This window comes from Corythoichthys intestinalis, chromosome 1 (assembly GCF_030265065.1).
Source record: "Corythoichthys intestinalis isolate RoL2023-P3 chromosome 1, ASM3026506v1, whole genome shotgun sequence".
NCBI lineage: Eukaryota > Metazoa > Chordata > Actinopteri > Syngnathiformes > Syngnathidae > Corythoichthys > Corythoichthys intestinalis.
Genome location: NC_080395.1, coordinates 67,514,056 through 67,617,684, shown reverse-complemented (window position 1 = coordinate 67,617,684; position 103,629 = coordinate 67,514,056). Strand labels below are relative to the sequence as shown.

Sequence of the window (103,629 nt, the reverse complement as noted above, 5' to 3'; positions counted from 1 at the left end):
TTTGAATCTTGCGCCATGAAAATGAGTGACTTCCGGCAACAGTCTCGAATTGAGAAAGAGGGCGCTGTGACATGTACGGAGGAAGGAGTCCTCTTCACTATACAGCCGTACTGTTGTATAAGAAGGACTGATTCAGCTGATTTTGTGGATTAATACGTTTATTTTTCGCATCACGCCAGCCAAACGGCTGCAGGAAAATCTTGCTGTAGGAGGGAGAGGCATTTTTGGGGTTTCAAAAGATTCCGATTCACCGGTGGATATTGGTCAAAACAAGCCCTACTACTGTGGGACCATGGGACTTACGAGGAAGTGAGTAAACATCGTGTTTTGTATTATGTCAAATACTGGGATTATTTTAATATGTAGGTGGCTTGCATTTTGTGGCTGAGATGCATGCGGGGGCGGCTATTTTTCGGCACAACACTGGCGGCATGTCGCACATCCACCCGCCGGGAGAGCACTATATTCTGCTTATTGTAATCATGTGCCCGGTGTTCTGTCAAATTTTCCGACCGATCAGAAATTGCAACTTTGAGTTAAAAATAGCCGCAAATACAGCGATTACAAAGTAAACACTACAAACTTTCTTTAAATAAAGGACTACTTACGTTTGATCATGGATTGACATGTAAATGTTCAGCGGTCATTGTCCAGCTGCTTCTTCGGCAAGCTCTCCTGTCCGTATTAGCAGGGGAACCAGCTGTAAATTGCTCTCCGCCGGGCGGTTTGCTGATCGGCGAAGACAATCGACAACCCAGTCGTCATGTGAAATAATCCGGGCTAGTTATGTGTGATTTCCCGCTTCGAAGACTTTGAAACATCACTCAGTTCGGGTTAGCGTGTCAGCTAGCTGTCACGCCTCTTGGTTTGTTTACATTCTCCGAAGCCGGGGAAGGGAAATGACATACAGTAAACCTGATTTAGGTGGCATAAAATATCGTTTGGAAGGTGCGACAGTAACGGTGAAGTCCACAGTTTTGACCATTATGGAGTAATTTTGCCATGTCTTTTTGAATAAATGCATTTTTATTATTTCATATTCCATTTAGCACAAGACTGTTATTTGTCATGACCATGCCATTTATTTAGCAGTTGAGGAAAATACTTGGATAAAAAGAATATCCTGTAAAAATATTGGAGTAGAGAGACTGAAACAATGACATTTTGCGGCTCTCTTCGTCGCGTTTTCCTCGTTCTGAATAATTCCCCCTCAATGGGCTGAATAGTAAAACCGATGAGCCCAGTCTACCGCTGACGTCATCCACCTGTTGGGGACGCTAAAGCCCTATAATGGTAGGCGTGGCTAACCGGCAGATTAAAAGACTAATTTTTCGTCATCTGCGCTTTGCTAAATTGTTGTATATAGTCGAATCGTCGCAAAATATGATTCTAATTCACATAATAATCCTATTTGAGACTTTTTCTCGTGTCGTACGCATTTTAAAGGTGTTGGTGTGCCGTTGCGTTGTCTAGCTGCGGGGATTTGTATTGAAATAATACACAGGCGCTTTTATTTCAAATACAAAAACTCCAACAGAATGTAGGTAAAATAGAATGCTGTCTTTGTAGTAGCCTAGTGGTATTATTGTATATAAACTATTCAGCATGCGTGTGTACTGTCATTGTGCACGCCTTGTATGCGGAGAAAGCGCACATGAAAAATTTGGATCGAAACGGCTGTTCTTGGATGGGATAAACAAAACAAGATCCTCAGCCCGCCCTGCTGTGAGGGACTTCCAGCACCCCTGCCCTAAACAGGTTGCTAGCCAGTCACATATTTAATATTCTTGTTTCTTCAAAATATCCACCTTTTATTCTGATTTTTGCTCACTCTTAGAATTCCCTCAATGAACTTCAGGGGTTAGTCACCTAAAATCGTTTTCGTGTTTGGGGTCACTGTCTTGTTGGAAAATAAATGATAAACTAAATGCAAAACGGATCAGCTTTCATGTCAGTGCAAGATGCTGTAGGTAGCCACGCTTGTTCAGCGTGCTTTCAATTTTGATGAAATTCCCAACCGTTTCACTGGTAAAACAACACCACACCATCACACCTCCTCCTTCTTGCTTCACATTAATGTGTAATCCATCCGTTTTCTGAGTCTCATAAAGACACTGTGATTGGAACCAAAGGTCTCAAATTTGGATCTATCAAACCAAAGCACTGATTTCTAGTGGTTTAATGTTCATTTCTTGTGTTTCTCGGCACAAACACATTCTCTTCTTAATTGTGGTTCAAAAGATGGGTGCGCTGCGAGTACTCTGTGTGCATTCATCTGGTCTCTGATCTGAGATGCTGTTAACTTGCGATTGTTAAGACTGGTGACTCGAATGAACTTATCCTCAGAAACAGAGGTGGCTCTTGGTCTTCCTTTCCCTGGTTGTGTCCTTATCTCAATTGCTCCCAAATACGTTCTATTTTTAATTGCTTCAGTGTCCCAAAAATGTATTTATACATCTTTTACAGTTTTTTTGACAAGAGGCATTTCTAGGTTCTGTTGCACCTAAACCGCAATGCACAATGCTCAAAAATAATTTTAAAGCAGTAAAACTGGCCACTGGAGGGCAGTAGCACATTTTGTAAGAACTCATCTCGGGCCAAGAAAGGAAGTGAAGAAAAATAGTCAGGAAACGGAAGTTGGAGGGATCTTGAGAGGACGCGTGAGAATTTGAGAAAAATGTGGAGAACGGTAGAAAAAAAAGGCAAACGACACTGGAGGAGTATTTTGAAGAGAAAACGAAACCATCGTCAAAGAAGGATTAAAAAAAAACTATCTTGATGAGACAGACGGCCGTAACAGCGTCAGGTTCCACACGCGCTCTGCGGAGCTCACGTTGCGTTACTCCTGAGCCCGAGGTTGAAACCAACGATGAAGATGATGAAAAAAGTGAGACCGATCTTGATCCGGACTCCTCACATTACTGGGAGCCACCTCATTCAACCGGGAGCAGCCAAGAGCCTTCCCCGTTGTCATGAGCGCAAATAGTTCAACAGTTCAATAGTTTAGTTATGTGCAAATAAATTGTTACTTTGCGATCAAAAGCTCTATTTGTCTTGTTGTTTACGTTATTTTGTAGAACGAAAACATTATTCAGATGTTTGGGATGTCACAAAAGCAAAAAATAACTGTGTTAAAGTCAAAGTTATGTTTGAAATGTATGCTTTTACAAAAAGCTCAATTTCTCTGTTTTTTTCATCAGAAATTGGAAAATTGCTCAAACTAAGCTATTTTCTAATGCTGATTTCTAAATAATGGAAAAAGATATGAACTAACTTTTTTTTCTGCTGAAAGAAGAGAGTCTAATCTTTCTTTTGGTGGGTTCCATGGTTATATAGCAATAAAACAGAAATTTCTGTGGGCCTTGCAAAATCAGTCAAAATCCAGTAAAACGACCAGGAGCGAAGGGCCTTGCTCCGGTGAAAATGGCTGGGAGTGAATGAGTTAAGTGTGCCAGCTTTGTTGTCGCGCTTGAAGGTTTTTGCAACCCCACTTGAGGACTCATTAAAAGTTCTTTTTTTGTTATTACACTGACTGACCTCCGTCTCTTAAAGGGATCCTTGATCTTAAAGACAATTGTTCTCTTGTACTAAAATATGTTGTTAGAAACACATAAAATGTTAAATCAATGGCAATATTTTATAATATTTAGAACATATTTTGACCGATAGTTGCGCCATGTTTTGCGAGCTCGGAGTGATGACGTAAATGGGACGTTTCCAATTGTGTACAACAATTGTGTATTGCTGCCTAAACTCGCTAAGTAAAATGCCACGATGTGCTGCTTATGGATGCAATTTCCAGTCAAATGGAAACAAGGGGAGTGATGTGAGTCTTAACAGATTTCCTATTGACAAGAAGAGGAGAGAGGTTTTGGAAAATGCCTGTACACAGACAAAACTTCCCAAAGAGCTCACCAGAGCGGCTGAATATAAGCAGAGACTAAAATCAAATGCTATTCCAACTATTTTCCCTCACAAGAAACCTCAACGCGCTCGGATAGCGAGTGAAATGCGCTCAATAAAGCGCCAAAGACAAGAAACTGCTGGCCGCTCTCTTAAGCAGGCAAGCAGCTCCTGTCGCTACAGTGGTAGACGAACCTTCGGGCGTACCGCTAGTCACAGAGGAAGCTAATAATTCACCTCTACTGTCAGTTTATCAGGCAGTAAGTGTGTCTGTTCACTATTCACCTAGTATGAGTGATGCTGCCACTCAAACTGATCCAGACACGTCCAATGCAGCGGTACAGTGGCCAGCTGATGCGTGCCGAACACTTAATATGGACCACCCTTACGTACAGTGGGGCAAATATTTAATCAACCACTAATTTTGTAAGTTCTCCCACTTGAAAATATTAGAGAGCCTGTAATTGTCAACATGGGTAAACCGCAACCATGAGAGACAGAATGTGGGCGAAAAAAAACAGAAAATCACATTGTTTGATTTTTAAAGAATTTATTTCCAAATTAGAGTGGAAAATGAGTATTTGTTCAATACCAAAAGTTCATCTCAATACTTTGTTATGTACCCTTTGTTGGCAATAACGGAGGCCAAACGTTTTCTGTCACTCTTCACAAGCTTTTCACACACCGTTGCTGGTATTTTGGCCCATTCCTCCATGCAGATCTCCTCTAGAACAGTGATGTTTTGGGGCTGTCGTTGGGCAACACGGACTTTCAACTCCCTCCACAGATTTTCTATAGGGTTGAGATCTGGAGACTGGCAAGGCCACTCCAGGACCTTGAAATGCTTCTTACGAAGCTACTCCTTTGTTGCCCTGGCTGTGTGTTTGGGATCATTGTCATGCTGAAAGACCCAGCCACGTCGCATCTTCAATGCCCTTGCTGATGGAAGGAGATTTTCACTCAAAATCTCTTGATACATCGCCCCATTCATTCTTTCCTTTACACAGATCAGTCGTCCTGGTCCCTTTGCAGAAAAACAGCCCTGAAGCATGATGTTTCCACCCCCATGCTTCACAGTGGGTATGGTGTTCTTCCAATGCAATTCAGTATTCTTTCTCCTCCAAACACGAGAACCTGTGTTTCTACCAAAAAGTTCTATTTTGGTTTCATCTGACCATAACATATTCTCCCAGTCCTCTTCTGGATCATCCAAATGCTCTCTAGCGAACCGCAGATGGGCCTGGACGTGTACTGGCTTCAGCAGGGGGACACGTCTGGCAGTGCAGGATTTGAGTTCCTGGTGGCGCATTGTGTTACTGATAGTAGCCTTTGTTACTGTGGTCCCAGCTCTCTGTACAGTATGTCATTCACTAGGTCCCTCCGTGTGGTTCTGGGATTTTTGCTCACCATTCTTGTTATCATTTTGACGCCACGGGGTGAGATCTTTCATGGAGCCCCAGATTGAGGTAGATTATCAGTGGTCTTGTATGTCTTCCATTTCCTAACAATTGCTCCCACAGTTGATTTCTTTACACCAAGCTTTTTACCTATTGCAGATTCAGTCTTCCCAGCCTGGTGCAGGTCTACAATTTTGTCTGTGGTGTCCTTGGACAGCTCTTTGGTCTTGGCCATAGTGGAGTTTGGAGTGTGACTGACTGAGATTGTGGACAGGTGTCTTTTATATCGATAATGAGTTAAAACAAGTGCCATTAATACAGGTAACTAGTTGAGCCTCGTTAGACCTCGTTAGAACAAGTTAGACCTCTTTGACAGCCAGAAATATTGCTTGTTTGAAGGTGACCAAACACTTATTTTCCACTCTAATTTGAAAATAAATTCTTTGAAAATGTGAAAAAACAATGTGATTTTCTGTTTCTTTTTTTCCACATTCTGTCTCTCATGGTGGAGGTTTACCAATGTTGACAATAACAGGCCTCTCTAATCTTTTCGAATAGGAGAACTTGCACAATTGGTGGTTGACTAAGTACTTATTTGCCCCACTGTAGCTAAACGTGAGTTGGATGTACAAGACATGGAGGACACGCGATCCCAGGATTTGTTACTGTCAGATGACGAACGTAATGCGGACAGTCAGCTATGACACAAATCCAATCCTGACTATCTCACATGTGCATTCATAGTTTTATTACCTTGAGTGAGAGTTTATAATGTCAAAAGTCATGAAAATAAAAATGACGAATGACAAGGTGTGTTCAAAATTTTGGCCTGGGCTGTATGTAAAGCACACGAAAGCTCAGGATGCTAACAATCTACATAATTATATTGGAATAAGTTTAATCATGCAATAGCTCACCTTGTAGATCTGCTAAGAAACACCAGAGTTCTCGACAGCATACACTCTCTCACTCCGTTGTTATTGAGACGCACTTGCCGCAAGTACACCACCAGTTTTGCTTGTCTCATCAGGTATTTCCTGCTCTGCATTTTGCCTTGCTACTTGTCTTGTGAACGAGCAACAGTGCTGTCCTGCTCTTCACTTTTCCGCTCTGGTTCAAATTGGAAGGGCAGAACCTACGACATGTTGGGTTTCTAGCGAGTGACACACTTTTTTTTTTTTTAATGAGTGACACGCTGGAAGTTCAGCACACTGCAACATCAACAAGAATGGCGGCCTATCAGTTAAAATAATTATATTAAAACGAAAGCATTAAGAGGGGTTTTAATATTAAATTATTATAACTCATACTAACATTTATCTTTTAAGAATTACATGTCTTAAAGATCGAGGATCCCTATAAAGTAATGATGGCCACTTGTTTTTTTAGTTAGCCTATTGGTTCTTCTTCATTAACCGAATGCACAAAGGTGGGTAGTAACTCGTTACATTTACTCCATTGCATTTAAATAAGTAACTTTCTGAGAAAATATTCTTGTTCGAGTAGTTTTACCACACAATACTTTTTACTTGAGTAGATTTGTGAAGATGAAACAATAATTTACTTTGGGCTACACGAGAGTCTTCTCATTTTTACCTCTTTATTCTACATATTGACTTTATTTTTGAAAGCGATGCCGCCAGTGGCCGTTTCAGTTTCACCAATGAGACATTGCAACAGTAATCACATGACTGCATTTTACCAATATAGTGTTTTTCCTCCACTAGTGGGCACTCATGCTTTTTGTCGGGTGATGTTTCAAAGTGTTGTTCTGATCTGAATTTGATTATTTTTGTGTCATCTTTTTGACCTAATATGATCATGTAATAAGTTATAGTACAGTATAATAATTAAAAAAAAAAAAACATTATTTTTTAAAAATCAGACATTGTAAGCAGTTACTCACAATGTTACTCATTACATACAGTGCCTTGCAAAAGTATTCGGCCCCCTTGAATCTTGCAACCTTTCGCCACATTTCAGGCTTCAAACATAAAGATATGAAATTTAATTTTTTTGTCAAGAATCAACAACAAGTGGGGCACAATCGTGAAGTGGAACAACATTTATTGGATAATTTAAACTTTTTTAACAAATAAAAAACTGAAAAGTGGGGCGTGCAATATTATTCGGCCCCTTTACTTTCAGTGCAGCAAACTCACTCCAGAAGTTCAGTGAGGATCTCTGAATGATCCAATGTTGTCCTAAATGACCGATGATGATAAACAGAATCCACCTGTGTGTAATCAAGTCTCCGTATACATGCACCTGCTCTGTGATAGTCTCAGGGTTCTGTTTAAAGTGCAGAGAGCATTATGAAAACCAAGGAACACACCAGGCAGGTCCGAGATACTGTTGTGGAGAAGTTTAAAGCCGGATTTGGATACAAAAAGATTTCCCAAGCTTTAAACATCTCAAGGAGCACTGTGCAAGCCATCATATTGAAATGGAAGGAGCATCAGACCACTGCAAATCTACCAAGACCCGGCCGTCCTTCCAAACTTTCTTCTCAAACAAGGAGGAAACTGATCAGAGATGCAGCCAAGAGGCCCATGATCACTCTGGATGAACTGCAGAGATCTACAGCTGAGGTGGGAGAGTCTGTCCATAGGACAACAATCAGTCGTACACTGCACAAATCTGGCCTTTATGGAAGAGTGGCAAGAAGAAAGCCATTTCTCAAAGATATCCATAAAAAGTCTCGTTTAAAGTTTGCCACAAGCCACCTGGGAGACACACCAAACATGTGGAAGAAGGTGCTCTGGTCAGATGAAATCAAAATTGAACTTTTTGGCCACAATGCAAAACGATATGTTTGGCGTAAAAGCAACACAGCTCATCACCCTGAACACACCATCCCCACTGTCAAACATGGTGGTGGCAGCATCATGGTTTGGGCCTGCTTTTCTTCAGCAGGGACAGGGAAGATGGTTAAAATTGACGGGAAGATGGATGCAGCCAAATACAGGAACATTCTGGAAGAAAACCTGTTGGTATCTGCACAAGACCTGAGACTGGGACGGAGATTTATCTTCCAACAGGACAATGATCCAAAACATAAAGCCAAATCTACAATGGAATGGTTCAAAAATAAACGTATCCAGGTGTTAGAATGGCCAAGTCAAAGTCCAGACCTGAATCCAATCGAGAATCTGTGGAAAGAGCTGAAGACTGCTGTTCACAAACACTCTCCATCCAACCTCATTGAGCTCGAGCTGTTTTGCAAGGAAGAATGGGCAAGAATGTCAGTCTCTCGATGTGCAAAACTGGTAGAAACATACCCCAAGCGACTTGCAGCTGTAATTGGAGCAAAAGGTGGCGCTACAAAGTATTAACGCAAGGGGGCCGAATAATATTGCAGGCCCCACTTTTAAGTTTTTTATTTGTTAAAAAAGTTTAAATTATCCAATAAATGTTGTTCCACTTCACGATTGTGTCCCACTTGTTGTTGATTCTTGACAAAAAATTAAAATTTTATATCTTTATGTTTGAAGCCTGAAATGTGGCGAAAGGTTGCAAGGTTCAAGGGGGCCGAATACTTTTGCAAGGCACTGTAAGTCTTCTTTTCAACAAATTTATTTTTACTTGTACTTGAGTAATTTTTTTGGGTGACTACTTTTACTTGAGTAATATTATTTAGAAGTAACGCTACACTTACTTGAGTAAAATCTTTGGCTATTCTATCCACCTCTGCTTCTTCACAACACAATTGATGGCCCCAACCCCATTGTAAAAGCAAGAAATTCTGCTAATTCACCCTGCTAAGGCACACCTGTGTGAAACACATAAACACACCAAAGTGAAACCATTTGAGGTGACTACTTCTTGAAGCTCGGTGAGAGTATGCCAAGAGTGTGCAAAGCAGAAACTAAAATATAAAACAAGTTTCAGTTATTTCACCTTATATTGTTAACTACATCATTCCACATGTTCATTTGTTGCTTTGAACCTTGAACAAAAATATGAACGCAACAGCTTTGTTTTTGCTACCATTTTTCGGAGCTAACCTTGAAGATCTAAAACAAACACAATAATACCATATTTTGGACAGCATGTTGCTCACACAGGTGTGCCTTAGATTGACCACAATAGAAGGCCACGCTAATACAAGGATATGACGAAGCGTATGCCACATTTGGCCTTTGGTTTTGACTTTAGTACAGTGGGAGACAAGGAAAGACCAATCTGTTTACTTTGTCTAAAAATGTTCGCAGCGGACAGCAGGAATTAATTTTTCCAGCTAAAACGTGCCAAATTTTGCCAACAATCCTCCCGCTTTGTCAGTGTTACATGAGTAACCAACGAGCACTGTCAGCATCATATAAGGTGGCATACCAAGTTGCTCAGTGCAAAATAACCCCACACCATAGCAAAGGAGCGGCTACTGCCTGAAGCAAAAAAAATAAAATAAAAAAAACTGTCCCTCTATCCCATTACACTGTAGTTTTTGTTCTAATGATTTTTGTTTTTTCGATCTAATTGTTTGGCATATTGCCCTCATGATGTAATGTTGCTAATCAATTTGAATTTATTATTATTTATTGATTTTAATTAAATCAAATTTTATTTTTCAGTATCAAATGGTCAACAATGTATCTTGAGTGTATTTTTATAGTATGGATGTGTGTGTGTGTTTTTTTTTTTTTTTTTAACACATTATTGTAAGTTGATAACAGAAACATAACAGAAAATAATTGAGAAGCACTGCTTTAACAAATACACGCAAGAGCCCCTTCACTTCCTGGTGGTTACATGCTGCTGCCTTTCATGCAGATGATGCGGGTTCAATTCCAGGCCAGTGCCCATGACCGGGCCTAAACCACAAGACCATTCAATTCTACCTGCTTTCATCCCATCTCTTACATCCAGGGGTGAAAGGGGCTATAATTTCTTGCCAGAACTCCCGAACATAAAGGTTGCCACAGAGCCAGAAATTCTTCATTTTTTATTTTATGTGGGGGTCAAACCTCACAAAACCACCAAAATGCATACAGAACTGCTTTTGGTAGTTATACCTATAAGACACAACAAAACACAACAGGTTTTACCCATGCATTTGGCCACTGCATTACACTTACTGTAACAAGGCATACATGAGAAACTGATTTCCATTCAAAATTGAATTTTTTTCAATGATGTGCAAAATCCATCTCACTTTTAGTTTCCCTCATTTCCTCACGTCTAAATGCAAAACCTCAATTTTATCTGCTTAAGAACATAGGATGTACAGTACATTAAAATTGAAGATAATATAAACATTGACCTATATATTAAATGCGTTACAAAAAGTGATATTTATTTATCACACATATTTATTGAGTCTTGAGAATTTTAAACATTTTAAAATGTATTGTCTAATGTACAAGGTGTTACATGGACTCGCCCCACTTCCCATGTTGGACTTTTTAAAAAAAAATTTATTTAAATGGGCTCACGGCGGTCTCAGGACCAGGGCCTCCTCTAGAGGGGACTGTGAGGTCCCAATCAGAAAAAACACCCTTCCGACACAATTCTCTCTCTGTAAAGGCCATTAAAATTTGGAACAGTTTACCACTCGCCATCAAGGAGTGTCCAACAATACAAACCTTCAAAATTCAGCTCAAGCAGTGGTTGAAAGTAAACTAGTCCCGCAACCACTGACTTTTAAGTTTTTAGTTACCTATACTACTGCGTTGTTTTATCTTTTTGTGTCTTTGTGTTACCTGCCTAGGGACTGCAGATGTAAAGTAGCACTTTTGCTGTAATCCGGCATATTTACTTTTCTTTCAGTTGAGGTGGCTTGGGCATCTGGTTCGGATGCCTCCTGGACGTCTTCCCGGAGAGAAACGTCTACATCCTTTGGATGTGTCTACTGTAATAGATGTGCACTGTCCCTATTAATTAATTAAATAAATTAAATAAATAAACATGCATGAAAAAAAAAATACAAATGACTTACATCATGCACAATGAAATGGAACATATTTTGAAGATAATGTAAACATTGACTTTTTTCTTTTATTTTATAAGGAAATAAGTAGCCTAACATAGGTAAATGAACGAAAATATGTCTAAAGTGCACATTAACTATATTGCCAAATGTACCACATTTGAGACGAGCATGTCTGGAACTCATGGCAGTAAAAAAAAAAAAAATGTTTAAAACCTTATTGTGTTCAATCTCACTTTAAAGGGTATGACAACACCTGGGGAAATGCTAATATTCCATCATTTATCCATTAACGCATGCCTTTTGGATTCATATCATGCCACTTTGTGTAATTACACACATCGCAACACCAAGAAAATGATAGAAATTTGGATCGATTGTCAAGCTAAAAGGTCACGCCCCAAAGATCCCGGAAATCTAGCATATTGTGTGCGTGACGTCACGACAAGGAAACAACCGGCTCAGTGCTTAGTACTGAATGGCGGCGATGATGGCGGACAATTTTGTTTCTATTTGCAGCGACGAATCCGACGAAACGAACATTCTTCTAATGGTGACGAGGAGAGTTATGAACCTTTCTTTGGTGTTTTGGGTTATCAATTTGAGCCCAAACGAAAGCCATTGCAGCCTAATGAAAGGATCATTGAGGGGAGCAATCACACTGATGAAACACCGGCAACATATCTTGTGGGAAACACCGAATGGTTTGTTTTGCATTTCTTTTTGTGAAGCTGATACACCGTCACCGCAAAATAATCTAATGTATAGAATAATTATCATTTATTGTGCTATCATAGGTTTTCGCTCTGCCAACAGACACAAATATGACTGGGATTAGAGGATTTGTTCTATATATTTTACGAGCGATAATTTATAAATGTGTCCAGTCCTATATCCAATGCGTGATCTGTTTTTATTATAAAAGAGTACTCACTCTGGCCATTTCGAGCTTGGCTGCTCCGCTCCTTTGGTTAGCCTGGGGTGGTCTCATCAGAACCAGTCATCGTCCTCTTTCTTGATTTCTCGGGACATTTAGGTGACTGCGCGTGTATGGTGGGCACCGCATCTGCTTTCATCAGCAATTTCTTAGCAAAACCTGATTTAATTCGTTCATAGTTCGAATAGCTTTCAGGTGTAAAATGCGCACCACACAAAACCGTGCCAGAGGCCGGGTCTGCAAAATTAGCCCTCTTAGCACGGACGAACTTTACTCATTGTCTGCGTAGTCCAGCTCTTTTTCTCGCGTTCGGGAACTCATGGGTACTACATTGCGACAAATGGCAATTTGTAGACCACATAGCATGACAGGTTTGAACCATTTTAGCGATTTTTTGATAAAACACGAACACAACTCTCTCGTCGATAAACAACGATGGCACCTGCCTCGACCTTTCGTTTCCTTGTTATGACGTCTCCGCCCCATTCGGCTGTTTCCGGAATACTTTCGGAAATGTTCGTAATTTTCGATCTATTTTCTTTAATTGCTCATGAATGTGATTTATTTTTGCGTTAACTTTATTAATATTTGTTATCTTGTCACATAACGGTTCTGTTGATATCTCACAGCCCCTTAGTGTTTTAATACCCTTTAAGCATGTTTGTTTTACCATGAGAATTGCATGTAAAGCTTAATGTGTAATTTATTTTATGATACAAATTAGAGAACATATATGTATAATATACAAAGTATGTATATATATATATATCAGAATATACATATCAGAATTTTCTCTTCATTATTTCTGGGGTCAGGAATTATAGGTTAACATGGTAGATTGTCTGAAACTCCCCATCAGAGCAAATAAAATAAAATAAGCATCTTCAACATTTCTCTTAAAAATCTGATCAATTTTCGGTTGCTTTGCCCTTTTATATTGCGTTAATTCAACAAGCTTGTTCTTTTTTCTTTTTTGTTATCCCGGAAACATGTGAATTCGAACCATCCATCCATCCATCCATCATCTTCCGCTTGCTCTGGTGTCGGGTCGCGGGGGCAGCAGATTTAACAGGAAACCCCCGACTTCCCTCTCCCCAGCCATTTCAACCAGCTCCTCCGACGGGATCCCAAGGCTTTCCCAGCCCAGCCGGGAGACATAGTCTCTCCAGCGTGTCCTAGGTCGACCCCGGAGTCTCCTGCCGGTGGAACTTGCCCAGAACACCTCTCCGAGGAGACGTCCAGGAGGCATCCGAACCAGATTCCCGCGCCACCTCAGCTGGCTCCTCTCGGCGCGGAGGAGTAGCGGCTCGATGCCGAGTCTCTCCCAGATGACCGAACTTCTCACCTTATCTCTTAGGGAGAGCCCGGACACCCTTCAGAGGAAACTTATTTTGGCCACTTTCATCCGGGATCTTGTTCTTTCAGTCACGCCCCACAGCTCGTGCCCATAGGTGAGGGTAGGAACGTCGATCAACTGGTAAATTGAGAGCTTCGCCTTTCGGATCAGCTCCTTCTTCATTTCCTTCTGCAGATGCTGCACCTATACGCCTGTCGATCTCCCGCTCCCTCCTACCCTCACTCGTGAACAAGGCCCCAAGATACTCAAACTCCTCCACTTGGGGCAGGGTCTCATCTCCGACCCGGAAAGGGCACGCCACCTTTTTCCGACTGAGGACAATGGTCTCGGATTTGGAGGTGCTGAGCTTCATCCCAACCGCTTCACACTCGGCTGCGAACCGCTAGAGTGAGAGTTGGAGGTCACGGCTTGATGAAGCCAACAGCACCACATCATATGCAATAAGCAGACATGCAATGCTGAGGTCACCAAACCGGACCCTCAACACTTCAGCTGCGCCAAGAAATTCTGTCCATTAAAATTATAAACAGAATCGGTGACAAAGGGCAGCCTTGGCGGAGTCCAACCCTCACTGGGAACGAATTCGCCTTACTGCCGGCAATACGGACCAAACTCTGACACCGGTTGTACAGGGACCAAACAGCCCTACCAAGGGGCTTGGTACCCTGTTCTCCCGGAGCACCCCCCACAGGATTCCCCGAGGCACATGGTCGAACGCTTTCTCCAGATCCACAAAACACATGAAGATTGGTTGGACGACTCCCATGCACCCTCGAGGACCCTGCCGAGGGTGTAGAGCTGGTCCACTGTTCCACGGCCGGGACGAAAACCACACTGCTCCTCCTGATTCCAAGATTCGACTTCCCGACGGACTCTCCTCTCCACTTTACCGGGGAGGCTGAGGCGTGTGATCCCTCTATAATTGGAACACACCCTCCGGTCCCCCTTTTTAAAAGGGGGACCCCATCTATGCTGATTGCATGGATAGTTAGCTCTGATTCCAGTGATCACATGTCAGTATGTCAGCCAATTGAACGGACAACTGGAGTCCAAGCAGGGAGGTTCGCGAGTCAACTGTCTTGTCAGACTCAAATGATATGCTGGGAAAACTCTGTGGAATAAATAAATAATAAATATCAGTGGAAACGGATGAAGCTACACAAGCACTTTATTTGGCTTGTTGTTCACACTTGTGTATGTAAATCTGACGTTAGTAGATTGTTTTCTTCTTAGAGATGCGTGTGTGGCAGCCTGGCAGTTTACTTTTTAACATGAAGTTTTGACAGTTGCTGTCATATTTTTGGGATCAAAGCAACATTCCGCTCCTGATTTTTTTATCAGAACGGCATACCAGACCGTTCTGGCCCACTTTCACCTCTGCCTTTATCCCTTCTCTTTAGCAGAGTCAGAGTAAGTTGGGGCGTAGTATGTTATGGACATTATTATTGGAAGCCACCACACAAGTCAATCATCTTAAAGAAACCAGAAGAAATGTTTCCCACTGTTGACATTCCTCAGCTGGATTTTCCCCCAGAATGCAATGGGACCATGCAGAGCAATTAAAACAGATGCAAGTATTTCTGTGGGAGGCTGTGAGGCCTCTGCTGTTAATGCAATATGCGCCCCTAAGATGAAGTCACAAACATTGCGACTGTAGTTGACTCCCACTCGGCAAGCAACACAGACAGGGCATTATGTGGAAGTACCAGCTGGTACCACGGATTCCTCTTCCTCCCTGTGTCTTCATCTGTTGGAGCTTCGCAAATCAGGACATGGATCAAAAAAGAGAAAACGAACCTGTGATTATAGTCTTAAGATGCCTCATCATGCTCTGCTTTTGTACTTTTGGTTCCGCTCAAAGACGTAAGTAGTTCTCTTACATCTATTAGGAGCTTCATTTTTGCTGGATACTGTAAGAGGATGCTGAGCAGGCAGAGAGTCAGTGCTTTTCAGCTAATCGTCTTTGCCAATATGCATCTGAAAATCAATTAGCTGAACCACAAAAAGTGGAAACCTCAAATATTCTCCAACAGAGAGAGTCAAAAGTCTGAAATTGAATTGAATTAAAACATCCCAAACATAAACAAATGATGTGGATATTTTTCTCCTTGTTTCAAAGCTGTCATTTTTGTCAGGTCCTTCAAATTCAAAATCACAGGATTTGGAAGTATAGATTGTACAATAGTAAAAGGGTTACTTTGTTTTTGGAACTTGTTTGTACAGTCCCTGACAAACGTCTTGTCGCATAAGGACATAGTGACTTAAAATGGCACATAACTTTATTCATTTCATTCTTACAATAAAAGGTTAGTTTTAAGGTCAAGGGCCTCCACATCAATAACTGGGTGCAAAATGAAACCGTCAAAAAGTAGTATGATGTTCAGAGCTTGTTGATAAAGCCCATAACATACGTTTTTGCAATAACAAAAGTCTTGTCACACACAAAAATAAAGTATAATTTCAACTAGCATTTTTTTCATCAACGATGATGATAACGAAAATATTTCGTCAACAAACACTTTTTTTCATGATGATAACCAGACAATAACAAGCTTAAAGTGGATTACAACTCCTGGGGAAATGCTAATATTCCATCATTTATCCATAAACGCATGCCTTTTGGATTCATATCATGCCACTTCGTGTAATTACACACATCGCAACTCCAAGAAAATGACAGAAATTTGGATCGATTGTCAAGCTAAAACTACCGGCGCCCGAGATCCCGGAAATTTAGCATACTGTGTGCGTGACGTCACAACAAGGAAACACCCGACTCAGTGTTTAGTACTGAATGGCGGCGATGATGGCGGACAATTTTGTTTCTAGTTGCAGCGACGAATCCGACGTAACGAACGTTCTTCTAATGATGACGAGACGGGTTATGAACCTTTCTTTGGTGTTTTGGGTTATCAATTTGAGCCCAAACGAAAGCCAATGCAGCCTAATGAAAGGATCATTGAGGGGAGCAATCACACTAACGAAACACCGGCAACAGATCGTGTGGGAAACACCGAGTGGTTTGTTTTGCATTTCTTTTTGTGAAGCTGATACACCGTGACCGCAAAATAAAGTAATGTATAGAATAATTATCATTTATTGTGCTATCATAGGTTTTCGCTCTGCCAACAGACACAAATATGAATGGGATTAGAGGATTTGTTCTATATATTTTACGAGCGATAATTTATACATGTGTCCAGTCCTATATCCAATGCGTGATATGTTTTTTATTATAAAAGAGTACTCACTCTGGCCATTTCGAGCTTGGCTGCTCCGCTCCTTTGGTTAGCCTGGGGTGGTCTCATCAGTGCCAGTCTTCGTCCTATTTCTTGATTTCTCGGAACATTTAGGTGGCTGCCCGTGTATGGTGGGCACCGCATCTGCTTTCAGCAGCCATTTCTTAGCAAAACCTGATTTCATTTGTCCGTAGTACAATTAGCTTTCAAGTGTAAAATGCGCACCACACAAAATTGTGCCGGAGGCCGGGTCTGCAAAATTAGCCCTCTTAGCACGGACAAACTTTACTCATTGTCTGCGTAGTCCAGCTCTTTTTCTCGCGTTCGGGAACTCATGGGTATTACATTGCGACAAATGTTTATTTGTACACCACATAGCATGACAGGTTTGAACCATTTTAGGGATTTTTTTGATAAAACACTAACGCAGCTCTCTCGTCGATAAACAACGATGGCACCTGCCTCGACCTTTTGTTTCCTTGTTGTGACGTTTCCGCCCCATTCGGCTGTTTCCGGAATACTTTCGGAAATGTTCGTAATTTTCGATCTATTTTCGATAATTGCTCATGAATGTGATTAATTTTTTGGTTAACTTTATTAATATTTGTTATCTTGCCATATAACGGTTCCATTGATATCTCTCAGCCCCTTAGTATTATAATACTCTTTAAAACGTGTTTTTGAAGACTAAAACATATTGAGACGAATGCCAGTTTCCGTCACATGTTCCCAATGTGTAACATTTTATGTGCATTTAGCTTGCATACTAGCAGTGTCTGGTTGTGTCACTCATAGGACGTGCTGCGCCCACCCCAACTCACCTATGTCCTCTCCAGGCCTGCTTATTTTGAGACACATGGTAAAATGGTTTCTTATCTTGGCAAGAGAGAATATGCAATGTTGTCTGTTTTGAGTGATCATCACACACTAAACATAATCTGTAGCGTTAGCATAGCATTCATGCATAGGCTTCACCATCAGTTGCCTAGAGATCGCCTACAGACATTGCGCCATGCCTTCTTGAAGGGGGCCGACCCAGGCAGAATGTTGATGTGTCTATCATAGTGATAAACACACACTGCGATTTAGGTCGAAAAAAGACAAAACCTTTACTGCATACAAGCGGGCAGGAGTGTCTCAAGAGTGATTTCGTCGAGGATTCGAGGTAATTATTACATAAAATAGCGCCATGCATTAACTTTGAAACGTAAAAAAATGAATGAGAAAAAATTAGCGCAACTCTTGCTTGAAATATTTACGTAAAATGAATCATAACTGCCCGTTTTTTTGCTTTTAAGCAAGAATCTGGACTGCTTTATGTTCAAATCTATAGAAATTCTGGGATGTACTTATTAATTTACAAGAATTTTCAACTTAAAAAGCTCTTCGTTTTGTGTTGGCCGCCATTTTGTATTTTCTATCCATACACAATAGCGTAACTTTACATTCAAATGATCAGGTAATTTTTGGCCAACTGCCCATTTTTTGGCAAAGAATTAGTAATTTAGACATTTCTGCGTCCATACAAAAAAAAAAAAAAATCGCCTTCTACGTGTTTTATTTCATGTAATATTTCAATCTAAAAACGACGAGGGCCAAATAGCCGGAAAGACGTGCTGTTGCAATGGAAAATCGGAATTCAACTGTCAATTGTGATAGTATATAGAAAAATGCAAATTTTGCTTTTGTTGAGTAAAATTAAGATGATTCTGCATGCTTTCCTCAAGCATTAAGTTTCTGATGTGCAAATTGATTGATTTATTAGCCATTGAAAACTTGCACTACATAAAAAAAAACTTTTCAGTCGCTATTTCGGGCAAAAACTTATATGATATGTTAAATACTGCTATTGATTCTGAAAATATAGGTGATTATCTCTGCATTTGGTGATTTTTGTACATCTAGCGTAAGATTTGAGAATTTCATAGTCATTTTAGGTTTTGTTATACTTACATAAAATAATAATTAATCAGGATTTTATTAGGGAATGAATTTTTTTATGTCGCTGCTCATGGAGACTCATATATGCCTAAGGGAGGTGCCTGTTTTGGTTTTAGGTCGCTAGCAGCTTTTTTTTTTTTTTTTTTTCCGGCTCCGAGTCCTGTGTCCTTTCAACTGATGGTGAAGTCAATGATTCACGTTTCATGTTAGCTAACGGCAAGCGTCCTCTTAAACTTTCAGATACCATTTTTTACATACAGTTGGTAGTGTCCAGGTGGGTATAATTAATTGAAAATAATGTCGTTTTCCTGCTGAGGTTTCTATTATCACCCAATTGGCGTTGTCCTTGTAGATAGACAGATTCAGATTAAGAATATTTGTTTTCATTGTTACAAAAAGCACAATGAAACTTTGTTTGGAGCATCCATACAGCTAAGTTGATAAAGTGTGAAACCCATATAATAAATACCCTTAAGTACCAAGTGTAAACATTGACACAGTATTGGACATTGGACAAGTACAACAAAGATTGAACAGCAGCATAAAGTCATGTAATAAGACAATACCATGTGCGTCTGACAACGTTCAACCTTTATTTATTTATTTATTTATTTATTTATTTATTTATTTATTTATTTATTTATTTATTTATTTATTTTTGGAATAATTTTTTTCAATTTTACAGACGAAAACATTTTGAGTGAACATCGACTAAAACTAGAAAAAAATAGTCTTGAGTTTTCGTGTACAAAAACTAGACGAAGACACATTTTGAGAAGACTAAAATATGACGCAGACAAATAAGTATTATCGTCCAAAAGACTAAGACAAAAATTGAAAGGGCTGCCCAAAACAACACTGATTTCTACCATTAGTTATTTTGAAAACACAAATATGCTACAGTAAGATCAGAAGGTATAGTCAATGTGTCTTGGGGGGAAAATAATATATCGTGTGTGACTGCCATGAGCTTGGAGGACTGCATCCATGTTTTGGCGATGACTCAAATAACTTATCTGATCTGTCGCACACCCCCCTTACTGGATGTGACCCCAACCATGATTTTTCCTCCACCAAACTTGACTGTTTACTGGGTGAATCTTGGGTCCATGTGGTTTTCAACAGGTCTTCTGCAGTATTTGTGGTTGTTGGGTTGCATTTCAATTGATGATTCATAAGAAGAAAAATCTACATTCTGCCACTTTTCCAGTGTCCATCGCTTCTGCAAATCATGGGCCTTGGCAAAGGGTGTGTGTCCTTATGAGACAAGACTTTTGTCATGGACTGTAAGGTGTAACAAAGAATCAAATAATTCATATATCATCATATAAAAGTTGAAGTATAAACTCCCAATAGAGTCCTGACATTCCATTCATGAACATTTTCTGATGTTTAACGGGATTTGGACTAAGTAAAATAGTAATTGTAGCTATTGCTATGGTTTTCAGTACGGCTGCGTGAAGTATGAACATTCTCCCATGCCAACATGCCAGCCCTTTACTACGTATGTGTGCCTTTACTTTATGCTTGTGGGCTGGCTTCATTTTGATTTTAGTTAAATACATGTTCTATTGGGTCATGGTCAGGGTACTGACTCGAGTTTGTCTCATGAGGAATAAACATTTATTTGCCATCAAAAAGTTCTGTTTGTGGCATTTGACCACAGTCCTACGTTTTCTACTTTTTTTTTTTTTTTTTTTTTTTTTTTTTTTTTTTTTTAGACATTATATTCTATTATAATCAAAGCAATAATATGAAAGGGCAGATGAAGAGTCTGTTGGATTTCGGTGTACAGTATTTTGACAAATTTAAACTTTGGACGAGTTCATCGAAAGGACTTTGTAGCGCATAACTGCGAGAAGAATTGGCGATTTCTTTTTTATTTTTTTATTTTTTTATTTTGGAAGACATGGCAGACTTAATCCATACCAGCAATAGTGATATTTCCAGCGAAAGTAGCCGTTTAGGATCGATTTTTCGTGACGTTAGCGATATTGAGGGATCCCACGAAAGATTATGTTTAATTAATCCTGACATGTTTGAACCTGAGGCATCAGATGACGACGATTTACTCTGTACAGCAGATGATGGATATGATGTCGATAGGCGGTTCAACACTTTACGAAAGGAGGAGTGATAAGCCTATGTCTAGCATTGTTATTTCTCTCTTTACCTTTCTTTTCCCAGTCATTCTGTTATATTATTATCAGTAATTGCAAAAACAGACAAGTAGTTACCATAATTTTCGGGCTATAAGCCACAACTTTTTTCCCTAATTTTGAATCCTGTGATCCAGTGTTGCTTATTTGTTGATTTATTTGGGTTAATACATAACACTTTATTTGACAGCGGCATCACAAGACTGCCATAAGATCGTCATAATTATGACATGACATTATCATGGGCATTAATGAACGCTTATGACAGATGTCATGAAGTGTCATCCAGCAAATTATGTTACTAACTCCATTTACATTGGGGCAAATAAGTATTTAGTCAATCACTAATTGTGCAAGTTCTCCTACTTTAAAAGATTAGAGAGGCCTGTAATTGTCAACATGGGTAAACCTCAACCATGAGAGACAGAATGTGGAAAAAGAAAACAGAAAATCACATTGTTTGATTTTTAAAGAATTTATTTCCAAATTAGAGTGGAAAATAAGTATTTGGTCACCTACAAACAAGCAAGATTTCTGGCTGTCAAAGAAGTCTAACTTCTTCTACCGAGGTCTAACGAGGCTCCACTAGTTACCTGTATTGATGGCACCTGTTTTAACTCATTATCAGTATAAAAGACACCTGTCCACAATTTAAGTCAGTCACACTCCAAACTCCACTATGGCCAAGACCAAAGAGCCGTCGAAGGACACCACAGACAAAATTGTAGACCTGCATCAGGCAGGGAAGACTGAATCTGCAATAGGTAAAACACTTGGTGTAAAGACATAAACTGTGGTAGCAATTATTAAAAAATGGAGGACATACAAGACCACTGATAATCTCCCTCGATCTGGGGCTCCATGCAAGATCTCACCCCGTGGCATCAATATGACAACAAGAATGTTGAGCAAAAATCGCAGAACCACACGGGGGGACCTAGTGAATGACCTACAGAGAGCTGGGACCACAGTAACAAAGGCTACTATCAGAAACATAATGCGCCGCCAGGGACTCAAATCCTGCACTGCCAGACGTGTCCCCCTGCTGAAGCCAGTACACGTCCAGGCCCATCTGCGGTTCGCTACAGAGCATTTGGATGATCCAGAAGAGGACTGGGAAAATGTGTTATGGTCAGATGAAACCAAAATAGAACTTTTTGATAGAAACACAGGTTCTCGTGTTTGGAGGAGAAAGAATACTGAATTGCATCCGAAGAACACCATACCCACTGTGAAGCATGGGGGTGGAAACATCATGCTTTGGGGCTGTTTTTCTGCAAAGGAATCAGGACGACTAATCTGTTTAAAGGAAAGAATGAATGCGGCCATGTATCGAGAGATTTTGAGTGAAAATCTCCTTCCATCAACAAGGGCATTGAAGATGAGACGTGGCTGGGTCTTTCAGCATGACAATGATCCCAAACACACTGCCAGGGCAACAAAGGAGTGGCTTCGTAAGAAGCATTTCACGGCCCTGGAGTGGCATAGCCAGTCTCCAGATCTCAACCCCATTGAAAATCTGTGGAGGGAGTTGAAAGTCCGTGTTGTCCAATGACAGCCCCAAAACATCACTGCTCTAGAGGAGATCTGCATGGCGGAATGGGCCAAAATACCAGCAACAGTGTGTGAAAAGCTTGTGAAGAGTGACAGAAAACGTTTGGCCTCCGTTATTGCCAACAAAGGGTACATAACAAAGTATTGAGATGAACTTTTGGTATTGACCAAATACTTATTTTCCACCATGATTTGCAAATAAATTCTTTAAAACCAAACAATGTGATTTTCTGTTTTTTTTTCCACATTCTGTCTCTCATGATTGAGGTTTACCCATGTTGACAATTACAGGCCTCTGTAATATTTTCACGTGGGAGAACTTGCACAATTAGTGGTTGACTAAATACTTATTTGCCACACTGTATGTCCAGCTCGGATCTTTTGCATCCATTCAAAAGGAAGATAATTTGCCGGATGACACAAAATGACATTTGTCCTAAGCATTCATTAATGCTTATGGCAGTGTCATGTCATAATTATGATGGTCTTATGAAAGTTTTATGGCACCACTGTCAAATAAAATGTTAGCAAATTCCATAACTAGCAATTCATGAAACAACTAGAACAGTAACTGAAGAAATTATTAGCACAGAACATGTGCTTTGATTTTTTTATTTACATCTGTAGCACTGCAATGAATGCTGGGAGGCATGTTGGACGACAACAGTGTTGACAGCAAGTGGCAGTGGAGGTTGACTGTCTCCCCCAAGAGAACAATGATGGCCAAATTGAAGCTTCTTGAAGCAATGAAGCTTTGCAGCCAAGTCATTTTGTCTTATGACAGTCTCATGATGCCGCTGTCAAATAAAGTGTTACCTGTTGATATATTTTGGTGTAAATAACTCATAATACAGTGAGGACAGCTGCAGCTTTCGGCTTAACAATGAACAAATGCCATATTTGCTTCAAATTTGGTGGGTGGCGGCTTATAGTCAGGTGCGCCTTATAGTGCGAAAATAACGGTATCAAATTCAAATGAATGGACGACCTGCCAGCTGTCCTATCTACTCATGACAGATCAGCAACAACAACAACAACAACAAAAAAATACAGGTCGCACTTCTCCGAACATGTAGTAGGATTTGCCCTCCTATATCAACAATATTGCATCATATTTTAGAATTTAAAAAGCCAGTACGGGTCTTCTTACTTCATCTACTTACTACTTCTTCCCCTAGGCTTTTAAAGCTGTTGTCGCTGAAGTGTTGGAAACATGGAAGCGATCAAGGAGCCGGGAGAAGTTTATCATCCGCTTGATTCTCACATGTTATCCTGACAATGACAAATAAACTCTGAATCTGAAAAGATGTCCAAATCCTTGCAGAAGAAGTTTTTTTGAGCCACTGATAGCCTCAAGCCTTCGTGTGAGCAATTCATCGCTACACATCGAGATGGCATGATGACGAGTAAAACCTAGAAAATCTTTGTAATATATGGACAGGATAGCGTAGTGCTATACTTCCGTATTGGAGTGCTGGCGAGGTCTTCTGTAAATTTACGTACAGTACGTCATCAGGTAGCGGCCGTCAGCAAGGCACGTCCCTCATTGCTAAGGTGTTGCTATGGCACTAACTCAAAAGCTACGTGGTCAATTAAAAAAAAAAAAAAAAAAATGTAATATGAGTTTTGACACAGCGAATGATGCATTCAATACAATTTAACCGAGTAAAACAGTCAAGAATTGAAATCTTCACTTGCCCTTTAGCTGCTCTAAATGTCATAGGATTCATTTCCCCCACTATTTAAATTAATAATGGTGTCCGTCACAAGGCCCTAAAAGGTGCAAGACGTATTACTTTTCATGAGAAAATCTGATTTTTCGTAGTCTGCACAGTACCTGCTGGGCCTGTGGCTGTCCCAGAGAACAACACTGCTGACCTCGAGGTGGTTAAAATCAGCTCTGGGAGTGACGTAACACTGACTGTTGTGGTGAATCCCGAAGAAAAGTTTTATCTGAAAGGCAAAGCCCTGATGGTGAAGAAGGAACTGGACTATGAGGTAATTCACTTATTAAGAAACAAATCTATTGAGGACTACATTTTACAGTTGATGGGTGTTAATTTGGTTAATCCAGAATTTTATAATCCGAATAATCGAATCCCACTTCAGCAAGCAAAAAAGGCTTTATGAATAATTTAGATTAAACAGGCTCCGGCACCTCCGCGACCCTCGTGAGGAATAAGCGGCATGGAAGATGAATGAATGAATGAATCACACTAAGTACACAAATTTTAGATACAGTGTATTTTTATGTTGTTAAAGTTGGTAGATTCAAGATTCCGAACAGCTACAATCAAAGGTGGATAGTAATGCATTAGATTTACTCCGTTACATTTAATTGAGTAACTTTTTGAGAAAAATATACTTCTCAGAGTAGTTTTGCTAAGCCATAGTTTTTACTTTTACTTGAGAAGATTTGTGAAGAAGAAACGCTACTCTTACTCTGATACTTTGAACTACACTAGTCGTTACATTTTCCTCTTTATTCTACATATTAGACTTCTTTTTTTTTGCCAGAGATGCCAACAGTGGCTCAACTAGTTTCACCAATGAGACTTGCCTGTCGAATCACGCGCCGACATCAACATGACTAAAAAGCACAGATTTTAATCTCTCTCCCAGTTTTTATTTTGCACTGATTGACCGTGGAAAACTGGAAAAATGATCCTTTTAGTTTCATAATAGGAAATATGTTTTCTCCACTAGAGGGCACTCATGCTCTTTGGACGAATAATGCTTCATTTCAGTATATTTTTTGTCCCTCACCTAAATTCAATGTTATTTTGTCATTTTATTTCATAGTCTTAATGTGGTTATGTAGTATTTTTTAGTACAGTATAATTACAACAGTTCATAAAGATAACTGTGCTGAGAAAAGAAACTGTTTAGAAAAAAAAATCAAAAATCTTATGCAGTCACTCACAATGTTACTCATTACTTGAGTATTCTTTTCACCTAATACTTTTTTACTTGTTCTTTAGTACATTTTAGAATGACTACTTTTACTTGAGTAATATTATTTTCAAGTAACGCTACCCTTAATTGAGTAAAAATTAGAGATGTGCCGATCGATCGGGTCCGATCGCGTCATTTTCAAAGTATCGGAATCGGCAAAAAAATATCGGACATGCCTTTTTTTAATATATATATATTTTTTTTTTAATTAAATCGTTTTCTAATTGTATTTAACGTTACAGACATAATGTGTTACACTCTTCCAGAGTCTGTAGTTTAAGCTTAAGGTAGGGTTTTCAAATTTATCGCGTTAATGGCGAGAATTAATGTTTTTTACATTTATCACGTTACAATATTTAACGCAATTGACGCATGCGCAGCGCGACCCACTCACGCATTGTCGCGTTCAATCTATAATTGCGCCGTTTTACCCATACAGTATATAGAGCTAAAAGGCAGCGTAAAATGAGTAGAGTGAATTTTGGCAGCCTTTGTAGCCTTTTTTTAAATGGCTAAAGCCTTACAATCCCTCTCCCAATGATTAGAATAATCGTGGGAAGCAATGTGGGGAAGAAAGGTAGTAGTTGATCTTTTTCTTAATACCTTATGTTATTTCCCAACGCAGAGAAGATATATCAATTGGTACCACGACACACAGTCATGGTTGCACTTCCCATCCTGTATTTGGGCAGAAGTTAAATGGCTACAGTATCATTTACTGAAAGCTCAACAAATACACTAAATGGCAATATTTAGTCACAATATACAAAGTCACAAGTCTTTCTATCCGTGGATCCCTCTCACATAAAGAATGTTAATAATGTAAATGCCATCTTGAGGATTTATTGTCATAATAAACAAATACAGTACTTATGTACTGTATGTTGAATGTATATATTCGTCCGAGTTTTATTTATTTTTTTCTTAATGCATTGCCGAAATGTATATGATTGGGAAAATTTTTCGGGAATGATTGGAATTGAATCAGGAGCAAAAAAAAAGCAATCGGATCGGGAAATATCGGGATCGGCAGATACTCAAACTAAAACGATCGGATCGGGAGCAAAAAAACATGATCAGAACAACCCTAGTAAAAATATTTGGCTACTCTACCCACCCCTGGCTAAAACTAGTATTGAAACAAAAAATATTTGTATATATATGTTGCATTTATGATGATTGGCCCAAATAACCTGATAAGAACTACGAAGTATTTGCATCATGTAACAATTGTTGAATGTTTGGAAGGCTTTACCCAAGGGAGCAGCTCTGGTGGTATGGGTTCAATGCAGCAGACCAGGATCCAAATCTGTGAGTATAAAATAATCTAATACATTCGATGTCATATGAATTAATGATCATTTTACCCTGTATAAGGTCAACGAGTCCGTTGAAGTGTTGGTGGAAAATATAAATGATAATCCCCCAAATTTTGCTCAGAATCACTATATTCTGGACGTAGACGAGGTGAGCGGTGCAGCCAAAATATATTCTGATTGTAGGTTTCGTCTCAAACAGCTTTTTAATGTGGATTGTGGATGTTACAGCTGACTCCAATCAATTCCAGTGTTGGCCTGATAGAAGCTACTGATGCTGATTCTGAACCACTGTTTTATCGCTTAGAGTCAGCCATGGTAAGGTCATGACTCCCAAATCCAGTAAAGTTGGGTTGTTGTGTAAAACATAAATGAAAATGGAGAACACATTCTTTTTAACCTATATTTAATTGCATACACATTGACTTCCTAACGTATTGACATGACACGGGAAACGGGGCCGATTTGTAGGGGGCCTGTTTTCAAAAACTTCAAATTCAAATATTTTCAAAACCAAAGCTGCTGCCGACCTAAAACCAAAACAGGCACCTACTTTAGCCATATATGAGTCTCCATGAGCAGCGGCATCAAAAAAGTCGTTCCTTTATAAAATCTCGATTAATTATTTTTTATATAACTATAACACAACTTAAAATAGCTATAAAAGTCTCAGATTTTACACTAGATGCACAGAAATCACCAAATGCAGAGATAATCACCTATATTTTCAGGATCAATAGTGATATTTAACATATAAGTTTTTGACCAAAATAGCAACTTAATAACTTAATAAAAAGCTAATAACTCACTCAATTTAACATTAGAAACTTAATACTTGAGGAAAACATGCATAAACAATTATAAATAATATGTAAATAGATTATTAATAAATTATATATACACTCACAACTTATTAGAGAATAGAGTAGCCCTTTATAATCATTATACACTATATACAGTGCCTTGCAAAAGTATTTTGCTCCAATTACAGCTGCAAGTCGCTTGGGGTATGTTTCTACCAGTTTTGCACATCGAGAGACTGACATTCTTGCCCATTCTTCCTTGCAAAACAGCTCGAGCTCAATGAGGTTGGATGGAGAGTGTTTGTGAACAGCAGTCTTCAGCTCTTTCCACAGATTCTCGATTGGATTCAGGTCTGGACTTTGACTTGGCCATTCTAACACCTGGATACGTTTATTTTTGAGCCATTCCATTGTAGATTTGGCTTTATGTTTTGGATCATTGTCCTGTTGGAAGATAAATCTCCGTCCCAGTCTCAGGTCTTGTGCAGATACCAACAGGTTTTCATCCAGAATGTTCCTGTATTTGGCTGCATCCATCTTCCCGTCAATTTTAACCATCTTCCCTGTCCCTGCTGAAGAAAAGCAGGCCCATACCATGATGCTGCCACCACCATGTTTGACAGTGGGGATGGTGTGTTCAGGGTGATGAGCTGTGTTGCTTTTACGCCAAACATATCGTTTTGCATTGTGGCCAAAAAGTTCAATTTTGGTTTCATCTGACCAGAGCACCTTCTTCCACATGTTTGGTGTGTCTCCCAGGTGGCTTGTGGCAAACTTTAAACGAGACTTTTTATGGATATCTTTGAGAAATGGCTTTCTTCTTGCCACTCTTCCATAAAGGCCAGATTTGTGCAGTGTACGACTGATTGTTGTCCTATGGACAGACTCTCCCACCTCAGCTGTAGATCTCTGCAGTTCATCCAGAGTGATCATGGGCCTCTTGGCTGCATCTCTGATCAGTTTTCTCCTTGTTTGAGAAGAAAGTTTGGAAGGACGGCCGGGTCTTGGTAGATTTGCAGTGGTCTGATGCTCCTTCCATTTCAATATGATGGCTTGCACAGTGCTCCTTGAGATGTTTAAAGCTTGGGAAATCTTTTTGTATCCAAATCCAGCTTTAAACTTCTCCACAACAGTATATCGGACCTGCCTGGTGTGTTCCTTGGTTTTCATAATGCTCTCTGCACTTTAAACAGAACCCTGAGACTATCACAGAGCAGGTGCATTTATACGGAGACTTGATTACACACAGGTGGATTCTGTTTATCATCATCGGTCATTTAGGACAACATTGGATCATTCAGAGATCCTCACTGAACTTCTGGAGTGAGTTTGCTGCACTGAAAGAAAAGGGGCCGAATAATATTGCACGCCCCACTTTTCAGTTTTTTATTTGTTAAAAAAGTTTAAATTATCCAATTAATGTTGTTCCACTTCACGATTGTGTCCCACTTGTTGTTGATTCTTGACAAAAAAATTAAATTTCATATCTTTATGTTTGAAGCCTGAAATGTGGCGAAAGGTTGCAAGATTCAAGGTGGCCGAATACTTTTGCAAGGCACTGTACTGTTAGCGAATGAGGCTAGCAGCCGCCTGGTGTAAACAGAGCTTTTCTGGTGAAAATTCTCGTGAATAAATGCTTAAATCCCCGAAATCTTTATAGATATGGACGTAAAACAGTCTCGATTCTTGGTTAAAAACAAAGAAACCGTGCAGTTAGTGTCTATTTTATGTATATTATCGAAGTGCAATGCTACTCTGCTAGTGAAAGAGGCTAGCGGCCGCCTGGCGTAAACTAAGCTTTTCTGACGAAAATTATTGTGAATAAATGCTTAAATCCCTGAATTCTTTATAGATATAGACGTAAAACAGTCTCGATTTTTTGTTAAACGCAAGAGAAACTGTGCAGGTAGCATTGATTTTACATAAATATGGCAAATGTGCAGCTCGTCTTTAAGCCGCCTCCATGTGTAAACAATGAAGAAAATTCTTGCGAATAAATGCTTGAATCACTCAATTTTTTTATAGATATTGGTGTAAAACTGTCTCGATTCTTTGTTGAAAGAGCTAAAAACCGGGTAGTTACGCATCTATTTTACGTATTTATGTCAAAGAATGATGCCAATGCCGTAGCGGTTCCCATTCTCCAATTGATTTTTTTTTCACGTTTCAAAATGCATGCATGGTACAGAATATATAATATTTACCTTGAATCCTCAAAAAATATCACTCCTGAGACAATCCTTCCTGTTTGTATGCTGTACAGCTTTCGTAGTTCTTTCAAAAGCCAAGCTAAAACCCGGCTATGACATGACCGTGTGCCGCCTTCGACTGACTATTACTAAATGAAGATTCAAGCTCGGCCCCTAGGAATCGCGCAAAGAATGACGAAGTGTCACGTCAATAGTAATGAAGTCTATGGCAAAACATAAATAAAAACAGAGAACACATTCCTTTTAACCTATATTTAATTGCATACACTAAAAACACAAGATATATGGAATTGAAACTGATTAATGCATTTTTTGTGCAAACATTCTCTCATTTTGAATTTGATGCATGCGAGGATGAGACAAAGGTCACCACTTTGTGAAGAACCGTGTGAGCAATAAAAGTCATACGGTTTCTTATTGTAGAATTACAAGGAATTTAGGGATGTCATGATGTATGGCCGATATTATCAGCAAAAATATTAAAATGTGAAGAAATCTCTGCAAGTGAGCAGCAAGGCCGCATCCAAATAACAGCTCTGGGAGACTACTGACTCCCTGAAAAGAAATTCAAGATGAAGGTGACCAAGAGACGAAATTTTCAGCTCCTAGTGATTTGTAAAATGTTTCGACAATTATTTGTGTGTAATTTTTTTGTTGTGGGGAAAAAAATGCAATAGAATCCAGACACATGCAAAGGCTTCATTGTCTTTTATTTGATTCATAATAAATTCAATGGTATGAAAAAATATCTGAACCTTTTGGAGTTTCTCACATTTCTGCATAAAATCACCATCAAATTGATCTGATCTTTGTCAAAATCACACAGATTAAAAAACTGTCTGCTTTAACTAAAACCACCCATTTATAGGTTTTCATATTTTAATAAGACTAGTTTGCAAATAATGATAAAATGGGGAAAAATAAGTGAGTGAACCATCACATTTAACATATATATATTAGTACTGTCAAACGATTAAAAAAATTAATCTAGTTAATCATATGTCAACTGTGTGATTAATCATGACTAATCACATTTACCTCGGGATGAATAAAGTTGCTCTTCAGGGAAAAAAATTTAGGAAAATACTATTATTGACTTAAAATTTGGTTCAGGATGAAATGTATGATGTGTGAATGAATTAATAATTGACCAAACAGAGTTTTAAAATGTTATTTAACAACTCAGCTTGTATAAAATAAAAAATAAAATAAGTTGTCTGTATTATACAGCAAAGAGCTTTAACAGATTGTGCCTCAGACAAACAATAAGGCTCAAGTACCGTTTGGCATATTACCCAAAATTAACTAACAATTTAAATAGATGACAAGCACAATACAGTAACAATAGCTAGTGTTTCAAAAAATGTGTAAACAACGTGTCTGTTAAATTGAACATTTCACACAAATAAATGCAGCATTTGCAGTTTGGCCTGAAAGCTGTGTGAGATATAAAAAAATAAACTGTCAATTGTCACACACTTAACTGAAAAACATTACACTAAACTGTGTGTCAATGTGTTTAGAAACACTGCTTAAGTTAGCCAGTCCTACTCTATACTTTTTAACCAACTGCTCAAGCAAACTAGCTTGTTGACATTTTCAGATAACAGAGCAGACCTTTTCTTTTGAACAATGTACCCTGTCAAAGAAAACAGTCTCTCGCAAGGAACGGTTGTGGCAGGTGTGACCAGATACTTTTGCAAAGTGGGCCAGCATACTGTGGGCACCACTGTGCGCAGATCACCACCGTAGTGGACATAAGTCGATGCTGGCACTGCCTTGTACCTGTCTAGTGGTTTGTCATTGGTTGTTGTTGTTTGTTGTCACTTGATTTTCAAGGCCCTCGTCTTCGACGATGATAATGGGTCTACATTCTACAGTCTCTGGCTACCCAAGTAACGATAGCAGTAATCAACCTACTTGTTGTCTTTTTGTTGACAAGTCCGAGTCCGCACGCTGCCAGTGTAGCTTGATGACTGCGGCTTGTTCCCGCAGTGTTAGCGTCATTGCTAACACTAGCGAAGATATGCTTTGCCCGAGGGTGGTACTTTAGGCTGGTTGAGCTTCGATCGAAGGACAGTTCATTACAGCAGCATGTGCACACAACTTTGGTTTTATCCAGATTTCCTTTAGGCAGCTTTTTAAAATGGAATTTGCCATGAAGCAGTCCTGGGTCATCATCCTCACTCATCGTGGGTGGCTGCATTTTGTCCTGCATTGCCACGCGGAGAATTTAAACATCAGCGTGTGGGACTACGGGAGGCAGTTGTGGCCAAACTTAAATTGCGTTATTTTTTTTTAAATGCGTTAATATTTCCAGATTAATCATGGTCGTTAACACGTTATTGTTGACAGGCGTGTATACATATATATATATATATATATTTATTTTTATTTATTTTTTGACAGCAGAGCCTCCTCTGTGGAGTCCTCCCATGAACACCATTCTTGGCCATAGTTTCACTATATTGTTGATGTGTGCGCAGAGATATTGGACTCTGCCAGTGATTTCTGTAGGTCCTTAGCTGACATCCTAGGGTTCTTTTTTTAACCTTTTTGAGAATTCTGTGCTGAACTCTTGGCGTCATCTTTGGTGGATGGCCACTCCTTGGGAGAGAAGCAACAGTGCCAAACTATTTGTAGACAACTTCTCTGACTGTCGATGGATGAACATCCAGACTTTTATAGATGGCTTTGTATTCTTTCCCAGCTTTATATAAAGCAGCAATCCTTGATCGCAGATCTTCAGACAGCTCTTTTGACTGAGTCATGATGCACATCAGATAATTCTTACCAGGCGTGTGTTTCAGAGTGGGCAGAGCAGCTTTAAAACCACTCATCAGTGATTGGGCGCTGACCTGACTTAAATTGTTTGGTAAAAATTGGTTTCAATTGTTCTTTAAGTCTCCTTGGGCAGACGGTTCACTTACTTATTTTTTCCCCTTCTGTCATTGTTTGCATGCTATCCTCATTAAAATATGAAAACCTATAAATGTTTGGTCGGTTTTAGTCGAAGCAGACACTGTTTTTACATCTGTGTGATTTTGACAAAGATCGGATCACATTTGATGGTGATTTTATGCAGAAATGTGAGAAATTCCAAAAGGTTCAGATACTTTTTCATACCACTGTACGTGCTATTGGCAATGTTTGATAATTCACGCAATGCTTCTTCATAGATACATTACATTACCCAATATTCTTTTCTGTCTTTTAAATTAGGATAAATACTTCCGTCTGGAGAACATCAACACGCCAAACTTAGTTGTTAAAAGTGTAATAGACTACGATGTTGTGCAGAAAATCTCCCTAGTTTTACACGTCCAGGTAGGATAAAATATCATAGCGCAACTCTGAAACCTTTGGAATAATGCTGCTTTTCCATGATTGTTTGCTTGAAACCTTCCAGGACACATTCAATGGTTCAGCCTCCAATGAGCCCTTCTTCACATCCGTGGCGACCATCGCAGTAAATGTGAAGGACGTAGATAACAGGCCGCCATGGTTTCAACCATGTGTAAGGACTAATTTAGGGCTTGCCAAACTGTGTGTGAGCACTGGCTATAGAGGCAAAGTCAATCTGACGGAGAAGGAGGTGAGTCTACACCACAGCTGCTTTTTTGCCTCCAAATATAAAATGTGCTAAGGCACAGTCACACATACACTTTAACATTTCACAATGTTTTCACATTCTTCTGAACATTTTGTGCTTACATACTTTTAATTTGATCCAGACCCACATGTAGGATTTGTTGACATGACAAACGCCTAACATTGGGCAATTAAAACAAAGGCTAGTCATAGAATAAGGATACTATAGGATTTGAATCCACAGGAAGGCCCACTGACGCTGGAACCTGGCCCTGTTTTCGCAAAAGACGGAGACAAGAACCGGAGTGAACAGATTGGCTACCGGATTTTAAGAGGTTCCGATTTTTTTTGCTTAAATCTGCTTAAAGCAATAGTAATCGTTAAGTAAAAATTACCTTCATGTGAAAGATGGTTGCTCAAAGAATCGAAATATGCAAATCAGGAATTTCTTACACCTATAATAACAGTGGAAATAATCTTTAAACACAGAAAACGGCACACTCCCACAGGCTGACAATTTGGGATGAATTTAACGTCAAATACTCCCAAGCTCCTTGGTGTCGGATGCAATTTATGGACTGTCAGCCAGGATGTCAGAACATCAGAAAAGGGTGTTGGCTCGTCAGTTTTGGGCCGCAAGGCAAATTAAAATGGTGAATGAAGTTTTTTATTTTGAGTGACGTCTTTTTTCAAATTATGTATTAGTCTAATAGTTTGCGGTGTCTTAAGCAATGGTGGATGAAGCACTCACCTTTTTTTACTTAAGTAAAAAATGTTTGTCCCTGTGTCTGTACAAGTATCTTGAAAAAAATACTCATGTAAAAGTACAAAAGTACTTGCTTTAAAATTTACTTTACAAGTAAAAAGTAAAAGTATTTTCTCCCAATGTATATGTATACAGTGGTACCTCTACATACGAAGTTCATTTGTCCCAGCACCTTGTTTGTAAGTCAAAATGGTCGCATGTCGAGCAGGATTTTCCCATAGGAATACATTATAATTCCATTAATTCGTTCCACAGCCCAAAAACCTACACTAAATCCTTAATAAATGCTGCTGGTACTATTACAAATGGCAATTACACATAGCAAAACAAATAAATTATAAATAAAAATCGGAATAATATAATAATAATAATAATAACAATTCCCGTAATAATGTAATGAATCGGGTACTAATGTGGCGGTTGTTTTTTGCTGTACCTGAACGCACCGCGTGAATGACATGCCAGAGTGAGGGAGAGCGAACTATTTTCACTTTCACTTTACATGTTCAGCTGTGGGGTACAATAGGTGTTGCAAAAGTTGATGGAAAAAATGACTAGAAACCTGACCAAGCTGGCGATTTCTTTGGCGAGGTTACCACATTAATAATTGTCACCTTAACTTATAATGACTGGCGAACGGAGGTCGGAGGAGGACCGTCGAGAGTAGACATTCTACGGCCATATTGTCGAGCCAGTTCACGGATGCGCACACGACGCTGTTATTTCCAACTTCATTTCAATGGTAAGCATCTCCTTTTTCCATTCTTTACCACCTGGACTAACATTATTGCAACCCATGTTGATTGCTCTCACAAAAAAATATCTTCCGTAAGTCTGTCTTGTGGGAAAAAAAAAACTGCGCCCCTGTCATAGATTGTCGTACTTCCAGCATGTCATAGGATGTAGAAACAAATGACGAGTCAAATTTTACATCGGATGTCGAAAAGATCGTGAGTCGAAGCGATCGGATGTCGATGTACCACTGTGTATATATATGTATATGTATATATATATGTGTGTGTGTGTGTGTATATATATATACGTATATATATATATATATATATATATGTGTGTGTGTGTGTGTGTGTGTGTATATATAAATACGTATATATATATATATATACTGTATACATGTATACATATATATATTTGCCCCACTGTGTATATATATATTTTAGGGCAGTCAAAATTATCACGTTAACGCGCGGTAATTAATTTTTTAAATTAATCACGTTAAAATATTTGACGCAATTAACGCACATGTCCCGCTCAGAAAGTATTCTGCCTTTTGGTAAGTTTTACAGCAAGGCTTTTTGTGCTGTCCAACAGCGAACTCTTGTGGTCGCTTTGCGACATGGTTTATTGTTTTCAGTCCAGTTCAATATGGCTGCACGACGTCTCGGGCTGATAATGTTGTGCTTATATGATCCTTGGATAAGATTTGTCCGTAAGTATGGTTGTTGTAAAGAATGTACATATTATGTTAGTAAGCGAAATGTTATATTTTTTGTATGAGACGCTTTTTGTTTATGTTTAGTGAACCTGTATAGCGTGCTAAGCTAATGTTGTTGCTAATGCAATGCTTGTGTACTTTTTTTTTTTGGTAGTTTTACGACGGTCTAAAGAGGACAATGGTTTGAGGCCATTTTATTAATAAATCAGATGAAAAAGGAAGAAGTCTAATTATTAAGGCGTCGTTCAGTAGCTGTCTAGCTTTGGAAAAAGTGAGGACAGCATAGACAGATTTAAATGACAGTAGAGTGAAATGCCCACTACAGTCCTTATGTACCGTATGTTGAATGTATATATCCATCTTGTGTCTTATCTTTCCATTCCAACAATTTATTTGACAGAATCTATATATAATTTACAGAAAAATATGGCATATTTTATAGATGGTTTGAATTGCGATTAATTACGATTAATTGATTTTTAAGCTGTAATTAACTCGATTAAAAATTTTAATCGTTTGACAGCCCTAATATATATATATATATATACGTGTATATATATACAGTGGGACAAATAAGTATTTAGTCAACCACTAATTGTGTAAGTTCTCACACTTGAAAATATTAGAGAGGCTTGTAATTGTCAACATGGGTAAACCTCAACCATGAGAGACAGAATGTGGGAAAATCACATTGTTTGATTTTTAAAGAATTTATTTGCAAATCATGGTGGAAAATAAGTATTTGGTCAATACCAAAAGTTCATCTCAATACTTTGTTACAGTATGTACCCTTTGTTGGCAATAACGGAGGCCAAACGTTTTCTATAACTCTTCACAAGCTTTTCACACACTGTTGCTGGTATTTAGGCCCATTCCTCCTTGCAGATCTCCTCTAGAGCAGTGATGTTTTGGGGTTGTTGTTGGGCAACACGGACTTTCAACTCCCTCCTCACCCCGTGGAGTCAAAATGATAACAAGAACGGGCAGCAAAAATCCCAGAACCACACAGGGGGGACCTAGTGAATGACCTACAGAGTGCTGGGACCACAGTAACAAACGCCGCCAGGGACTCAAATCCTGCACTGCCAGACGTGTCCCCATGCTGAAGAAAGTACACGTCCAGGCCCGTCTGCGGTTCACTAGAGAGCATTTGGATGATGATGATGTTGCCCAACGACAGCCCCAAAACATCACTGCTCTAGAGGAGCTCTGCATGGAGGAATGGGCCAAAATACCAGCAACAGTGTGTGAAAAGCTTGTGAAGAGTTACAGAAAACGTTTGGCCTCCGTTATTGCCAACAAAGGGTACACAACAAAGTATTTAGATGAACTTTTGGTATCGACCAAATACTTATTTTCCACCATGATTTGCAAATAAATTCTTTAAAAATCAAACAATGTGATTTTCTGTTTTTTTTCCCACAGTTTACCTCTCATGGTTGAGGTTTACCCATGTTGACAATTACAAGCCTCTCTAATTGTCATGTACGAGACGGAGGAACCAGTTGCGTATCGCAGACACAGGATTTTATTGATGTTGACAGGCAAGGGAAAACTATCAGGTCAAGCGGCAATGGTGAGTTGACATGCAAGCATATGTTGAATCGCTGACGACCTGACACTGTCTGTTGTCTGCTCGATGCTTATATAGTGTTCTCAGTTGTTCCTTGTGACATAATAAAGGGTACTCAGTAACATGTGACAAGGGCTTAGTGATGCATGAGTGTGAAGCAATATGCTGAAATATCAAAAGGTGTCACATTAATACATGCAATGTGATGAGACATAATTGTATGATGAAACATTACTAGCTGAAACCTTGATACATGACAGAATCCCCCTCTCAAGGGACGGCTCCAGAAGTCCCAAGGGTTGAGCTCATCAAGGGCTACTAGTCCGTGTCCATGGCCTCATCCACTGAGGGCATTGGCTCAATCTCCTCTTCGCCAGTGGAGGAATCAACTACCGATGGCACAGGCTCCGGTTCAGAGTCAGAGTCAGATGTAGGCATGGGCTGAGAGCAAGCCACTCTAGGTCGACCCCACCGGACGGACGGTTGGTCCGGATGGAGGCGGTGGTAGTCCGATATGAGGGTCCGATCTAAAATCCGCGCAGCTGGAACCCACATCCTCTCCTCAGGACCATATCCTTCCCAGTCCACCAGATATTGGAGGCCCCTGCCCCGACGGCGTGACTTGAGCAGGCGGCGAACTGTGTAGACAGGACCGCCTTCCACCAGGCGAGGAGGGGGAGGTGGTGCCGCATTGGGGGCCAGGGGGCTTTCATGGACTGGCTTTAGTTTGGAGACATGGAAGGTTGGGTGAACCCTCATAGACCTGGGTAGTTTGAGTCGGATAGCTGATGGGCTGATGATCTTCTCGATGGGAAACGGACCAACGAACCTGGGTGCCAGTTTACGTGACTCCACTTGGAGTGGCAGATCCCGGGAAGAAAGCCATACCTTCTGGCCCACTTGGTATGCAGGGGCTGCAGTCCGCCGTCGGTTGGCTCTGATGGCATAACCAGAAACAGACTTTAAAAGAGCAGTACGGGCTTGAGACCAGATTCGGCGACATCTCCGTACACAGGCTTGGGCGGAAGGGCAGGAAGCGTCACCTTCCTGGCTGGCGAACAGGGGCGGTTGATAGCCGAAGACCGTGTGAAAGGGAGACAGGCCGGTGGCAGAGCTGGGAAGGGAGTTGTGAGCGTATTCCACCCACAGCAGATGTTCCGTCCAAGAATGGGGGTTTCGTGAAGCCATGCAGCGGAGGGATGTCTCAAGCTCTTGGTTGAGCCTTTCCGACTGGCCGTTTGACCTGGGGGTGATAGCCTGACGTGAGGCTTGCTGTGGCTCCCAGGAGGCGGCAGAACTCCTTCCAGAAAGAGGATGCAAACTGCGGACCCCGGTCAGATACGACATCCCTCGGTAGTCTGTGAATTCGGAACACCTGCTCCATAACCACCTGTGCCGTCTTCTTAGCAGTGGGCAATCTTGGCAGCGGGATGAAGTGGGCCATCTTGCTGAACCTGTCCACGACCGTGAGAATGACAGTGTTTCCTTCAGAAGGAGGGAGTCCAGTTACAAAGTCCATTGATATATGGGACCAAGGGCGTTTGGGGACTGGCAGGGGTTGGAGCAAGCCGGCTGGGGGACAGCTGTTGGTCTTGTTCTTGCTACAGGTGGGGCAGGCCTTCACGAAGTCTTGGACATCTGTTCTCAACGATGGCCACCAGAATCGCTGGGAGAGCAGATGGATGGTGCGTGTGACCCCAGGGTGGCAAGCCAGGTGGGAGTTGTGGCCCCACTGGATCACCTGGGACCTCAGATTATCAGGAACAAAGAGGCGATCAGTGGGGCAGGCGCTGGGGCCAGGCTGATCCCGGATGGCTTCTTTGACCTCCTCCTCAATGTCCCAGGTAAGCGTGGAAACTAGGCAGGATTCCGGGTTAACAGGACTGACAGATTCAGGGTTGGTGGGTATGATCGCCTCCCTCAGGCAGGTCTGGTGGCCCCATTCACTGTCTGTTGTCTGCTCGATGCATATATAGTGTTCTCAGTTGTTCCTTGTGACATAATAAAGGGTACTCAGTAACATGTGACAAGAGCTTTGTGATGCATGAGTGTGAAGCAATATGCTGAAATATCAAAAGGTGTTACATTAATACATGCAATGTGATGAAACATAATTATATGATGAAACGTTACTAGCTGAAACCTTGATACATGACACTAATATTTTCAAGTGGGAGAACTTGGACAATTAGTGGTTGGCTAAATACTTATTTGCCCTCTGTATATATATGTATAAGGAGATACACAGTGGTTACTTGACATACGATCTCATCGACATACGATCCTTTCGACATCCGACGTAAAATTTGATTCGTCATTTGTCTCGACATACTGTGACATGCTTGAAATACGACGATGTATGATAGCGTCGCAATTTCATTGTTTTACCGCAAGATGGACGCACGGCGGATTTTCTTGTGAGACAAATCAATTTGAGTCCCAAAAAGGGTTGTGCAGGTCACGAAAAAAGGAAAAAGGTGACGCTTACCATTGAAATTAAGAAGGAAATGATAGAAAAATATGATCGTGTTGTGCATGTGAGTGAATTGGCTAGACAATATGGCCAGTCTCCTCTGACCTCCGTTTGCCAGTCTCTGTAAGTTAAGGTGACGATAAAAACGCTTTTTTTTAAATTCCCGATTTATCATTATTATTATTATTATTATTATTATTATTATTATTATTATTATTATTAGTGTTGTTGTAACGGTAAGGAAGTCGCAATTTTGTCAGGTATTTAATCATTTACATCAGAACTTGTGCAACACAAAGCTGCTACAAGATGAAATGTCAGACAAATGGTGTATTCAGGAACAGAATGCAAAACACAAACACCACATTAGAACCCAATTCGTTACATTATTAGTATATTATACCGATTTGTATTTATAATTTATTTGTTTTGCGATGTATAATTGCTATTTGTAATTATACCAGCAGCATTTATGAAGAATTTAGCGTAGGTTTTTGGGCTTTGGAACAAATTAATCGAATTATAATGTATTCCTATGGGAAAATACCACTTGAGATTTACAAACCAGGTCCTGGAACGAATTAAATTTGTATATAGAGGTACCACTGTATTTATATACACAATCAAAGATCTGAGCCAATATTCAAAGAAAGAACCAGAAAATTCAATGGTTGGTCAATTTCATTTAAAACTGGAAAAAAATAGAAAAAAAACAATCAATCAAATTGACTGCACCATAAAGAGAAACTTAACAAGCTCAAAAAACTTAGCTTAATGGCGGATTGCAAGCAACTATCAGGTGCATACTCCAGCTAATGTACAAGAGCGTATAGCACCTATCCGATGGAATATGTTTTGTTCACCTGCCTAATCTTGCTTCTACCCATGTTGCTGCCTCTAGTGCTCAAATACGGTATAGTTTCATCGGGCATATCGATTGTGGCATGAAAATGAAACTATCAGTTCACAATGAGTAAAAAACAAACAAAAGTAACATGTAACGCAGGTGACCATTTGAAAAGTAATGGCGTAAAAAGTACAGATACGTGCTATAAAATGTAGTGAAAAATGTACTCAAGTACAGTAACACAGTACTTTTACTTCATTACATTCCACCACAGGTCTTCAGTCTTCGATGGGAATAGAATCAGAGTTATTGACCTAGAAATAAAGGTAGGGATTAATTACACACTGTTACATTGAAATGACAAATAATCTGGTGCTTGTGCACATCTTTAGTAGACATTGTTAGCGCACAGTGCTTAAATGCTGATAGACTCGAACACAGGTAGTAAAAAAAAAAAGCAAAAATTAAAACTGTTTAAAGTTACTATAAACTGCAACAACACACCTCCTTAAAACTAGTTAAATTCCCTTGTTTTCAGTGTAAACCTACTAGAAATACAGTAAGTGAAATTATCTGCTAGTGATTCAAGTAAATTTTCCTCAGATTTCTTGAAGAAAATTAGCTGTCTGAAAATAAGATTAACGGATTTATTTCAAGCAATAAATTAGTACATTTAATCTTTAATAAAGCTTGTTTGTCAGAAATGTTCTTGATTCATAAATGAATATTTTTCAAAATATTATTTGAAAGTAAATTTATCTTGATGTAGGTAAAAGAGGACTTTTAGATGTATGGACTTATTAAGAACAAATAGTAATATTTACTTAAAGTAAGCGGAATAATCTGATGCATTAATTTGTTAACTAGTCTTTAACACTCAAAACAAGATGGAGAAAAATATTTGACTAGATATAAGAAAAATAATGTGATTAAGACGTTATAAATTTGCAGTGTACCGCTTCTGGTTTGCATTTTTTCCTCTTTTATTTCATTTTGGACGCAGACAAAGCCTTTGATCAGGTGAAATGGAATTCCGGTGTCTGTTTTTTCTCCCCCTCACTCGCTGCTTGTCTTTGGTCCAAATATTGTCTTTTTCCTCTTCATACAACCAAAAGTTAAACACTGTGGCATTGACACTGCCTTCCCCCTTTCTTTGTCATTTTTATGAGTGAACAATTATACACAACATAACTTAGCGCTAGCACAGCTACAGACAGCAGGCTAAGAGCAGCAGATAGCCACATCAAATAAAAGTATGGCAAGAGTGACAAACCTACCGCAACATGAGTAAGACAAAATACTGGTAAACAAAATTCTCCTTTTCACATATTGGTTTTATGTGTGCAAAATCAGTGCATATATGAATCTTTAATTGAGAACTCACATGTAAACAACATGGCAGTAACCTAGGAAATTTTGGGTGTGTTGACGTCACAAGCAGTGGCAGACTATCTACACTACTCGCATTTGATTGGCTAAAGCACTTCTGATAATTAAAAATGTCTGCTCACAGCAATTTTTCCAACTTCCTGTAAATACTGGCAGGTTTTTTTTTCTTTTTTTCTTAAGATTCTTTCCACTGCGATCCACTTGATCAAAACGATTACTATTCCTTTAATTGTGTGGTATATTGATGTTGAAGTTACTCACATGCTAACATACTATATATGTAATTTCTGAAAAACCCTGATATTTGTAATTCGGGCTATTTTATTTTTTGAATTAACTGGGTGGGATTTATTCTCTGATTGGCGTAGAGACTGTTTTTCCAATCTGGCAAACCTGACGTACAGTATGCCGTTGGCTTATGTTCCCTGCACACAAAGCGCCATCAGCACATGAGCGCTGAATTTAACGAACATGTTCGATACTTGTCGGCAATGGCGCAGTCTAATCCCTCAAAAAATGACGGCGAAAGATGGCGAACTTTCGAGCACTGATGGCGCTTGAGCGCTGATACCGCCGAGTGTGGGACAAGCTCATCTGCCGAGAGATTTGAAAAAACACACCCGAAGGCTGCAAATGCCCTCAACTTGATAACTCGGAACTGTCAGGCAATAATAAAACCACAATTAATTCCATCCATCCATTATCTACCGCTTAATCTGGGGTCGGGCAGCAAGGGCAGCAGCTTTACCAGCCCAGAGTTCCATATCCCCAGACACCAACCAACTCCTCTGGCAGGATCATGGCGTTTCCAGGCCAGCCGAGAGACAGTCCCTCCAGCGAGTCATGGGTCGTCCCCTGGGCCTACTGTCGGTGGGACATGCCGGAACACCTCTCCAGGGAAGACGTCCAGGAGGCATCTGAACCAGATGCCCGAGCCACTGCAACTGGCTCCTCTCAACGCGGAGGAATAGTGGCTCGACCCTGAGTACCTTCCGAATGACTGAGTTTCTCCCTATTTCTAATGAAGAGCCTGGACACCTTCCGGAGGAAACTCCTTTTCAGGTGCTTGAAACCGGGATCTTGATCTTTCGGTCACGATCTGCAGCTTGTGACCATAGATGAGGGCAGGAACGTAGATCGACTGGTAAATCGAGAGCTTCGCCTTTTGGCTTAGCTCCTTCTTCACCACAACGGAGCGGTGCACAGTCCGCATCACTGCAGACGCTACACCTATCCGCTTGTCAATCTCAATATCCCTCCTGCCCACATTCATGAATAAGGCCCCAAGATACTTGCACTCCTCCACTTGAGGCAGGATCTCGTCCCAGAACAAACCCCAAGATACTTGCACTGCTCCACTTGCAAAAGGATTTCATCCCCGACCTGGAGAGGGCACACTACCCTTTTCTGACTGAGGGTCCTGGTCTCTGATTTGGAGGCGCTTATATTCATCCCAACTGCTTCACACTCGGCTGCGAACCGCTCCAGTGAGAGTTGGAGATCACAGCTTGATGAAGCCAACTGCACCACATCATCCGCAAAAAGCAGAGATGCAATGCTGATGCCACCAAAAAGGACCACCTCAATGCTTTGGCTGCACCTTCAAATTCTGTCCATAAAAGATATGAACAGAATAGGGAAACCTTGGCAGTCTAACCCTCACTGGGAACGACTTGGACTTACTGCCGGCAATGTGGACCAAACTCTGACACCGGTTATACACGGACCGAAAAGCCCTTACCAAGGGGCTCAGTACCCCGTTCTCCTTGAGCACCCCCACAGGAATCCCCAATGGACGTGGTCAAACGCCTTCTCCAAATCCACAAAACCAGTTGCGCGAACTCCCATGGAGGACCCTGCCAATGGTGTATTGTTGGTCCATTTTTCCACGGCCGGGGCGAAAACCACAGTGCTCTTCCTGAATATGAGATTCGACTTCCCGACAGACCCTCCTCTCCAGCACCCCTGAATAGACTTTACCGGGGAGGCTGAGGAATGGAAGGGTTGGAACACACCCTTCGGTTCCCCTTCTTAAAAGGGAGTCCACCACTCCGGTCTGCCAATCCAGAAGCACTGTCCGCAGTTAAGTCATAAAATTTAAAAACAACCCCAAAAATGCGTTCCAAGTATGGATGCAAATACATCCCAAATGTGTAGGTTACCTACCAAATTTAATTCGGATTCGCCAACGAATCACGGAGGAGTAGTAATATTAGTTAGTGTCCCTCAGCAAGAAGAACAAATCAAGTGAGATCTTGACAACCTCCCCAAACCCTCTGGGCAGGTTAAAAATTGGTAAAATCAAGTCAAGTATTGCAAATGATATAAAAACAGAGATTTTAGAATTCATGAAAATAGAGCCTGAGAGGCTCTTGGCTGGATGAAGCAGCCCGGAAAAAGCCGTCACGACCTGACCTCGGATAAGCTGGAGGTCGACGGAAGATGCATACAATTATAAAACGCCCAAGTCTGAAACTGTGACGTTTTGTGACAAGTACGAAGTTCAAAAGTGATCGTCAACCGACGGGTATCCATTGAAACCATTTTCAGGTTGACAAGAAAAAGAAAAAGAAGTAAACAAGGATCAATTGTGAAAACGTGTAAATGCCCCATCTTTTGGAATTTTTAAAAAAGCCCCATGAAAGTCAAGAGAAATTGCCAAGTTTAAAACTTTCATTAATTTATTCATTATTGCCGTATTCCAAAAGTACAGTCTATTCATATGATTAAATAGTTTCGTATTCATAATAAAGTCACTATGGTTTTTGTTTATAAAAGTGCAAATTTATTCCGAATACAGTACTGGACTGTCTCAGAAAATTAGAATACACAATATTCTAATTTTCTGAGACAGTCCTGTACATTAATCCACCATTTAAAGCAGGGGTGTCCAAACTTTTTGCAAAGGGGACCAGATTTGGCGTGGTAAAAATGTGGGGGGCCGACCTTGGCTGACGTCCTTTACATAGAACAATATACAGGACTGTCTCAGAAAATTAGAATATTGTGTATTCTAATTTTCTGAGACAGTCCAGTAGATTGTGTTATTTTTATTTTTGTTAAATGTTTCTGAGTGTGCTTTACATCTACATATTTTAAGTAATTTTGACTTGTTTTTGTTAATGCAGGGAATGAAGGAAATATATTCCAAATAGATGAGGATACAGGGAATATAAGCATGACTAAAGCAGTGGATATTGTCGGCCCAATAACTCTCACTGTTCTGGTAACACACATTGCACAATATATGGTTTTCCTTCTTGTTATTTACAGTAGGTTTTTCTTGCTGTTGTTTGAAAATCAGGCATCCCAAGTTACAAACAAGGATCAGTTTGCCGTGACGCAGGTAACCTTTGATGTAACCAAGAAGAGCAGAAACCCTCCACACTTTGAGAAGGAGCGTTACGAGGGCTTCATCTACAGCAACTCTATACCTGAGAGCATGATCCTAAGAGACCGCAGTACCAACAGACCCTTTAGAGTCCGAGCTCGAGATGAGGACTTTGCTGGTGTAAGTTTTCACAATTCGTGGAGGAGAGGCCTTTAGTTGTATCAGAGCCAGGACGAGAGTTTTACTTTTAATCGACTAATATTTTCAATCCTTTCACCCAATTAGCAGACGATTACGCAGGGAGATTTAATAGAGTACAAACAAGAACTCCATTGTTGCATAGTTCTGATGCTTCCATGACATCTAGACCAGCTCGTTATTATGAGTTGCTTCTCAACCCACTAAGTCAATTTGATGCAGGCTCAAATGAAATTGCACTCAACTGTATTGTAAAACTCAAAACATAATGATATTTGTGCTCAGTAGATTATTTCATTTATTTTATTATTATTATTTTTTTTTTTAACATTCAGCCACTGTTGTTACTGCTTTAACCCTATCAGGGACAGTGGTCATGAAAGTGGACAGCTATTCAAAAGTTGACACTTTAACCCTTTATGGGGCAAGTGACTATTTTGGTCATTAAAAAAAATAAATATTAGCAAACATTATTATACTATATATTTTTTTTAAATATTAATCGTTATTGTATATTTGTATATTATTTTTATATCATCATAAATACATTTAAACATTAATGCAATATGAATAAAAGCTAAATTAATGAAATCACAATCAATGAAAAAAGAAATACACGCATGTAATGGCCTCAAGTGACACTCCAAAGTATATTCAACTCATTGCATGCCTTTGATGGCGATAGACATCCAATTCATTTAAATTGAGAGGACAGGCCATGAATGCTCATCTTTCAATTCCATTGAAGGTCCTAGACGTACAGTGGGATGAAAAAGTATCTGAACCTTTTGGAATTCATCACATTTGTGCTTAAAATCACCATCAAATGTTATGTGATCTTTGTCAAAATCACACGGATGAAAAAAACTGTCTGCTTTAACTAAAACCACCCACACATTTATACGTTTTCATATTTTAATGAGGATAGTATGCAAGAAATGACAGAAGGGGGAAAAATAAGTAAGTAAACCATCACATTTGATATTTTGTGCCCCCCCCCACCTTGGCAGCGATAACTTCAACCAGACACTTCCTGTAGCTGCGGATCAGTCTGGTACATCGATCAGGACTAATCTTGGCCTATTCTTCTCTACAAAACTGCTGTAGTTCAGTCAAGATTCCTGGGATGTCTGGAATGAATTGCTGTCTTTACATCATGCCACAGCACCTCAATGGCGTTCAAGTCTGGACTTTGACTTGGCCACTCCAGAATGTGTACTTTGCTCTTCTGAAACCATTCTGAAGTTGGTTTACTTCTTTGTTTTGTATCGTCTTGTTGCAGCATCCATCCTCTTTTTAGCTTCAACTGTCACACAGACGGCCTAAGGTTTTGCTGCAAAACATCCTGATAAACTTTTGAATTCATTCTTCCATTAATGATTGCAAGTTGTCAGGCCCGGAGGTAGCAAAACAGCCCCAAATCATGATATTCCCTCCACCGGGGATGAGGTGTTGATGTTGGTGAGGTGTTTTTGTCCAAGTGACTTTTTGCGAACATTAAATGAGCAACAATGTCTATTTTAGACAGCAGGGGCTTCCTCCGTGGAGTCCTCCCATGAACACCATTCTTGGCCATAGTTTTACATATACAGTAGTTGATGAGTGGACAGAGATACTGGACTGTGCCAGTGATTTCTGTAAGTTTTTAGCAGACACTCTAGGGTCCTTTTTTTTTTTTAACCTCTCTGAGTATTCTGCGCTGAACTCTTGGCGTCATCTTTGGTGGATGGCCATTCCTTGGGAGAGAAGCAACAGTGCCAAACTCTATTTATTTGTAGACAACTTCTCTGATTGTCGATTGATGAACATCAAGACTTTTAGAGATGGTTTTGTATTCTTTCCCAGCTTTATACAAATCAATGATACTTGATTGCAAGTCTTCAGACAGCTCTTATGACCGAGCCATGATGCACATCAGACAATGCTTCTCATCAAGTCAATTCTGACTAGGTGTGTGTTTTGTAGTGGGCAGTGCAGCTTTAAACCACTCATCCTTGATTGGGCACACACCTGACTTAAATTGTTTGGTAAAAATGTGCTATAATTGCTCTTTAAGTCTCCTCAGGCAGAGGGCTCACTTAATTATTTCCCCCCCCTTCTGTCATTGTTTGCATGCTATCCTCATTAAAATATAAAAACCTATAAACGTTTGAGTGGTTTTAGTTAAAGCAGGCACTGTTTTTACATCCGTGTGATTTTAGCAAAGATCAGATCAAATTTGATGGTGATTTTATGCAGAAATGTGAGATATTCCAAAAGGTTCAGATATATTTTCATACCACCGAACCATCCATTTTGACTGGTAAGGTTAAATGAAAGTTTGTTCAAGCCATTGGTTGCCATTGAGTTAAATAAATGAGTGCCTTATAAGTGTAAAAAAAAATAATAATAATAATCGTAATTTGTGTATGAAACGGTTATTGTTATTTTATAAATAACTTATAGGCTGCCATTGACAGTAATAGGTGTCCAATTTGCCTAGCGCACAAGTCAAAATGGATCGAACGTTTATCGCCAGCAATAGCACTTAAACATGATCACTCAATGCAAGCATCCCAGTTCAAATAGATTTGACACCTATCAGGATCAAAGCAAAAAAATAAAATAAAAATCGATTTTTACTCTACTCAAACACCAGAACAAAGTGCAATTTTTTGGTCGGTGATACTTCATGCTTTTATTGGTTATTTTCAATGTTAATGTGTTAATGAGAAATGAGCACTTTACGTCATCCTTTTTGAAGTTGCGTTTGGTCAGCTATTTTCAAAGAGCCAAAAGTAGCAAAGAGGACATGCTAAACCTGATGATTTGATTTCGATGGGTAAAGTTTCATCCAATCATCTCCCAGAAGTGGCATTAGCAAGTAAATCCAGTGTATTTATTGGTTTAGAGACGCGAACGCGTCATGTCCTTCAGCAGCATGCTTTGGTCCGAAGGGGTTAAAATGTTAATTAACATACTTTTCAGTGGTATACTTTGTTTTGCAAATAAGCATTGCTAAATGTAATCTTACAAAAGGAAATTTCCAAAACTTTCATGTGTATTTATTTTAGTCGATCACGTGGTTTGGATCCGTTTACAAAGATAATCCTAAATAAATTAGCGAAATGGTCTTCTGTATTTCAGGGTGTCAATCCAGATTTAAAATATGAAGTGCAGTACAGCAGCTACGTCAATGTGACCTCAGACGGTTTTGTGATTCTGAAGAGAGTTGTCAAGACGGAGTCATTTGCATTACAGGTGAAGAGAATGCATATAAGAGGCTACAGCAACAGTAAATACACAATATTTTGGCATTACTTGCAAACTATAATTGTTTATGTGCTCTTTTCTCCCCTCAATCTATTGAAATCAGCTTAGAGCAGTGGACTCATCAACGGGAGAGTTTGGTACAGCCACACTCTCCGTACAGGTTATACCTGGTAGGAACATCACTGTATAATATTCTGCTTAGGTCACAGTCATAACAAGAACCAGAATGTACATGTACATGTTCGGTGCTGGAAAGCGATGATACACATTTAGAATAGATCTAGACATGCTTGTTGGAAGCATTGTGCCATCTTGGACTTTGTAGTTCCATTATACTGTATGTATGTGCAAATTTGATTTATAAATCTTTCTGGCATATTCTCTTCAGCGGATGCCATGCCGTCTCCTTCAAATATCGGCTACCGTGCAGGAGACATGGCGCTCCTTGGCTTGGTTATGGCAGCTTTACTGGTCCTTTGCCTCATTGTGATTGGCTTCTTGATTTCCCGCTTATGGAAGGGAAACTCCAGCGTAGACACAATGTGCGAGGTTAGTGTTTTTAGCTGTCAATTACACCTTGCACATATACTATGATTGCATGTTATCTCTAGTTCATATTTGATAGCTGTAATTCCTAAAGCCTTACTCTATAATTATAGATAATGCTTTAAACTTACATTGATAATTGTATGCTGAATGTGTTTTCATAAACAGCTAAAATAACAAAAGTTGTGGTACCGTCCAAATATTTCTTGGCCTAACAGTATGTTGCTGTTTTTTCTGTTTCTCTTCATTGTGCATTTTGCATTTTTATGGGGCTGGTGCGACCAGTGGTGGGTAGTAATGCGTTACATTTACTCGCTTGCATATACTTGAGTAACTTTTTGAGAAAAATGTACTTCTAACAATAGTTTTACTAAGCCATACTTTTTACTTTTACTTAAGTAGATTTGTGAAGAAGAAACAGTACTCTTACTTCGCAACTTTGGGCTGTACAAATCGTTAAATTTTTCGTCTTTATTCTACATATTAGAATTTACTTTTTTCCCCAGCAATGCCAACAGTCGCTCTGCTAGTTTCACCAATGAGACGTCGCAACAATTATCACATGACTCCATTACACCAATCAGTTTCAAGCTTGCCATTCTATGATCATGCCGGCCTGTTCAATCACGTGGCGCCTTTAAAGCATCGTAAAAAATTAAGTATTTGACATAGAGCGCTGCCCTCAAAGTGACTCGAAAGCATGGATTTTAACCTCTCTCCTCGTTTTTGTTTTTTTGGGCACCGATTGACCACGGAAAACCGGAGATATGATCTTTTTAATTTCACAATAGGAACTACAAAGGAACTATTCACTATTCAGCTATTCAAACTAGGAACTATTTTCTCCACCGGAGGGCACTCGTGCTCTTTGAACAAATGGTACTTCACTTCTTGAATTGTTTTTCTCACGCCGCAATTCAATCATTTTATTTATTTATTTATTTATTATTTATTTCGCTTAATGCGGTTATGTAATGGGTTATTCTACATCGTAAGCAGTACTGTACTTGAGTAAATGTTTAGAATAAGTACTTTTACTTGAGTAACTATTTTGAAGTAACACTACTCATAGACTATATAAATTACATTATTATATATATTATTATTATATAAACTACATAAATTATGAAGTCAATTCACTACTGTAACTTGAGTAAAATTTCTGGACTCTCTACCCACCTCTGGGTTCAACTCATAGTCCAAAAAAATTCAGTGATATACAGTAGAATGGGAGTTGGTGAACACACGACACACATTTAAGGTGCCTCATTCACTACAAATATATTTCAGCTGTTCTATTTTAGGCTGTTTCTGACCTAAGAGTATTCCAAACTTTTCCACATTGACCAAAGCCTGTTTATCATGTACCAATGAGTACACCAGAGGTGTCTAAACCATTTTTCTGGCAGCCCCTTTCAGAAAAATTGAACGATTCAAGGACCAAACAACTTTTTAAAAATTGAGTAAAGATGAAGAAATAAGTTAGATGAGCCGAAACTCCTTTTAAGCAAAAAAGGTCACCTCAAATTAAGCCATATTGGTTTTTGTGTGAACTCATTCAGTACAATCAACGATGATAGATGTCCAATCATGTTGCTCTTAAAAACTACCTTAAAATGCTTTAAATGAGTTTAGCACTAGTAGACCCCCAATCCATTTGAACTGAAAGGCCGAAAGCAATTGAACGTTCGGCCCGCTGCCATGTTTGACCATAGTTTGGACACCCCTGGTTTATAGATAGCAGGTGGACGAAATTCCTATAAAATCCATGATTCTTTCATCTCTCTACTGCTTTTAGTGCTTGGACTGTCTGAAATCTGAGCAGCCAAATACAGGTCACAGAGACTCCCTACAGTACACCAATGACGGTTTCCAGAATGAGTCCGACGGAAGCCGCGGACGCTGGAAGAACGCCCTTCCCAGGCGGAGCACCTTCCCCGGGGGCCGAGTTACGCCCCTGGGGAGACGCAACCGCCACTGCTCCTCCTGCGGTGTTTTCACCAACCATTCACCCAAAGGCAGTCCCTCGGTAAGACCATCCAGAAGAGGGAGGGGAGATGGAGACGATTACAGCTCGAGATCCATGCTTGCCAAGCAGAGGAGAAAGGAGGGGCTAAAGACAGTGTGGTTTAAGGAGATCGAGGACTCTTCGGACATTGAGGTGGAGATCATCCCAGACACTGTGGGACGGGTGGAGGAGGAGACGCAGGAGGAGCTGGAAGGGGAATTGGTGATGGAGGGAGTAGTCAAAGACCCTACAACCCCATGCGCAGACACAGATGTTGGGGAGGATGAACAGAGAAATGAACAGGACCACGATAGCACCACTTCAGACAAGGAAAAGGAAGGCATTGAGCAGACAGGCTGACAGGAGCTCCCATTTAAGTCGGGGGCCGCTTTTGTATGCTTCCTACAGTCAAGGTCTGAACAGTCCAGTCTGGGAAGACATCTATAAAAACCTTAACCTTGAGAGTCTAAGGTCCAAAATGATGTGTTTGCAACTGTGAGTTTTCAAGAATACTGTGTTCAAAATAATGACAATATAGGTAGTCCCCGGTTACGACGTAGCCGACTTACGTGATTTCGACTTCATGACACAGGAGTCTCGTCCGCCATTTTGTCTCCAGTCTTTTTTTTTTTGTCGCGTAACAGTACCTTATTGCACCTCACAGAATCTTATTTTTTACTTTATTTTATTAATATGATTATTCTTCTCTTTGGCGAAATGTGTATTTGATTATATTGTTGACTTTTGTTTTATGATGCATGCTTTTATTTTGGCGCAAAAAGTGGAGAGCAGGCAGTACATCCGCACGCGAGTTAAAGCACATGTACACATGTAGGAAAACATATTTGCGCACACACAAGGAAGAGCGCATTTGCTCCCAATGAACAATTACAGTTTAGCTCACTGTCTAGCTAGGATCTAGCTCCAACATTTTGACATGGACAGTACAATGACATATATTAAATGTTTTTTGGATATTTAGGGGTTTTTAGGCGTACTTATAAGGTTAATTCAGATTTATGCGGAAAACTCAGGTTACGTCGCCAGCATAGAAACGGAACTCGTTCGTAACCCGGGTACTACCTGTATATATTTAAACTATTGAGTTTTTTAGCATTAGCTTAAAAAATACCCCTTTTGTTTCTTATGCTGACTACTTCAAGCTTAAAAGTCAGTATTAATTTCAGGTGTGGAAATTTTAACATTTGCCAAGTGAACTAAACAGAACTGTGACATCATGTCATGTAGAACATCCAAAGACAATCAGACTGGTTTTAAGAAAAAATAAGTTTTCTTATAATTAGGGCTGTCAAACGATTAAAATTTTTTAATCGAGTTAATTACAGCTAAAAAATTAATTAATCGTAATTAATCGCAATTCAAACCATGTATAAAATATGCCATATTTTTCTGTAAATTATTGTTGGAATGGAAAGATAAGACACAAGACGGATATATACCTTCAACATACTGTACATGAGTACGGTATTTGTTTATTATAACAATAAATCAACAAGATGGCATTAACATTATTAACATTCTCTTAAAGCGATCCATGGATAGAAAGACTTGTAGTTCTTAAAAGATAAATGTTAGTACAAGTTGTAGAAATTTTATATTAAAACCCCTCTTAATGTTTTCGTTTTATTAAAATTTGTAAAATTTTCAATCAAAAAATAAATAAGTAGCTCGCCATTGTTGATGTCAATAATTACACTATGCTCACTCATGGTACTAAACCATAAAATCAATTGGACCCAAGCGCCAGCAGAGGGCGCCAAACACAAAAAAAAACAAGAAACAAGCGGACATTAGACTGTACTGTCATTTTAATCTGTTTGAGCGGGGCATGTGCGTTAATTGCGTCAAATATTTTAACATGATTAATTTAAAAAAAAAAAATCACCGCCCGTTAACGCGATAATTTTGACAGCCCTACTTATAATACGATACAGTTTGGGAAAGTACTACATTTACTTTTGCTGTATTTACAAGTATTTTAGGGGAATGCACGTATCATTACTGTTTGTTTAACAAATATTGCTGATTTTAGGCTAGAAATGGCCATTTTGGTTGTCAAGCAAAATTTGAATTCTTAACAGGAAGCTACAATGAAAAAAATAAGCATTGCATTTTATTTGATTTAGGAATAATGATATTTTCTCCCCACGCCCATTTGGATTGGGAAGTCCTAAAATACAGTCAGACCGAAAAGTATTCAGACCAACCTTAACATTTTCAGTTATACAACAGTCATTTGCCAAATTCATTCAAGTTCACCTTTTTCCCCATTGATGTACACACAGCACCACATAAAAAAACATTTTTGACATTGTTGCAGATTCATTAAAAACAAAAAACTGAAATACCACACAGCCTTACCCTTTGCTCAGTTTTTAAAAGAAGCACCATGTTGAGCTAATGGATATTTTTGAGAACGACGACAGGTTTTTCACTTTGGGAATTGGAGACCTCAGCTTAACATTAGTAGACAGCCATTTTCGAGTCCCACCCGAGATGCTCAATTGGGTTTAAGTCCATCTCTGGCTGGCTGAACAATTTTCATTTTATCTAAGCGATGTGGTCTTACACTGGACTATTCTGCCATAAACCTAAACAGCTGGAGGGTTATAGTGAAGGATAATGGAGGCACTTGGAAACAGCACAATTTTTTGAACTTGATTTGTACCTTGCCACAATTCAGTTTCCGAGCTCTTCAGGAATTTCCTTTGACCTCATGATTCGATCAGAGATGCCCCGTGAACAATGAGGTCTTACAGAGATAAGTGTGTATTCTTAATTAAGTCCAATCAGAATAATCGAACAGAGCTGGATTCCAATGAGGGTGACAATCTCGAGGATGATCAGAACAAATGACAGCACCTGATTTAAATATGAGTGCCAAAGCAAAGGGTCTGAATACCAGTGTTGTTTTCGTCAACGAACACTTTTTTCAAGATGAGAACGAGACAAAAATTCACAATAATTTCCGTCACATGGTCAAAATGTGTGACATTTTATGTGTAGTTAGCCTGCATCGTAGAAGCAAGGGCACAGGTTTGCATAGGGACGGTAGGGACATAACACTACCAACTTTTCAGGATACTCAAATTGTCCCCACCAAGTTTTAAGCAGCCTTATTTACATTATATGTGTTCAGTTATATAAGTCATCTACATTGTCTGCCCATATATTGTAACGATAGAATTGACCCTTATTAAGTGAATTATTTTCATCATGTTCAGACTTACATTTCCCCCTTTTCACATGCTGAGTGTGCCGGTCCCTTTTTTCCCTTCAAACGCACATTTGATTGGCTGATGACTTGCACCCCCCCCCCCCCACACACACACACACAAGGATATTAGATTTTTTTTTTCCCAGCCAGCAGCAGCCACTAATGTAAAAAGACATCAATGTTGTGAAGGTGGGGAACACACAACTAATTTTGCTACTGAAAGTCCGACCTGCATCAGAGCTAGCATAACATTAAACTGTGTAAACTTGCTAACCTCCAAAACTTGAGTTTTCAAAATGTTTTTAAGCAGTTTGTGAAAGAAGGGTTTGAATCGAACGGTATATCACCTGAATCAATACACATTAAAGTCTATATATATATATGTATATATATATATATATATATTTTTTTTTTGCATTGATCATTTAGCCGATTAATTAATTAGGTCCATATTCTTGAGAAATGTAGCCGAGCCCAGTTCATTCAATCTGTTTGTCTTTATTAACGTCCCCTCCCCAGCATTAAGTGTACAAGTGGGTTATGCTGTTCTATGGTTCCTACCAATGTTGAGACCAAACCTACGCCCTTGCGTAGAAGTGTCGGTGGTGTCACCCATACTGTGCAGCATCCCCACCACCCTTTCCAACTCACTAGTGTGCAGTCTCCAGTCTCCATGCAGGTTTGCGCACACGGTAAGATTTGTTTTATTGGCCAGAGAGAATATGTAATGCTGCTTTCACCTTTAAAGGTCTGTGCTGAGTGATCATCAAACACTAAATGTAACCCTTAGTGTTAGCATAGCATTCGTATAAGCATTGGGCTTATGGTAACAGCAAGCCTCCTCTCAAACCTGGACTTTTTTTTTTTTTAATTTACAGTTCCTGGTGTCTAGGTCGGTATAATTAATCGAAAATATTGTACCGTTTTCCTGCTGTGTATGATCACTAAATTGGCATTCTCCTTGTAGATAGATGCTATAATATGTGCTCGTCTGTCAAATGTACATTTGTTGGAAACTTTATTTCTGGAGTTTTTTTTTTTTTTTTAAGTTATACAACTGTCGACTAAAACTAAATGAAATTAGTCTTGCGGTTTCGTCAACAAAAACCAGACGAAGACACACACATTTTGAGATGACTAAAATATGACCAACACTATTATTACATGGACACATATTACATATATAGAGTATTATCGTCCAAAAGACAGACGAAAATAGGCTGCCAAAAACACTGCTGAATACTAATGGCATTGAGATATTTAAATTTGTCAAAAATTCAGCGTTTCTGTGATTAATGGGTGCTGTATGTACATTAATGAGGAGATGTATAACAATGATTTTAGCAAAAGGCTGCAAAATAACAAATGTTAAAGGGGCATAGACTTCATGATTATATTGACGGGACAGATTCCCCAGACACTGCGGCACGCCTTTTCGTAGGGGGCCGTCCCACACTCCGCTTCAGTTATTCGCAGTCGGTCTTAGTTCTTCTCGAACACATGCAGCGACTTAACGCCGGATTTAGGTTGAAAAAAATCACGAAATTCGTACCGCATTCAAACAGGAAAGATTGTCTCAGGGGTGATTTGTTCAAGGATTCAAGGTCATTCTTATATTTTTTTGTTCCATGCATGCCTTTTGAAACGTGAATAAATCAATGGGAGAAATTAGCCGCTAGAGCATTGGCGTTATACTTCGCAATATCTACGTAAAATAACTGCTAACTGCCAATTTTTTTGCTTTTAACCAAGAATCGAGTTTTATGTCCATATCTATAAAGAATTCAGGGATTTAAGCATTCATTCACAAGAATTTTCAACACAAAAAGCTCTTTGTTGGACTAAGGGGGCCGCCACATTGGCTAACAGACTAGTATCACATTCGACATATTTACGTAAAATAAATGCTAATATGGAGATAGAATAGTGCCAAAAGAAGTGAGGTTGCAAAATGAAAATTATCCATGTAAAATGACCAATTTTAACTAAAAAACACTTGTATTTCCAAATTTTGTGTTGCGAAATAAACATGAAAAAAACAAAATGTAAAAAAAAAAAAAAATTCTACAAGTGTTTTTTTTTCCGTTTACAAGTGATTTTTTTGTTCTACAGGTGTTTTTTTCTTCATTACGGTTTAAAAATTACCAATTACAAGTGCACAAGTTTTGTCACATTCTTGTCGTTTTATGAGCCAAAAATGATTCTCTTAACCTAGTTTTAAAATTAAAAAAAATATCTGTAAAATGACTAATTTTGACTTGTAAAACAAACAAAAAAAATTCTACAAGTGTTTTTTTTTCCGTTTACAAATGATTTTTTTGTTCTACGGGTGTTTTTTCTTTGCTACAGGTTAAAAACCACCAATTACAACCTCACAAGTTTTGTCTCCCCCTTGTCGCGTGTTCAGAGACAAAAGTCTCTTGTAACTACAGACAAAAAAAACTACTTGTACATCAAAATAATCTGTTGTAAAACACAAACACAAAAATATAATTCCAAGTCGTGGTAAAAAAAAACGTTAAGAACACAATCTAGTGAATAGTATTTCGGTTGATTTTAACCCTTGTGCCGAATATTACATTATATGTAATTTTTTTAATGGTTTTAGTTTTTACATCAAAGAGAAAGCATAGGGAAAAAAACTATGAATGTTAAATATTTCCTAGGTTCTTAAAACAGGCAGACGTTCCAAATGCAACTTTGCCGTCATTTCTAAACCTTTGCATTAAGTAGCCAAAGAACTTGAATGCACGTGACTCAAAATTACAAAATATGTAACCATTGACTACCATTATAATTCATAAATTTGGATTTATTGTACACCTGACGTATTTTATTGCAATTTTCGTGATTTCGTATCAAACCTTTCAACGACCGTCAAATAACGTGAAACGGAGTGTATTTACACCCCTAACCCTGCAGGTGGCGCAAGAGACCGCTAAATTATTTCGCATGCAAACTTCATACTGTTTGAAAGGTGGATTTTCCGCTACTTTTGGTATTGCCATGCTTGCTGATGGTTGCTCACACCTGGTCGTGAAGAACTATTCACGAGATTGTGTTCTTAACATCTTTTTTTTACCATGATTTGGAATGATATGTTTGTGTTTGTGTTTTACAACAAATTATTTCGATGTACAACTAGTTTTTTTCGTCTGTGGTTACAAGTGACTTTTGTCTCTGAAAACGCGACAAGGGGGAGACAAAACTCGTGAGGTTGTAATTGGTGGTTTTTAACCTGTAGCAAAGAAAAAAAACACCCGTAGAACAAAAAAATCATTTGTAAACGAAAAAAAAAACACTTGGTTTTTTTTTTAATTGTTTTTTTCATGTTTATTTCACAACGCAAAATTTGGAAATACAAGTTGGTTTTTTAGGTTTTACAAGTTCAAATTGGTCATTTTACGGGTATTTTTGTAATTTATTTTAATACTAGGTTACGAGTATCTTTTTTGGCTCATAAAAGTTGACAAGAATGTGACAAAACTTGTGCACTTGTAATTGGTAATTTTTTATCCAGTAGTGAAGAAAAAACACCTGCAGAACAAAAAAAAAAAATACTTGCAAACAGAAAAAAAACAACTTGTAGAACAATTTATTCCTTTGAATTTTTTCATGTTTATTTTACAACGCAAAATTTGGGAACACAAGTGTTTTTTAGTTAAAATTGGTCATTTTACAGGGATAATTTTCATTTTACAACCTCACTTCTTTTGGCACTATTCTATCTCCATAGCTAACTGCCCAGGGTTTTTGCTTTGAAAGGGGGTTTGAATGTTTTCCAGATCCACTGCAATTTTAAGATAATGTATGTAGTACAAGGAAGCAAAACTTGTAAAGAGGATTAGTTAACAAGTCAAGGGAAGCTTAAGTATCGCACAAAGATTTGCTAAAAACAGTCTCCAGAAAGATACCTTGTTACCGATTCATTAAATTTCCAAATTTTATATGAATTTAATTATATTTCAGTGTGCCAGTAGTCTATGAAAAGACAAATCTATAGTTTTTTTTTTTTTTTTTTTTTTTAACTCACTGGAAATTCAATTTCTGGATAAAATGCATCAGGATGCTTTCTATGGTGGGCTGGTCACTTCCCTTTGATTTTGGGGCATATTCTGCATTACTTCTTATAGATTTTGGGTCTCTTAAGGGTTACATCCTTTTGATTTTGTTGTATTTGCTGGTCATTTCCTATTTATTTTTGTGGCATTTTCAGGTTGCTTCATGTTGACTTTGAGTAACTTTTTCCTCAGTTCTAACTGCAATTGACTAATATCTTAGTCATTGCAATCAACGGACATAGCCATCAAGTACACTCCCAATTCCCGGTAACTTTATCAAAGGCAAATTACTGGTATAGTAAATAAAAACACATTTCATAGAACTGTACACATGATCTTGTAATTTGTTTATTTAGGTGTTAAGGCCAATCACAATAAGATATTTCCCGAGTTCAGTAGTAGAGTGTCACCTTCTCTTCAAACTCATATCAATTAAAATTACAATTTAAAACACTTCCTTGATGAAAATGAAATCCAGCTCAAAAACACCCACTTGCTCAATCAGCAGACAAGCATCACTTCTAAAAACAGTCAGAAGTCTTCAACTTCTTCAGCGGAGTGCATGTCAAGCTCTACACAAAATCTATTGCTAAATAGTGTTCGATTGCAAAGCAACAAAAGCTGTGCAACGGAAATTTATGCCTTTTGAATTATGGATTCCAGTGTGTTGTAGGCTCCTTTGCTTATTTGGACTTTGCAAAGCCCACCCTGTTATTCTCCCGATCAAACACGGTGTAGTACTGGCCGATGAAGACGTCTCCCAGAATCCACAAAGGACCAGCTGGTGGAGGGATGTCCAGCCCCATGAAGCCACTCAGACAAATTGTCTTTCCAGCTTGGCTCTCCTACAGTTTAGAAAGAGACTCAGTCAAGCCGTGCTGCAGTTCTGCCTCCTAAACCCCCCACAAAAAACAAAAAAATTGCCAGAAACTCCACGTTGGCTAAGAACTTGTGTCAGGAACGAGAAAAACAAAACAAGTGTAATCTCTCTGAATAACAAAGCTGCCCCCTCATGACTTGGTCAAATCAAATGAGAATGCAACTGTTTGTTTTTCGGGTGATGTAACACTCATTCACAGAGTGGTATTGTTTTTGAGCACGAGACCTAATCTCTGTTGCCCCCTGCTGGATAAGAAGGCAAACATTCTCACCTTGAGGACATACTGGTCCCCAGTCAGCTTGTAGGACTGGCCACCAACATTAAAAGTGATGACAGGCAGGGATGGGATCTTGTCACAGCTGATCATGTACTGAAACAGAAATGCTTCACATTTGATTTTGACACACCACTTATCTGTGTGAAAACATGATGAAATTTTTCATTGTAATCCACTAGTAAAATATTCTGCAGTCATCATAGACAACCCTTTCATGCGCGAATGATGATTTTTTTTTTTCCTTAGATGTTTTTATTAAATTCATAAAGGACGAGGGTCTCCCAGGGGCCCAATTGCAGCCTGGAGGACTGTTTTGCAGTCCCTATTTGACATCCAATTGCAGTGTTGCCCGCACATATCTTATGATGGACAATTTATTTTAAATAAATAAATAAATAAATAAAAACAGATTTAAAATTAAAGATGCACCGATACCGATACTAGTATCGGCAGGGGGCGCCGATCCGGCCCAAAATGGTGGTATTGGTATCGGCGAGTACCAACAAAGACGGCGCCGATACCATTTACCGGTCCATTATTATAACATTTGACCGCAGCCTTTTTTTATCTCCTGGCGCTCACTACACTTTGTCTCTGTGTTGTGTGATGACACGTGAAAACCAAGCAGCTATCGCTATTGGCCTGCTCCAGACCAATGAGAACGGGCCAATAGCCACACCTGACCAATGACAAGGCCGCTTGGCGGCGCAGACATGCGGCGGTCGGGAAATATTTCAAAATATAAATGGTAAATGGTGTTACACTTATATAGCGCTTTTCCAATCCCGTCAATTAAAATCAATGGCTGCATGCAAGATTTGCGGCCTGAAAGTTTCGAGATGTGGAGTTAAATCGGCCAGTTTCAATACCTCAAACCTGATAAAACATTTGAAGACGAAACGTGAACGAACACAACGAGTTTGAGCCTGCAAGAGCAGGACTGCTATCCAGAGGAAGGGCGCTGGACAGGTGCAACAATCTCTGGTCAGTTCACTACGTCATCTTTACTTTGTCTTTTACTTAAAGAAATGCCGCAGTAATTTGGGAACTGTTTCCAAAGTAGGGTTGCCACCTTTCAGAAAAGGAGGCTAATAGAGAGACGGGATGCTGTGGTCAATTATTATTACTTATAATTGTTAGCGTCCGCAAATGCGGAAACAAGGTTGGACCTCGAAGCGGACAACAAGCGGGGGATACGTACAAGGGTTTAATGATTGCAAACAAAAAATAACACGCGATCACAGGATAGTAGAAATAACAAAAAGAGTCCGTGACAGCAGGTCGACGGAGCTCAATACTACAAACTCGAAGGTTAACTAAGACGATAGGCAGCGAACCAAAAAGCCAAAATAAAAACACTCAAATACCTGCACAGGGTAGAGGTTACAAACGAGTGCAGCACACTTACAGAAAAAACCCAATGCAGGGGCGTAACAAGCAAATGTAGCGAGACTATAGTGCGAGATGTCAAATGGCGATCAGCAAAGCAAATATCTCGGCAGCCTTCTCTGAGCTCACCCGTGCTTAAATGCTGCGTTGATGAGCCCGCATTGGATTCAGGTGCCACGTCAGGAACTAACAGCCCAGCAACAAAACACAATCTAACCAGCAGCAGAATGTGACAATAATTTCATGAAAGTTGCACTGTTTGGCCTTTGAGAGGTTTAAAAAAAGTTTACTCTGTTCATTCAGAGTTTATTATTATGAACTTATTTTTACTTTCTTACTGTTGGGCTAGTATTATACTTTGTACTAGTTTTTTTCCTATCTTGCAAAGGTAAGCAACAGCCTGACAAAGCCTTGATAGCATTGATTTCACATCCAATTATGTAGCTCTTTGGGGGGGGGGGGGTTATATATATATATATATATAAACGGGGTGGTATTGGTATCGGCCGATACTGCACAGCCAGGTATCGGTATCAGTGCAACACTATTTAAAATAAATTAACTGAAGGATTTTTCCTGTATTAAAAAAAACATTAAAAAAGCCAAGAGTAATTATATGTGTGTGCATATTTTATATAAAATGGCGGAAAACACAGACAAGACCGAAAAAGCAGTTTCTCTTCTTGCACCTCTCTTTAAAATAAACCTCTGTATTTTAAGCCAAAAGAACTGTTGTGTTTGATAGAACAATGTCTATGCTGCCATAGCAGACTCATGGCGCATTAAGCCCCTGAACCATTTTTAATTTCTCCGTTTTACCCTGGAAACCCCCCATTTACAGACGTCGCGCAACCGCTTCTGTTTCAACCCAGCCATAAAGAATAATTATATTATTCAAAATGTCTATCATTTTTAGCTTCGAATCATTAATCGATGTCTAATATTTCATTCAAAGTAAATAAAAATAAATAAAACTTTAAAATATGCGAGTGAATAATTTTTTTAACAAATTACATTACAATGAAAAAAATGGTGTCTGTAAATAAGTCACGGAGATCCACCTCATAATTATCGCTTAATTGTATTTTTTTTTTGTTACTGTTGCATTTTCCCTGATATGTTCGATGATAAATAACCGATCCAATTAAAGAAAAATGAAATGTTTAAAAGGGTAAATATATGAAAAAGAAAATCTCGAACACTCCTTGATGTTGAAACAAAAGCCGTTGCGCGACGTCTGTAAACGGGGGTTTCCAGGGTAAAACAGACAAACTAGTTTGGGGGCTTAATGCGCCATGAAACTGCTATGGCACCATATAGACATATTGTTCTATCAAACAGAACAGTTGTTTTGGCTTAAAATACAGCAGTTTCTTTAATAGATGAGTGCAAGAGCAGAAACTGCTTTTTCAGTCTTGTCTGTGTTTTCCGCCAAATATATGTGTGTGTGTATTTTAAAAAAAATAAAATAAAAATAAAAAAAGCCATGAGTAATAAAATTGAATAAATAAACTTTAAAAAGTGCTGCCCATGCATATTTTGCTCTAGGAATCTTTTGCTTTGTTTAATAAATCTCTTATGACCTCACACATCTTAACTCTTTGGCTGGCATTGATGGCAATAGACGTCCAATTCATGTTAACCACAGTTAACATGGATTGGACCAAGTGCGTAGGTCTGCATAAGGAAATAACACAACTAACTTTTCAGGATGCTCAAATTGTGCCCACCAGCTTTGAAGCAACGTTATTAGTATAATATAATGAGTTCAGATAAATAGGTGATTTAGATTGTCTTCCCATACAGTATGTTGTGAGGATACAAAATACCCTAACATTATTAGGTGAATTATTTTCATTATGTTTGAACTTACATTTATCCCTTGTTACTTGCTGAATGTGCCAGTCCAATTTTTCCCCTCAAGCACATTTTTGATTGGCTGATGATTTGCCCCCAAACAGGCACACAGCCCTGGCAGATTCATGTCAACAAAATGCAGTCTCCTCCGAAGAGGAAAAATATTAAGTTTTATCCGACCAGCATGAGCCACTGTAAGTAATGAAAAAAATATGTCAATGTTGTGGAGGTGGGGAACACACCACTAATTTTGCTACTGAAAGTCCGCCCTGCATCAGTCAGCATAACATTAAACTGTGAACTTGCTAACCTGCTAAAACTACTGTGGTCAGGCCAGCCTCCACAAGGAAGAACAAAGTCAATATAGGTACACGATAATTATTGGTCCGATAATAGGAATTATGACGTCATGCAAATAAATACAACAACATTACTAAAACGCCCGATAATATACAGTAAAATATTTTTGGCACAGTATCGGTGGATTGGGATGTGTGTGTTTGTATCAACTCCTGTTTTGCCAGTTCAGTGTATCAGTGACTGTGTGTGATGTAGGAAGAGGGAGCTGTGCCACAAATCAAGCGCTCCCTTCTGTGACGTAACGCTCAAATGACGACAGTCTGCAGGATGACGTCGGTAAGGTGGGACTTTTTCAAGTTGTCAGTGGGAAAACACTTCACTCGCAATTTGTAACAAATGCAAAGCTGAAGTTCCATGAGGAGGGAAAAAAAGTGTCGAGCTACAACACATCTTAATAAGGCACTTAAAAGATGACCATAGCTTCGATGGTGGTTTAAAAGAGTGAGGACGCGCGAGCTGCGAATGAAGCTTCCCATCAAATTCCAAAGCCAGCTCAGAAAGCCGGGGTTGTACCATTTAACGAGGCCTTCGAAAAGTTTCAGAAAGATGCTGCTATAGTGATCACAAATAGGATCACAGAAATGATGGCGCTAGACCAGGGGTCCCCAACGACCGGGCTGTGGCGCATTTGGTACCAGGCTGCGCAGAAATAATTTATTATCGACTGCGTTCTGGCCGATTGACTTTGGCCTGTGCCGCTTAACACACCAATATCCCAGTCTACTCTAGATATACTATAGAATAGGAGGTTGTCATAGAAATGCATTGATTGGACTGTTAGCAGTACATCTTGTTTTGTATATCTATGTGCGCTTGACCTCGATAATACAGTGTGACGTAGGTCGTCGCCAATCACATTTGTTCCCGGAAATAATTAGCCTCCACACTAGAATGACTGAAAAACAGACGTCTTTGGACAGATTTTTTTACGGGGAAAAGGGAACGTCATGAGCCAGAAGATGAGCCTACAACCTCGAAGAACACAAAATCCATGCTACTTCTCAATCACTAAAGACCCACGAACTGCGAAGGAGTGGATTCGTGACCCATATGTGAATAAACGGAGTGATTCGAGCATGTCTGTGCAACAGGAATATCAGCTTGTAGGGATCACATATCAAGGAGACCTTAAACGTACTGTACATTTGAGACAACAACTCTACCAAGGTTCTGGATTAAAGTCATTTCGGAATATCCTGACATCGCTAGGAGAGCACTGAAACAAACAAAAAACTCAGGCCTCCCACTGATTCAGCGGGTGAATTCTATTTTCCCTGCACTTAACACGACGGAGCTAAAAACAAATGTTATTTTATATTTGCTGTATTTTTTCGCCGCACATTGCTGGTGTTCTGACAAATTTGGCATGCGCGTAACGTTAAAAATGACCGCGAATGCAGCGATTCCAAAGTACACACTACAAACTTTCTTTAAAGAAAGGAATATTAACTTACGTTTGCCATGTTAGCTGCACACAACAACTGCACGCAGCTCTCTCACTTAACGACTTCGCCGTGTCGTTAAGCATTAATTTCTGCCATTTTTGTGTTGCACATGTACGTTAATGATGTAAATAGTTTTTTAGCACCGTTGGATAACATTGAGAGTCGAACTGAATATAAAAGCGGGCTTCTGTCACCGCCACAAAAACTTTGGGAGCAAAATTTTATAAGGGTGCAGAATTTTACAGAACACCGGTCCGTGAAAAACAAAAGACCCAAATCACACCGGTCCGTGGTGGAAAAAAGGTTGGGGACCCCTGCGCTAGACAACCAACCCTTTTCCCTTGTCTAAGACATAGGATTCAGATGGCTACTTCATCATTTGGAGCCCAGGTTCATCATTCCAAGCCGAATGTTTACCGACAACATATGATGAGATTGCCACACACCATACTTTGGTCCGCAACTAGGCATGGCAAGTTTCACCTCGGACATATGGACGTGTAATGTTAGTCCTGTCAGCAAGTGGCCGGACAAGGATTTTGTACTGTACAGAGAAGAAACCTCATGCTTTATTTAAAATGGGTTCACTCACTGGCGTTTATATTAGGGCTGCAGCTATCAAATATTTTAGTAATCGACTGAAAATTCTCGATTAATCGAGTAATCGAATAAAACTTCTATTTTTAGGTGAAGAGCAATTATAAATATACATGAGAAAACAAGACATTTCATCTAATATTGAACCATTTTCAGTCAATCAATGTCTTTATTTTCTATGTACATTGTTGCAAACAGCCAGCAATTGCATCTCGGACGTAACGAGAATTTTAAAAAAACAAATTCACTGCTTTCACTCCAAAAACTTTTACATCTCATTAAAAATATATATATATATATAATACACACACTCACCGGCCATTTTATTAGGTACACCATGCTAGTAACGGGTTGGACCCCCTTTTGCCTTCAGAACTGCCTCAATTCTTCGTGGCATAGATTCAACAAGGTGCTGGAAGCATTCCTCAGAGAGTTTGGTCCATATTGACATGATGGCATCACACAGTTGGTGCAGATTTTTCGGCTGCACATCCATGATGCAAATCTCCCGTTCCACCACATCCCAAAGATGCTCTATTGGATTGACATCTGGTGACTATGGAGGCCATTTGAATACAGTGAACTCATTGTCATGTTCAAGAAACCAGTCTGAGAGGATTCCAGCTTTATGACATGGCGTATTATCCTGCTGAAAGTAGCCATCAGAATTTGGGTACATTGTTGTCATAAAGGGATGGACATGGTCAGAAACAATACGCAAGTTGGCTGTGGCCTTCCAAAGATGCTCAATTTGTACCAAGGGGCCCAAAGAGTGCCAAGAAAATATTCCCCACACCATTCCACCACCACCAGCCTGAACCGTTGATACAAGGCAGGATGGATCCATGCTTTCATGTTGTTGACGCCAAATTCTGACCCTACCATCCGAATGTCGCAGCAGAAATCGAGACTCATCAGACCAGGCAATGTTTTTCCAATCTTCCATTGTCCAATTTCGATGAGCTTGTGCAAATCGTAGCCTCAGTTTCCTGTTCTTAGCTGAAAGGGGTGGCTCCCGGCGTGGTCTTCTGCTGCTGTAGCCCATCTGCCTCAAAGTTCGACGTACTGTGTGTTCAGAAATGCTCTTCTGCCTAACTTGGTTGTAACGGGTGGTTATTTGAGTCACTGTTGCCTTTCTATCAGCTCGAACCAGTCTGGCCATTTTCCTCCGACCTCAACAAGGCATTTCCGCCCACAGAACTGCCACTCACTGGATATTTTTTTCTTTTTTGGACCATTCTCTGTAAACCCTAGAGATGGTTGTGTGTGAAAAGTCACTCAAATCACCTTTTTCCCCCCATACTGATGCTCGGTTTGAACTGCAGGATATTGCCTTAAACCATGTCTACATGCCTAAATGCACTTTTGCCGCCATGTGATTGGCTGATTAGGAATTAAGTGTTAGCGAGCAGTTGGACAGGCATACCTAATATAGTGGCCGGTGAGTGTATTTCTTACCTAAAAATGCCATTACGCTTGATAACACACATCACTTAAAAGTTAGGTTTTTCCCCACGTGTTTCAATTGAATTTCTATTTGTGTCAAGGTATTATTAAGTTCTAGTTAAGTTTTAAGTTAGTCTAAACTGTAAATCCTGATAGGATTTTGAGTTTTTGCAGTGTTCAAAATAAATGTATGAACTGCTGTATTGGAGCACATTAGGGACCAGTGCTACTTGGTGTTTTATCCAGCAATGACTACTGAGCTAAAATTGACAGTTAGCATTATTAAGTTTTTACTTTTCACCCTCATCACTCTACAGCGCTATGTTTTCACAGATTAAATAAAGCCTGTGTGTAAGACACGTTAGCCACGCGTCGACAGTGGTCATAATTAATAGAAACTTAGCCCTCCGCAGGGTTAACGCTACGTGAGCGAGTGACAGTAACGTTAATCTTATTTATTAGCGCTTAGAAGTTTACTGCTTTAAGATGGCGGCTGTTTACTAACGCCGCTGAGTGTCATTTCGCATCTAGTTCAACATACATGTGATCTCTATGAGACGCATCAGACGCTACCTGCTACCACCGTAGCATCATGCGGGCTAGTTTTTAGCAATGTCGTGGCAGTCGTTTGTAGCGGCTGTCGGCTGTGGTAAGTTTTTTTGTTTTGTTTTTTTATTGCTTCTTCCTTTACGCACATGACATCAGCGCGTTGTCCCGCATTAAAAGTAGTCCGGTCAAAACTGCTTAGAGCTGTCAAAATTAAACGATTACTCGAGGTGAATAAAATTACTCGGATCACTTTTTAAACTCGAGTTGCTCGAGTATTCGTTTCAGCTCTAGTTTACCGTAATTTCCCGAATATAAGGCGCACCCATGTATAACGTGCACCCCAAATTTACTTGTAAAATCTAGGGAAAATTATTGTACCCGTTTATAGCGCGCACCCTAAATCATTCGGCCGATCAGAGTGAAGTACTGCATTACTGAAACAAAATGGTGACCTCACGTACCGTAATGGTCGGCAACGGATCGCCGCATACGTTTCTTCAACACAATGTGGCCATGTCAATTTAAAAAAAAAAAAAAAAATTCGGTTTATATATTTCTGTCTCCATTAGCGGTGCAACGGTTTGCGGTTCAAAGCCGAACCGTATGGTTCGCCCTGTACGGTTCAATACGCCTTTATGAATCGCACCTTTTCGGTTTTGCAATTAATGTATTCCGAAGGCTTGTGGAATGAATTGATCGAGCTCTGTGTGCCTGTGTGTGAGACGTGAAGCACCGCCCCGCAAGTAAATGTCGGAACGCTGTCAAGCACCTGTGTAATAGAAGCCGAGTAATGCCCTCTGTCGCTTACGAGCGAAGTGAAAGTGAAACAAGAAAGAAAACATAGCTATGGCGAGCGGAGGAGTGGAGGGACCGAATTTTGAGGAAGCACCAGCTTCTTTCAAATCTGCGGTGTGGCAACATTTTGGTTTCCCCGTGGACTTCAATGCGGAGGGAGAGAAAATATTGAAGAAAAAAAAAAATTGCAAGCATTGCTCAGCGCTTGTTCCCCGTGCTAATGGCAACACTTTTATAACATGACTCCGGCACCTCAGCCGGCATCACCCACAGATATCGCTTTCTCAGGGTAGGATAACCCCGAAGATGACACAAGTGAAAACACACGGCGGGCTACGTTAATTTATTTGCAACGCTTGTTCCCTCGCGGACATATTTCTCGAACAACGTAATCCCTGACATTTATGAAATGCCACGCAAAGCCATCGAAGATGATTTCGCTAAAGCACATAGTTTCGCTCTGACCACTGATAGTTGGACATCCCGTGCTACAGAGTGCTACTACCTAACTGTGACGGTCCACTATAATTCATACCTGTCAAATTGTACGGTCTCGTCGTAATTTGTACAAGTGACTACTCATTTTTAAAAAGTGGACGCCGTACGTTACGTTCAAAATCTGCACGTTTTTCGTGTATTACATTTTTTTTTTTTTTCCAACCGTTCGGATTTGGTCACCGTTTCTGCAACGAGACAATGCGTTGGTTGAATGACGCAAGAAAAGTCAGACTCAGAGGGAAGAGTGTTCAGACGCTGTAGCAAACGCGATGTTAGGCGGCTCCAATATTACCTGACAACATGCAATCTACGCCTAGATATCTCATGCATATAGAACTTGATGCGAAATGACAATCGGTAGCGTTAGTAAACAGCCGCCATTTTAGAGCAGTAAACTTCTCAGAAAGGCTCTGTTGTAGTAAACCTTACGAGCGAACCTAAGCAACTTTTTATCTAAAATACTCCTAAATCGGCAAAATCTTGACTTGAGTCCATCTTTAAAGGATGAAACAGTTTAAAAATTTTAATTTAAAAAAAAGTAGACAGAAGAGAACTAATGCAAAAACGGGAGCAATTTTATCAACTTTAACGGTTGATTCACAACATTAAATGACCTCCAAACATAGCAAAGGTTAGTTTTTTGGTTTATTTATTTATTTATTTTTTAATTTAAAAAAAAAAAAAAAAAAAAAAAAAAAAAATCGTTCTATATACTGTATATATATTTATATTTTTGTCTCCATCCCTGTACCAGTTTATAATGCGCACCATGATTTTACAAGTTGATTTTGGGGAAAAAAAGTGCGTGTTATATTCGGGAAATTACGGTACAATACTTTAGTTTGAGAGTCTAGGGGTGCCCCAGTGCCCCCCCAGAAGTGGACCCATTCTTGGATATCTTCACATTTTTTTTTTTTTTTTTTTTTTAAAAGGAACTTGCACTTCAAAATGTTTTTGTAGTTTTTGAAAACAAAGGTTTGAATTGAACCTTGTATCACCTCAACCTATACACATGAAAGTTGTATAAATCAATACAGATTTATTTTGCATTGATCATTAAGCCTATCAATTAGTTAGGTTCATATTTGTGAGAAATGTAGCCCTGACCCCCGTTCAATAATCTTATTATTGTCCCGTCCCCAGCAAAACGTGTACATGCAGGTTATGCTGTTATATCATCCCTAACAATGTTGAGACCAGACCTATGCCCTTGGATTGGACGTCTTTTGCCGTCAACATGCGTTTTCGATATCACATTTTCTAGTTACCGCAACACACTCTGTGACCTGGGCTGGTTATGAGCCAATGACTTATGAAAAGATGTCCACTGTCGTGATTATTGCCCATGAAAGGATTAAAAGGTTTGGTTATAAAAAAGATTCAAAAAAACATTTCTTAAAAGCATGCATAACTCTGTGTTTAAAATCTGAACGGGTAATGTTGGATCTCACCTCTCCTTGGATGAGGGGAATGGCTCCGATGGCTTTCTGCAGAGCACGGACCTCCGCAGCCGGTCCGGTGATCAAAGACGTGCCGGTGTCCACGATGGCCTCACAGCCGCCTTTGCATAGGCTCAACTGGCTGCCCACTTGTAACCTGAATGTACGAACTAGTAAATAACGTCCGACCACGCAGACCAGAGACACATGCAGACTGGAGCCCATCTCTCTGAGAACTTACGAGTCCATGCGGATCTGCCAGTAGGCTTGGCGGGTGATGTTGACGTAGCTGAATTCGCCGCTGTAGTATTTAGGATCCGTTCCTCCGAGCAGCAGCTCACCACCTGGTTCAGTGTCAGGGTTCCTAAAGTAGACAAATATATATATATTAGGGCTGTCAAACGATTAAAATTTTTAATCGAGTTAATTACAGCTTAAAAATTAATTAATCGTAATTAATCGCAATTCAAACCATCTATAAAATATGCCATATTTTTCTGTAAATTATATATATATATACTGTAAAATAAATTGTTGGAATGGAAAGATAAGACACAAGATGGATATATGGGTTTTCCCATTGGCAGTGTATCAAATACTTGTTCTCCCCACTGTACATTCAACATACGGTACATAAGGACCGTAGTGGGCATTTCACTCTACTGTCATTTAAATCTGTCTATGCTGTCCTCACTCCGAAGCGTCTACTTTTTCCAAAGCTAGACAGCTAGTGAACAACGCCTTAATAATCAGACTTCTTCCTTTTTCATCTGATTTATTAATAAAATAGCCTCAAACCATTGTCCTCTTTAGACCGTCATAAAACTACAAAAAAAAGAAGTACACAAGCATTGCATTAGCAACAACGTTAGCTTAGCACGCTATACAGGTTCACTAAACATAAACAAAAAGCGTCTCATACAAAAAATAGAACATTTCGCTTACTAACATAATATGTACATTCTTTACAACAACCATACTTACGGACAAATCTTGTCCAAGGATCATATAAGCACAACATTACAACGTAGGCGTCAGCCCGAGATGTCGTGCAGCCATATTGAACTGGCAAGAAAAAAATAAACCATGTCGCAAAGCGACCACAAGAGTTCGCTGTTAGACAGCACAAAAGCCTTGCTGTAAAACTTACCAAAAGGCAGAATACTGTCTGAGTGGGACATGTGCGTTAATTGCGTCAAATATTTTAACGTGATTAATTTTAAAAATTACCGCGCGTTAACGCGATAATTTTAACAGCCCTAATATATATATATATATATATATATATAAACTGCTTACTTGTTTGTTGACCTTGTTGCTATTGGTATTTAGGTTAAGAACACCAAGGATTTAAATGAACTTGAGGTTAATTCTACTCAGAGCAGGCAGTTCTATAATGTATCCACATTCGCTATCTATTTACTCTACAAATACATATAAGCTGTTCCGCCAAAGCCAGTCACTTCTCACAGTGTGAAAATTAAGACAAAACACACAGTCTAAATTGTGTTGTGTGTATTCTTACAATAATAGGGGAATGTCAAACTTTTACATCAATGTTCTGCACATATATACAGAATTTTAAAAGTTAATTTACTTTTATACTCCATGCATGCTCCACCAATGCCCTGAAATTTTAAACGAGGACTGCCCCAATAAGCCTTTTTTCCATTACTTCAATAGAGACTTCAGATCAAACACGAGCCTGTGCAAGGCCATGCGCGTCACTGTGGCGGCAGCGCCGTTTTACTGAGCCTCTGCTGTACAAGATACTTTTCAAACCTACCTTTCTTACCCACTTAAGAATGCTATTAACCGTTTTTTTACATTTCTGGTGCTTATTTGACAGTTCATGCTCGTAGAAGCATGAGTGTAACACAGGCTGCAGATATGCTTTATAGAACCTTCAAAGGGACTATATGGAGTTTGTCACTTTTTTACTGACGACTGCATCCTCAGCCTAAAGCATAACAGCAGCTCACGCATTGCGTTCATGCTAGTACAAGCACAAACATAAAGCAACAAGTGTCCATCTCTAACCCTCTCTATTGAAGGTAAGGGGCTTTATAGGGCAGTCTCAGTTAAAAGGACTAAATGTGACAGTTTAAGTATTGAGGAAATTAATGCCCAATGTTGGCATTGAGGAACTGACACATATTTTTTTAAAATGCAAATTTTCCATGAATGATTAGAATGGCTGTCAGTCGTCTTTTTGCTTGCATATTATTGCTATTGTGACTTTGGATGTTTTCGGTTATTCCACACATTTTTTTTAACCAACAGCAGAATTGTATCCATAAGATTAAGTCAATCGGTGCTTTAAAAACCTTATTACTTTTAGGGTGTGCGCACCAATCCAACAATTTTATTTTTTTCATTATTGAAGTTTTGCCACATGCGATGACTTTTTTTTTTTTTTATTATCATCAGGTGAAAAAAAATATCAACATTGATTTGCTCAATCATTTCAGTAAAAAAGGCAGGTTCCTCACCTGTTCAGGTAGAAGGAGAAGACATTCTGCTCAACTTTCTTCTGGCTCATGATGTTGTCAAAGACAGGTGCCACGGCATCCACAGAGATGCGTGGATAAGCCATGCCAAGTATCCCATCAAACTTGGCGGCAATAAAAGCCACACCGGGTTGCTTTATCGCTTCCCCAAAGAGCTGGTTCTCCACAGATATGTCGCCAATCTAGAAAATGAGGCAACACACAAGCTAATGATTTGGATTTCTTTCCCATTGCAAGATCATTTATTTGAAGCAGCTGCACAAGTTATGCTTACGGTGCACGTGTCCTGACTGAGGTACCCCGACAAACTGCCGCTTCCATACTGGATGGCAAAGGAAGTGCCATTCTTCACATACGTGCTGGACTTACCAGAGTTATATTTGTGATGAAGCACTACAGAAAATGAGATTAAAAGTAAATGAATATGATTTTCCAGCTTGTCTTGAACTGCCATTTCAGCCCAACAATGACTTACAGCAAGCAATGTCGAGGAGGGAGCAGTGGATTGATGGAACCCACAAATTGGAGGAACCAGTGTCAAAGACCACAGTGAAGGGCTGTGGGGGAGTACCCAGGCCAATCTCGCCATAATACTGGGCCTGGTGACATTATAAAAGTTATTATAAGATTCTAGAACAATCTGGGAAGCTTGCATGATGAATTGGAGAGCACCAGTGTCCAAACCGCAGCTCACTGCCCAGCTTCTTATTGGTCCACAGCAAATTATAACAAGATCATTTAATATGGCCCGCACAAGAAGCTGGAGTTCAGCCTACATTCTGTTGCACTTCTCAGTTTCTACACTAGATGGAGCACTTAAACAGTGCCTCTCCATGAGCTTGGGGATCAAAACTTGACAAGTTTAAAATAAATGCAGGTAACTGTAGAATTTGCATTTTACATAAATATATAAAAACAAACCAATGTGATCAATTGAGTTTTGCTGGTTGCGATTTTCTTAATTTTTTTGCTGTAAATAATTTCTCTTTGTTCTGCGAAGGTGTTAATAGAGCAAACATACACACTTGTTTGAGCAAAATCCTTATACAACCTGGATTATTTTGTTGCCCTTAAATCATTCAAGGATATAGACCATTTAATCTGGGAAGGCTGCCATCTAATGATCATATTTCAGTGTCGTTGACGGCAATAGATGTCCAATCTAATTTGACCGGGACGCTGTCAGCGATCAATGGATTGGACATCAATTGCCATCAATGGGCGCAAATATAGTGGGGCAAATAAGTATTTAGTCAACCACTAATTGTGCAAGTTCTCCCACTTGAAAAGATTAGAGAGGCCTGTAATTTTCAACATGGGTAAACCTCAACCATGAGAGAATGTGGAAAAAAACCCAGAAAATCACATTGTTTGATTTTATTTGCAAATCATGGTGGAAAATAAGTATTTGGTCAATACCAAAAGTTCATCTCAATACTTTGTTATGTACCCTTTGTTGGCAATAACGGAGGCCAAACGTTTTCTGTAACTCTTCACAAGCTTTTCACACACTGTTGCTGGTATTTTGGCACAATCTTCAATGCAGATCTCCTCTAGAGCAGAGATGTTTTGGGGCTATCCTTGGGCAACACGGACTTTCAACTCCCTCCCCAGATTTTCTATGGGGTTGAGATCTGAAGACTGGCTGGGCCACTCCAGGACCTTGAAATGCCTCTTACGAAGCAACTCCTTTGTTGCCCTGGTTGTGTGTTTGGGATCATTGTCATGCTGAAAGGCCCAGCCACGTCTCATCTTCAATGCCCTTGCTGATGGAAGGAGATTTTCACTCAAAATCTCTCGATACATGGCCCCATTCATTCTTTCCTTTACACAGATCAGTCATCCAGGTCCCTTTGCAGAAAACCAGCCCCAAAGCATGATGTTTCCACACCCATGCTTCAGTGGGTGTGGTGTTCTTCGGATGCAATTCAGTATTCTTTCTCTTCTTTCTCCTCCAAACACGAGAACTTGTGTTTCTACCAAAAAGTTCCATTTTGGTTTCATCTGACCATAACACATTCTCCCAGTCCTCTTCAGGATCATCCAAATGCTCTCTTGCGAACCGCAGGCGGGCCTGGACGTGCACTTTCTTCAGCAGGGGGACACGTCTGGCAGTGCAGGATTTGAGTCCCTGGCAGCGCATTGTGTTACTGATAGTAGCTTTTGTTACTGTGGTCCCAGCTCTCTGTATGTCATTCACTAGGTCCCCCCCGTGTGGTTCTGGGATTTTTCCTCACCGTTCTTGTTATAATTTTGATGCCACAGGGTGAGATCTTGCATGGAACCCCAGATCGAGGGAGATTATCAGTGGTCTTGTAGGTCTTCCATTTTCTAATAATTGCTCCCACAGATGATTACTTTACACCAAGCGTTTTACCTATTGAAGACTTAGTCTTCCCAGCCTAGTGCAGGTCTACAATTTTGTCATTACATTTTAAATATCAGATTTTTATGCTCGATTCTAATCCTCTGAAAATGACGTGATTGGGCTCGATTTCCCATTACGTGATTGGATCAGTGACATCCCAAACATACGTATACAGTAGGGATGTCCCGATCCGATCAAGTGATTGGAAATAAGGCCAATCGTACCATTTTTCAGAGGATTGGAATCAGGTGAAAAGGGTCAGGTTTTGAATTTTAAAAATTATATATATATATATTATATATGGCTTTTTCTGCTTCATGCTAGTACAACCTCTGACCCTCCCTCAAGTTTGCCTTTTCATCCTTCTATTTTTCTGAAAGCGGCCCTCAGAGAAAATAAGTTTAGACACCCCTGTTGTAGCGCTAATCAGCTAGAAATGTACTTTGAAAGATTAGCTACAAATCCAGCAGTCAATATAGGTCAGTCTGTTCTATTCTCATCAGTAATATGAGAAGCTGGAGTTGTTTATGTCTGCAACAGTTAAGAGGACAAAGGTCCAGCAGTTCAAGTCAAAGTAAAAAAATGGCAGCAATTTCTTTCAAATCTCCCAACTTGAAACAAATGCTTCAAGTGACTCAAAAACACTGAATTCATCTTTGTCAAGTCACTCCTACTTGGTGAGTTCCTCTTTTAATAACTGTTAAAAGGTTGGGAAATTTGGTGGAGGGGGGTTGACTAGAGGTGTTAGAATATCTCGAAATTGTGATATATTGCAATAATCTGTATCCCCGTGGTGTCCAAACTATTCCACATACTGCTGCAGTGGGTGTAGGTTTTTGTTCAAACCCATCATGAGGACAACCTTTCACCAATCTGGTGTCTCACCAGTGTAATCAGTTGATTGCAGTCAGGTGCTGCTTGTTTTAGCACAAACTTCATTGGTTAAACTGTCTGTGCTCGATTGGTAGGAACAAAAACCAGGACCCACAGCGGCCCTTGAGGACAGGTTTGGACACCCATGCTGTATCCCAAAATGTTATCAATATGCTCCCGCCAAGAATCGATATATCGTTCTAAAATGGAAAATGAATGAATGAATGATCTCAGTGTTTATAAAAATTGAACCAACAGGTTGATAAGACAATTTTCTAGTGAAACTTTTTGCTATGTTAACTCATTGGCTTTACACACCCCTACTTTAGAGTGTTATTGGGGGTCATAACAAGAGCATATCCGTTTTTGTTCATTATTATTTATCATTTTAACTTTATTGGCCTTTTAATAATTGGAAAATTGTGTCTATATATTTAATATTATGTATAAAAAAAAAAATAAATAAAAAAGGGTTCTATCAGTGCCTTTCGCCACAGAGAAAATGTCAATTCGCACATTGAGTTTTTTGACGTGGTTTTACACCGGATGCCCTTCCTGACACAACCCACAAGCAGTCAGCGAACCCGAGCCACCACAAACAGCGGAGGGGCCCTTAGACCACTAAGCTAAAATATTAACCCTTTCATTCACCAATTATGATTTTATTTAAACCTCCTACAGGGCACTCATTTAACTAATTGACTGCGCTAGACAGCCAATCCATTTTGACTGGGAGCGTTTGCAACTAGTCCTTTCTGTCCAGTCACCTGCCCTTTAAGTTGTTTAAAGGTCCTAACATTTTAACAGCTGTCCACTGGACTGACCACTGTTCCTGGAATGGTTCATTACCAAAAACAGTCACTTTTCCTACAAAGGTTTAGACATTCCATTTAGTCAATTATGAATGTGCGCTCAAACTGTTCTCACTGACAAAACTGGCAAGTGACCTCTATTAGAATAAAGGTGGCTGTAAATCTCAACAAGTGTGAAGGAATCAGAACAAAAACAACTCGGATTATGACACACAAAGTATCATAATCATCATGTGTCCAAGTTCCCCTTTTGGTCACCAACACTTTTTGATCTATTTGGTAACTGTCATGCTCTTGCAAATAGACTCAGAATTTTTTCAGGGATAGCATCAACCACTCAAAAAATACCGTTGTGACGATGGCTGCAGCTTTCGATTATTTAAGGAATCAATTTATCGTTCAATTAGTTTGAATGACCAGGTAATCTGATTAGGAACATTTCATGCGTTGCAGAAAAAATTTTGGGAGATGTAAAACTAAGGCAAGTTTGCATTTTCAAACGAGTATTAAATGCGAATGCAAAACAAAATTCCTGAGTGTTTTTTTTTTTTTTTTTCAAACTATACAGAACTCCACTTTCATTTCACAAGAGCAATAAAAAATAAAAATATATCAAAGTATCTGAGCTTTGCCTCAAACGGTATAAAGAAATAATAAATGAGGATTGAAGTACAACAAAAGAAAAATTAACAACTAACCTGCATAGCATAGAGTCCTGCATAGAGTCCACTAGCTTAAAGACAAACTTATTATTATTATTTTTTTTTAAACAATGCTCTTAACAAATCGTTCAAACACATTCACATAAAAAACTGCTAAATAAACCTCTAAACTGAATTACGAATGCATTAACAACCGTATATGCTTAGACAAAAACTTACAACCTTATGTTGGTCTTAATAGGGAGCAGTTGGAGCCAGCCATGTTTGATTAGTTATGTCATTTAGTGTTGCCCCTAAAGGGCAGAATATCGACGCAAATTAATAAAACTAAATGCAAACACTTTCAAAACAAACCGTTACAACGCCAGTCTAATTAAACGCATCCTCGAAGCAGCAACATTTGATTCAAAGACTTTTTCCCCAAATCAAATTTAACGTCATTTTTTTACTAAAAGCCGCTACCTACCAAATTTGACACAAAAAAGCCATTTGTTCGTAGATAAGCCGCAGCTGTCCTCACTGTATTATGGGATGTTTACACTGAAAGATATTAACCAGGAACACTTTATTTGACAGCGGCATCGTAAGACTATCATAAGACCAAATGAACCACCATTAAGCCAATTGCTTCATTGCTTTAAGAAGCTTCATTTGGCCATCACTGCTCCTTTGAGGGAGACCGTCAATCTCTGCTGCCACGTGCTGTCAACACTATTGTCATCGACCATGCCTCCTAGCATGCACTGCAGTGCTACAGAAGTTATTATCAAAATTCATGTTTTGTACTAATTGTTTCTTCAGTTACATTTACATTAGTTTCATTAATAGCTAGTTATGGTATTTGATTACACCATTTGACAGTGGCACCACAAGACTGTCATTAGACCATCATAATCATGACATGAAACTGCCACGGGCATTAACAAATGCTTATGACACATATCATTTTGTGTTATCCGGCAAATTATCTCACTTTTGAATGGCTGTAAAAGATCTGAGCTGGATATAAATGGAGTTCGTGACATGATTTGCCGGATGACACTTAATGACATCTGTCATATACAGTGCTGGCCAAAAGTATTGGCACCCCTGCAATTCTGTCAGATAATTCTCAATTTATCCCAGAAAATGATGGCAATTACAAATGCTTTGTTAGTATTATCCCCATTTATTTTGCATGAAAAAAACACAAATGGGAATGGGGGACAAAAATTCAATCATTATCATTTTACACAAAACTCCAAAATGGGCCAGACAAATGTTTTGGTACCCTTTGAAAAATCATGTGATGTTTCTCTGATTTGTGTAATTAAAAGCACCTGTTACTAACCTGTGGCACACAACAGATGGTGATAGCTAAATCACACGTGCAGCCAGTTAAAATGGATTAAAGTTGACTCAACCTCTGTCTTGTGTCCTTGTGTGTACCACACTGAGCATGAAGAAAGAAGACCAAGAACAGTCAGAAGACATGAGAAGCAAAGTTGTGAGGCTACAAGTCAATCTCCAAAGACCTGAATGTTCCTGTGTCTACTGTGCGCAGTATCATCAATAAGTGTAATGCCCATGGCATTGTGGATAACCTCCCTAGATGTAGAGTGAAAAGAAAAATTGACGAGAGATTTCAACGAAAGATTGTGCGGGTGGTGGATAAAGAACCTCGACTAACATCTAAACAAGTTCAAGCTGTCCAGCAGTCCGAGGGTACAACAGTGTCAACCCATACTATCCGTCTACGTCTGAATGAAAAGGTACTCTATGATAGGATACCCAGGAAAACCCCACTTCTGAACCAGAGAGATAAAAAAGCCAGGCTGGAGTTTGCCAAAATTTACCTGAGAAAGCCAAAAACGTTTTGGAAGAATGTTCTCTGGTCAAATGAGACAAAAGGAAACGCTTTTGTGAAAAGGCATCAACTTAAGAGTTTACAGGGGGGGAAAAAATGAGTCCTTCAAAGAACACTGTCCCCACAGTCAAACATGGCGGAGGTTTCCTGATGTTTTGGGGTTGCTTTGCTGCCTCTGACATTGGACTGCTTGAACATGTGCATGGCATGCATTATGAAGTCTGAAGACTACCAACAAATTTTGCAGCATAATGTAGGGCCCAGTGTGAGAAAGCTGAGTCTCCCTCAGAGGTCATGGGTCTTCCAGCAGGACAATGACCCAAAACACACTTCAAAAAGCACCAGAAAATGGCTTGAGAGAAAGCACTGGAGACTTCTAAAGTGGCTGGCAATGAGTCCAGACCTGAATCCCATAAAACACCTGAAAATGGCAGTTTGGAGAAGGCAACCTTCAAATCTCAGACCTGGAGCAGTTGGCCAAAGAACAATGGTCTAAAATTCCAGCAGAGCATTGTAAGAAACTCATTGATGGATACCGGGAGCGGATGTTCTCAGTTATTTTGTCTAAAGGTTGTGCTACCAAGTAATAGGCTGACGGTGCCAATACTTTTGTCCGGCCCATTTTTGGAGTTTTGTGTAAAATGATAATGATTAAAATTTTTTTCATTCTCTTTTATGTTTTTTCTTTGCAAGCAAAATAATTGAAGATATTACTACCAAAGTATTTGTAATTACAATCATTTTCTGGGAGAAATTGAGCATTATCTGACAGAATTGCAGGGGTGCCAATACTTTTGGCCAGCACTGTACATTCAGTAATGCCAATGATAGTGTCATGTCATAATTATGACGTCTTATGTCACTTCTGTCAAATAAAGTGTTAACTATTAACCCAATATATCAACAAATAAGCCAAACTGAGCCTCGGGATTCAAAATGGGGGGGAGGGTGGGTAGCATCTTATAGTCCGAAGATTACGGTACTCGAGTTAATCGTTGCAGCACTCGCTGTGACTGCCAATTTTAGTCGTTAAAACACCAAAAACAATGTGTGTGTTTGAGAAGATGCCTACATCAAGGTAGTTCTTTAGGGTTTCAGGAGTGGGTCCACTACTCGATGGAAAGCCGACGTTGTACTTGAGGGTGTGTTTGTCAGCCACGAGCTCCGCTGCACTTTTTCCTGAGTCGGTCAACTCTCGCCTGATTGAGCGGAATTTCTTCAACGGAATTCTGCAACAGTGGAAAAGCAAACATATTGTTGTTTTATAGTTTTGCCTGTTTAGCATCTGACAAAAAAATGTGATCGAAAATGAACCGATTCGTGACATTTGGGTGGATACTAAAGATAGTGAAAGGCTTGCTTGAGTGGATGACCCACTAACCTATAACGCTTAACTTGACATATTGTAAATGACGTTTCACATCCTGTATCATTCATTAAATAAACACTTCAGCCTTGTAGCCATACTTCCCCCTATCCATTCTTTTATCTAACACGGTGTCTATTTATCCCTTGCAACGCGTTTGAAAGACACATTGCTAACATGGAAACACACTAAACTTCGAATGGCGATGTAGAACAACTTGTTTGTCTTACCTCACAATGGCGTTACTCGCCAGGGCTAAAGCCGAAAAAAGAAAGAGATAAAAACTTCTCATTGTGGTTGAAGGGGAGAACACCCGCAAACAAAACAATGACTGAGCAATTTAAGTATTGAGGAAACAGACGACGTCGACTTTTATCAGCTGACCGAGTCATGTGAGGCTCGTGCTGCGTTTGTGTTCAATAGACAATGGGAATATACACGACTCATTGCAAAATGGACGTCACGATTGTACCATTAAGATGTGAAAATTCTGGATGATATGATATAAATCCAAATAATGGGTCGTTTTCAGGATGTTGACAACAAATCTTCTTGTTGTGAAACCTGAGTCTGAAAATGTGACTTTTTTTTTTTTTTTTTTTTTTAAGGTTGCTCCATTTGTAGCTACAACATTTCGGATTGAATAAGAAGTACAGTACTCTACAAGTAAATCAGTGATCGTAGTAGAAGGGAAAACAATCATTACTGTATATAATTCCAAAGATGTTGTGAAAATGTCATATCTACAAGTCTAAATTTGTAAATTCAATCCCAAATTTTAGGTTATTTTTGATTGAAGTTGAATTGTAGTTTAAGCCGCTTAATAGAATAACAAGCAAATAAGTCAGAAGGCCCTATTTGATGCTCATTCAGAAATTATTTTTTAAATCACGATATTTCTTTTTATTTATTGTCTTTTTTCAGCATTGAAAGGCAATAACTATTTCAACTGAATTAATGCACTTATATTTAGTTAAAGGTTTTTGTTTTATGGCATGTAAACTGTTGGATCTGCAGTTGCTTTTTTTTTTTTTTTTTTTTTTTTTTTTTTCTTTTAAAAATGAATGAGGATGTTTTAGTCAAATTTTGGTGAAACCGTACATTTTTACCAAAAAATATACACCTTTTGTGCGCCTTGATTACCCTAAATTGTTTTTATTGTGTAAATGATGTGAATTGGACTTAAAAAATGTAGGACGAGATACCTTTAGAAACGTTGATTCAGGTTTTCTTCGCACTTCCCAATAACGTGATATAAACATAAACATAATCATTTATTTCCGACGGAGCCATTGGTTTCAGGCACTTTTGACCTTGATTTATGCTGCCTTCATGGACACTAGGAAAGATCAATGTTTCTACTTGCTATTTGGTAAATACGAGTGCGTCCTGTTCATGTGGTTTTGATGTTGTAGCCCCCAAAAAATTGACTTCGTTTTGGTTTGTTGTTTGGGCAAAACAGGCAAAACTCTCTTAGATTAATTCATCTACGACAACAAGAAGAGGATGCATCAAAATGCAACGTTTTTATTTGTAACTAAAACATATTTGAAAAGACTTGGTTTGAAAAATAAGAATTTTATAACTATATACTGTTATTATGCATGCGTCAAAACAATGGGCAAATTGTCAATAAATCTTTAAAAACCAATAGTTTTTCCCATTCTCGACTCCTTAATTGTTCGCTGTCCCCCATTTCGTAAAGGTAACAGGTTGTCCCATCTTGGAAACTTGCATATCAAAATAAATTCCCACTCCTCCAGGAGAAAATACGAATTGACTTCACTTGCGATTTCTGACTTGAGATAGCTATTTACCATAATTTTGACACAACTTGAAGGCAGCATCACCTCATACATAACCCGGAAGTATGCAGGACGAAAGCGTACGAGAGTACAATGGCGTGACGCATGTCGCAACATGCGCATGCGCGACACACATCGGGTAAGTACTCCTTATTGAGCTGCGACATATCTTTCTGCAGAATTTGACACTTCGATTATAAACACAGCCACACGTGGATTAATATGTTTGTGGAGCGCACGAGCATAAAATGACAGACTTCGCGTTTTACAAAAGCCTGCAGGATTACATTGCTAACGGGGATTTTTCCAAAAATGACTCCAAAAAAGATCGCAATAAATTACGACGTAACAAATCAAAGTTTGTGATCAAAGGTATCAATTGCAACGCTCTACTTTGTGCACGAAATCTGGTCATGTCATTTGTGGTTTACCAGGTGTGCACTTTCTAGATGGCAGGTTGTTCTACACAGGACCGAACGGTCGCTACATGCGGCTTGTGGTTCTGACTGAGGAGGAAAGAGAACGTGTCCTAGCAGAGTGCCATGAGAACCCCGCGACGGGCGGTCACCGTGGGATGAGAGCTACTCGAGACCGGGTCATTGCTGGTTACTTCTGGGCAACTTTGTGTGACGACGTGAGTCAATGGGTAAGTTTGGAGTTTAGGGTAAGGTTACATCAGTCATTCATCTTCTGAATCGCTTATCCTTACAAGGTTCGTGGGTAGGGTTGCCAACTCCCTGAAAATAAAAATACGGGACACCTCATTGGAAGAGCTGGAGGTATATGTGTGTATATATATATAATATATATATATATACACACAGTGGGGAGAACAAGTATTTGATACACTGCCAAATACTTGTTTGGCAGTATTTGATACACTGCCAAATACTTGTTCTCCCCACTGTGTATATATATATGTGTATATATATATATATATATATATATATATATATATATATATATATATATATATATATATATATATATTTTTTTTTATTTTTATTTTTTATTTTTTTTATTTTGAATGTGAAAAGTGATTATTATTATAATTATTATTTCTAAATCAATACAGTAATTGTAATCATAGGCGGAGTTTGACTTTTGAGGCAGGGGGGCACAATATGTTGATGACCCCGAAACAGTAGCCACGTTTACATGCTGACTTTTATTCATACCGATTCAAATCATTCCAAATGGAAATTTCAGATCAGCTGTTTACATGTCACTTCATCTATTCCGATCCAGCGTTTACATGTGACTGCCTTTATTCCGAAAGGACGTTTGACAACTGCCGTCTGACATGCGCAGATTAATCAAAACAAAGCGTCACGTTGCAAAACATGGAGATCGATCGTCGGAGTGCTGCTGTTTTAACTTTAACCCACTTGTTGTGTTTGTGGGGTCGTATCCGCTTCTGCTGTTTTGCTCTTTTGCCTTGTAGTAGCCGGTTTTCCACCGGTTACTAATCTGGTCAACGCTCCGGTCTATTCCGGCTTCGTGTAACCTCTCGTGAACTTTTTTAAATAGTTCACTGTTCCTCGTTTTACGCCCGTCCAAGCGAGCAATTATATTCAATTCTTTTAAAGTTTGAATTAAATACAATCTTTCCGTCGGACTTCAATTAGGTGCGCTGTGCTTGGAAGCCATGTTGCAAGTGACGTCACTTACGTCACCAAGTGACGTCACCACGTCAGTACGGAGCATGTGCAGAAAGAACGCAACCAGACACCATTCCGCTTCCCTGTTTACATGATATAATTTTACTTCTAATCGGTTTGGGAAAAGGAATATTCCACCCCGTGAATCGGAATGAAATTCCATTCGGTTTGGGCCTGTTCATTCCGAATGAGGTGTTTATGTGGAACACATTTATTCGGTTTGAACAAATATTCCGATTGTAATTGGAATATTTGGCTCCATGTAAACGTGGCAACTGTCAGCAATAAAATTAACTTACAAGAATGTTTATAATAATAATAAGTTGAAAATGAGCGTTTTTTTTGTTTCCCATCATTCTTGAGGAGAATTCTAAAATCAGGCTGCTGCATCATCCATTGAATATGGTACGCTCACCGGTGTCATGCCAATGTAGTTACCCCAGTCTGGGTGAAGCCACTGCACTGCACTGATTTGCTTGATTTCCGTGTTTTGGTGATGTAGTTATCTACGAGGTTTAAAAACATGGCACACCCCCCCCCCTAAAAAAAAAAAAAAAAAAGGGGGGTTTTTCTGTCGTATACAGTAACATACACTCACCGGCCACTTTATTAGGTACACCATGCTAGTAACGGGTTGGACCCCCTTTTGCCTTCAGAACTGCCTCAATTCTTCGTGGCATAGATTCAACAAGGTGCTGGAAGCATTCCTCAGAGAGTTTGGTCCATATTGACGTGATGGCATCACACAGTTGGTGCAGATTTGTCGGCTGCACATCCATGATGCGAATCTCCCGTTCCACCACATCCCAAAGATGCTCTATTGGATTGAGATCTGGTGACTGTGGAGGCCATTTGAGTACAGTGAACTCATTGTCATGTTCAAGAAACCAGTCTGAGATGATTCAAGCTTTATGACATGGCGCATTATCCTGCTGAAAGTAGCCATCAGAAGTTGGGTACATTGTGGTCATGAAGGGATGAACATGGTCAGCAACAATGCTCAGGTAGGCTGTGGTGTTCCAACGATGCTCAATTGGTACCAAGGGGCCCAAAGAGTGGCTAGAAAATATTCCCCACACCCTTACACCACCAGCCTGAACCGTTGATACAAGGCAGGATGGATCCATGCTTTCATGTTGTTGACGCCAAATTCTGACCCTACCATCCGAATGTCGCAGCAGAAATCGAGACTCATCAGCCCAGGCAATGTTTTTCCAATCTTCTATTGTCCAATTTCGATGAGCTTGCGCAAATTGTAGCCTCAGTTTCCTGTTCTTAGCTGAAAGGAGTGGCACCCGGCGTGGTCTTCTGCCGCTGTAGCCCATCTGCCTCAAAGTTCGACGTACTGTGCATTCAGAGATGCTCTTCTGCCTACATTGGTTGTAACGGGTGGTTATTTGAGTCACTGTTGCCTTTCTATCAGCTCGAACCAGTCTGGCCGTTCTCCTCTGACCTCTGGCATCAACAAGGCATTTCGCGCACATAACTGCTGCTCACTGGATATTTTTTCTTTTTCGGACCTCTCTGTAAGCCCTAGAGATGGTTGTGCGTGAAAATCCCAGTAGATCAGCAGTTTCTGAAATACTCAGACCAGCCCTTCTGGCACCAACAACCATGCCACGTTCAAAGTCTCTCAAATCACCTTTCTTCCCCATACTGATGCTCGGTTTGATCTGCAGGAGATTGTCTTAAACCATGTCTACATGCCTAAATGCACTGAGTTGTCGCCATGTGATTGGCTGATTAGAAATTAAGTGTTAATGAGCTGTTGGACAGGTGTACCTAATAAAGTGCCGTGAGTGTATGTACTGAATAGGAGTGAGAACCTCAGGGCACCTCACGATACGATACGATTCGCGCTAAAAGGCTCACGATAACGATTATCTCACGATATCACGATACAGCGATTATCAATATATTGGTCAGAAATTTGATACATGATATTCTACGATACAACTGTTGAAATGGAAACAAAAAGATGTTTCAAAATAGAAAAAATACTGTTTAAGTCTTTTATTAAACAGCGACACCTTTTAAGAGCAACATTGCTGTAAAATATAAATCTACTGCAAATTATATACCTGCACATATAGAGGAAACAAACCACAACCACTGATATTTCTTTGAGAGATCATGATGAATGGCACCATTAATTTCTTTAAAGTTTTAAATCTTTTGAAAAAAAATGAACAGTGCTGTAGGTGTCAGTCATCAGTTGAGCTTGGAGTGGTGCAATGATAAAGTTGGTGGGTCTTTTCTTCGTATAGGACCTTTGTTGCTAAAAGCATTGGTTTGAGCACTTCCACCATCTGCTTCAGCATTTGAGATGTCGGACTCAGTCAGTCACATTCTTCCTCACCTTAAAAACAACAAAATAAATTTTAAAAACTATTAGCTACTTAATAGCTTTTGAGTTGAAATCCTGATTTTTGTGTGTGTTAGGAGTATTGAGTGAATTAAAAAAATATTAATTGAATGTATAGAAATTAAAAATGCAATAATGACCTATTTTTAATATGTAGGCTGCATTAATTATCATGCACACCACCTTATATATCTTGGAAGCTATTCAAGCCATTTTTATAGCTTATTGTATCAAAATGGCAGTAATAACAGTTTGTGTTGTAAACTACGTAGATGGAAAGTGGTTCTCAAATAATATCAAATAAATCAGTAAATTAATGTAGGGTTGTTCGATATTCATTTTCATCCAGTTTAGGGTGCTGGTTTATTTTATATCATTCAAAACCAAATGTCATAAAAATAATTTATGTAAATTAAAAAATCAATTACAACTACATTGCAAAACTTTCTTACCTCAAGTGATGAAAGCAAGGCAGTGAAGAAATCCGTGTCCAATTCGTCACCAGCTGCCACTGAACCTTATTTTTGTTAGACAATTCTTGCATACAGCAAAGTCCTTGTTCACCTTAGTTCCTTTCTTGTTGGTGTAAAATGTAAAGTGTGTCCACGTGTGATTTGTAGCAATATTTTTCTCACTTTTTCCTCCACCGTTCTCACAAAGCTTTTTTATTTTTTTCAACCCACTTGGAGCTTCCTCTCTTCTTCTCTAGATGACTTGTGCGCACTTTACCTTCACCGCCATTCTCGAGCGCCCCTAGTGGACCGCCAAGGGATTGCTCAACAAACTGAGCAGTTTACAGCATCCAATGTCCAATATGTCAAATAAAAGTATCGATACTTGGCGGGAGCATATCGATAACCGATCGGGTTGCAAAATATCGCGATATATCGCTGTATCGAAATATTGTCACACTCTTAGTACTGAACGTTAAAAAAGGCAATGTTTCACTGTATCAATCAATCAATCAACTTTATTTGTATAGCACATTTAAAAAATCCGCCAAGGAGACCTAAGTGCTTTACATACCATAAAACAGCTAAATAAGTTAACTTTCAAAGATAAAGCAAACACATAAAAAAACAAACAGTCATTGCACATTAAAAGCTGAAGAAAAATAAAATCTTATAAGGCGTGATTTAAAATCCGTAAGTGAAGGGGCCTGTCTAATAGCAAGGGGTAATTGGTTCCACAGCCTGGGCGCAATCACTGCAAATGCACGGTCACCCCTAAACTTGGGACTTCTAGAAGCAGGTGGTCAGCTGATCTGAGGGTTCTGGTTGGACTGTTAGCCTGAAGCAGTTCTGACAGATATGGCGGCGCAAGATTATTCAAACATTTAAAAACAAATAATAACATCTTAAAATATATTTGGTACCGTACTGGGAGCCAGTGAAGAGATGCTAAAATCGGGGTGATATGTTCGCGCCTGCAGGTTTTAGTTAGGAGTCGAGCAGCAGTTTTGCACAAATTGTAGACGGGCCAGTGCAGCCTGACCGACGCCTGCATACAGAGAATTACCATGATCCAGCCGAGTTATGACAAAAGCATGGATCAATTTCTCCAAATCAGAGCGTGAAACAATAGATTTCACCTTAGCAATCTGGCGAAGCTGATAAAAATAGTCACGTACAACGCAAGAAATCTGCTTCTCAAATTTAATAAAATCAGAATCAAATTGGACCCCTAGATTTTTGACACAGTTCTTAAGAAATGGAGACAATGAACCGAGGTCAACATTCAGGGAGGCCTGGCTACTTGGTTTAGTGAAAGCCACGACTTTGTCGTTGAGGCATTCAATGAGTTGACAGAACGTGCCATTTTGTGCCATTGGAAAATAGATCTGACAGTCATCAGCATACAAATTAAATAAAACACCATGTTTCCTAAAAACAGAACCAAGAGGCAATAAATAAAGCGAAAATAAAAGAGGGCCGAGGACAGATCCCTGGGGAACCCTGTGTGGAAGCGATGCCTTTTTGGACATAAAATTGCCCATTTTCACAGAAAAACTCCGTTCATTTAGGTACGACTTGAACCATTCAAGAGCGATCCCTTGAATACCCACACTGTGTTCGAGACGAGAAATTAAAATCTCATGGTCTACGGCAGGGGTCCCCAACATTTTTTGCACCACGGACCGGTGTTATTTGGGTCTTTTTTTCACGGACTGGTGTTCTGACAAATTTTGCAACCCATCAAAAATTGCAACGATGCGGTTCTGCACATGCGCATAACGTTAAACATAGCCGCAAAATGCGCAAATGCAGCGATTCGAAAGTAAACACTACAAACTTTCTTGAAAGAAAGGAATATTACCTTACGTTTGGTCATGAAAGGACTTGTAGAAAAGTTCTCCTCAGATACATCCTGCCATGTAAGCTCCACACAACAACTTCACACCGCTCCCACCATTAACGACTTCGCCTTGTCGTTAAACATTAATTAAGAAGCCCGCTTCATAAGATACGATGTTGGAAATTGTAGCAAGATTTTCTATGCTCTTTTAGCGATGTCAGGATATTCCAGAATGACTTTAATCCAGAACCTCGGTAGAGTTGTTGTCTCAAATGTACGTTTAATAAGGTCGCCGTCATTTGCGATCTCTACAAGTTGATCTTCCTGTTGCACAGACATGCTCGAATCACTCGGTTTATTCACAAACGGGTCACGAATCCACTCCTTCGCAGATCATGGGTCTTCGAGGTTGTAGCTCGTCAGGTGCCCTTTTCGCCGTAAAAATATCTCCAAAGACTTCTGTTTTCCAGTCATCTTCGCTCGTGTGGGGGCTAATTATTTCCGGGAACAAATGTGCTGCGCCCGCGGCCTAGCAATACGTTATTATCCAGGACAAGTGCACATATTATATACACAAACAAGATGTACTGCTAGCAGTCCAATCAATGGATTTCTATGACGACATTCTAATCTATCCCGTAGTATTATACAGTATCTAGAGTAGACAGGGATATTGGTGTGTTAAGCAGGGGCACAGGGTTAATTCAGCCAGAATGCGGTCGTTATTAAATTATTATTTCTGTGCGGCCTGGTAGCAAATGCGCCACGGACCGGTATCGGTCCGCGGCCCGGCAGATGGGGGACCCCTGGTCTACGGTATCAAATGCTGCAGATAAATCTAAAAGAACTAAAACAACAAACTTGCCAGAGTCTGTTGCCAAAAGTATATCATTTGATACCCTTAAAAGTGCCGACTCAGTGCTGTGGAGGGATTTAAAACCAGACTGGAATGGTTCCGAAATCTGGTTTTCTTCAAGGAATGGTAGCAGCTGACTATAGATAACCTTTTCAACCTTTTCAAGTATTTTAGAAATATATGGAAGATGAGAAATTGGCCTAAAATTTGAACAAAGGGTGGAGTCTAGGCCTCTTTTCTTCAATAAAGGTTGTACTACTGCCTGCTTAAAGTCACAGGCATTGTGCCAGGAAGGAGACTACAGTTAATAATTTTTAAGACGTGTGGGCCAATGATGTCAAAAACCTCTTTAAATAAGCGACTGGGAATTACATCGGAGGGGGAACCTGAGGGCTTGATATTACTAATAATGTCTTTGACAAAAGAAGGAGAAACTTGCTCAAACTGCGCAAAAACAGATGAACAGCACATGGGACGAGAAGGATCATTGCAAAATGGTGAAATACAGGCTCTAGTTGTAGCAACCTTGTCAATAAAAAATTGAAGAAACCGCTCACATTTTTCATTCGATGCGTCAGGATCTAGGGAAATTGGAGCATCGAGGACAGAATTGATTGTTTTGAAGAGAGCACGGGGATTATTACTACTAGCAATAATTTGCGAGAGGTACTTGTGCTTCTCAGCTTTCACAGTCTTCTGATATTTTACCAAGCAGTCTTTTAAGCTCTCCCAGGAAACATGCAACTTGTCCTTTTTCCAAGCGCGCTCCGCTCTCCTGCACTCTCATCTGGCGGCGCGAGTGACGTCATTAAGCCAGGGCTCCGGTGCTGGTTTGACGTGCCGATTTTTTAGGGGAGCGATCGTGTCCAGTGTTCGTTAGCAAATAGTATTAAAAGAAGCAACCAGCTCGACAGCATTTAAACACTCGGGTGAGTGAGGGAGATCGTTGGCAATATCCAAAAAAGTCGATGTAAAAAGAGCTGAAGAGGAAGAGTTAAATGTTCAACAGCGTTTCGGGGGTGCGCACAGTTTAGCTTCCCGCCGAGTAGGAACGTCAAATACAATGGGCATGTGGTCTGAAAATACTGCATCATGAATGTTCAGATTGGACACACAAAACCCATGTGATAGCACCAAATGAAGCGTGTGGCCGAGTTGATGGGAAGGTCCGACCACCGATCGGACAAGATTAAAAGAGTCAATAACATTTAAGAAGCTGCCGGAGATTGGCTCATCAGGGCAACAGACATGAATGTTAAAATCCCCAAGAATAAGGACACGATCATATTTTGGTAAAATTTCAGCCAAGAATTCAGCAAAGTCACTTAAAAATTCTTTGTTGTACTTGGGTGGTCGGTAAATGACAGCGCACAGTACAGCATGCCAGCAGCCAATTTCAAACAGGCAGTGCTCAAAACCCATGCAGGGTGCTTGCAGGCTGATCGGCCGGCTTTTGAAAGAATCTTTAAAAACCACTGCTACTCCGCTTTCTCTTCGACCCTCAGCTCGCGGCAAGTCAAAATAGCAGCAATCCGGTGGTAGCGGTTCGGCGAGAGAAGAGACTCACTGGTGCTCAGCCATGTCTCCGTCACACATAAAAAGTCCAGGGAGTTTGATGTAAAGAAATCCTTTAAAATAAAAGTTTTGTTGCTCAGTGATCTCGCGTTGACAAGGGCGAACCTGGCCGTTGGGGTGCTTTCTCGTGCCGCTCGAGGCAGGGCCCGCAGATGGTGGGGATTCGCACCTCGCCAGCGGGGGCGTGGGGAGCAGGTGCCGGGGCGAGCCACTCTGGCCGAGCCGGCGACGTACACCAGGCAGGCGTCCACCAGATCCAGTGATCGCGGGTGCAGAAAGAGGCCAGGCACCGCTCCGCTTCTCCTCTGGCGTGCCACGAATGAACGGGCAAAAAAGAGCTTGAACCTCGCCAGCTGACCGCCACGTTTTTCCCGTCGGCGGCGTCGGCGTGTAGACCAAGGGAGGGGAGCGGAAGTACAGCAGAGGTGGACAGGCAGCGAGTCCGGCAGTTGGAATGGCCGAGACGTCTTAAAACATTCTTGGTCACTCTTCACCAAATCCTTGGCAGAAGGGCGAAGATCCAACAGTGTTTGGCGATCATAAATAAAAACCGAACTGACGGTCGAGATTAAAAAAGATAAAAACAACAAAAATACAAACAGTGGGAGACGGCAAGCCACGTCAACATACACCGGCGCCATTTTGGAGTAATCCTACTGTATTACTTGTAGGATGACCTATAACTGTTCTTACTGTAATTAAAGTCCTATATGGAGTTTCTCCAGTTTAGCAAACGTCGATGTCCAAAATATATAACTGTGGTTCATTTCTGGCTTCAATTAATTGTTTAAGTCGACAACCCTCATAACTAGGGATGGGAATTGAGAACCGTTTCCTATTGAGAACCGGATGCGTGTGTTTCAATTCCATGGAATCATTTGGCAGTTTATCTAACAATTCTCTTATCAATTCAAATGAGCACGAACTACGTCACGTAACTTCTTTGTTCTCCACTGCTGGAGACACCATAAGTCCAGAAAGATCACGTATCATTCCTGAAAAAGCAGACATGTTTATTTTTCTGCAAAAGAATTGTTCATTTGGCACTACGCACTGTTCTGTTGCATTTGACAGTATTTTCATTTTTCTTATTTTTGAGTGCTATCAGCTCATATGTCCTTTTAAAAAGGAGGATTTTTTAATTTCTATTAGAAAAAAAATTCAGTCAAATGTTACACATTCTTGTGTATTTGCCAGTTACATAATGCCACAGGTAACATTCAGGCTTTAGGCCTCTTTTGACCTCGTTGTGAGTTTGTAAGGTTGTGACTTCTGATTAAACAAACTCGTTGTCAATCAAATTGTTTGGTCTTCTTTTTCCCCAAATTAGAATCGATAAGAGAATCGATAAAGAATCGAATCGTTAAGTAAGATTGGTGTTGAAATTGTAAAAATCGTATCAATTCCCATCCCTATTCATAACTAATGTGTGTGTGCGCGCTCCTGCGGCCAGAGGACACAATATTTGACGGGAGTAACTACATTGGCAAGAGACCCTGGTGGCTCTGTTGTACAATTAGCGTCTTTAGTTGGGCAAATTTAAACTCCGCTTACCATTTTGACGGTGGTCTCTACCGTTTCATGGTCCACATTTTCAATCCTTGGTTCTTGCTTAGTAGTTGTTGTCGCTTTTGAAAGCATAGGTTTGAAAAAAATTACGTATATCTATATATCTATATATATATCTATATATCTATATATATATATATATATATATATAATACACAGTTGTGGTCAAAAGTTTACATACACTTGTGAAGAACATAATGTCATGGCTCTCTTGAGTTTTCAGTTATTTCTACAACTCTGATTTTTCTCCGATAGAGTGATTGGAACAGATACTTCTTTGTCACAAAAAACATTCATGAAGTTTTGTTCTTTTATGACTTTATTATGGGTGAACAGAAAAAAGTGATCAAATCAGCTAGGTCAAAAATATACATACAGCAACGCTAATATTTGGTAACATGTCCCTTGGCCATTTTCACTTTAATTAAGCGCTTTTGGTAGCCATCCACAAGCTTCTGGCAAGCTTCTGGTTGAATCTTTGACCACTCCTCTTGACAGAATTGGTGCAGTTCAGTTAAATTTGATGGCTCTCTGACATGGACTTGTTTCTTCAGCATTGTCCACAAGTTCTCAATGGGGTTTAAGTCAGGACTTAGGGAAGGCCATTCGAAAACCTTAATTCTAGCCTGATTTAGCCATTCCATTACCACTTTTGATGTGTGTTTGGGGTCATTGTCCTATTGGAACACCCAACTGCGCCCAAGACCCAATCTTCGGGCTGATGACTTTAGGTTATCTTGAAGAATTTGAAGGTAATCCTCCTTCTTCATTATTCCATTTACTCTCTGTAAAGCACCAGTTCCATTGGCAGCAAAACAGCCCCACAGCATAATACTACCACCACCGTGCTTGACGGTAGGCATGGTGTACTTGGGGTTAAAGGCCTCACCTTTTCTCCTCCAAACATATTGCTGGGCATTGTGGCCAAACAGCTCGATTTTTGTTTCGTCTGACCACAGAACTTTCCTCCAGAAGGTCTTATCTTTGTCCATGTGATCAGCAGCAAACTTCAGTCGAGCCTTAAGGTGCCGTAAAGCGCCACACCAATATTCTTTGGTTCGACAAAATACTATTTTCGATTTTCATAACAATACAGGACAGAGCTCGTCCCTTGTAAGCTTAAAGTGCGTATCACACCAAAAAGCACGCTTATTTCATATTTCACGCGGTGTTTTATGCTCCTGAATGAAATGGATCGCTTGGATGTGTGTGGAAGCGATCGTTTTATATCTTCATTCCATGAAAATCAGTGACTTCCGGCTCCAGTCTCGGGTTTAGGACGAATGCGAATGTGACGTCACCCTGGTCACTATCTTACCATACAGCGTTGCTTAATAGCATGCAGATGGACTGCGTATTCAGCTGATTTTGCAGATTAATTCGTCTATTTTTCGCCTCACGCCAGCCAAACGGCTGCAGGCTTTTGTAGCTGCACCAGGGAGAGGCGTGTGAGCCTTTTTGGTTTTCAGAAAGTTCCTGATCACCCTGAGATGGGCCAAAACAAGTGTGTGACAATTGTGGGACCATTGGACTTAACAGGAAGTGAGTAAACATAGTGTTTGTATTATGTCAAATACTGTAGTGGGATCATGGAACACGTTTTAATAAAGAGGTGGGTTGTATTGTGTGGCTGATTGTCCACCGAAAATGCTACTCGGCCGACGACCGGCGGCTTGTCGCACATCCCCCTGCCGGGAGAGCGCTATACTCTACTCATTGCCCTCTTCGTGTGCCTTGTGTTCTGTCAAATTTTCCACCCGATCAGAAATTGCAACTTTGTGTTAAAGATGGCCGCAAATACTGCGATTACTAAGTAAACACTACAAACTTTCTTTAAATAAAGGACTATTTACTTACGTTTGATCATGGACAAACATGTAGAAAAGCTCTCCTCAGACACATCCTGCCATGTTAGCTGCGCAACAACTGCACGCCGCTCTCTTTGCCGCTTAGTTATGCATAAATTTACGCCATATTCGTGTTGACTATGTGGCAGATACACGCTCCTCCGACATCGGCCAGTTTGTCCGGCGGTAATTTCTCCAGCTGCTTGCCCGGCAAACACGCTCTCCTACCCGCAGCAGGGGACGAGCTGTAACTTGCTCGCCGCCGTGCGGGTTGTCGATCAGTGAAGACAATCGATAACCCTGCCGCCGTGTGATATGATCCCGGGTGGTTTTGTGTGATTTTTCGCTTCGAAAGCCGAGAATAGACTTTGAAACATCAATCGGTTCGGGTTAGCATGTCGGCTAGCTGTCACGCCTCCTGGTTTGTTTACGCTCTCCGAAGCCGGGGCAGGTAAACGACAAAAGCCGAACTAAATCCGGGGGCATAAAATATCGTTCGGGAGGTGCGACAGAAAAGGTGAAGTCGACAGTTTTGACCATTATGGAGTAATTTTGCCATGTCGTACTGAATAAATGCATTTTTAATATTTCATATTCCATTTAGCACAAGACTGTTATTTGTCATGACCATACCATTTATTTAGCAATTGGGGAAAATACTTTGATAAAAAGAATGTCCTGTAAAAATATTGGAGTAGAGAGACTGAAACAATGACATTTTGCAGCTCTCTTCGTCGCATTTTCCTCGTTCTGAATAATTCCACCCCAATGGGCTGAATTATAAATCAGATGAAACCATGACCCTGCTGACGTCATCCTCCTGTTGGGGACGCTAGAGCCCTATAATGGTAGGCGTGGCTAAACGGCCGATTAAAAGACTTAATTTCTCGTCATCTGCGCTTTGCCAAATTGTTGTATATAGACCCTACTCACCAACATCACAGAATGACGTGTCGCTGTATCCGGCCGCCATATTGTCCGTCATTGTTTATCCGTATTCTCAATGCTTTCAATTTGTCGTACAATTTACAGTGCAGTTCATGGAAGCCCCGGTGCTTTCAGACGCTGTAAACTCATTGGATGCGTTGCATAAAAGGTAAAGATACACGATAATATCGGTGGCCGATAATTATCGGCCGATAATGGCAATTATGACGTCACACAGATAATCCAGATAATAAAAAATTAAACCGATAATGTAATCCGATAATTATATACTTGATTTAGCCTCCAAATGTGCACAACCGAAGAATTCAGCACGCCGCCTCCTCAACCCCTCCCCTCTCTGAAGCCCCTGAGGGAGGAGGGGTTGAGGAGGTGGAGTTACACGACAAGAAATAGTTGAATATTATGGCGGCTGTTACTAAAAAAACGACGCTCTCGCCATTTGCGAAACATGTACCGCAGGAGTTCCAAGAGGCCGAAAGAAAGCGTCCTCATTCAAAATCACTAACCCAGCATCCATTTAAAACTGCATCACAAAGATTTTTGGAACGAATGCCAGGCTGCTGCTGCTAGCGGGAATGCTAAAGCTATTGTAAACACTAAGTTAAACTAGGGGCTTGTGACGATTCAGAGTCGGGTTGTTTGGGAAAGCAGCCCAAGGCGGGTGGTAAACTCGCATCTAAGGCTAAACACTGGCACGACTGGAGACCAATAGTCGGCAAGTAGCCGTCTTCCGACGGAGCCCGCCGCTCTGGCCGGTCCGGCAGGCCGCCGCCGCCTCGCCATTGGCGGGGCGGGCAGAGCCCGGTTCCCCGGCTTCAGGACCTCCGGCGAACACCCCGGTTTCTCGAGTGTTCCCTCACGGCGTGTGAGCAGAGCCAGGCCGAATACGCCGCTGCAAACCGGCCGGTGCGGGCGGATTATCCGGTACGAACGTAGCCGCCGCCGAGACGAGACACGATTTTTTTTTTTACCGAAATGACCCGAGAGCCAAAGCCCTGGATAAAAAAATAATGCAGTTTATACGACCACCATTCTTCATGAAAAACATGCCAATCCCATTTTCACCACTACATTTGGAAAAGTGATGTCCAGTAAGCAAGCTTATCATGACGGCACAGTGTTTAGATGATAATTTAAACATGGAGAAAACGAAGTCAGCCCGTCAATAATACATACATTCAGTATGTAAAATGACGAGCGGTCAGATGACTTTGTAATGCCGCCTTTATTTTCGGCTTAACAAAACTCAGGCACAAAACAACACGCACGGAAATGCGAGCTCCAACTGCATCCAAATAGTACTGCCGTTTATCAGTTTAGCTGCTGTAAAGCGAATGTCGCGACTCGTGAGTGCCGCAAATGTAAACAAAGCGCTGCAGAATGGGTACATGACATCTCGCTTTTTTGAGTTAATCATTTTCACAGTGTGCAACAAAGAATATAACATTAGCAATCACTTTTCAAATTAATTTAACTTATTTATCTGCTCAATTACAGTCACAATAGATAATCTAAACTTATTGGCACTTATTAACACTTATTAATTTAAATATGCACATTCCTGTTGTAATGAAATAACAATAATATTCTGTAGCCACAAATATTCAAAATCTTTTCTTCTTCCAAGTTTTTTTTAGGATTAAGTATAATAATGTATTGCTTAAAATAAGGCTGTTGAGATTATTTTCAGCTAGCTATTTTTCTTCCAAGAAATCTGAGAGAAATACACATGAAGTGCTGGCAGATAATTTCACTTATTTCCAATAGATTTACACTTAAAACTGACTAGTTTTAAGGAAGTGTGTTTTGCAGTGTATTAATGTTATGTTAGGAATGGCTTACTTTTAAAGGCATTTTTGTGCAACTTAGGTATTTACTCTGTAAGTAATTGTTGCCAAAAGTTTACCATTAACCCTTTAAGGTCTGGGCCTATTTTGTCTGATTTTGCATGCCTTTGAAGTTGCCTTTATATTTCAAAGACAGAATTGTTTACGATGGCCTGGTTTGGTCCCTTTTTTTGTGACACCTTGAACTTCATGTCCAAACTGTTGTTTCCTTCACTGACCAATTATAAGTCATAATTTTGGGCCCAAAAAGACCAAAAATTCCAAAATTGTTTTGTCAAAATTTTTAATATTGATGTCCAATTGACAACCAAACATGCGTAACGAACCGTTTTGAAACTTTGTAATATTTATTCAACATGTTAGGATGAACATTCAACCAAAAAAATTTAGAATAAATAGTCTTTTATTTGACAATTCAACATAAACAACAGGTATAGCCATAGGCGTTTTTTGCATTTATACATGCTCTAGTCAAAACAGGTTATATACAGCAGACCAAACAGTGAAGAACAGTGAAAAAATATACCATCTAACACAAAAAGTGTTTAGAGGCCATCTCTTTATGAGTTTCGGTATTGCGGCCCATCGCCTGATGAAAACTATGTACACACAATCAAGCTTCTTGAACACACATTTATATACACAAATTGAGAAGACTGATTGTGGGAAAAAAATATATATATATAACATTGGGGAAAAAAGTATTTTCAAAAATATTTACAATAAACAAGTTACATTTTTTTCAGGCATGCCACTCCGAAAAGCAGTTTCGTCCTGGAATTAGACACAGGGCTACATCACAGCCCACACTTCCATGGGGTGTCGGTCCTCTTTCCACCCTTCCATTTTCATTTCACTTTACTTTCATTGTCACTATAAATGTACATGAAACAAAAGTCAGTATTTATGAAAATAATAAAGTATAAAATAAAAATATATACAGCAATAAATAATAATGGAAATCTATATGTATGACAATAGAAAGAATACCGTAGCTGAATATGTGATACATCCCTAATCTTCATATAGAAAGAAGACCACAAATTATACTTTGATCTGATATGCACATCTTATTATTACATACACAAACACGCACTTATATTGCATCAAAATTAACTTTGTCTTGCAATATCAAAAGAAACTTTTACAGCATAAAAAAAAAAAAAAAAAAAAAAGTGAGTTGGCTTACCTCTGCTCGTCGATGGCGTCACCCACGTGTTCAAATCCGTCACTATCTTCACTCGAGGACTCTTCCGAAGAAGACGATGATGACGAATTTGGACCACCCTCTTCCTCAAGTTGATCAAAAAGCACAATTGCTTGCGCTAAATTTAGTTTTCCGTTCATCCTCAAAGTCACACAAAGTCGTCGCTCGCCCCCTCGCTGCTTCAGATTCACTCCTCCCTCTCGTTCGGTGGAACCTCGCGCGGCAGTTATATTTATTTTAAAAAAAAAAAAAAACGCATTTTGTGCTTCCACTGTGACTTCGAAAGGGTTCGTTTGATTTGTGTTTTTTTCATGGAGCTTCCGTTTTGAAAAAGGACAAGAAATGATGGAAATATAGACATAAACAAATGATCCATGCAGCGTTTTAATGTTTTTTTGAGAGGACAATAAAACTATAAAACTTAAATGACAATATCTCACGTTTTAGTTGGTCGATTGACTTCAAATAACAACGAGAGTAAACCGCAACTTCCGCACTTTAAAACGAGACCAACCAACGGCATGTGGGTGACGTAATTAAAACGCGAGGGTGCTTCAAAGACGACGTGCGCTGAGGACGCGCCGGCGCGTCCTTCGACTCTCAAGGGTTAAACAATGTCAGACAATGTCATTATTTAGATGTTGGAATTGACGACTTGTTCATATTTTATGTTGGAGAAAAAAAAAAAGCAATAAATTATATTTTTGCACAGTAATATTTTCTTTTGTTTAAAATTTTACATAAATCTTTTAATAGAATTATCGGCTTGACATTATCGGTTATCGGTAGGAATGAGGAGGAAATTATCGGTTATCGGTATCGGTTGAAAAATGTATTATCGTGCATCACTAATAAAAGGCGTTATGTGGAAAAGCTTCAGTCTATCCATTCGCCAGATCCATATTTGATGCCTAAATCGATATTTTTCGACCCGCCGTCTTCGCCCTCTCTGCCTGACATCTGCTACCCTGATATCTACAACTATCTTGTCCACACAAAATCAGCCTATTCTCACGAAAGTTTGAAAAACTAAGAGCAGCACTCTAAACAACATTACCCCGTGTGGCCCTTTATTTCCAATTTTCTAAAATGGCGACAATCAATAAAAAAAAAAAGTTGACTGCGATGGCCGATGCTTCAAGGATAGGTGGATATTGGACTATTTCTTCAATAAAATACGCAACAACTGTGTCTGCCTCATTTGTAAAGAGACAGTCGCTGTTTTCAAAGAGTTCGATGTGACGCGATAATAATATTACCGAACAAGACATGCTGACATGTACGACAACATTACAGGGAAGATACACAGCGAGAAATTATAGCAACTTGAAGCTAGTTTAATTTCACAGCAGCAGTATTTCGCAAGAACCCGAGTGTCGAAAGAGAACGCCACAAAGACGAGACTGTTGAAATTATGAATTAAAAAAAATAGTAAAGCAAATGTGACAGAAGGGCTTGCTAAAATTTGTTTGAATATATTGTTCTATGTAAATCAGCCAAGGTAGCCCCCCGCATTTTTACCACACCAAATCTGGCCCCCTTTGCAAAAGGTTTGGACACACCTGTTTAACTGATGATCGGTAGACGAGGCCAGCTTCTTTCACTTGGTACCAGCTAAATATTCTTCAAAATGTAATGATGGTGGAAGAAATAAGCATCTTGAATTTGAAACTGTATGTTGTCGGCGATTAGCCTCGCAATGATCTTAATTGTGGTTGTCAGCCCAAAACCCTCTAAATATATATTAAATGCATCTTACCAGATATAAAATGACTACTACATAATCTGTGGTAATCGTTTGGAGCCCAGTTTTCTTGTCGAATTGCAGCAGTCCATCTCGCTCTCCTCTCCGGGTCTCTCGGAATACGCTAGAACTTCAAGTCTCTCCGTCTATCTTCTCTGTTATTGCAACCAACCGCCACACACGCCTTCACCATTTTGATTATTGATGTTAACGAGCAGAAAAACACGCCATAATAGGAGGAATTTACGTAGCGGTAATGCGTCAACACGACGAGTAGACGGACAATATGGCGCGGAGGCGTGGTTGTGACGTCATGTGAGTAGGGCTTATAGTCGAATCGTCACAAAATTTGATTCTAATTCACATAATAATGCTTGTTAAGGCTTTTTTTCTGTTTTGTTTCTGAATATGTTCACGTATCCCGTATTTTGTTGGACGGCTGGCAACTCTAGTCGCGGGGGTGCTGGAGCCTACTTCAGCTAACAACGGACAGAAGGCATCGTAGTCCACTGCCCCCACACCCTGCACTGTTGCAATTTCTGATGTTGTTGAAAATTTGACAGAACACTGGGCACACGAAGAGGGCAATAAGCCGAGTACAGCGCTCTCCCGGCGGGGGGAGGGTATGCGACAAGACGCCGGTCGTCGGCCAAGTGGCATTCTCGGTGGACAAGGAGCATTGTCAGCCACAAAATGCCAGCAACACTCCGTGTTAAAACGTGTGCCATGATCCCATCATTTCACATAATACAAAACACGATGTTTACGCACTTCCTCGTAAGTCCAATGGTCCCACAGTAGTAGGGCTTGTTTTGGCCAATATCGGCCGGTGAACGGGAACCTTTTGAAACCCCTAAAAGGCTTACACGCCTCTACCTGGTGCAGCTACAAAAGCCTGCAGCTGTTTGGCTGGCGTGATGCAAAAAAAAAAAACGAATTAATCTGCAAAATCAGCTGAATCCCCAACCCATCTGCATGCTATAAAGCAATGCTGTACTGTGAGACTGAAGCCAGAAGTCACTCATTTTCATGGCGCGGGATTCAAAAATTGAATATAAAAACGATCGCTTCCGCACACCTCCAAGCGGTCCATTTCATTCAGGAGCATAAAACACCGCGTGAAATATTAAATAAACATACTTTTTGATATCATACGCAGTTTAAAACTAGTTAATTTCCCTTGTTTTCAGAGTCAATAGATAATTATAGATAACGGATAAAAACTAATACTGTAGCGCTTGCAAAGATTGGCAGAGGAATGTTGCGTCAGTAAATCAGCACAGGAGTCAAGCTCACTTTTCTTCACCAATAGGAGTGGCGCGCTGACACATCACAGCGGCGCCGACAAATGTCGTAGTTGAGTTGCCGCATCGAACGCACCATAGGAGCGTCACGTTGCCAGATGGAACGCACCAATAGGAGCGGCGCGTTGACTTATCGAACGCGCTAAGAGGAGTGTCGCGCTGACACATCACTGCAGTGCTGACAGACAATAGTGCTATCGACGCTACAATACACTTCTGTTTAATTTTATTTCGTGCGCTGCATAGATTTTCTTGTGCACCAGATATGCGCAGGCGGTGCGCGATCGCACACGCGCGCAGCTTAGAGGGAATATTGCCTCCTGACCTACCTTGAACAGAGTGATGTCTGCTGAGTCAATAACATCTTGCATTATCACCCATGTAAACAATGACAAAAAATATTTTCTGTTTGTTAAGGGCTAAAATCCATTAGAAACCTAAAAAATTTGATTACATTATTACATGTTACTTTTATATGATACTCGTGTGAATTTGAAAATAGTGTGAAAATGGCTCTTGGAAGTCTTCACCCTCAGTGTCGGATATGAAGAACGCTCAGATGCACTTCGCCACGCACCTACTCATCAGTCTCTCCTTCGCCGTCACCTTCAATGTCTCCCATAATGAGGCATATTCACTCCCAGCCTGTGCCGTCCTCTTCACCTTGTCACGCAGCAGACTGGCGTCTCTAAACCCGTTGGTGATGGCGGACTCTTTCACAGCGCTTCACGCTGCCAGGCTCCCCCGGCAAACCAAACCTGTGCAAAAGCTGCTCTTCGCATGTTGCGAGTCTTGGCAAACGGTCTCTCGCCGCTCGTCATCAAAGCTTCCCATACAACTCGGATGGCCAATTTAATTCCTTCTAGCATTTTCCATGATGCAGGTCTGCCAATTCTACTCATGCACAAAGACGAGGGTCCGCCACCTCTATTCATGCACAACGCACAAAGTTAAACTACCGGTAGTAGTGTAAACTAGCGTCTTCCTCGACACATATATTCCACGTGTCTCACTCCCACATTCCATGCTCGAGTGCCCCTGGCGGCCGTCAGAAAAATACACAAATTAGCCGCATCATTGCACACGCCGCAGGACCCAAAATGAGGGGAAAAAAGTAGCGGCTTGTAGTCCGGAAATTACGGTACTCTTCTTTTAGGTTGGAGCACACCTCTTAGTTTCCATTTTAGCTCTATTCATTCATTTATTTTTCTGACTATATTTTCACTTGAATAGCTAATTGGTCTTGTGACCTTTTTAATCATTATCAGTGCATATTCATAGAACTGTCCTTGCTGTTTGTGGAACATTTTTTAACAGTTTTGGTCTACCGATTATACCACTTAGCTATTCTTCCGCATGACATCAGGAACATGATTGTTTTTAATCTAAGAATGTACGGCTGGCTTGACCACGGAATCAGAAAATGCGGCTCAGTTCACTGCAGTTTCCATTGCCGGGAGTTGCATTTGCCGAAATGTTGGTGCGTCTGATATAGCAATTACTGCCGCGACGAGTTTGGGCACGTGTCAATTTGGCTCCCACTTGGACTGCTAAAGGGATTTGGGAGTTGCTAGGTCGGAAAATTACTCTCATCTCACTTTCAATTGCGTTATTATGAGCGACGTTAGGTGCAGCTGAGCCTGTCCTCTGCCGCTCGAGACAGGATGACAAAGATGTGACCGTTTTAGAGGTCGACAAAATATTTCGTAATAGCCCAACTGCTTGCCGAAGTGCTCGCGTCTCCTCTTCCATGTTGACCCGCCTCAACAGGAATTGCTTCAGCTTCTCAGCCAATCAGAGCTAGCCAATCAGAGCTGCCTTCCATTTCTACTATACTTTCACACATACAGTGCCTTGCAAAAGTATTCGGCCCCCTTGAACCTTGCAACCTTTCGCCACATTTCAGGCTTCAAACATAAAGATATAAAATTTTAATTTTTTGTCAAGAATCAACAACAAGTGGGACACAATCGTGAAGTGGAACAAAATTTATTGGATAATTTAAACTTTTTTAACAAATGAAAAACTGAAAAGTGGGGCGTGCAATATTATTCGGCCCCCTTGCTTTAATACTTTGTAGCGCCACCTTTTGCTCCAATTACAGCTGCAAGTCGCTTGGGGTATGTTTCTATCAGTTTTGCACATCGAGAGACTGACATTCTTGCCCATTCTTCCTTGCAAAACAGCTCGAGCTCAGTGAGGTTGGATGGA

At 39.9% G+C, this 103,629-nt stretch overlaps 2 protein-coding genes across 3 annotated transcripts; one reads left to right on the top strand and one right to left on the bottom strand.

Moving 5' to 3' along the window:
• Nucleotides 1-15,256: 15,256 nt before the first annotated feature.
• On the top strand, nucleotides 15,257-56,336 carry cdhr5a (cadherin-related family member 5a). Of its 2 annotated transcripts, XM_057854036.1 has the most exons (14): nucleotides 15,257-15,386; nucleotides 24,242-24,414; nucleotides 26,620-26,682; nucleotides 26,749-26,838; nucleotides 26,919-27,005; nucleotides 32,923-33,027; nucleotides 33,110-33,295; nucleotides 33,536-33,626; nucleotides 44,921-45,018; nucleotides 45,097-45,303; nucleotides 48,448-48,561; nucleotides 48,677-48,743; nucleotides 48,962-49,122; nucleotides 50,918-56,336. In XM_057854036.1, exons 1-14 carry the CDS (start codon nucleotides 15,296-15,298, stop codon nucleotides 51,485-51,487), a joined length of 2,103 nt encoding a protein of 700 aa, XP_057710019.1. In that variant the 5' UTR covers nucleotides 15,257-15,295; the 3' UTR covers nucleotides 51,488-56,336. The 2 variants fall into 2 exon arrangements, with proteins under 2 accessions (XP_057710019.1, XP_057710027.1); XM_057854044.1 differs by lacking the exon at nucleotides 32,923-33,027.
• A 2,422-nt stretch (nucleotides 56,337-58,758) lies between these two features.
• Nucleotides 58,759-80,791, bottom strand: ctsd (cathepsin D). Its single transcript, XM_057840028.1, has 9 exons — nucleotides 80,626-80,791; nucleotides 80,102-80,258; nucleotides 72,944-73,067; nucleotides 72,743-72,861; nucleotides 72,451-72,650; nucleotides 70,200-70,322; nucleotides 69,971-70,115; nucleotides 59,578-59,676; nucleotides 58,759-59,271 (listed from the first exon to the last, which is right to left on the bottom strand). Exons 1-9 carry the CDS (start codon nucleotides 80,685-80,687, stop codon nucleotides 59,110-59,112), a joined length of 1,191 nt encoding a protein of 396 aa, XP_057696011.1. The 5' UTR covers nucleotides 80,688-80,791; the 3' UTR covers nucleotides 58,759-59,109.
• Nucleotides 80,792-103,629: the final 22,838 nt, after the last annotated feature.

Excerpts from the sequence above, each read along its gene's own strand:
- cdhr5a (XM_057854036.1), top strand. The coding sequence starts at position 15,296 with ATGGATCAAAAAAGAGAAAACGAACCTGTGATTATAGTCTTAAGATGC. Across the intron at positions 15,387-24,241 it reads TTTTGGTTCCGCTCAAAGAC|TCTGCACAGTACCTGCTGGG; the intron begins GTAAGTAGTTCT and ends GATTTTTCGTAG. Across the intron at positions 48,744-48,961 it reads CTCCGTACAGGTTATACCTG|CGGATGCCATGCCGTCTCCT; the intron begins GTAGGAACATCA and ends TATTCTCTTCAG.
- ctsd (XM_057840028.1), bottom strand. The coding sequence starts at position 80,687 with ATGAGAAGTTTTTATCTCTTTCTTTTTTCGGCTTTAGCCCTGGCGAGT. Across the intron at positions 80,259-80,625 it reads GCGAGTAACGCCATTGTGAG|AATTCCGTTGAAGAAATTCC; the intron begins GTAAGACAAACA and ends CCACTGTTGCAG. Across the intron at positions 70,116-70,199 it reads TGGCAGATCCGCATGGACTC|GTTACAAGTGGGCAGCCAGT; the intron begins GTAAGTTCTCAG and ends TCGTACATTCAG.